This window comes from Mercenaria mercenaria, chromosome 8 (assembly GCF_021730395.1).
Source record: "Mercenaria mercenaria strain notata chromosome 8, MADL_Memer_1, whole genome shotgun sequence".
Lineage (NCBI taxonomy): Eukaryota > Metazoa > Mollusca > Bivalvia > Venerida > Veneridae > Mercenaria > Mercenaria mercenaria.
The window spans coordinates 47,365,668-47,509,846 of NC_069368.1; the positions used below are offsets into that span (position 1 = coordinate 47,365,668).

General features: G+C 35.3%; 5 protein-coding genes across 16 annotated transcripts; all 5 read right to left on the reverse strand.

Moving 5' to 3' along the window:
- Positions 1–271: 271 nt before the first annotated feature.
- Positions 272–63,820, reverse strand: LOC123566424 (chromodomain-helicase-DNA-binding protein 1-like). 11 transcript variants are annotated; one of them, XM_053549907.1, is made up of 39 exons: positions 63,734–63,820; positions 63,391–63,501; positions 54,810–55,015; positions 54,211–54,460; positions 53,405–53,446; positions 48,096–48,176; positions 47,546–47,604; positions 43,387–43,473; positions 42,885–43,058; positions 39,880–39,954; positions 35,506–35,648; positions 34,629–34,851; positions 34,173–34,273; positions 33,302–33,632; positions 32,087–32,303; positions 31,485–31,574; positions 30,481–30,671; positions 25,298–25,433; positions 24,353–24,562; positions 23,750–23,902; positions 23,077–23,148; positions 22,342–22,491; positions 21,638–21,786; positions 20,993–21,092; positions 19,528–19,663; positions 19,107–19,225; positions 18,272–18,474; positions 17,867–18,009; positions 15,710–15,851; positions 14,945–15,095; positions 14,438–14,554; positions 11,201–11,566; positions 10,261–10,439; positions 9,604–9,709; positions 9,188–9,294; positions 8,560–8,742; positions 8,208–8,318; positions 3,408–3,578; positions 272–2,404 (listed from the first exon to the last, which is right to left on the reverse strand). In XM_053549907.1, the coding sequence occupies exons 2-39, from the start codon at positions 63,397–63,399 to the stop codon at positions 2,275–2,277; spliced, it is 5,613 nt and encodes a 1,870-aa protein (XP_053405882.1). In that variant the 5' UTR covers positions 63,400–63,501; positions 63,734–63,820; the 3' UTR covers positions 272–2,274. The 11 variants fall into 11 exon arrangements, with proteins under 11 accessions (XP_053405882.1, XP_053405885.1, XP_045216418.2 ...); XM_053549910.1 differs by having other exon boundaries at positions 20,993–21,089; positions 33,302–33,617; positions 47,546–47,607; XM_045360483.2 differs by having other exon boundaries at positions 33,302–33,617; positions 47,546–47,607.
- A 7,622-nt stretch (positions 63,821–71,442) lies between these two features.
- Positions 71,443–83,948, reverse strand: LOC123566425 (aldehyde dehydrogenase 1A1-like). Its single transcript, XM_045360484.2, has 14 exons — positions 83,797–83,948; positions 80,425–80,529; positions 79,891–80,031; positions 78,612–78,741; positions 77,986–78,047; positions 77,306–77,434; positions 76,972–77,085; positions 76,368–76,470; positions 75,855–76,039; positions 75,343–75,507; positions 74,857–75,014; positions 74,084–74,158; positions 72,536–72,575; positions 71,443–71,886 (listed from the first exon to the last, which is right to left on the reverse strand). Exons 1-14 carry the CDS (start codon positions 83,854–83,856, stop codon positions 71,857–71,859), a joined length of 1,497 nt encoding a protein of 498 aa, XP_045216419.2. The 5' UTR covers positions 83,857–83,948; the 3' UTR covers positions 71,443–71,856.
- Positions 83,949–98,287: 14,339 nt separating this feature from the next.
- LOC123566426 (aldehyde dehydrogenase 1A1-like) lies at positions 98,288–121,591 on the reverse strand. Its single transcript, XM_053549918.1, has 14 exons — positions 121,433–121,591; positions 120,261–120,365; positions 119,527–119,667; positions 106,006–106,135; positions 105,499–105,560; positions 104,986–105,114; positions 104,008–104,121; positions 103,525–103,627; positions 102,451–102,635; positions 101,941–102,105; positions 100,997–101,154; positions 100,612–100,686; positions 100,141–100,180; positions 98,288–99,042 (listed from the first exon to the last, which is right to left on the reverse strand). The coding sequence occupies exons 1-14, from the start codon at positions 121,481–121,483 to the stop codon at positions 99,013–99,015; spliced, it is 1,488 nt and encodes a 495-aa protein (XP_053405893.1). The 5' UTR covers positions 121,484–121,591; the 3' UTR covers positions 98,288–99,012.
- On the reverse strand, positions 106,549–118,560 carry LOC123561533 (uncharacterized). Of its 2 annotated transcripts, none has more exons than XM_053549919.1 (2): positions 117,335–118,560; positions 106,549–108,183 (listed from the first exon to the last, which is right to left on the reverse strand). In XM_053549919.1, the coding sequence occupies exons 1-2, from the start codon at positions 117,386–117,388 to the stop codon at positions 107,188–107,190; spliced, it is 1,050 nt and encodes a 349-aa protein (XP_053405894.1). In that variant the 5' UTR covers positions 117,389–118,560; the 3' UTR covers positions 106,549–107,187. Both variants share the same exon structure in this region, with proteins under 2 accessions (XP_053405894.1, XP_053405895.1).
- LOC123562431 (uncharacterized) lies at positions 113,984–116,328 on the reverse strand. Its single transcript, XM_053549921.1, has 2 exons — positions 115,603–116,328; positions 113,984–115,271 (listed from the first exon to the last, which is right to left on the reverse strand). Exons 1-2 carry the CDS (start codon positions 115,631–115,633, stop codon positions 114,811–114,813), a joined length of 492 nt encoding a protein of 163 aa, XP_053405896.1. The 5' UTR covers positions 115,634–116,328; the 3' UTR covers positions 113,984–114,810.
- Positions 121,592–144,179: the final 22,588 nt, after the last annotated feature.

Here is a 144,179-nt window from a genome sequence, read left to right on the forward strand (position 1 = left end):
AGGAAATACCTTTTCTACACAGAAAAGTATTACAGGGATAATAGACTTTCAGACTTTTCAATAATGTAATATAATTATATTAAACAGAATATTTTGAGCAAAATAGTCACCTAATAGGCAATGACAGCATAAATAATCATTAAAATTCTAATTATATCTAGTAACACAAACAATATTTACAAAATTCAATGCACTAAATTCTGTCTGTTCATTTGATATAATATGAGCCGTGCCATGGGAAAACCAACATAGTCGCTTTGCGAGTCTGGTCAGGATCCATGCTGTTCGCTAACAGTTTCTCCAATTCCAATAGACTTTAAAAGCGAACAGCATGGAGCCTGACCAGACTGCGCGGATGCGCAGGCTGGTCTGGATCCATGCTGGTCGCATACCCACTATGTTGGTTTTCCCATGGCACGGCTCATATGTAAAACAAAACTTTTTCAATTATTTCTGTTATACAACAGCTTTTAAATAACCTGGCTTCTGAAAGAGTGTTAACCTACACTCAACAAATAACCAACAACTACAAATAAGAGGTAAAAGGTGACAAAGGTAATATTGTCTTCTTTCGACTTGCTACAGAGAATATTCACCTACAGAATTATGTTTACCCCCTTTCCAAATATAACTGAATTCTATAAGTAGATGTACGGCTGTTATACAAAAGGTCCTCAGCATTCCAAGAATACCATATTCAAAATGTCAGCTGCCATTTCAAAACAAAAAAACAAGACCCCTGGTCTTGTAAAATTAAAAAGAAATAATTCAATTAACCATACCTAATACTAAATCATGTTAACAATACAACCAGAATTAACACACGCATCACATTTAATTGTATAAATGAGCCACGCCATGAGAAAACCAACATAGTGGCTTTGCGACCAGCATGGATCCAGACCAGCCTGCGCATTCGCTTTCAAAGCCTATTGCAATTAAGGAAACCATTAGCGAACAGCATGGATCCTGACCAGACTGCGCGGATGCGCAGGCTGGTCTGGATCCATGCTGGTCGCAAAGCCACTATGTTGGTTTTCTTATGGCACGGCTCAAATGCTTATAAATAATGATTTAAAGCCATGACAGATCTAGTATAAAAGGTATTTCAGTCAGCGTCAGTTTCAAAAATTGACACTTTCTCCTCCAGTTTATATAAGGGTCTGCAATACTGGTGTGATCCCTTAATAATGTCACAAGCCAATTGGTATAGCTGTATTTCGCAATTCTGCCACGTATTACAAGACAGTGTTATACTTTTAAACAGCACATACCATGACAAAGTAAGTTCTGCCGGTGTCTGTAGAATGATAGGTCTCTACAGGAACACAACACTTATCATGGTTTTCAAGAAAAAAAAACGTGTGGTTTTCTTAAATACAACAATTCTGCTCATTTCAAAGTAAACAATTTACCATTTCACAAATCAGTTATTAGCTGAAATATAACACATCTTCCTGTTAACGGTCCATAAACCTATAATCACAGCCCAAATATATTCAAGATATAAATCACTGATTGCAACATCTCAACCATTACGGTAGGAAAGCTAGAAATACGTCAATATGATTTTCGAGATGTAAGGATCAGAGAAGCCATGCGAGTAATTTTGAGTGTCCTCCAAACTCAATTGTTTAACCTGGGAACCTCATTACTCTGAACACAAAAAAATCATTGCATATCTCAGTCTGAGATCTCCTTGCCAATTTTTTAAAGCTATTATTATCTGTTAAGCAGTATCAAGCCCCTTCATTTCTCTTTATAGTCTTTACAAATTCAAGCACATTATGTGTAAGCCAAGGTCTTTGTTTACAATTCCCATAAAATACTTGTGAGACCTTTTCTCACCAAAGTCTACATGTGACAACAGTTCACTTTGGGTGACCCAGTTCACTTCATTACACATACCCCTGATGCTTTACTACATCAGCACCAACCAGACCATTGCCGAATAAATTTCCCGAGCCACTATCCACTACCTGTGGTCTTTTACAACGTTCATAAATTACACTGCAATATAGTGCACAGTACCAGCCTGTTGTAATTGTTAACACAGGAGATTGTTCACCTCTTTTACATTCTGACTGACAACAAAGAGTCTTCTACTAAATAATTGCACATTTTAAGAGCCAACACTTGCACATAATTTTATATCTTGAGACCATCTATTCAACCCTGCCCGCCAATCTGTCCACTCACTACATCACTGTCTATATAACAATACTCAATTCATCACAGTTATCTATGGCAATCCAGTTACCATGGTGACAAGGGTCAGTGACGTTCTGGTCCACTATACCCACTATCACCGTGATAGTCATCAAGTCTCTGTTCTTTACGAAATCTTGGATCTCTATCGTAATTGAAATCACTGCGTCTTTTACGCTCTGGTGGATGTGAATAGCTGAAATAGACAAAACAGTATCTTACAGTGTATGTAACAACTTACTTTAACAAAAGAGTACACCTTGCTCCCTGACAAGCTCATTTTCATCCAGAATACCAGACGAAGAGACTGTTTCTCTATAAACTTTCATAGTGGTTTCTTGTTCTTGTAATACTTCAAGTGCATTATGGATCAGTCTGCCAGTCTGAATTCCAAAATGCTGTAAATTATCCAGTTTAAAAGCTACTTACATTATCTTTAAGTTTTTACTTTATTAGAAAAGCATAAATGGATACATAAGCCTTTTAGAATTTCTATCTCCATCAAAAATTAAAACCATCATTATAACATGTAGCTTTAGACAAACCATCTTTCTTACTTTAAGAATCGCAAATGATGATTTTTTAAAACCTGGTGATCTTTGCAGATTTGATACTCCAAGACCTTAATAAATTTAGAGGTAAATGACCTACTTCTGCTTTACCTGAAAATTGTGTAAAACACAAACTTCATATTTTCAGTACTCTGTAACAATTTTTCAAAAAAAAAAAAAAACATTCAATAAATTTCACAGACATGCACATCAACACAAAACACTGTATTTAACAATAAGAAATGAAAGCTGCATAAAATGAGCCACTTGAAGCAGCATGTGGTGATCAAAAATAAAATACACAACTCCTACAACATTGAACAGCACAAGAAAACAACTGCTTTTCAACTGGAAACTATATAACAATCATAATTTGACTACTAAACTACATAAAAGCAGCAAAGTAAAATGCATTTTTCTCCTTTTATATATATAATTCTGGTAGTTTCTAATATTTTGTCGGACTATGTGCATTTTTTCTCTTCCTACCATTTCAATACAATCTGAACTGAAAAATCTGCTTAAAGTGGGAGTGAAACGGGAGAAAAAAACTATAGAAGTTCCTTCCCCAACTCTTTCCCTATATGTATAACTTCAACCCATCTGAAGTCAAGTGAATTATAAATAGCAAAACTGTGATTATCCTACCTGTTATTATTGGTAGTGTCAGACCGAGCCTGCCCTCCATATTCTCTATAGGGGTTAAATTTTCTGTAGTCCCCACTTCTCCCGTCCCGATAAGTATGCTGTTGGGCATAAGAATTGGGAGGAAAATCACGGTGATTGTAACTGCCATGACCATCACGTCTATCATTAAACCTACAGAATATAACAGTGTTATCTCTTCACAATCTCTCATTATTCTGTATTTTGAATTAGGGGTGTCATTAAAAGAGATGAGGAATGGGTAGGGGGAAAACCAGTATACCTATACAAAGCCTCCCTCGTAAGATTTCTTTTAAATTTGATTATCCCCAAGAGTGACTGTTACTTTCTTTCCCTTAAAACTCATCTCATGGTAGTTAATGACACCTCTATAAGTGTTTGGTTGTTTATTGAAAATTGAAAATTTTGAAACAAAAGAACACAAAAAACAAGAGCTGTCCATAAGACAGCCAAGCTCGACTATTCAAAATATTGTCACAGAAGCAGGAAATTATTACCCAAAATGTTAAATATCAAAAGAGTTTTAAGTTCGAAAGGGGACATAATTTGACCAAAATGCATATCAGAGTTATGGGACTTGATGCTATCAACTAGTTTTATAACCCCGAAGAAACATGTTAAGTTTCAATTCCATATCTGCATTAGTTTTGGAGATAATAACTTACATGTAAAACTTTAACCAGAATTTTCTAAGTCCAAAAGGGGGCATAACTTGCCCAAAATACATGTCAGAGTTATGGGACTTGATTCTGTCAACTAGTTTTATAACCCCGAAGACACATGTGAAGTTTCAATTCAATATCTGCATTAGTTTTGGAGATAGTAACTTGCATGTAAAACTTTAACCAGAATTTTCTAAGTCCAAAAGGGGGCATAATTTGGCCAAAATGAAGGTCAGAGTTATGGGACTTGCTGCTATCAACTAGTTTTATAACCCCTAAGACACATGTGAAGTTTCAATTCAATATCTACATTAGTTTTGGAGATAGTAACTTGCATGTAAAACTTTAACCAGAATTTTCTAAGTCCAAAAGGGGGCATAATTTGCCCAAAATACATGTCAGAGTTATGGGACTTGACCCAGTGAGGTAGGTAATTGATCTAGAAAAAGAAAAAATAAGTTTTAAATCCATATGCCTTTTTGTAATAGCTGTATGTATTTGCACACAAAACTTTAACCAGAATTTTCTAAGTCCAAAAGGGGGCATAATTTGGCCAAAATACATGTCAGAGTTATTGGACTTGACCTAGTGATGTAGGTAATTGATCTAGAAAAAGAAAAAATAAGTTTCAAATCTATATGCCTTTTGGTAATAGCTGTATGTACTTGCACGCAAAACTTTAACCAGAATTTTCTAAGTCCAAAAGGGGGCATAATTTGGCCAAAATGAAGGTCAGAGTTATGGGACTTGCTGCTATCAACTAGTTTTATAACCCCTAAGACACATGTGAAGTTTCAATTCAATATCTACATTAGTTTTGGAGATAGTAACTTGCATGTAAAACTTTAACCAGAATTTTCTAAGTCCAAAAGGGGGCATAATTTGCTCAAAATACATGTTAGAGTTATGGAACTTGACCCAGTGAGGTTGGTAATTGACCTAGAAAAAGAATAAATAAGTTTCAAAGCTATATGCCTTTAAATGATAGCTGTATGTACTTGCATGCAAAAACTTAACCAAGGTGTGACGCCGACGCCGACGCCAGGGTGAGTAGAATAGCTAGACTATTCTTCGAATAGTCGAGCTAAAAAGAAGCTTCAAATATTGTTAGTGTTACAAAATGTTTTACGCTTGCACACGAGAAGCTACACCTCATGATCAAATTCTTCATACGAGCAATGGCACACTTTCATACCTATGATCAACAAGAAGTGTATAGATCACTCACCAGAGTTTCACAGCTGAAACAGGTAAAAATCTGTATAAAGTTATCCTAGGAAAAGTTCTGCCAAATTACTTTGAAAGCCAGCCAGCAAATTTGAAGGAGGTGATTTTCAAAGTTTCCTATACAGTTGGTCCAGCTCCTTGGTGGTCATGTTTTTTTTCAATGATGCATCAAAGTAAAAATATTTGAAAAAGGGTCCCCCATGCATAATATCTATGAAATAATCTTGAAACTAAGCCAGTAAAAGATTTTTACCGTTTCACCAAAGGAACACTTGGGTCGTTGAGTCATCACTTTCTCACAAGAAGAATTTATAGTTTACATTTCTTACATGAAGAAAAATAGTCGGCAAAAAAATTTTTTTTTTGACAAATAGGAATAATTTAAACAGTCTTGGTAGATGGTCACTCATGGAACATTTACGTATTTTAAAAAAGTGTTTTGAAAGTATTTTTAAATTAGGAAAGATCTTAAAAATTTCTATTATATACAGATTCCCTAAAAATATACGGCAATGTGATTATATCCTCTGAGGTCCTGTTTTTTGACAAATCTATCAGTTTGAACTGTATTTTTTTGGCAAATCCATCAGTTTGAACTATCTTGGTAGAGTCACCAAATTCTGAACCTGCCTAGCAGTTTCAGACAAGCAGATAAAGAACTTTCCACTATAGCCTTATATTTAAGGAAAAATAACTCTGCTTCCAAGTATTTTCACCAATCATGACTGTTTGAACTAACTTAAAAGATGGTCACCCTAAAGATCAGTGCTGGGAACTAATTTTGAACAAAGAATTTCTTTTTTTCTTGCCATGACAGAGTTCTGCATAGAATAGAATTTTTCAAACAACTTTGAAAGGGAAACACAAGAGCACATCCATGAAATTTGGTAGGGTAAGATTTTGTTTGAAGCAAGTTGCAAGACCATGGACACAGGCTGACCACAACACCTCATAAGAGAACAAGAGCTGTCACTAATGGTGACAAATGCCCCCCAGCACCTTGACCTTTGACCTGGTGACCTTGACCTGGTGACCCCAAAGTCAGTATGGGTGGTGTACTCAATAAGTACTATCAGCATGTGAAGTTTGAAGGTCCTGGGTGAAGTGGTTCGCGAGTAAAGTGCCTTCATGCAAAAAGTTAACGTTGGCCCGTGACTGTGACCTTTGACCTGGTGTGCATCCAGTGGTTTGAGAGTAAAGTGCCTTCATGCAAAAAGTTAACGTTGGCCCCTGTGACCTTGACCTTTGACCTGGTTACCCCAGTCAGTAGGGGTGGTGTACTCAATAAGTACTATCAGCATGTGAAGATTGAAGGTCCTGGGTGCAGTCGTTCGCGAGTAAAGTGCCTTCATGCAAAAAGTTAACGTTGGCCCCTGTGACCTTGACCTTTGACGATCCCAAAGTCAATAGGGGTGGTGTTGAATAAGTACTATCAGCATGTGAAGTTTGAAGGTCCTGGATGCAGAGGTTCGCGAGTAAAGTGCCTTCATGCAAAAAAGTAACGTTGGCCCCTGTGACCTTGACCTTTGACCTGGTGACCCCAAAGTCAGTAGGGGTGGTGTACTCAATAAGTACTATCAGCATGTGAAGTCTGAAGGTCCTGGGTGCAGTGGTTCGCGAGTAAAGTGCCTTCATGCAAAAAGTTAACGTTGTGACGAACATACGAACGGACGGACAGTTGAAAACTAATATGCCTCCCTTCGGGGGCATAAAAAGCATGTCCAGGCAAGCTAACATCTTCATACCCTTCCCAAACAATGTGTCTGACTAGAACCATATAACAGCGGAAATTAATGCGGGTGCTCAAATATTTATCATGCCAGTATGCAAAAAATAGACACAAGTTGGAAAGTTTTAATAAATTCATCTTTATTACAAGCTTTAACTGCCACTTCGGACTTATAAAATTGTTATCATCAATCCTTCATCAGAGGAGACAACCTAGATCTGATGCTCGATAACAAGAAATTTCAGTCTTAAGACAGGTTTAAGTCCTCAATATGTTCTAAAGATTATGAGACCTGTCTTTGTTTTAGTATAAATCAAGCTGTGCTATAACAAAATCAGTTATATGTATCAACATGCTAACAAAATAACATCAACATTTTAACAAGCAACAATACACACTACAAATTTCAAAATGTACAAAACTATACATGGCAACCATGCAAAAATTATTAAAGGAATAAATTACTGACACTGTCTCTCAATTAAGGGGGGACAATTAAGCAACATTTTATGACATTTTTCACTTTTCGTATATTCTATCAGACATCTCTGAATAAAAAAAAGATCCATTTTGTGAGCTAAATCTCTTGGAGAAAGGTATATCTTATTGTTTTAATAATTTTTTGTCATTACATCCCACCCCCCTTTACAATGAAAGTATTGACAACCAGAGTATTTCTTTTGATTTCAATTTAATTTTTAGTTCTACATTTGCATTTGATAAATCCCGGCAAGTTTTTAAACTGTGTCTAGCTTCCAATTTCATTTTGTTTCAATCTACATTTTGTTTAAAGACAGGCAACAAGAGGTATTTTTTTCTTTTCAAAACTTCTTGATAATGAATTTTGGCTATATATGCAAATGTTAATGTATATCTCTAACAAGTCTGATACAATACTTCCCTAGACTAATTATGTTTATCGTATTAATACTTTTTGCAACGATATCTATTTCTTGGTTGGCAACCATTGTAGACATATCAAATATATACCTGTAGTGTAAATCTCAGCTATCAAGTGTAAATAATTTTGAACAATATATATGAAAATCACAAAGCCTCAACAACCAATCATGCACTCAGACAACACAGATTTAAAAAGCACAAAAATCAGCCACAACACACAAGACATACAGATACTGCAGATACTAAAGGGAAGTAACTCACCCTCTATTGTCACCTCCATAGTGAGGTTTGTGATCAGAGTAACGTGAATGTTCATGATGGGGGTACTGTCCAGAACTCCCTCGTGAATATGAGCTGTTATTTCCTTCATATCTAAAATTTAGTAAGAACATTGTTACTTTCCGTCTTACAAAGAAGAATTCATTAAACCAAAAACATCAATGCAGAATTCAATGGTGAAACAGCTGCAAATTTATTTCTTACAAACTTCTAAAACTGAATATAACTATTTAAGAAAGCTTTCTTTTTCAGCAGCTAAAGTTTCTTTAAACTTTTAAAAATTAGATCTTTGTATACATACACCTATATTTAAACTACATAAATGTATACATACCTATTTCTACTGTATGTATTTTGAGTTTCCTGTGAATGTCTATCTAGGGGACTAGATCTCTGCCATCTATCTGACGGACTGGACGTACTGGTGTTTGTGTTGTTAAACGCATTACGGAATGAGGTTACATGTGACGAGTGAGACGTGGTGGAGGTTGCCTGGGTCCAATTACTGTTACTGGAACTGAAAAGTAACACAAAGTGAGATGATAGCCCTACAAATCATTCATCTTACACTTCCATGGTCATACCACATTTTCTTAGATAAACTTCTACGCAACACATTAAAGGTGTTATTTGCCACAAACATAACATTTCTGTACGCTCAACACGCCAAATGCATTTTTTACCCTTATAAAAACTACAAGACTGTGCTCCATTCCGTAAGTTAGAACATACATCCTGGGGAAAAAAATGCAGCTCAGACAAGAAACTTTCAAATATCTAAATAGGAATCTACAACATATGATTTATAGTATAGTACATAAATAGGCTTTAGCATTCCAAATTTAACCATTCAAATATACTGCTAACCATATGTTGTAAATGCTACGCAAACATTACAAAGTGACAGGCTAGAATAATTTCTTTTTTTAACTTTCAGCTTAACTACACCTTTCATATCTTACCTGTCTTGTTCTATATGAGGCCTTTTTGTGTTGTACGAGTTGGATTTGGATTCTTCATGAGACCTTTTGTGGTGTTTATCATGGTGTGATTTTGACTGATGGGAATTCTGAAATTTATGTAATACATCATGTATTTTCCATAAAAATGCAACAAGCACTAAAGATGTTGAAATTTAGTATCGTTTTAAAAAATCTAGGAATTAAAGAAATTAAATTTCAAGCAACTGGAGTACTGTAATTCTGTAATACTGTACTGCCTACACAGGAAAATAAGAAAAGTATTATTAATTCAGTCTCTTGAACTTTGTGTTAGACATTTAGCAGGACGTAGACTATTTGGATGTGATTAGAAATGGCATCACTTCTTGACAAATGGACATAATAAATTTATGAAAATAAATAAGGAAATATCTCACCTCATCTTTTCTTTCATCATCTCTTTTCTTTAATGCATGCTTATACAATTTGTGTAATTTCTTTGCATCAAATTCTGTGAACTTGGACACAAATATCCATAAATAACTGAAATACACAAAATAATAAATTATTCGCTAGGCCACTACAACATGAGAAATACTGATTAATTCAACATATCTATTTACTGGTCAGTTCTGGAGACACCTGAAAGGTAGAACACAGTACTAGAGGTATGTATCAGATGAATTCCAACACTGACGACGACATTTCTTTTAGGGCCTGTTCATGATCAACTATAGGAAATGTCGCTCAAATCTATCTAAACTTAAATAATGAAATATTTTAAAGTCACAATATATAGAGGATATTACATGAGTGTCTTTTCATACTGAATTTATTAAACAAGTAGAATAAAATAATAAGATGCATGGCTGCGAGGCTCTGCCAAGCATTTTATCCATTTTATGCAAGAAGTTCAATAAAGTCAATGTGGAAAGTCACCAATGTAATATTCTTCTTCAAAGTTTTATTACACTAGCGTATTATCAAATTTATGCAATGGCTTTATTTCACTCCCGCAACATCAAACGTGACAAATATATGTTCCCTAAGAAGATTGTTCATTCTTACAGAACATCTATTTTTAGAACACTTACAAGCGCCATTGTTTGATCTTCTCAGGATCGTTCATGTCAGCTAGACATTCATTGATCCTGTCACCAATCTTGAGCAGACACTGTCGTGTATGGATGACCTGATCACGGTCTGACAAACCTTCCTCGGGATTATCAAGACGTTTCAGTGAACGCTTCACTGGTCGCATCTTCTCCTTACACTGTAAGAAAATATGTACAGAAGTAAGTACTAAAGAACATCATACATGTATCACCTATGTATTCTGAATTGTGTGCCTAGAAGCAATTTTCTAAGTTAATGACTGACAGGGATCATGTTTTAACATGCCCTCAGATTGTGAAAAAAAAAAAAAAAATTATTACCTGGGATAATGTTTTCACATGCCCACAGATTGTGAAAAAATAATTTTTATGACCAAGAAAAATTGTATGCTAAGCATTTAATTTATATGATAAACATCTGGTGCTTATCAAGCTGTATATGTCTTGAGAAATACTTGTCTAGGGAAATATTAAACAACCAAATTTCCATATTTCTAACTGAACATGCCTTATTCTATTACAATATAATTGAGCCGTGCCATGGGAAAACCAACATAGTGGGTTTGCGACCAGCATGGATCCATGCTGTTCGCTTTTAAAGCCTACTGCAATTAGAGAAACCATTAGCGAACAGCATGGATTCTGACCAGACTGCGCGGATGCGCATGCTGGTCTGGATCCATGCTGGTCGCAAACCCACTATGTTGGTTTTCTCATGGCACGGCTCATATATGGTTTATTGTTCTCTAGAGAGTCTGACCTGTCAGAATACTATCATACATCAATAAGATAATGTCAAATATAAATGCTACTCATAAAAGGAAAAAAGGCTGCCAATACCTCAAGTACATAGTCAGAAATTATACAAGAAAACTTGCTGAGGTAATATATAATGTTATAAATAAACCACAACCATTACCTCCACAAAAACTTCTTCAGGAAGTTCACCATCGAATTCGCCATCCTGTGAGATCGCCACTGGTTCAGCACTCGCCGTAAAATGCATTGGACCGGCTTTATTTTCTTTTGGTTTCTTCTTTCTATCATCTTTCTTCTTCTTTTTATCTGTCCGATGACGATGATGATGATGGTGATGATGATGTTCATGATGATCAGTATCTGACTTTTTAGCGTCTTTATCACTTTTGTCAGTTTTTTTACCAAGCTTTTTACTAGAATCAGGAACACTTGTATTGTTGTCATGTGCACTTTTTGCACTAGAATCTGAGTCATCCATATTATCATCCACTTCTGCTTTTGATTTCACTTTCTTTTTTCTGCCTCGCTGTCAATGGTAAACATGCATTCCATTTAATTAGATTTTATTCTATACTTATATCAAGTTTTAAGTCATTTATGCATAAAAAACTTAATACATGTACATATTTCTTAATTTCATTTCTAACCTATACTTCTAACATCAGTTGACCAGATTTATTATCCCATCAAATAAGACTGAAACTGTGTGTTATCATGCATCAAAATCAGTATTAGTATGTCACAATTATTATGTTATAACATAAAACATCGCAGCAGCACAATGGAAAAGAAACCCAAGCATGACAGACAAATATTTAGTGGATGTCATAGAGGATGTAGAAAATTATTCTTGACATCGTGTTAAAACCAAAACAATGTATCTCTGGTGATTTTCTCTTGAAGCAAAACTTTGTTGTTCATGTGCGTATTGTTATATCACACAGGCTGCACCCTTGTGATATAATTCTTTCACATGTGAATTCAAATGCAGGGTTTCAGAAATCTGCAAATTTATTGGTAGCCCATTGGGCTACCAAAATTTTTATCTGGTAGCCCAAACATTTAAGTTTATTTGGCAATGGCCATTTCGGTTTATTTACTATGTGCTTCTATACTACAGTGGATGGAATGATTAAATTGTTTGAGGTTTCATAATTTTAGCCAAACGCACATTGTTATAAATTTTGTTCTCTTAAATAGCAATTATCATTACTCCTTTTTCTCATTTTAAAAGATAAAACTACATGTTTTTAAACTGAGAAATATTATCAGGAGTACTCCTGATAGTTATTGCAACATGGCAATTAGTCCAAATAATTGTACTCGAGAGTTGAATATCGTTAATATTTTTTGACTTGTCGATATCCGCCTCTAGGTAGACAACGTTAAATATCAAAATGTAAAATCGGTCTACCCGAGGTCTCATTATTTAGACTACATGGCAATAAAACAAGAGCACCGCCTTGCGGGTGCTGACGCTCATCTGATTTTTTTTGTATAATAGAAATATTGTCCTACCCATGATTTTCTAAGTCTAAAAAGGGCCATCACTCTTGCAAAAAGCAGGATAGAGTTATGTTTCTTGATGTACAGTGTCCACTTATGATGGTGAAAAACTGTTGCAAGTTTTAAAGCAATAGCTTTGATAGTTTATGAGAAAAGTTGACAAACATAATATTCAACCAAGAAAATGATTTTTCTAAGTCCAAAAGGGGCAATAATTATTGCAAAAAGCAGGATGGAGTTATGTTGCTTGCTGTACAGGGTCAGCTTATGATGGTGAACAAGAGTTGCAAGTTTTAAAGCAATAGCTTTGATAGTTTAAGAAAAAGTTGACCAAAACATAAAACTTAACCAAGAAATCTGATATTTTCTAAGTCCAAAAGGGGCCATAAATCTTCCAAAAAGCAGGATGGAGTTATGTTTCTTGCTGTACAGGGTCAGCTTATGATGGTGAACAAGTGTTGCAAGTTTTAAAGAAATAGCTTTGATAGTTTAGGATAAAAGCTGACCTAAACATAAAACTTAACCAAGAAAACTGATTTTCTAAGTTCAAAAGGGGCAATAATTCTTGCAAAAAGCAAGATGGAGTTATGTTTCTTGATGTACAGGGTCTGCTTATGATGGTGAACAAGTATTCCAAGTTTCAAAGCAAAAGCTTTGATAGTTTAGGAGAAAAGTTGACCTAAACATAAAACTTAACCAAGAAATCTGATATTTTCTAAGTACAAAAGGGGCCATAAATCTTGCAAAAAGCAAGATGGAGTTATGTTTCTTGCTATACAGGGTCAGCTTATGATGGTGAACAAGTATTCCAAGTTTCAAAGCAATAGCTTTGATAGTTTAGGAGAAAAGCTGACCTAAACATAAAACTTAACCAGGCAACGCCGACGCAGACGCCGACGCCGACAACTGCTCAAGTGATGACAATAACTCATCATTTTTTTTTTCAAAAAATCAGATGAGCTAAAAAGGAATGCAAATCAATTTTTATAAACTTGCAAATTCCTTAGAACTTATTAGCTTAGAGCTGTATGAATTGTAATTTATCTCAAAGTTGATCTGTCTGATTCTAAACATCTGCCTGGTTTAATTAACAGACTAGAACCGTGTATATAACGTCTCTCAGTTTCTTGATACTGTATTCAATTATCCAAATTTATGTTTGTCCAAAATTCTGTATACTTTCTATTTTGCAAAATCATGGTCGTTCAAGTTTTTTGCATGTTAGGCAAGTATTTTAATTGAAAATCATAAACAATCAGTGTAAGCACTAAACTGCCTCAAAATCAAATATCTGTTCTTTCTGATCGCTTGATAAATTTTGAGGTCAGCGAAACCGAAAGTACACTTTGGCAGGTGGCGCTAAAATGACGTAATTTTAAGACTGGTTTGCATATTGTTTTAAACAATACGATCAGCGACTTTGATGTTATTGGATCAGTCTAAAATCAATCTTGCACATGTTTTTTTTTGTAAACATTTGCCTGCGTGTACGATTAAACGGTTAATTGTTTGCCGATTGTGACAGTAGGTGGTAAGATAATTAAAGCCTCGGGCATGTATCTCTTGATAAACAAGGGGATTATAGACAACTATCAAAATTATATCTGAAAACTAAATTATTGATTTCCGGGCTACTCGATACAGAGTTTTAAGGTAGCCCAGCAGGATTTTCTGGTAGCCTCCAGGCTCCGGACATGGGATTTCTGAAACCCTGAAATGATTTTATTCATTAACACAGCCACCTTCCCTACATTGCCAATGCAAAGTTCTATTTAGCTAAATCAGTATTTAAACTCTATGACCCACAATCAATGTAATGTATATAATAAAGAACACTATTTAGTTTGGATAAATTCTTTTGGAAGCAGGGCAGATGAATACAAGAGCTTACTCCGACAGGTTTATTCCCTCCACCACCATCTAAATGTCTCTTCAACATCCTGAGGAGATAATCTGCTCGCGTCTGCAACTGTTTTACTTGCGGCTTCTTGTCACCATCTGGTAAAATCTAAAACAACCAAAAACAATAGTATCACTTCACTATTTTTTATCTATATGGGAAGAAAGCTTGAAAAATGTTATAATCTGACTTGAAAATTATTGGATTATGACATAATTTTGCTGACTGCATTTAAATACTGTTCAATATCATAGCTCAGGGTCATTCAAAATCACATATCACAAGTTCTGACTAATACGTTTTATTCTTTTCTATGTATTCTTTACCTTTTTATCAATTAATTATTTGATCTGTCTTCTCTTACATTTGTTTCCACATTTGTCTTCAAAGTTAGTTCCAGACTACAGCCTTATCTATTAAGCAAGACTGTTATTTTAATATAGAAGCTGACAGAAGCCATGAAACAGTTATCTTACACTAAACTAAGCAGACACGAACCTTATCATATAAGCCAAGCTCTTGGTCCATCTTGATTTGTTCCCAATTTCCCATACCATAATCATATATACCCTTGAGAAGGTTGGAATCTTCCTCCACATCCCAGCTACAATCCCAGTGTACCATTTTCGCATGGAAATCTATTCGAAACCTGCATAACACAATTATGTTACAATCAAAAACCAAACACACACTTTGTTCAACTATGTCTGCCTTATTTAAAGCCTTATGGATAACAAACTCTGAAGACTGAAAGCAGAGTTACTGTGATTCTATACCCAGATGTAAAGAAGTGTTTTACGCTGGATGTTCAAAATGCTAATTTGAAAATAATTGCTATGAATATCGTATCATCAATGGCTATGCTTTACTTAAAATATGATACATATTTGGCTGTTCAGAATATTTACTTTACATAAATTACAATATTTTTTTTTTGTTGCATTTGGTGTTGCACCAACACACTTAAGTCACAAGGTGTCTTTTCCAGCCTTTCAAGGTGGAGGAAGACTCAAGTTGCCCCTTTGAGCAATGTTTCAGGCATTGATGAGCCCCTGGGCAGAACCACAGACCTTCTGTAAGCCATCTGGATTGCTTCTTCACAAGACGAATTCTACAACCCAGAGCTTCAAATCCACACTAGGGAAATGCAAGTGATTTGGTCAGCGACTTTAACCACTCAGCCACGAGTGGACTCCTATATAAATCATAAGAATATTTAAATACTACTGGTTATAAAATACCATTATTCTCAATGCTACTTACTTTTTACGTTCTGTTTTAGTTTTCGGTATATATCTGACTAAGGGCTCAAGCTCTCCATTGGCTTTTAATATGGACTGGACATTGACAACAACACTTGCTATTTTACATGAGATTCCTCGTGGACCTTTCTTGTTTACAGTTCCTACAACAGAATTTATCAATAAGACAAATATTCTTAAAACAAATCATCAACAAGAGCCATGTTAGACATGGCCAATCCCCCCCGCCGGGCATATTATAATTGAAGGCTAAAGTTCCTGGCAAGTTAGTGTCTGAAAGTATTAATTTTGGGGAAAGCTTTGAAGAACCATTTAGTTGTGGTCCGCATCAGGGGTTTTAAAGATGTGGAAGAAAGAATAAGTCAGTGGTGAGGTGCTTTACTGCTAAATTTTATTAATTTTCATGAACAGTATAGCTATGATGTTTTTCTTTATGGCTACTGTAAAAAGAAGGAATGGAAAGCTAACAGGGAACACGAGTGCCAGAATGTCACAATATATGCCCGTCACAGCAAATTTCTTTACTCTAGCAGCTGTATTTGCAAATGGAATTTTAATTTTGTGGTTGTTTAATAATCATTGTAAGTCTTTTGTTTTTCTAAGTCCACAAAAAACTCCTTACAAGGTACAGATATCTTAAAATACACGTTAAATTGGAAAGTAACATCCATGTTGTACCACAGAAAAGTGGTCTTGTTTTTTCCCTACGGTCAATTATAAAAATGTTACAATATAAGTTATTTATAGTAACAACTAAGGGAAGTTAATCTTAAAAAAAAAAAAAAAAAAAATATTGCAAGTCCACAAAAAAATCTTTAGGTAGAGATTGGTCAAAACACACCTCAAAATTGGATGTAGCATGCATGTTGTACTACAGAAAAGTGGTCTCGATTTTTCCGTATGACTAGTAATGAAAAAGTTACAATAAAAGCTGTTTTAAGTAACAACAAAGGGAGGTAATTCTAAAGAAGGGAACTGCGCATGACACTTCGTCTCATGATGGTGTATAATTGTGCCAAGTTACATCAAAATCCCTCCATGCATGAAGAAGAAATGCTTCGGACAATGTCATTCTTGCATCTGACCTTTGGCCTCTAAGTGTGACCTTGACCTTAGACCTAGAGACCTGGATCTTGCGCATGACATTCTGTCTAGTGGTGGTGAACATTTGTGCCAAGTTATATCAAAATCCCTCTATGCATGAAGAAGAAATGCTCCGGACAATTTTTTTTAAGAAAATATGATAAAGGGGAATAACTCAAAAAATTGGCAAGGTAGAGTTATTGTTCTTGCACACTGCACTTCCTCCCAATGTGTTCTATCAGTGTATGAAGTTTGAAGAAAATCCCTCCAGTACTTTTGGAGTTATGCTTCGGACAAAATTTTTTAAGAAAATAAGATAAAGGGGAATAACTCAAAAAATAAGCAAGGTAGAGTTATTGTTCTTGCACACTGCACTTCCTCCCAATGTGTTCTATCAGTGTATGAAGTCTGAAGAAAATCCCTCCAGTACTTTTGGAGTTATGCTCCAGACAAAATTTTTTAAGAAAATAAGATAAAGGGAAATAACTCAAAAAATAGGCAAGGTAGAGTTATTGTTCGTGCACACTGCACTTCCTCCCAATGTGTTCTATCAGTGTATGAAGTTTGAAGAAAATCCCTCCAGTACTTTTGGAGTTATGCTCCGGACAAAGATCGTTGCGGACGGACGCACGCATGGACGGAGAGCATTTCTAATATCCCCTTCGCCTTTGGCGGGGGGATAAATAACTGGTCGTATCTTAATTGATTAAATGGTTAATCAAGAGAAAAAATTCCTTCTGTGTAAATCAAACATTTTGTAATCAACTAAGTGAATTTTAGGGTAAGTTGGAGATAAAAACAGGATAAATTTACTCTAGTGTCCTTATTTCAATTACAGTTTCTTGGGACAGGGAGGCAATGAGTGTAACAAGTACTATCAATATCTGAAGTCATTCAAGCTGTTTCTTTTGAGGTTAGAAATTATCCACTGCAAACAAATGTCAAAATTGATGTTTGCTTTGAAACAAAATCAACACATTACTAGAATATGAAATTTAACAATGGAAAATGGAAAATTCATACTCTTTTACCAAAGATCAAACATTCATTTATTCAATATGCAAGATAAACCAACCTTCTGGGGCTTCCTGTTCCTGTTTTTTGGCATTAAATTCTTTGAGAGCTTGTTCACAAGAAGACTTGAGCAATTCTGCCATTTTTCTGAGATCAGATTCCGACTTCTCTTGAAGCTCTGCATCACAAGCAATATCATCCAACCTGTGCACAATGTCAGTAGTATCATTATTAAGTTCTGGTTGTCATCAGATATAAGTACAAACATAACACTAAATACGTATCTCAATAAATGGGTACTTTCTGAAATGTATATTACAGAGCCATTCCAATTTTTGTATTCATAATCATATGATTTCAAATTTCTCTTAAGCCAAAGCTGTATATGAATTACAAGACATAGTTTAAATTCAAGTTATAAATACAAATAATTAAACAAAGGTAGTTTTTTTTATTAAAGAATTACCTTGAGAGTGGATCTCCATATTTCTTGTAACTTTTAATAAAACGTCTTATTTCAGCATTTGTAAACCCCTTGATATTATCATTCTTGCCGGCCCGTGGACGTCCACGTTTCTTAGGTCGATCATCATCACTCCCAGAATCAGAACTGTCAGAATCTTCTTCATTGTTCTTGTCTTCATCATCAGACCCCAGACTTTTCTCCAGCTGTAAACATATCCATAAACTTTCAATGATAAAATAATTAATTTCATTGAATTTCAAATTGTTCTGATTGTACTTAGTGAGTTTTTCAGTAACTAAAGTTTTCTACTTAGGCAGAAGCGTTTTTTTTTTTTTTTTTTTTTTCAAATAAATTTTGTATCAAATACCACATACTGAAACTACTCTGTCATAACCAGTAGTTCAATATTTCTAAAGAACTACGAATACACAACAGTATATACAAAAGAATAAAACATCTAAAGTTTCATGAAAGATTAAGCCTCAAAATACAGTTTGTCAACTTATGAGCAAATATGGTATCAAGTAAGAAATGAAAATATTTTTTTTACAAAATCTGCAAATAACCTCTTTAAAGATGATAATTTCATATTTAACTGTACCAACCGACTTCACTCTATATCACAGGAATACAAACCACAAGGTCCCAGTTTTTATCCAAAGGAAAGAGGATGTTGCTTATGTTTAAAATGTGAAAAGTTGTAAATTACTAACGTAGAACATAGTAAAGTAATATTTACACAAAATCCTAGAACACTAGCAGATAACTAGCTGCCAAACATTAAAACGTGTAAAAAATGGCATAATCAGCAACACAAGTAGAACGTGATTCAAACCTGTTGTATTGTGGTTCTCTGTCTAGGTGGGAGATTCAGTTCCAATAATGCCCTCTGTCTCTCCTCCTCCTCTACACGATCAATGTCTCCCTTTGGGATGATCTTGTCCCAGTCTTTACCTATCAATGTAGAATTCATATTTAATACAGACAATATGTATTGATGTTACTGGCTAAGAACTTTGTTTAACTGATCTTATTTTTCTGACATTAAATCATCTGTTAAAAACATCATGAAAGTAAACATGTTCCTAGAAATTCTATACCAGTATAAAACTAAAAAGCTATCATTGTACCTCCTATCTCTATAAAATAGTCATCAGAAAAAAATTCTTTAAAAATACTCCGTAGATGTTCAAAAGAAACATAGATAACAATCTATAATCAATGAAGCCTACCATAAAGTTGGACAAAATAAATACCTGGAGTTTCAATTTCTTCATCCTCTAGGTTTTCAAAGGTGACAATTTTGAACTGTGACAGAAGTTCATCCCCAACACCCTTATTCTCGTCCATTTCTCTTGTCTCTGCTTGTTCCAATATCTCATCTATATCAACCTAAACACAGAGAAAAATGCTCTCATTTCACCAAAATAAATACCTTACTAAAATAATGTGAATGGCTTCAAAGAAGTAAATTTTCATTTCAAAGAAACCAAAGTTTAAACAAATGTGCATAAACAATATGAGAAAATTATCCAGTCCACTTTGTTCTGTACAGTCACATTGACACAATTTTATGTCATAAAGCAACTTTCAAGATTTTGAAAGTGGAACGAGGCTCCAGGTGCCTCTCTGGGTAGCATTTCTGGAACAGATAGGCTCCTAGGTAGAACCACCAACCTTTCCTAAGCTGGATGGCTTCATTACACGACCCAGTGAGGTTTTGAACCAACAGCAGTGCAAAGCAAGTGATTTAAGCAAGTAAGCTGATCTGACTTAAGTTTAGGTAAAACAGTAATAATTCATTATTTAAACAAATATCTTAAATGATAAAAAACAACAAAGAGCTGTCACTAATGGTGACAAATGCCCCCGCAGCACCTTGACCTTTGACCTGGTGACCCCAAAGTCAAAAGGGTCATGTACTCAATAGGTACTATTGGCATGTGAAGTTTGAAGGTCCTGGGTGCAGTGGTTCGGGAGTAAAGTGCCTTCATGCAAAAAGTTAACGTCGTGACGAACGAACGAACGAACAGACAGATGAAAACTAATATGTCTCCCTTCTGGGGCATAACAAAATACGATCCTATGAAACAAGAAGCTGCGTTCAATAAACGCTTGATGCCCCCGGTGGCATCCTTGTCGATAAGTCCAAAACGAGGTCAAGTTCAAGGTCAAACTGAGGTCACATGATGTCTGAAGATGAGGAATGGTCAGAGGTTACATCTGCATTAGTATAAAGTCATTCTAGTAAGGGGTATTGATGCTAGACAAAACGGTCCCATTTGGTTAACCAAGAGATGGCCCATATAAAGCAACCCAAGTCCAAAATGAGGTCAAGGTCAAACTGAGGTCAGGTGATGTCTAAAGATGAGGAATGGTCAAAGGTTACATCTGCATTAGTATCAAGTCATTCTAGTAAGTGGTATTGATGCTAGACGAAACGGTCCCATTTGGTTAACCAAGAGATGGCCCATATAAAGTAACCTAAGTCCAAAATGAGGTCAAGGTCAAACTGAGGTCAGGTGATGTCTGAAGATGACGAATGGTCACAGGTTACATCTGCATTAGTATCAAGTCATTCTAGTAAGGGGTACTGATGCTAGACGAAACGGTCCCATTTGGTTAACCTCCAACGGACGGACAAACAGACGGACAGGACGATCACTATATGCCTCCCGCATCAGTAGATGCCGGAAGGCATATAAAGGAAATCAAACATACCTGTGGTTCTTCATCATCATTTTCTTCCTTAAACAATTCTTCAGCACCAAATTTAAGTATGGAGTTCAACTCGTGCTTGCTGAATGGTATCTTCCTACTACTGAAACAGGCAAATATACATGTACAACTTAAGACAATACTGTGGCAGAGAAAAACAAAAGGGTGATAACATGGCACAATCTCACTGTAGTTTCATTTAACTGGCTCAAAACAGTTAAATGTGTAAAAACAGTGGAAATAGTTTGCTCCACAACTTCTTGCAACACACAGGCCAACCAACCAAAACTCATTTACCCCTCCAAACTTGTTTTTTTTTTTTTTGGGGTACAATTGGGAACTCACTCATTTCAAAATCACCACTCTGAAACTTCCCAGGGACATCACTGATGCTAATGTACATTCAGACTAACTTAATTTTCATTCATCAATGCTCAAGTACACTTAATTTACATAATTTTAATTCACCGATGCTTAAGTACACTTAAGTAACATAACATTTCTTCATTCCCCGTTTCAATTACTACTCACTTCCATTTGACAATGACTACTTTAGACAATATTCTAAACTGGAAATTTTATAATTATATTCTTTATCAAGTATTCGATAGATGTGAATAGTATCTTGTACAGGCAGCATGAAAGTACCTTGAAAGATCATTTTCTTTATTGAGTACAGTACGTCCTGTTGTGTCCATGCGTTGAATAACAAGGTGGTCCAGCACCATTTTACGTTTGGCTCTCTCCACTATCTCCTCCTCTACACTATTCTTTGTGACTAAACGATACACAGACACCTGCAACATATATCAAGTTTTTATATTAAGTGACAATAACATACATATTTCTTTTTTTGTTGGTTTTTAAGTGATATTGACCTAAGTTTAGATCATATTGAGACTTTCGAGAACATCTGATGGTCCCCTGCAAGCATAATTTCAAGCATGGAAGGGTACCAGAGTAGAACCACCAAACTTCTATAAGGCAGCTTCCTCACAAGAAAGAATTCACCCCAAGTGAGGGCTTGAACCCACAGCTGTGATGCCATGTCAGTAACATTAACCACTTGATCACACAGGCCCACTAAATATATATATAAGCAACTAGGATAAAGATGTAAATAAAATCTTTTTTTTTTTCACAACTCTCAACATTCCATCAGGTGACAGCAGGAAAACTGATTTTAAGTGAAAATAATTTGGACAAATAATGCTTCAGCTACTGTACTACAAGGTTTGCTATTCCACCATTCTTGAAACATTCTTGGTCTGCCTTTTAGTACTTTGTTTATCAATGATCCTGATTGATAATTTGGCTAAGTAAGTTAACTTTTTAATTTGTCGATTCATTACCTGATTTTTCTGTCCTATCCTGTGTGCTCTGGCCTGTGCCTGCAGATCATTCTGAGGATTCCAGTCACTATCAAATATTATCACAGTATCAGCAGTGGCAAGATTCACACCTAAACCACCAGCCCTCGTAGAGAGCAAAAAACAAAAATCCTGAAAAGAAAAGGTATATCCAGTCAAAGATCTGCCAAAATTAACACATCGCGGGCTTAGCACAAAACGGTTGTAACTTATATGAAATAAAGAAGGAGTTACAACCGTTTTGCGCTAAGCCCGCGACATGCTCCTCTTGTCTTCAATTACAGTTCACTTTATGAACAAGGAAAACTTATTCAGGAAGATAGTATTTTCCTCAAATTAAACTGCGGATGAAAGAAACATTGTTAAAATCTGTATTGTTTTTTTGTAATTTGAACATTTAGTGTATTTTCTGACAACCCTATTAGTATTCCTTGCTGAGAATAAGAAATATCTCACATAGCGATGCCAGATCAGTACATTAGTTTCACAATAAAAGAACAAAGACACATTCTCTACCAATATTAGTTCAGTGTTTTAAATGGATGGTTTGGGATCTAAATCGCACTTTTAGATTTCTGTATTACATTTTTTTTTTCAACACAGAAATACATCAAAACTATCTGATGATTAAACAAGGTATACGACATTTATCAATAAATGACTGACAGATATTATTTCAATGCATTAAAAATATCATTGTAAAAAAAAATCACAAACCTGAGATCCTTCAGCATTGAAATGATCCAATGCAGACTTTCTTAAATCTCCACGAATGGAACCATCAAGCCTCTAAAAAATAAACAAACATCAAATATATTTCTCCTGGAGAGGTTGTTCAAGAAGTCAACTGCACCAAATGCCTTCTCTTTGACCTAAAACTCAGTATTTGGCTGTAAAGGAACTTTTTTTAGGTCTCTAACATATAAGTTCCAGTTGGAGAATCTCATTCTATACTACTGTAGAGACTTAATAGTATGAAATAGAATATAAACAGTAAAATATCTTTACTTAAATGTAACCAATTAATGAAAATATTGGTCATGTTTCAATGAGCACAAAATCATAATTCTTTATTAATTTCATTTTTTTTTTTCAATTTTTAACCCTTATCATGCTGAACACGATTGATTCTGCCTTTGCGACCAGAGTAGATCATGATCAGCCTGTACATATGTGCAGTCTGATCATGATCTGCACTGTTTGCCATTCAGTCGGTATCTTTTTGTTAAGCACCCCTTTTAACAGTGAATGGTGTTGTCCAAATTGAATGATGGACAAGTTCATTGTAGAAATTTAGCAGGCTAAGGGTTAATGTGAAGCAAACTGAAACTTCTGTTCACCATATTTGTTACAAGACAAAGATATTTAGATTTTTGTATCGGTAACTTACCTGGTATTGAAAATGTCTCAGCTGGAGATATTCCGAGACAATATCAAGGAGACGAACCATCTGAGAGAAGATTAGCACTCTATGACCTTTCTCACGTAACCTAAGCAACAACTTGTCCAGCAGAATTAATTTTCCACTTCCTCTTATCAATGTCTGTAAAAAAAGGCATAAAAGATTTAAAGACTATTACATAACAGGATATATTTGTGCATCAAAGTTCGCAAATTATATTCCAGATGTGTCGCAAGCGGAAACATTCGCAAATCAACAGAACTGACGGGCCAAAGCTTAAGTTATCTTTACCCTACTATAATGATGTGTCTTTGGAGAAGTTCTTGACTTTCCGAACAATTTCCATGTCACAAACTTGTCCAATTCTACAGTAAATTGCAATTTGAAAAGAATGTATGTTTATTTCAAAGTATACTTATAATATTGATAAAAAATTATCTTTCCAAAGGCAAACCTTTAATAACTAAATAAATGACAAAAGCTCTTATCTTACACAAAATTAGAATTCATCTAAAATTTTCAGGAAAGGCTAAAAATCTCCTTTAGCATGAAAGCTTCATCTAAAGAATTTAACGAATTTTCAAGCCCTACCTGTAAGTGGTCATTCTGACTGGGCTCGTTCTCGGGAGGGCGGACCAAAAATGCATGATTACAACATTTCTTTAACTCCATTATAATGTTTACAAAGGAGGAGCAACTGCCCTTCAAGCCTTTGTTCAACTCCTTGTAGTTCTTCGTCAATATCCATTTATAATACTGTCTCTGTACCGAGGACATCTCTACACGCAGGATTTGCTCAGTCTGAAATCATCCAGTTAAAACAGTAAATCACTCAAAACTTAACTAAAATACATCTTTATCATTTTCCCATTCGAACAGAGTATCAAGCAAATGAACTGCGTGTGTTCTGGTTTAACGTCTTTTTCAACAATTTTTCAGTCATATAAACGATAGTGTCTACTTGTAGCAGTGAGCACAATGCCCAACTTTATAGTGCTACCTCACAGGAATATCAGGCTGTAGACACGCGACATGATATCCCACCCAGTCACATTATACTGACACCGGGCTGACCAGTCCTAGCACTATCCTCTTAATGCGGAGCACAAAGCGAGGAAGCTACTAGTACCATTTTTACGTCTTTGGTATGACGCAGCCTGGGATCGAACCCACGACCTCAGCAAATGAACTAAAGTTACGTTAATTGCTTAACTGAATATCAAGCAATGAATCTTTTTTTAAGATAATTTTTATTTTTGACACCAACATAATTATAGCTCATATCGCAACTTTCAACTTTGATATTCAGTCCAAGGTACCCATCTGCGGCTACAAGGCACACAGACCCACTGACCTTTAAACCAGTTGGAAAGCTTCCTCACGTAAAGAATTCTAAATCCATACAATCCCTTTCAACAAATCTTTATCGGGACCAAGATCAAATTTGTAACCCTTAGATTTGTGCTCTCCCTACTGGGCGGGCTGCAAGCTGAATTACGTAGCTCTCACAACAGAGTGTCAAAGAAGCTGTTATACCTTAGCAGGAAGTGATTTTTCCACATCTTTTTTCACTCTTCTTATCAAGAAGGCCTCTAATTGCTTGTGAAGTAAAGCAAAACCTGTCTTGTCTGCACGAGAATGCTTTTCTTCAAAGTCTGACCACTTTGGAAACCTATAAACACACAAATGACATTGTAATTAAATTTACTTTACTTTTTGAAATCATTCTTGGTTTACTAAGTCAATTCCACCACCCCCTTAACCCCAAGGTGCACACAGCATTATCTCAGGCATGTGCTGAAAACTCGAAGAAACAAGAGGGCCATGATGGCCCTATATATCGCTCACCTGTTATCATTACACTTAAGGACAAGAAGGTCAAACAATAAAGGGAAGAAATTTAACCAAAAAGAAAAAAAAAATTCTTACAAGGTACAGTTATTTCAAAAAACACCTAAAAATTGGAGATACTATCCATGTTGTACCACAGAAAAGTGGTCTCGTTTTTTCCCTACAGCCAATAATAAAAAGGTTACTAAATAAGCTATTTATAGTACCATAAAAGGGAAATTATTGTAAGTGAACAAAAGAAGGATCTGCAAAATAAAAACGAGAGCACTGCAATGCAACGCAAATGCAGAGCAATATACACACAAAACAAAGTCATATGACCTTTGACCCCTAAGTGTGACCTTGACCTTGAAGTGAGCCATCCAAAACATGCGCTATGCACGTCGTTTCGATGAGGTGAACATTTTTGTCAGATTTCTTTGAAATCCTTCAACGGGTTCAACAGTTACAAAGCGGAAGAAAAATTGCTAACCAATAGACAGACGGACACCGAAGTGGTAACATAATACGTCCCTTCGGGCGTATAAAAAGGAATTGAGATCTTATGGTGATACAAGCTGTGTGCAAGTTTGATTAAAACCAAATCATAAATGAAGCTGCTATTGTGCAGACAAGGTCAAAACAAGAGCACCGCCTTGCGGGTGCTGACGCTCATCTGATTTTTTTTGTGTAATAGAAATATTGTCCTACCCATGATTTTCTAAGTCTAAAAAGGGCCATCATTCTTGCAAAAAGCAGTATAGAGTTATGTTTCTTGATGTACAGTGTCCACTTATGATGGTGAAAAACTGTTGCAAGTTTTAAAGCAATAGCTTTGATAGTTTATGAGAAAAGTTGACTTAAACATAATACTCAACCAAGAAAATGATTTTCTAAGTCCAAAAGGGGCAATAATTATTGCAAAAAGCAGGATGGAGTTATGTTGCTTGCTGTACAGGGTCAGCTTATGATGGTGAACAAGTGTTGCAAGTTTCAAAGCAATGGCTTTGATAGTTTAAGAGAAAAAGTTGACCTAAACATAAAACTTAACCAAGAAATCTGATATTTTCTAAGTCCAAAAGGGGCCATAAATCTTGCAAAAAGCAGGACGGAGTTTTGTTTCTTGCTGTACAGGGTCAACTTATAATGGTGAACAAGTGTTGCAAGTTTTAAAGCAATAGCTTTGATCGTTTAGGATAAAAGCTGACCCAAACATAAAACTTAACCAAGAAAACTGATTTTCTAAGTCCAAAAGGGGCAATAAATCTTGCAAAATGCAAGATGGAGTTATGTTTCTTGATGTACAGGGTCTGCTTATGATGGTGAACAAGTATATCAAGTTTTAAAGCAATAGCTTTGATAGTTTAGGAGAAAAGTTGACCTAAACATAAAACTTAACCAAGAAATCTGATATTTTCTAAGTACAAAAGGGGCCATAAATCTTGCAAAAAGCAAGATGGAGTTATGTTTCTTGCTATACAGGGTCAGCTTATGATGGTGAACAAGTATTCCAAGTTTCAAAGCAATAGCTTTGACAGTTTAGGAGAAAAGCTGACCTAAACATAAAACTTAACCAGGCAACGCCGACGCAGACGCCGACGCCGACAACCGCTCAAGTGATGACAATAACTCATCATTTTTTTTCAAAAAATCAGATGAGCTAATAACTAATTTTGGCCCTTTCAGGGGCCATCACTCTGGAACCCATTATTGGATCTGGCCGGTTCAAGAAAGGAATCAACACCTTATGGTGACACAAGTTTTGTGCAAGTTTGATTAAATTCAAATTATAAATGAAGCTGCTGTTGTGCAGACAAGGTCAAAATAGCTAATTCTGGCCCTATCAGGGGCCATAACTCTGGAACCCATAAAAGAATCTGGCCAGTTCAAGAAAGGAACCAAGTTCTTGTGGTGATACAAGTTTGGTTAAAATCAAATCATAAATGAAGCTGCTATTGTGCAGACAAGGTCAAAATAGCTAATTCTGGCCCTTTCAGGGGCCATAACTCTGGAACCCATAATGGAATCTGGCCAGTTCAAGAAAGGAACCAAGATCTTATGGTGATACAAGTTGTGTCCAAGTTTAGTAAAAATCAAATCATAAATGAAGCTGCTATTGTGCAGACAAGGTCAAAATAGCTAATTTTGGCCCTTTCAGGGGCCATAACTCTGGAACCCATAATGGGATCTGGCCAGTTCAAAAAAGGAACCAAGATCTTATGGTGATACAAGTTGTGTGCCAGTTTGGTTAAAATAAAATCATAAATGAAACCACTATCGTGCAGACATGAAATTGTTGACGGACACACGGACGGACGCACAGACGACGGGTGATCACAAAAGCTCACCTTGTCACTATGTGAAAGGTGAGCTAAAAAACATTTGACCTTCAACATGTCGCTAGAAAATTCGGATTAACAATAAAGAAAACGTATTTGAAATCAGATGAAAAATCAACTTTATCGATTTATCAAATTGTACTTCAACTTTCGCATAACAAGAGGACCATGATGGTCCTGAATCGCTCACCTATCCCCACATGACCCAGTGTTGAACTGAGTATGACGTCGTTATTTCTATTATTTGACAAAGTGACCTAGTTTTTCAGCACATGTGACATAGATATCATCAAGATAAAAAATTCTGACCAATTTTCATGAAGATCCATTGAAAAATATGGCCTCTAGAGAGGTCACAAGGTTTTTCTATTATTTGACCTAATGACCTAGTTTTTGAAGGCACGTGACCAACTTTTAAACTTGACCTAGATATCATCAAGGTGAACATTCTCACCAATTTTCATGAAGATCTCGTGAAAAATATGGCCTCTAGAGAGGTCACAAGGTTTTTCTATTTTTCGACCTACTGACCTAGTTTTTGACGGCACATGACCCAGTTACGAACCTGACCTAGATATCATCAAGCTGAACAGTCTCACCAATTTTCATGAAGATCCATAGAGAAATATGGCCTCTAGAGAGGTCACAAGGTTTTTCTATTTTTAGACCTACTGACCTAGTTTTTGACCCCACGTGACCCAGTTTCAAACCTGACCTAGATATCATCAAGATGAACCTTCTGACCAATATTCATGAAGATCTCATGAAAAATATGGCCTCTAGAGAGGTCACAAGGTTTTTCTATTTTTAGATCTACTGACCTAGTTTTTAACCCCACGTGACCCAGTTTCGAACTTGATCTAGATATCATCAAGGTTAACATTCTGACCAATTTTCATGAAGATCCATTGAAAAATATGGCCTCTAGAGAGGTCACAAGGTTTTTCTATTTTCAGACCTACTGACCTAGTTTTTGACCGCACGTGACCCAGTTTCGAACTTGACCTAGATATCATCAAGGTGAACATTCTGACCAATTTTCATGAAGATCCATTGAGAAATATGGCCTCTAGAGAGGTCACAAGGTTTTTCTATTTTTAGACCTACTGACCTAGTTTTTGATCCCACATGACCCAGTATCGAACTTGACCTAGATATCATCAAGGTGAACATTCTGACCAATATTCATGAAGATCTCATGAAAAATATGGCCTCTAGAGAGGTCACAAGGTTTTTCTATTTTTAGATCTACTGACCTAGTTTTTACCCCTATGTGACCCAGTTTCGAACTTGACCTAGATATCATCAAGGTGAACATTCTGACCAATTTTCATGAAGATCCATTGAGAAATATGGCCTCTAGAGAGGTCACAAGGTTTTTCTATTTTTAGACCTAATGACCTAGTTTTTGACCCCACATGACCCAGTTTCAAACTTGACCTAGATATCATCAAGGTGAACATTCTGACCAATATTCATGAAGATCTCATGAAAAATATGGCCTCTAGAGAGGTCACAAGGTTTTTCTATTTTTAGACCTACTGACCTAGTTTTTGATCCCACGTGACCCAGTTTCGAACTTGACCTAGATATCATCAAGGTGAACATTCTGACCAATATTCATGAAGATCTCATGAAAAATATGGCCTCTAGAGAGGTCACAAGGTTTTTCTATTTTTAGATCTACTGACCTAGTTTTTAACCCCACGTGACCCAGTTTCGAACTTGACCTAGATATCATCAAGGTGAACATTCTGACCAATTTTCATGAAGATCTTGTGAAATATATGGCCTCTAGAGAGGTCACAAGGTTTTTCTATTTTTAGACCTACTGACCTAGTTTTTGATGGCACGTGACCCAGTTTCGAACTTGACCTAGATATCATCAAGGTGAACATTCTGATCAATTTTCATAAAGATCCCATGAAACATGTGACCTCTAGAGTGGTCACAAGCAAAAGTTTACGGACGCACGCACGGACGGACGACGGACGCCGCGCGATCACAAAAGCTCACCTTGTCACTTTGTGACAGGTGAGCTAAAAAAAAATCAGAATTCCTGTTACTGAATCAAACACACAGTACACATAAAATGTGATAAAGGTAATGTCAATGAATGCATAAAATCAGTTTTTTTAATGTGTAGTATGTTTCGAGGGCTTAGAGCGAAACTGGTCTACCTGCTTCTATTTCTATATACAGATAGACCAGTTTCGCTCTAAGCCCTCGGTTTGTTTGTTTTGGGTTTAACACCGTTTTTCAACAGTATTTCAGTCATGTAACGGCGGGCAGTTAACCTAACCAGTGTTTCTGGATTCTGTACCAGTACAAACCTGTTCTCCGCAAGTAACTGCCAACTTCCCCACATGAATCAGAGGTGGAGGACTAATGATTTCAGACACAATGTCGTTTATCAAATAATCACGGAGAACATACGCCCCGCCCGAGGATCGAACTCGAGACCCCACGATCCGTAGACCAATGCTCTTACCTACTGAGCTAAGCGGGCGGGCTAATGTGTAATATGAGAACTAGTCAAATTAGACATACTTTTCAGGCATAATGAAGTGCAGCAAAGCCCAAAGTTCCTTCAAGGAGTTCTGTAGTGGAGTACCAGTGATAAGTAGGCGATGGTTTGACTTAAAATCCATCAATGTTCTGTATAGTAATGAATCGGTGTTTTTAAGTCGATGTGCCTCATCCACTATCAGTTCCGCCCAGCTCACAGCACCAAGGAATGACTAAAGAAAGATATATACAATGAGTAACATCTCATACAAAAGTTATTAAAATGAAAGTACTATTTCACAGCTCAAATATAAAAATTGCTTTCACTTGAATAACAAAGATTTTTCTCAATGTATATCACCATATTCATGATTTTGTTTTTGGTTGAAGAGTTAAAACAAGGTTTTGCTAAATATAGAAATTTTACTTATTTTCAGTATGTATTTAGGACATTTATTCCAACTAATAATTAAATGTAGTTAAGAACAAGAAGCTGCGTTCAATAAACACTTGATGCCCGCCGTTGCATCCTTGTCGATACAAAGCAATCTAAGTCCAAAACGAGGTCAAGGTCAAACTGAGATTAGGTGATGTTTGAAGATGAGGAATGGTTATACCTGCATTGGTATCAAGTCATTCTAGTAAGGGGTATTGATGCTAGAGGAAACGGTCCCATTTGGTTAACCAAGAGATGGCCCATACAAAGCAACCCAAGTCCAAAACAAGGTCAAGGTCAAAGTCAAACTGAGGTCAGGAGATGTTTGAAGATGAGGAATGGTCACAGGTTACATCTGCATTAGTATCAAGTCATTCCAGTGAGGGGTATTGATGCTAGACATAACGGTCCCATTTGGATAACCTCGTACAGGCGGACGAACAGACAGGACAATCACTATATGCCTCCCGCATCAGTAGATGCCGGGGGGGGGGGGGGGGCATAAAAACCTTACTTCAAAACCATTTGAAATGAAAGCACTTCCACCAATTAAGAGAAACTACAGAAAGACATTAGGAATTTTAACTACAGAATCAGAAACAGGCAATACCTTATCTTTCAAAAGGATTTCATATGTGGTGACCAGCACATTAAATTTTAACCTCTTGTTTCCAGGGTGACACCATTCATACTCACGAATCTGTTAAAATAAAATTTTAGATGTTAACACAAATAGCTAAAACATATCTTCTTAAAGTAAATGACTACTGTAAAATCATTTAATTTCATTGGCATGAAATTTCGTGGTTTTGGTCAAAACTGCTATTTCGTGGGGATATGAATTTGTGGATTTCACTTTTTGAGCATAAAATGAATGGGTATTTACTTGTTCTTGGGATTAAATTTTGTGGATTTACTCAACCACGAAATCCACAAAAATTAGACCCCCATGAATATTAATGATTTCACAGTATTAAAAATATTGTGGAAAACAAACTGTGTTAATATACAAACAATCCTGAATACTTCATATATCTATATCTCTTTTAAACAAGTTTTTCCTTCCTTCTAATTTAAGTATTTACAAATTTTTTACTAGATCAATTATTTCAAGACATGTGTATATGATTCTAATGTGAAAGAACACTGACAGATTTCCATAAACCAGCGGATGTGTTCTTTTAAACCAGTAATGTAAACCTAAGGTCATACCAAATTTCTGCTGTTGACATCCCCAAGATAGATTATGACATTCATTTCTGGACACCAGTTCTGAAACTCTCTCTGCCAAGCTACAACTGTAGATAGTGGCACAACAATAAGGAATGGTCCATATAACTGGTAGGTGTTGTGGAGAATTGCTAGGAAACCTATAGTCTGAATTGTCTTGCCTAAACCCATCTCATCTGCTAGAATAATGCTGTTGTCCCTACAAGATACAGATAAATTCTTTATTTCCTGTTATGTCAGCATATTAAAACACTTGACATTTCTATGCAGAAATCAAATATATCCACACCATTTAAGACATATCAGGAGAATGAAAAAGAAATACTGAAAACCATCAGTTCCTAAAACAATCAAATTTGTTTAAAAGGAAATGCAGCAATGCCACAAAATCAGTTTTTTTTCAATGTTTGCAATCTGACACTGACATGTTTACAAATGCATGTAATGGTAGCAACAACATTGTGGTAATGTATATCATAATTCTGAGATACCCTTAAAACAACAGAGGTCTTCTCCTGACCTCAGGCAATCATCCTATGAAGTTTACTGACTGTAGGCCAAAACATTGTTACTGGGCCGAACTGCATTCAGTCTCCAGGTCACTGTCACCTTTACCTTTGACCTACTGACCCCTAAACAATGTCATCTACTGACCTAGGGCAATCATCCTATGAAGTCTGACTACTGGGAAACCAAGTATTCTAGTTATTGACTGGAAACCAAATGGTCTACCGACCGGCGGAACAGCAGACACTAAGAGAAATATAATATACACCCTCTTCCTCGAAGTAATATATGACATTTTTGTGTTGATTCGCCGTAAAACCCAACTCATTCATTCAAAGCATATCCTTTCAATAGAGTTTGAGGAGTTGGACACACAGGATTTTTCTCTATATTCTATATAGCAAAACTATCAAATGGGAACAAATGCTGTAAAAATAGCCACAGCGAATATTTCTTCCTTTGTGGTCATCAGCACATCAAGCTTGTTCATCTGTTAAAGTTTAAAGCAAATCAGGCTAATAGTATGGGAGGAGTTGAACACACAAGATTTTGTGACGTACAGAGGGTGTACGGACAGCAGCAACTCTATCTGTATATGCATAATGTGGGGACATAAAAAAGGGCCTTCTCCTGTCTAGAGTATTCCATTATGAATATGAGAAATGCTACCACAGAACTCTTATAACTTACTTTGACCATGAATGCATTAACCAGTTGACACCGTCCAGCTGATAATCTCTTAATGTAAGTTCTTCCTCACCACCGATGAATCCCGGTTGGTTTTTTAATGGCAGATATTTTGGACGGTACTTCAGAACCTTTGAAAGTTTGGTGGGTATTTTTTGAGACTTATTCCTTTGGTAATATTCATCAATCATGTCTTGGAACTTTCGAGACAGAAGGTCTCCGTCTTCCCACGTACATTCGGAATACGGCAAACCATTCCACTTACAGAGGTAATCCGGGAATCCATTCTGCTCATTAGTTGTTTTTTGATTTGAATGAGCTGAAAGCGAACAGGCTTATAGCAGAAAGGAAAAATAGTAGAATACAGTTAAAACAAATCAATAATTTCTCGTCTTGTAAAACCAATTTTGTTTTGTAGAGGTTGAAAGTTTAAAATGGAACATAGTTCACCCAGTAAAATATCTGCAATACCTGGCCAACTTAAATAAATTTATAGGGCAATCACAACAACACTTTCACAAGTAGTAATTTTAGCAAGTACTGTAAGTGAATATAGCAAAACAAAATCCCTTGTTTACAGTATTTAAATTACTGCATTTCATGCAAACAGTCTTCGACGTATCATGACAAACAGCCTATTCTTTAAATAACAAACCACCCCTTCCCCCAAACATCCATATTTTTACAAATTGTGCATACTATATCTAAATGTTTAGAGGGTACTGTGTAGGTAAACTTGAGGCAGAAATGATTGTTCATTTGTTAAAAAAAAACTCATGTATATTCCTACTAAAATTTCTTCTGCCAAATTTAAAGTAATTGCCATGAACCAATGTAGGCAAAAAACAGATATATTATGTAGAGGTAAACTTACATATAATTTTTTCAACAAGGAGACAGTTCTTATAGAGGTCTTCGTTGAATTCCATTTGTATATCAAAATACTCAATATCCTCCGGGGAAGCAAACTTCTTCCTACATTGTTAAAAATTCCATGGTTTATAACTGAAAAACTTCATAAAACAGCAAGTGTTATGTTGTGATAAAACAGACTTGAGTATAATAACATAAAACGTAAATTTTTCACAAGTACTAAACACTTCTATTTTCTTTCCTTTTAAAAGAAAATACAAATAAGCCTACATTACTAAAAGCATGACTTCTTCCTTTAAAAAGATAGCCACAGACTCAATATAAACCCTGTTAATAAACATTACAACTTCCTGTCAAAAACTTATATATGACAGCATCTGAACAACAGCCCAATTAATCAATGCTTTTCATTACATTCTTGCAAAAATAGCAGAAAAATTCAGCAACAATGACATACCATTCATCTACCTCCTCCATTTTCTTAATATAGTTGTCAAGCCTCTTTATTCCATTGATCTTCATCTGTCGAAGATTCTCCTCCGACTCCCATGTATTATGTATATGTGCCCAGTTTTTCCATTTAATGAAGAACTGGATCTCTTTTGGCGTGTCCTCAGGCAGACTGAGATTTAAGTCACCATTTTCCTCAATATTATATATAGTAGTTCTCTCTCCAGAGGCTGAAATCATAAGAGAATCCTTTTTTATCCCTCTGAAATGGACTGGTCCATCATTCAATTTGGGCAATACTATTTAATATTCAAAGGGGTGTTCACTGAAAATTTACTGACTGAATAGCAAACAGTGCAGACCATGATCAGACTGCACGAATGTGCAGGCTGATCTTGGTCTGCACTGGTCGTAAATGCAGAATCACTTGCCGCCAGCAGGCTAAGGGTTATTTACAGAATCTTGTGCAGAATTTTCACAGCATTCTGTTGTATAATTGTGACCAGTTAACCTGTCATTTTTCCTAGATTAATTGATATCCAAAAGTATGCTATAAACTTCCTCATTAAAAACAGAACAAAGTCTTATTTGAAATGTCTTCTAATAGTTGTTGAGCACATTTCAACTGTCCAAGGATCAAACAGCTGGTCTACTGTGATGACATTGTCAAAATGACCATTAACTGCTTTGCTATCAGAGCAAACATGACATGTTTATTTTGTACTACAAAATTTTCATTATTATCTGATCTGAATACTCCGGTTACTTGAATATTTTGTCCTGAAAAAAATGTTATGCAAATATCCAAAATCCACTGTATTACAAAATTTTCATTATCTGATCTGAACCAAAAACCTAAAGAAAAAACCAGTTCCCACACTTACCTCCCTTTTTCCCTAGTCTATGATCAAGAATTTTTTCTATACTCTCTTTGTTTTCTTCCTCTTTTTCCTTTTCTTCGTCTTCACCTTCTGGTGCTTCAATAATGTCGTCAGAGTCAGTTGCACCACTGTCTTCTTCTTTGTAACTGTAAAAAGAATTTTCTTTTTTTTATAAAGTCTAAACAAGCGCTAACATGAGCTTTACCACTAAATGCAGAAACATTAACAACCATGTGCATTGTATTTTTATAGATGTACCAAAAATATCTTGTATGTTTACATATGTACATGCAAAACAAAATGTTTGTCTTTGATTCTGCAATATCGTACATTTACAATAGTGTTGCAAAAAGCATTTGAATGCATGAAGATAATACAGTTATAGTGAAAGCTATCAACGGGACTCCATGCTAAACATAAATATTATACAATAACTTTCAACTGGTTATGCAATTTTAAAATTTGGCATATATTAATATACTTAGAATGGATTTTCTCAGCTTAGTATGTACAGTGCATGTAAACTGTATGTTTACATCCAGTAATCAATACTGTGAAATCATTAATATTCATGGGGGACTAGTTTTTGTGGATTTCGTGATAGAGTCAATCCACTAAATTTAATCCCAACGAACAAGTCAAATTCCCATTCATTTTATGTTCAAAAGCTGAAATCCACGAATTCAAATCCCCATGAAATTGCCGTTTTGACCAAAACCACGAAATTAAATGATTTTACAGTACTCATTCCAACAATCAGAATATTAGACATGGATAACTGAGCCATTTATTACTATTCAACAAATGTGACTCAATAATTTTTTTTCATTTGGCTACTATTAAAAATGAGGCCATTTTCTAACAATGAATTCTACTTGTGTAACTTTTGCAGTGACCTGTTAGAAACATGCAATTCATTCTACAATTTGATAGCACAATATTTATCTACAACATATCTACTTCTGTACAGAATCAATTAATTTTGTATGCATGAAATTTTACCACAACAGCAATTTCATGGGGATATGAATTGATGGATTTCAAGGTCTGAAGAAAACTAAACTGATAAATTGTGTTTGCTGGAATTTGATTTAATGAACTGACACAACCTCTAAATTTCCTCCATTGGTATTATATATTCAGCTTTGGAGGGCTTAGACAGTTTATTTACATGTATAAATTATAAACAGTTTCTAATCAATTTGTCATCATTAAATTTATTTGTTTTATTTTGTTGGGTTTAACATTGCACCAACACAATCATAGGACATATCGCAACTTTCCAGCTTTGATGGTGGAGGAAGACCCCAGGTATCCCTCCGTGCATTATTTCATAACGAGCAGTCACCTGGGTAGAGCCACCAACCTTCCATAAGCCAGCTGGATGGCTTCCTCACACGAAGAATTCAACATCCCGAGTGAGGCTCCAACCCACATCGATGAGGGGCAAGTGATTTTAAGTCAGTGACCTTGACCACTAGGCCATGGAGGCCCCCTGTCATCATTAAAAGATAGGAGGCATTTTTGTAGGGAGGGGCAATATTTAATGGGCTTACTGCATATAACCTCATTCATACATTGTCTTGAACTTAAGTCACCTTTCATTATTTAGCAGCGTTATATATCAAAGCAACATAAAATACATTGTGGGGGAAAAATAAACAAGAAAAGAGGAAATTACAGGAAAACCCATTTTGCGTCCCACCATCATATTCTGTTTAAAAAAAAATAAGGATCTGTTATACCATATCTGACTGCATCCAGTCACACTAATCGGAAATACAAATAAAACAAGCACGTTTCACTGCCATATGTCACACATGACTCAAGTCATTAGGTATTAACTGAGTTTTCTATTTATAGCACTCGTGACCTAAACCTTGATCTAAGTGACCCCATATGCAATCCCAAACTTCTGTCTCCATGCAAGCAACCTACACATCAAGTTTCACTGACATGTCACTCCTGACTCAAGCTAATTTTCTACTGTTAATAACAGTGACCTTAACCCTTATCGCCCCATCTGGGATCTCAGGCTCCCTCTCCACGCAAGATATCGAGACATCAAGTTTTATTGCCAAGTGTCATTCTTGACTAAAGTTATCCAGCGGAAACCGTTTTTCTATTTAAAGTACAGATGACCCTGACAGTGACCTTGACACTAGTCATCTCATATGCAACCCAAAACTCGGTCTCTTTTCAAGCTACCTAAATACCAAATTTCATTGCAACAGTTTGACGCTGCCAAACTGCATACTCCATGACATTCCCCTATCTAATAATTAACCAGGGTATTTGTAAACCTGGTGAAAAAAATTGTAAGGTGCACAACTTCTACACTGAATAATTTTTCTACAGGAATTCATGACACTATGTCAAATACTTTCAAAGAGACAAAATTTTAGGACCTTTACCCATATTTTTTTTAACGATCTTTTGTGAAACAAGAGCTCATAGAACATGAAATGCCCCCTTTGATGCATTCAGTAATTGCACATGGAACAGAAATTATTTGCTCACTGTAAACAAAAGTTCTACTGTTCTGGTTCAATGTGACCTTGACCTTTGACCTCAAAATCAACAGGGGTCATCTGCTGGTCATGATCAACCTCCCTATAATTTCGTGATCCTAGGCCCAAGCTTTCTCAAGTTATCGTCCGGAAAGGGTTTAACTGTTCCGGGTCACTGTGACCTTGACCTTTGGCCTATTGACCTCAAAATCAATAGGGGTCATCTTCTGGTGATGACCAACCTCCCTATCAACTTTCACAATCCTAGGCCCAAGCATTCTTGAGTTATCATCCGGAAACCATTTAACTGTCCCGGGTCACTGTGACCTTGATCTTTGACCTACTGACCTCAAAATCTATAGGGGTTATCTGCTAGTGATGACCAACCTCCCTATAATCTTTCATGATCCTAGGCCAAAGCGTTCTTGAGTTATCATCTGGAAATGGATTAGTCTACATACTGACCGACAGACATCTGCAAAATAATATACCCCTCCTTCTTTGAAGAGGGGCAAAATCAAAAACATAACTCCTGGTGTACAACATACTGTTGTTTTTTTTTTGAGAAATGTAGAACACAGACAGTCGGACATACAGTCAATGGCAGGACAGCTGCCCTGACCCACCCAAAAAAACTGGATGTAGGTGAAATATATCAAATATAAATGTATCATATCAAATGCAGCTAAAATTGTATATACTAAGCTGTGAAATCATGCAAGCATTTATAAGCAAAACATAACTGCATTTTCAAAAAGTAAAAAAAAAACGAAAGAAATACATATTGAGTTTTTATTTCATATCTCCTCTGCTTTCTATAATGTCATTGTAAACCATGACAAAGCAAAATATGAACCACACCATGAGAAAACCAACATAGAGCATTTGCGACCAGTATGGATCCAGACAAGCCTGCGCATCCGCGCAGTCTGGTCAGGATCCTTGCTGTTCGCTAACGGTTTCTCTAATTGCAATAGGCTTGTCACAAATGCACTATGTTGGGTTTTCTCATGGTGCTGCTCTTATTACACTTTCTACAGGGTAACATACAAGTTTTCAATAGTATATAATATTCAGTGCAGACACTGGCAAGACTTCAGATTTACTTTAAGATAGAAAGTTCAGCCATAAACGTTTCAGCACTGCTGAATATAATATCAGCTTATTGATTTTCAATACAAGTAGTTATAACTAACTAGCACAATTGCCAGATGGTTAAGCCAAATCAATGAACTGAAATCAATTATACAATCAAAACAAACATTGACCCTTAAATACATATACCAACTAGAATATTTGGCATACAGAACACTAATACATCACATAGCTTCGTGGGACATTAATACTATGAAACTCTGGAGTACTGTCAATAAATACTCAATGTCCCACATTAATATACGCTGCCAAACATTGAAACTGAAGAGTGCTCTTCACAAACAGCACTCAATACTGAGACTACACGGAAAATTGTGTGGTATGTATGTAACAGTCAGTATACACATTTCAAAAAAAAACATTTCAAATACAAGTGGCTGCCTTTGTACTTTGTAAAGCGCCTTTGAAAGTGTTTATCATGAAATCATAAATACTTCGATGGACTTATCTCTGCCCAACACAACTTCAAAATCTGCATCATTAAAAGTAATCCACTGCAGCTTTACTGTTATATGTAGGAATATTCACATCAAGATATTCTGTAAACATTTCAGCAATGAAAAACTGGATATAGCTGAAACGGTTTAGTCTTCACAACAATTACATGAGACAAAAAAAAAAGAAATGTTCAAATAACAAAATATATATTGTTACATAACTTTAGGGTGCACAGATTTCAAGCAGAGGAGGTATGACTGTTGACCAGTCTCACCTAACATTTTTGTTAGCGACCCCTCGTCGGGTGGCATTAACCCTTGAGGTACTGGCGCCTGCTCGACCTTTACCCCTGCAGGGTGGAAAATTACACTACATTAACATAAAATCATCTTATCTTTGGTTTATTTAACAATAATATATTTCTTTAATTCTGGAACTTTATATTCATTAAATTTTTCTAAACTTTTTCAATATATTTATTCATCCACAAGACAGTGCTCTTCAACTATTTGACAACTTTTAAGAGGGACAAGGGGACTTAAAGTTGTTTTGTTAGAATGTAAAACATAACAAATTTATTATGGCACTGATAATCTGCTTCTAAATAAGGGTCATGATTTACATTAATTTCCACCAAGAGTTATCATACTGGGTATTTTAGTAGGTTTGATGACTGAAAAGCATGTTCAATATACTGAGTTGTACAGGGATACAGCTTGATAGATAGTTGCATGTAAACTTTTACAATATCTCAAACAAGAGCTGTCCATAAGACATCGCGCTCGACTTTTCTCAGTGCTTGACTCTGAATTAGAGCTTTGCCAGTAAAAAAAATTTGAGTTAAAAAGGGACATAACTGTCAAAATTCAAATCAGAGTTATGGGAACTGTGTCTCCTGGTGTGTAGACTTTGATAGTAAATAACTATTTTGAGTTTCAAGTCAAAAGCTTTAACAGTAACAGAGATATTTGACTTTTAACAAAAAATTCTAAGTTAAAAAGGGGCATAATTCTGTCAAAATTCAATCAGAGCTATGGATATTGTTTCTCCTGGTGTAGGCTTTGATGGTAAATAAGTATTTTAAGTTTAAAGTCAGAAGCTTTGATAGTAACAGAGATATTTGACTTTATCAAAAATTCTAAGTTAAAAAGGGGCATAATTCTGTCAAAATTCAAATCAGAGTTATGGGGATTGATTCTTCTGGTGTAGACTTTGATGGTAAATAAGTATTTTAAGTTTCAAGTCAATAGCTTTGATAGTAACAGAGATATTTGACTTTATCAAAAACTTTAACCAAAAATTCTAAGTTAAAAAGGGGCATAATTCTGTCAAAATTCAAATGAGAGTTATGCGTATTGTTTCTCCTGGTGTAGACTTTGATAGTAAATAACTATTTTAAGTTTCAAGTCAATAGCTTTGATAGTAACAGAGATATTTGACTTTATCAAAAACTTTAACCAACGGCGACGCCGACATCGGGGCGAGTGCAACAGCTCTACTTTTTCTTCGAAAAGTCGAGCTAAAAAGGGGCTATAATTTGTATAAAACTCATCTAAGAGTTATCTAATTTGGTTATTTCAGTACCTTTGATCAACTAGGAAGTCTTGAGTGAAGTTTCTATCTAATATACAGAAAGATTACTGAGATACTGAGCTTTAAAACAAGGTGTGACAGCGATATCTGGATGAGTAGAACAGATTTCATTATTTTCACATCGTAAAGTTGACAAGCCTCATAGAACACGAAATGCCCCCCTTAATTCAGTAATTGCACAAGGAACAGAAATTATTTGGTCACTGTACATAAAGTTCTACTATTCTGGGCTAATGTGACCTTGACCTTTGACCTACTGACCTCAAAATCAATAGGGGCAATCTGCTGGTCATGATCAACTTCCCTATTAAGTTTCGTGATCCTAAGCCCAAGCATTCTCAAGTTATCCTGAAATGGTTTTAACTGTTCTGGGTCACTTTGACCTTGACCTTTGACTTACTGACCTCAAAATCAGTAGGGGTCATCTGCTGGTCCTCCCTATTAAGTTTTGTGATCCTAGGCCCAAGCATTCTCAAGTTATCGTCCGGAAACGGTTTAACTGTTCCGGGTCACTTTGATATTGACCTTTGACCTAAAGACCAACCTCCCTATCAACTTTCATGATCTTAGACCCAAGAGTTCTTGAGTTATCCGGAAATCGTAAAACTGTTCCAGGTCACTGTAACCTTGACCTTTGATCTACTGACCGCAAAATCAATAGGGGTGATCTGCAAGTCATGACCAACCTCCCTATCAAGTTTAATAATCCTACATGCAAGCATTCTTGATTAAGCATCCAGAAACAGTTTAACTGTTCCAGGTCACTTTGATATTGACCTCTGACCTAAAGACCAACCTCCCTATCAACTTCCATGATCTTAGACCCAAGAGTTCTTCAGTTATCCGGAAATCGTAAAACTGTTCAAGGTCACTGTGACCTTGACCTTTGACCAACTGACTTCAAAATCAATAGGGGTCATCTGTTGGTCATGAACAACCTCCATATCAACTTTCAGATTCCTAGACTCAAGCGTTCTTGAGTTATCATCTGGAAACCAATTGGTCTACATACCTACCGACCGACCAACATCTGCAAAACAATATACCCCTCTTTCTTCGAAGGGGGGGGGGGGGGGGGGGGGGGGGGGGCATAAAACGTAATCAAGGATAAGAGTCCAATTTGTATTAAAAGATGGAGCTTATTCAACTGTGAATTGCAATACTTTAATTAAGTTGATGAGCATTTTTTCTTAGTTTCACCACTTTATGATAATGAAAACCGTAGTGAATTAAGCAATTTTCTCCACCTGTTTCTATATTCCAAGCTATTCCTGAGCCAGCACAAAGTTAAGCATGGAACCAGTATCATGCCAAAGCAACCATTCCTTTCAGAAAGTACCTTTTGCTTAGCTCAGTTGCGTATTTCCATGCTTTATGTATTACAGAAAAATATGCAAAAATATAAGTATTTCCTTTCACCCTGAAACTGTCAAGCATGAGATAATAATTTTTAGTCGTTTCTGGAAAGACCAATACAGCAAATATTTACATCTGCCTTGAAAAATGGCTGATCTCAAGTTTAAAACTACATCTCGTAAAATTTCATAAGAAAATCATTCTGTTTTGACCTAGGTAACATAATTATCTCTGCTTGTACAGTTTGTGCATGCTTGAAGAAAACGTATGTTTCCTTGTGCCTGCAATCTACAACAATGACAGACACAGGCACAGATCCGAGTGACATACCTGACTTTCTGTGCTGCCGACCTTTTGTTATACGTCTTGGAACTTTTAGTGTAGTCATCATCACTGTCAGAGAAATCATCTTCATCCGAGGACAACTTTTTTCTTGGACGGCCCACAGATCGAACTTGTTGCTTACTAGGGCGGCCGGGTCTTCCTGGTCGGCCTCTCTTAGATCTAAAAATTTGTAAATGCCATCAAAATTAATTTAACTGTTTCAAACTTGTTGCCTCAAGTAACACAAATTCTGCAAAATAATGTCGAGAGATACCAACAATAATATCTTAACCCCCCCCCCCCCCCCCCCCCCCCCCCCCCCCCCCCGCCCCCTCCCCCAACCAAACCCTATAAAAACTCGAAAGATTTACATTTACCTCAAAACTGAACTTTGGAGCTTTCAAAACTGAAATCCTATCTCCCAAAGTTTAACAGTCTGCACAAAACAAACTCTGTGACCAAACTAAGTTTAAAAATTTCCCCCGATTCTGCAGGTACTATGTCATACCTTGTAGGTGGTTGCCTGCGAGGTTTAAATCTTTCTACAGAGCTTGCTGAGCTATTCTCACTACTGTCACTGTTCCATTCATCAGAACTGGAAAATATTGTATCAAATTTATAATCATTTACATCAATATAACCAGATGTTATTGATGATTTTACTATATAAATATTTTTACAGGCAAGAATAGTTTTAAATATAAAATGGTCCGAAACAAATTATCAATAAACTATTTCAGTCATAATTCTTGGCCTTGATTATTCTTTTACATAAACTATTTACAAACATATTTCGAAACTGGCCAGATCTGCAAGACTGGCAATACCTTGCAATTAAAACTTGAAAATGTAACCTTTTTTGACCTACACCGGTAGTTTCAAATCAAATTAATCGTCAAAAACTCGAGATTGCTTTTAGTAAAAGTACATGTCTCCCTTTACTGCTTCACTTAAACAGAGAGGTGAACTGGAATGCAATATCCATGCATGTCATAAAGACATTTTGTGATTCAAGTCTATTTTTTCCTCATTTGTGAAAAATGGGAAAGAAAATTAATACCAAAACTGTATAAGCAATTTCATTCAACCATAATTAATTAACAAAAACTAGACCTATCAGGCTATCACTGGGGTGTAAGATGGATTATTCCAGCCCCGGTAAAAATACCGGAAATCCCCATCTGGTATGCAAGAATACCGTATTTTGGTGTGTATAGGTCGCACTTTTTCTACCCATTTTGCTGCCTGAAAAAGTTCCTGCGACCTATACGACAGAACATTGCCAGCTGTTTTTTTTTCGGGTCAATTTTCTGACCGTAGCTCTCGCAAAATTATGTGAATCTGTTACGAACGAACAAAATGGATAAAAAATATCAATATCGGTGGCTTTTCAGCCAATAGCGGTTACTTTCAATAAAATATATCGTAAATAACCCATACAGACTATTAAAATTACGAATGACTTTAATGTAAAGATGTTTTTGCAGTCTGAATTACGTTTGTTTCTACTTTCGTTTTACTGGACGCCATTGACATGTACTCCGGGTTGGATAAAATCCGGACAGATCCGTCCTCCATTCCAAACATTGTTTATACTAATTCTTAGCGTATTAAAAAATTTGAAAGATAATTTTTTACTTTTGATTTTTAAATAAAAGAAAAAAATCCAAACATAGATATTCTGTTAATCTTTTTACTCAGAATCAAAAGAACGCGGTTAATTACATGACACGGAAAGGTGTTATAATTGCTGTGCAAACAATTCACACTTAAACTTGCATGATAACAGAATGTAAACGCAAACCGTCTGCTGCCAATTAGTGTCAAAACGCCGCTTTTCTTTGATGTAGTCTGTTACCGATACTACTGTTGGTACGAAACGGTTGGGAACGAAAATAACACTGTCCGATTTCCACCAATCAGGTTCTGATAATAATTCAGTCCGCGGCATCAATATGGCCGCCGCCATAACTTTTTTGCCGGTAAATATTAAATATTGTTGGGGAAAAATCCGAAATTTAACTGCGACTAATACGCTGGAAGTTAAATTTTCCGACCATTTCCAGAGCAAAAACTAGAAAATGCTTTTGTAAAAAAGCGCATGTCTCCCCCAATGCAAAGTCCTATAGGCAAGAAGTCAATAGGGGTCAGGAGCAAAAGTCAAAGAGACACTGATGGTTGGTTGCAATAGGGATCATCTACTTGGCATGTCCAATCATCCCCCTAAATTTCAACACTCTTGGCCTAGTGGTTCTCAAGTCACTGTTCAGGCTTCTGTGACCTTGACCTTTGATCAAGTGATCTCAAAATAAATAGGGGTCATCTACTCTGCAAGTCCAATCATCCTATTAAGTTTCAACATTGTAGGTCAAGTGGTTCTCAAGTTATTTCCAAAAAATGATTTTACATGAACAGGCCACTGTGGCCTTGACCTTTAATAGACTGACCCCAAAATCAATTTGGGTCATCTACTCTGCATGTTCAATCATCCTATGAAGTTTCAACATTCTGGGTCGAGTGGTTCTCAAGTTATTGATCGGAACTGGTTATCAATGTTCAGGCCCCTGTGACCTTGACCTTTAACGGAGTGACCCCAAAAACAATAGGGGTCATTTACTCTGCATGAACAATCATCATATGAAGTTTCAACATTCTGGGTCGAGAGGTTCTCAAGTTATTGATTAGAAATGGTTTTCCATGTTCAGGCCCCTGTGGCCTTGACCTTTAACAGAGTGACCCTAAAATCATTAGGGGTCATCTACTCTGTATGACCAATCATCCTATGAAATTTCATCATTCTGGGTCAAATGGTTCTCTAGTTACTGACCGGAAATGGTTTTCAATGTTCAGGCCCCTGTGACCTTGACCTTTCACAGAGTGACCCCAAAATCAATAGGGGTCATCTACTCTGCATGACCAATCATCCTATTAAGTTTCAACATTCTGGGTCAAGTGGTTCTCAAGTTACTGACCGGAAATGGTTTTCAATGTTCAGGCCCCTGTGACCTTGACCTTTAATGGAGTGACCCCAAAATCGATAGGGGTCATCTACTTTGCATGTACAATCATCCTATGAAGTTTCAACATTCTGGGTCAAGTGGGTCTCTAGTTATTGATCGGAAATGGTTTTCCATGTTCAGGCCCCTGTGACCTTGACCTTTCACAGAGTGACCCCAAAATCAATAGGGGTCATCTACTCTTCATGACCAATCATCCTATGAAGTTTCAACATTCTGGGTCAAGTGGTTCTCAAGTTACTGACCGGAAATGGTTTTCAATGTTCAGGCCCCTGTGACCTTGACCTTTAATGGAGTGACCCCAAAATCGATAGGGGTCATCTACTCTGCATGTACAATCCCCCTATGAAGTTTCAACATTCTGGGTCAAGTGGTTCTCTAATTATTGATCGGAAATGGTTTTCCATGTTCAGGCCCCTGTGACCTTGACCTTTGACGGAGTGACCCCAAAATCAATAGGGGTCATCTACTCTTCATGACCAATCATCCTATGAAGTTTCAACATTCTGGGTCAAGTGGTTCTCTAGTTATTGATCGGAAATGGTTTTCAATGTTCGGGCCCCTGTGACCTTGACCTTTGATGGAGTGACCCCAAAAACAATAGGGGTCCTCTACTCCAGCAGCCCTACAACCCTATGAAGTTTGAAGGTTCTAGGTCAAACGGTTCTCCAGTTATTGATCGGAAATGAAGTGTGACGTACGGACGGAAGGACGGACGGACAGGGCAAAAACAATATGTCTCCTTGGGGAGACATAATTAGATGCGGACTATACATTACCGCGACCTATACACACCAAAATACGGTAGTCTCATATTTATATCAATACATCATTTCACAACTTTCTTATCTCGATGTGGTTAACCAAAAGTAGTTCTAGTAGTCTGTTTAAGAAAGGTAAAATTTTAATATTCTGTATTTGAAATGAAGCAATATATCATACTAATAAGACTGTTTATGGGATAGAATAACCACAACACAAAAACGTAATCTAAAATGACATTCAAAAATTGGAAATAAATGTTGAAAACTATTTCATTATATTTCCCTTAACAACATTTCAGCCAAGGGTGTAATCAAGTCATATGGACAATATTCAAATTACATGGTTTGCAAATACTTCCGGCTAGCAAATATATAAAATCTGTAACTGAAATTGGAATCAAGAGTGACATTAATGCTTGAGAAAAGGACAACTTTACTTTAAAATGGAAAAAGGAAATTCCATCAAAATGACTCAAAAATTTATATGGGTATATACTAGGTTAATTCTACAAAAATGTTTCCTTCATCTTACAGATTTCCTATAGTTTCTTATTTTCTCATTCTTAGATTAATAATTTTATTCAAAACTCAATGGTTTGGGAAATGGTGCAGCAAAAGTAATTTCAATATTTCTATAAAGATAATACCTCAACTTAAAGGATGCAATCTAAAAACAGAATGACTATTATTCTAAATGTTGATTTGCAAAAGTGGAACCACTAAGTGGTAATGACTTTGCAAAAATACATTTCCACCAAAAAATGCCAACAATATGCTGAATTAGCCGTGGTGTTCAGCATCCTACAAAGACAAATTCAACACAACTCCAAAAGGAATCTGTCCTGACTGTTGCCTTACACTGCTTTAGTAACTGTTCGAGACCTACTTTTTCCTCTGACTGTTTCTCCTTCTTCGCCGTCGTCTTGGCTCTTCATCACTATCACTCTGCTGAAACATAAAAACAAGAGTTAGAAAACCAATTTCCTATGTCTAGCAGCTGACTGGTTGTTTCTCAGTATAAATTTTGAATTGACCAATGGCAAGGCCTTATTCTGATACTGGTCTTTAAACTCAAGTTTTTTTACCCCTGAAATCAGATCTCTCAAACATTTATACTTTTTCTTCCAAAAGAAATTCGGAGGAAACAATAACTATTTTCTGAGAAATTTTAAATTACAGTAACAAACCAGTTTTCTTAAATTGAGCCAGCTTGTTTTTTTCTATTGATAATGCTGGACTTCAGTAGAATATGAACTATCTAAGACAGAGATACAGATTCACAATGACTGCATTATTCATTCACATTTTCTTTTCAATATGGTTACAAAAACTTTAATCAAATCCTTCAGTGCAACATAATTTTCTTATATATTTTTTCCTAACAAAAAAGGTATTTTCAAATGAACAAACTTACTACCATATATAGAAATACGAACCCCAATGGTATATCTTGTAGGCTCCTGTCTGGTGCGACTAGATCGTCTTACTCCGTACAAGTCTGGATCTTCTTGCCAAAACTAAAATATAACACAAAATTCCACACTATTTACTTTCATCAACAACAATATTAATTCATCTATTTAAGCCAACTCACTCAGCTGATGTTCTGCAGCTAATAAAAATCAATTCCTTCTCAAAGAACAACTGTCTACTGCAGTTTATTGCATTAATCAATAGATGCCCGAGAAACATCAGTCTCCAATCCAGAACATATTTTTCTCTGTCTCAGATACTTAAGCCTAAGTAAAGATGCTTGCTTATTTTCAGATTTATTTCATTTGGCACAGTACTTTTTATAATAACATTTCTATTCTTCAAGAATCAGACGTAAAAATCAGACTCCGCAGACGGTTATATAAACTCTAGGTGCACACGCAATGCAAACAAAAAGCTCAGCCGCTCAAATCTGATCTATAAAAATCTTCTTAATTCCACAAATGAAGTCTGAAATACGAGGATAGCAAACGTGCTACAACAAAATAAAACAGACTGGGCAAATGTACAACACAATATCTACTAAAGACATAAAACACACAAACAAGAAAGATATGCGTGCTGTGAACATCAAAATTCAACTAGAGATGCTTTTGAGAAAAGCGCATGTCTCCCACAACTGCCTAATCATCTTAATAATAAGTCAGTCTTTATATACTGTTTACTGAATCCACATGTGCATGCGCTTTCTTGACACCAAAAGGACCCCTATACTACTAGTAGTATAGGGGTTGGTTTTGAGGTAAAACTACGCAAGAAATCAGAGTGGTTTTGGTAATTCAAGGGCCATAATTCCGAAGTGCCTAGCCCGATTTGGCTAGTTATCGAACTTGGCCGAGCACTTATTGGCAGACACATTTTGTTGAAGTTTGGTGAAGATCGGATGAGAAATGTTCGACTATGCGGACAAGCTTTGTGAAAGACAGACAGACTGGAGTAAATCAATATGTCTCCCACACCACTGTGTGGTGGGAGACATAAATATACTACAACTGAACTCACGGAAAATCACAGTTCTAATGGAAAGGTCTATTACTGGCCTTTAATCTCTTCACCTGACCTTCACTGTTTTACCTAGACAGTGTTTTTTTTCTTCATTTTTCAATACAACCTGTGGGTTTCTGCAGGGGAAAATTACCCCAATGATGTAGTAGAAGTGGTCAAACATCATAAAAATTTGACAAATTAAAAGAGTTGTAACTTCACTGAAATTCGCATCACTAGAAAATGCCTATGACATGTATAACTAGGCTTTGAAATGATCACTCCTCCTCTGACGATAAATGGAAATGTGCCCCGTAATATAACAGAAGTGGCTAAATGTCATAAAATATGAAAATCACAGAACTCGAACTTGTCCATAAAACGCAAAATTAGCTTTAGCAATGTTCCTTTTTGTGACGTTTGGTGTAATATTGGCATGTGGATGTCGGAGGAGTTGGGTCTAAAAACTCTGAGGAGGGGCAATTTGGGGCAGGCAAGCTAAACCTACCCCATCTTTTCCCTGAAACTTTTTTTGACAAACACTGCTCCCCGCCACCCCCCGCAAAAAAACCAAAACACTTTCCCCTTATTGACAAAAGGCATCACAATAAATCCACAGATATAAATTAGCAGGGGCCTAGTAGCCCATGGCCCCTAGATTTTGGGCCGAGCCCCTAAATTGTTAAAAACAAGAGCTGTCACTAATGGTGACAAATGCCCCCGCAGCACCTTGACCTTTGGCCTGGTGACCCCAAAGTCGGTAGGGGTGGTGTACTCAATAAGTACTATCAGCATTTGAAGTTTGAAGGTCCTGGGTGCAGTGGTTCGCGAGTAAAGTGCCTTCATGCAAAAAGTTAACGTTGTGACGAAAGAACTAACGAACAGACGAATAGTTGAAAACTAATATGCCTCCCTTCGGGGACATAAAAAAATGCCCAATATACCTTATGTAAACAAAATATTTTGAAAGTCTGGGCCCCTAAATAAAAATAGCTAGTTTATATCGCTGTAAATCCTTATAGAAAATGACTTTTTCCCCTTTATCTACTGTAATTTTTGACAAAAAGCATAATTGCTAAAATATATACATTCCATTTTGATTTTTATTTGTGGCTATGACAGTCTAATACCAACCATTGGTGCTATGAGTACAAGCCTTGTCAATCTCTTGGTGGGGGGGGGGGGGTGTGTGTGCAATTTTTTAAACACCAGCACAGAATTAGTGCTTCAGCTTTTTAAAAAATCCATAACACATCTTCTGTAATGTTATCATAACCATTCTCAAAGTTCACAAGGTATGGAATAACATCATGACCAAATAGAAAACACCACATGTTGCTTTTGCAGTGTTCACGAAAGACCCTGAAAATTCACAGGACAATCAGTCTGGTAAACATGATTTTTTTTTACAGGACCGGATAATATTTTACCAGACCGAATTCTTTTTAATAAATTTGATATCTGATCTTTAAAACTGGTATTTATACATAGTCTATTTAGACAGCATTACACAAATTACATCCTTTAAGTTTATTTCCACATATTAATTGAAACAGATTTCAGACATTAAGGTTTCAGGCTGTAAAAAGACTCCCTGTACTTGGATTCAGTGTTGCTATATTTTCTGGTCCTTTGGGACCATGGAGTCCATTCAAAATTATGTGTAATAGATCTAGAGTCCCGCTTAGCCGTTGCTTGGGGGCGTGAGAGATGTTGCACATTTCATTACCTCTCGCGAACAGACTCAGTCAAAACGAGTTTGCTGTTATTCTTCTTGGTTGCATTCTTTGCTTCCAAAGGATCTTTTTACTGATTTTATTCGTATTCATTTGCTATATCATCGCTGTCTTTTCCCCCACAAGTCTATTGTTTGCACCGAGTCACGTTGATGTTGACATATGAAGAGAAAGATGACCTCGGAATTTCTGGAAATTCCCGTCTGGTTCCCGCGTACATAAATCGAGTACCATCCACGATTAGTACCCATCCAATGATAACGCGCATTCTTAGAACTGTCGTGAGGGATTTCCACTGTTTCTATTTTAAGTACCAATGAAACAAGTGCTTACTAAAATATAGTTTGACATCAATTTCTCGGGATTCCATGTTACAATTTAATGACAAAAGTCAAACTTTCGCGAAATCGTGGAGGACTTTCGTCTTATTTTATCATATTGACCTGCAATTTTTATCGGACACTCGGTCTTGTGAACTTGATATATCACGCCGGACCAGATCAAAATTTACCGGAAATGTCTGACGGCTTTCGCGACCTCTGCTTTTGGACTGACAACAACCCTAAAATCATATTCCTTTCCTAATGCAAACACACAAATCAAACACTAAAATAAAACCTTGAAACCTTCACATTAAAACTCTGATTAAATCCACTAGTCAGGGCACTGGAAATTTGTTCATAACCGAGGTATGTTGTATCAACATTTCTGATACTATATGGACACTGGTACATACTTACCAGTTCATAATATGTTTGGTTGATTCATTAATGGGAAAGGCAATGTTGTTTTGGTGTTAATTCCATCAGTTGGGATTTCTTCTATCATTTAAAGAAGTGAAAGAATTTTCAAAATTGACTTAAAAATGAGAAAGTTATTAGCATTTCAATATTTGATCAAATTGGCGGCCATTTTATTTCCATGACAATAAAATCAAAATGACATATTTATCAAATTTCTAGACACATATTTGAATTGTATTTACCTATTTCTGTAAATTAATTTCTCTATTTTTTCCAGCTATGATGAAAGAAATTACCATGTTTTACATCTTTCATTCAAGAAACATATAAAATTGAACTTTTTAAAAGGTTGTTTGCTAAATAAAGAATTCAACAGTGTGTAAATGACATCATAAACACACAAAATGGCTGCCTCCATGATCAACAATTTTCTTAATTTCAAACTGCCATATTTTTTTCAATAGTGGTCCGATTTTAAAAATTCTTTCAGCGTTATAAAAGGCTTGAGTATGGCTTTCATATGAAATTAACTTATTGTCAGACTTTCCTTGTCCTTTTAATACTCATCATCTCTGACAAGCAGTAACAATATGCTGTCACAAAATAGTTTGTTTCCATTAAATTATTTCTGATGTTTTTCAATGAATCCAATGTTTTCTCCATTCAGAAGAGCTTGTATGACAAGAATTACTGGTCAGCTATTTCCCTTAAAGAAAATCCTTTATTATATTTATTTTTCTCCAACCAGATTCTTATAAATATAAAACATCTGTAAAGCCATCCAGGACTGTTACCATGTCAGTTATGTCATTAATTACCAAATAATTTTAGCGTAAAAATTACAGTTGTTTTCAATGGGTGCTTTAACAGGAAGTTAAATTTGTGTTAACAAGAAGACCATGACCATTGTGCTGATATATGTGTTTTCCAAGACACAACATAAAGGTAAAAGGCCTTGTAATGTATAATAAGTATTGAAGGAAAATGAAAGTTACAGTTATTAACACAAGATGAAGGTAAGGTTTCCGATCCACAAAGCAAGTTCTATATAACAGTGCTATTAAAATATATTGAATATTGTAAGCTCATAAAGTTTTGGTGTCATTTGAAAGTGTATTGTGTATTGTCTACCAAAAAAGAAAATATAAATCACATGACAAAAATATGTTACAGAATTTTATTTTTTTACTTTATAGTTTTCAATGATACTTGAACAGAAATCCAGTTGTTATTATAGTGTAAGATTTATCATTTTTCAGTCGAAAACATGACTGTAATGATTGTTGTATATTACTTATTATCATCCTATTTACTAATTCTTGTGCAGCAGACACAACTCTTTCAAATGTTACCAAAAAAAAAAAAAAACAACATGGGGTCACCAGGCATCGAAATGTTACCTATTTTACACATTGTATGCAAGAACAGCTTTAACATGTTAACAGCTTTGTTTCCTGTTATAACACGCCAGTTTCCCATTATTAGTCCAACCAATCCCTAAGGAGTCTGCAGATGTTATAACAGGAATAAAAAAACGTGTTTATCCCTACATAAACACATGTTACCTGGTTATTCATAAACAGCCCTGCTTAGTGAAGTTGGAAGAATGGAATAACGCAAACAGACAGTAGCTTCATTTAAAACTTTTCTAACTGCACTCTCTCTTTCTTGAAAAAGCGTAATTTAGAACATTTTTCTCACTCTAATTAATATGCCAAATCGATTATCAGCAAAGCTGAGTATTCAAGTGCCAGAAAGGAAGGGGCAAAAATAAAGAAAAAACTTAACCTTTGAATCTTTGGACATGCTCCTTCCAAACAAATCTCTACCCTACAATGTCAAAAATTCAGGTTGGTTTTCCATGTAAACATAGGGAAAATTATGTGAATCTATTGTACTGTGTGTTTCACTTAGGACTTATTTGCGAGATCAAGTCATTTTAACTTGAACACTCCAAACACAACCTCAAGTGATACTTACTGTACAATCGTCTAACATAATGTTCCATTTATCATATACCTCTAAATAATTCTCTCGTAACGAAATATAAGGCCCTTTATAGCAATGCTATAATAGCATATATAATGCAACACAAATTGTGAAACGAATAGTGAGAAATTCAGATAAGAGGCAGTACAGAGACACTATTACATTCCTGATAATGTCCATTATACTCTTGAGAGAGAATATATGTAATACATATAGGTATATAATAAATCACATTTCATCAGGTCATATATAAAACACACATAAATTAATTGAAATAGTGCATGTCTTTCATATCCTTTACATAACATAGGATGACGGACACTTGAATCTGACAAAATTAAAATAAACAGAACTAAATACACATTTTAAAGAAAGTGCCATACATTCAACGAAAATGAAACATTTCTGGGATGTTACACCATCAAAGGTAGTGTTCTAACACCTGCCTGGTATTACAACAACAAATATTAGCGCTACTTCCTTAGGCTAAAATCAATACACTAGAGCTAATAAGCATACTTTATCACAAGTTTAAGCATATGCTTTATTACAGAATATACAATGGCAGTTTATTTAAGAAAGAAGTATGAATTGTTTAAACATACCTCTTTTAAATCATCCAGGACACCTTTTCTTGGACGCCCACGCGATTTTTTCTTTGGGCTACTATCCTGTGAGTCCGTGTCCATAGCGCTAGCTTGTTGGTCTGATTTCTGGTCCTCTTTTCGCCTTTCATCATCATTATTTGAGGAGTCATTAGAACCACTTCCAGATTTCTCTTCACTACCGGAATTCTCTGAGCCATCTTCAGAATTTTCCGATGCAGATTCAGACTCCGACCCGGACCCCGAGCCACTAAAAATATAATGTTTCAGTTTTTTTTTTTTAATTTTTGTACAAGTGACATGTCACCTGAAGGAATGCAACTGCAACTTGATTTGAAACAATATTAAAAAAAAAAAAAAAAGTCAGACTAATTTTCAATGCGTATGACATTCCAATGTATGTTTCCCCAAGAGTTTGATACAAGTTTGGAGGTGCATAATATGCACGCTAGCGTAATATGTTAGTGTTTACGGTAGTTTCAGAGAAGAAGATATTTAAGTAAACAGTTCACACCAACAGATGTGCAACCATGGACCTCTGATACAAGTTGATCATAAAAATTCACCTGAACAAGACAAGAGCTGAAATCTCAACATACCTAGAATTGTTTGACCCAGATCCTGACTCGGAATCCTCTGATTTATCATTGTCATCACCATCTTCATCCTTCAGTTTCCTCTTGGGTGGCGTATACTTGTAGTTCTCATCAGTCTGATAATCTGTCGATGGCAGGGATGATGTTGTGCTCAGATCAAACAATGGCTTGTTAAAATCAAGTTTTGTAATGTCTAAGTTGTCTATTGTCTGAAAATTACAAGACAAAAAATGTCATGAAAACAGAGAATAACCATAGAAATCCATATAAACTGCTATTTCCCAGAAGTAAACAAAGAATGACCATACATATGGTCAACAGAAAATCCCTACACTATGCAACAGCCCAAAAATAAACAAATAATGATCTTGCACAAGGTCAACAGAAAATCCCTACAAAATGCAGTTGTCCAGAAGTAAATCAAGAATAACCATACACACAGTAAAAAGAAAATCCCTACAAACTACAACTGCCCAGAAGTAAACAAAGAATGACCTTGCACACAGTCAACAGAAAATCCCTACAAACTGCAATTGCCCACAAGTAAACAAAAAATTACCTTGCACAAGGTCAACAAGAGAATCTCTACAAACAGCAATTACTCAGGAGTTAACAAAGAATGACCTTGCACAAGGTTAACCGAAAATCCCTCCAAACTGCAATTGCCCAGAAGTAAACAAAAAATGACCTTGCATAAGGTCAACAAGAAAATCTCTACAAACTGCAATTACCCAGAAGTAAACAAAAAATGACCTTGCACAAGGTCAACAAGAGAATCTCTACAAACTGCAATTACCCAGGAGTAAACATAGAATGACCTGGCACATAGTCAACAGAAAATCCCTACAAACTGCAATTGTCCAAAAGTAAACAAAGAATGACCTTGCACAAGGTCAACAGAAAATCCCAACAAACTGCAATTGCCCAGGAGTAAACAAAAAATGACCTTGCACAAGGTCAACAGAAAATCCCTACAAACTGCAATTGCCCACAAATAAGCATAGAATGACCTTGCACATAGTCAACAGAAAATCCCTACAAACTGCAATTGCCCAAAAGTAAACAAAGAATGACCTTACACAAGGTCAACAGAAAATCCCTACAAACATTTTCAGATGAAAGTTCCATCAGACATCTCTAGAAACTACAAAGGATGACCTTCAGACGAAAGTTCCATAAGACATCTCTAGAAACTGAAAAGGATGACCTTCAGCCGAAAGTTCCATAAGACATCTCTAAAAACTACAAATGGCAAAGAGCAAACAAAGGATGACCTTCAGATGAAAGTTCCATAAGACATCTCTAGGAATTGCAAACAGCAAAGAGCAAACAAAGGATAACCTTCGGACGAAAGTTCCATAAGACATCTCTAGAAACTGCAAATGACAAAAAGCAAACAAAGGATGACCTTCAGATGAAAGTTCCGTAAGACATCTCCAGGAATTGCAAACAGCAAAAAAATAACAAAGGATAACCTTCAGATGAAAGTTCCAAAAGACACCACTAGATACTGCAAATGGCAAAAAGCAAACAAAAGAGGATCTTCAGATGAATGTTCCATTTGACACCTCTAGAAACTGAAAAATGGCAAAAAGCAAACAAAGGATGACCTTCAGACGAATGTTCCATTTGACATCTCCAGAAACTACCACTGACAAAAAGCAAACAAAGGATGACTGACAAAAAGCAAACAAAGGATGACCTTCAGATGGAAGTTCCATTAGACATCTCCAGAAACTGCAAATGGCAAAAAGCAAACAAAGGATGACTTTCAGATGAAAGTTCCATAAGACATCTCGAGGAATTGCATGCGGCAAAGAACAAACAAAGGATGACCTTTAGATGAAAGTTCTATCAGACACCTCTAGAAACTGCAAATGGCAAAAAGCAAACAAAGGATGACCTTCAGACGAAAGTTCCATAAGACATCTCGAGAAACTGCAAATGGCAAAAAGCAAACAAAAGAGGATCTTCAGACGAAAGTTCCATAAGACATGATTTCCAGAAACTGCAAATGGCAAAATGCAAACAAATGATGACATGCAGATGAAATTTCCACTAGACATCTCCAGAAACTGCAACAAAATGCAAACAAAGGATGACGTTCAGTTGAAAGGTCTATAAGAAACCTCCAGAAACTGCAAAGGATGATCTTCAGACGGAAGTTCCATAAGACATCTCTAGCAACTGCAAATGGCAAAAAGCAAACAAAGGATAACCTTCAGATGGAAGTTCCATAAGACATCTCTAGGAACTGCAAATGGCAAAAAGCTAACAAAGGATAACCTTCGGACGAAAGTTCCGCAAGACATCTCCAAAAACTGTAAAAAAGGATGACCTTCAGACGGAAGTTTCATAGACATCTCTAGAAACTGCAAAAAGCAAACAAAGGATAACCTTCGGACGAAAGTTCCACATATCTCCAGAAACTGCAAACAAAGGATGACCTTCAGACGTAAGTTCCATAAGATATCTCTAGAAACTGCAAATGGCAAAGAGCAAACAAAGGATGACCTTCAGATGGAAGTTCCATAAGATATCTCTAGAAACTGCAAATGGCAAAAAGCAAACAAAGGATAACCTTCGGACGGAAGTTCTGCAAGACATCTCAAGAAACTGCGAACAAAGGATGGCCTTCAGACAAAAGTTCCATAAGATATCTCTAGAAACTGCAAATGGCAAAGAGCAAACAAAGGATGACCTTCAGATGGAAGTTCCATAAGACATCTCTAGAAACTGGAAATGGCAAAAAGCAAACAAAGGATGACCGACAGATGAAAGTTCCATAAGACATCTCCAGAAACTGCAAACAAAGGATGACCTACCGATGAAAGTTCAATAAGACAACTCCAGAAACTATAAAGGATGATCTTTAGACAAACTTTCCATTAGACATCTCAAGCAACTGCAAACGAAAGAGGACCTTTAGACCAAAAATTCCATCTCTCGAAACTGCCAATTGCAAAAAGCAAACAAAAAGAGGACCTCCAGACAAAAATTCCATTCAACAGCTCTAGAAACCTCAAATGACAAAAAGCAAACCAACGATGACCTTCAGGTGAATGTTCCATTAGACATCTGCAAACAAATGTTGACCTTCAGACGAAAGTTTCTTTAGACATCTCCAGAAATTGCAAATGGCAAAAAGCAAACAAAGGATGACCTGCAGATGTTTGTTTTTTTTGTTTTGGGTTTAACGCCGTTTTTCAACAGTATTTCAGTCATGTAACGGCGGGCAGTTAACCTAACCAGTGTTCCTGGATTCTGTACCAGTACAAACCTGTTCTCCGCAAGTAACTGCCAACTTCCCCACATGAATCAGAGGTGGAGGACTAATGATTTCAGACACAATGTCGTTTATCAAATAGTCACGGAGAACATACGCCCCGCCCGAGGATCGAACTCACGACCCCGCGATCCGTAGACCAACGCTCTTACCTACTGAGCTAAGCGGGCGGGCTCGACCTGCAGATGAAAGTTTCATTTGACAACTCTATAAACTGAAAATGGCCACAAGCAAACAAAGGATGACTTTAGACAAAAGTTCCGTAACACATCTCCAGAAACTGCATACAAAGGATGACCTTCAGACAAAAGTTCCATGAACATCTCCAGAAACCGAAATGGTAAAAAGCAAACTAAAGAGGACTTTCAGATGGAAGTTCCAATAAACATAAACTGCAAATGGCAAAAGGCAAACAAAGGTCATCATGACCTTCAGATGAAAGTTCCCTTAGACATCTCTAGGAACTGCAAATCTCAAAATGCAAACAAAGGATGACCTTCAGATGAATGTTCTGTCAGACATTTCTAGAAACTGCAAATTTTATGGCAAAAAGCAAACAAAGAATGACCTTCAGACAAAAGTTCCATAAGACATCTCAAGAAACTGCAAATCACACAAACCAAAACAAAAGATTAACTTCAGATGAAGGTCACAAACAAATCTTCCGACACTGCAAAATGGTGAATAGCAAAGGATGATCTTCAAATGTTAGTCCAAGGATAACCTCCAAACAAAGCTCCATAACACATCTTCTGAAACTCAAAGTAGTGAAAAGCAAACTAAAGATGACCTTCAGATGGAAGTTTCATACCACGTCTCCAGAAACTGCTAAATTAATGATGAAAAGCAAACAAAGGATTAACTTCAAACGTATGTTTCATAAAACATCTCATAAAACTTCAAATGAAAGTGAACAAAGAGTAACATTCTGTAAAAGTTCCATACATCTCCGAAAGATTCAAATGGCAAAAAGCAAACCAGAATTACTTAAGATATAATGTCCATATGACAGACCACATGATACTTTGAGGTAAGAAGCAAACAAGCGATGTTATTCAGATGTAAGGATCACTTGAAATCCCCAATACCTGAAAGAAGCAAGAACCAAGGACCATTCACTTGACTTCCTTTAGATACAGTGCTGCATGAATGTTCCAGAAATTACAAGTGACAAGAAGTAAATGAAGAAAGTCCTCCAGATGCAAGAAGCATGAAAGGCAACTGAAAATATCAGAGGCACTAACCATACATTTACATTTCAGATGCAAAGTCCACATGGCATTCCTAGAAACTGCCAAGTGCCGAAAAGCAAACAAAGGATGACCTTCTAACAAAAGCTTGTCAAGAAACTGCAAAGAACAAACAAAAGAAAGTTTCATACAACATCTCATGAAACTGCAACTAAGAGTAAGCAAAAAAGTACAATCTTCATATGAAGTTCCATATGACATCTGAAGACACTGCAATTAGATAAAAGCAAACAATGAATTAATTTCAACTGAAAGATCCATACAACATCTCCAGCAAATGGTGGCAAGAAAACAAAAGACGACCTTCAGATGGAAGTCCAAGGATGACATACAAATGGACGTTTCATATGACATCTTCAGAAACTACAAATGGTGAAAAGCAAACAATGGAGGACCTTCAGAATGATGAAAGTTCCAAACAACACCTCCAGAAACTGTAAGCAGCAAAATGCAAACAAAGGATGACCTTTTGATGAAAGTTCCATACAACACCTCCATACACTGCTAACGATGAAAAACAGAGGATTAACTCCTAATGAAAGTTCCATACATCTCCTGAAACTTCAAATGATGGCAAAGGATACATCCAGACTAAAGCTCCATACAATATCTCCAAAAAGTGCAAGTGACAAAATCACAGACAGATAGTTTGACAATATATCTCCAGAAACTCAAATGGCAAAAAGCAAACCAGAATGGCCTCAAGATACAATGTATGTATGAAAGGACAGAAGCTTCAAGAGTAAGGTCTCAAAAACCTTCAGATGCAAGGTCCACTTGAAATTCCCAAAACCTGTGTGAGTAGCTGTAAGCAAGAGCCGAAATATAACTGCCTTCAGACAAAGTGTCCACATGAAAGTTCTAGAAATTACAAGTGAACTTACAAGTGACAATACAGAATCAAAAAAGGCTTTCAGATGCAAGAAACATGAAAGGCAACAGAAACTATCAGAGGCAAGAAGCAAACAAAAAAATCACATCCAAGGTCCACATGGCATCCTGAGGGACTGCAAGTGGCAAAAAGCCAACAAATGTTGACCTTCAGATGAAAGGTCCATAAGACCTCTCCAGAAAATGTAACTTCCAAAAAGCAAGAAAAGGATGAGTTCCATACAACATTTCCAGAAACTGCAACTCACAAGAAGTCCAAAAGGAGACCTTCCGAGGGCATCCACAGAAACTTCAAGACCTTGCAAGCAACCAAGTGATGTTCTTCAGATACAAGGTCCACTAGAAATCCTGCAAGCAGCAAGAGCCATCAACTGACTGCTTTCCATTTAGTCCACATTAAAGTTCCAGAAATTACAAGTGAACTTATGAGTACCAAGAACTAAACATAGAAAGGTCTTCAGATGCAAGGAACATGAAAGGCCACAGAAACTGTCAGAGGCAAGAAGCAAACATTGACTTTCAGATTCAATGTCCACATGGCTTCCCCAGAAACTACAACTGGCTAGAAACAAAGGATTTTCTTCATAGAAAAGTGCCACTTCAACCCCTAAAACTGTATGTGACATGAAGCAAACAAAAGTGGGCTCAGTCGACACCCTCAGACACTGCAAATCATGGACACAAACAAAGAATGTTCATCAGAACCCAATCCATATGAAATTTTCCTGGAACTGAAGGTGGTAGTAAGTAAACCAAACAACATACATAAACATGGTCCACATGGAAATGCTAAAAGCTGGAAGCTACAAGCAGCAAATGGCTTACAACATACTAGCAATAAAAGCATTTCCAGATCAGCAAATGCTCAGAAACCACCCTTTCTTCTTTACCTCTGCACAAGTACTGGACTGTATTCCAAAACAGGCACAACCAAAACCATTTTAAACAGGAATTGAACAGTTTACTTTTTTAAATACTTTCTTTTTCTTTCCTAATGTTAAAAATATGTGTTGATAGGCTTGTTTATAAAGTATGACACTGCATTATTGCCAATATGTGCCATCAAGACAACTTGTAGCTCCAAATCATGCACAGGTTTCACTGTGTTTCCCTTTGTACCAAAACAATCCTGTCAAAACCATGCCATTATTTATTTAGAAGTACATGTCTTATTTCCTGCTACCCAATATCAAGGGTGCACATGATAATGGCTGAATTCATTCTTCTGAAACTGTTTCCTCAACTTCAGTATATGTTCAGAAATAGCATACACATTTCCAATGGCTTGCAAAGACTTCTTCAGCAGCAGCAGCAACACAGCTTGCAATGTAACAAGTTTTTTTCAGTTCTGAGGCATTCAAGAAACTCCTAAGATTGAGGTTATGGATAAATCAAGTAACTGTTTTAGAACAGATTATTCCCTGATTCCAGTCTATAGAGAAGTGAATTTAAATTGAAACTATGAAGTTCCTTTGAGCCCCATAAACATCCTAATAGTAGGGTTGTGCAACCTCTGTTAAAGTCTGTTAATGTACATCTTTTCATTGGGCTTATATCGGATGCTTAATAACTAGACTTGCAACCAAAGATATCAAAACTGGACCAAGCAGTGGTCTCTCCCTTTCGGGTGTTGATTGCATTCAGCATCCTCACTATGGCACAGATGATGAAATAATTCCTTACATCTCAACAAACTTCAAGCAAGAAGTTGTATTCTCCTTCTACAGAATTTAAGATTTTAAGCAATAACTATACTGCACACATTTACACAAATGTATTCAAAGCCTTACTGAGCATGCTGAGTGGCTTGTATTCACTTCAACTTAAAACATGTTCATCCAATTGCCTCCCTTTACTGAAGTATTTAACTAAGCTGTTTCTAATTGATAGCAACAAGTTTCAGCAATAACACTTCATTTGTGTTACAAGTAAAATGATGTCACATACATCTAATTCAGTCTCTGTTGAACCTGTAGGAAACATAAGCTTTTATTCACTAAACTGAATGAACAACAGCCTTACACTCGCTACTTCCCTGGACAAAAAAAACCCCACTAAAATCAGAGCTATGTAAATTTATTACCGGTATAAGTACTAGAACAAAACTGTTTCTGCATAGCTCTTAATTTCATATAAATAATTGTATAAAAACTGATACCAAAAGAATAAGAAATCACATTATTCTTAAGTGTAAGACATTCTCTAGTATGAGTCCTTTGAAAAGACACTTGAAGTAAAGCCGAGTAATTATTTAGTTGATAAGCTTTAATTTTTACTCCTTTTAAAGGCAACATTCATGTAAATAGTTGGCAAATGAACACACTTAATGCAAAAACAAAGTCATAATGTATTGTTAATAAACAGATGGATCAGAATGTACATCAGTACATGAAAATAAGCGCTCAAAGAAATGCTATGTTCACATTTACAGCAAAACCTGTCTAATTGGTTTTAAAATACACATACAAGCATTTAAATCATATAAAACATGCACAGTAAGTCCTAAAATACATGCTTCAAAAATGAACTTCGAATGTAACAGATGAATGTTAATGTTTTATATCAAGTTTTTGACAATATATGCAATTTCTCTGCAAAATTTCTAAGTTCAAAAGTAAGCTAAAATTGCTAAAATGGGTCCCACTCAAAATTACTTAAAATTTGGTTCAGATAAAAACTCTATGTTTGAAGATAAAAATATGCAAATTCCAGCCTGGTACAAACAGTTATACTACTCAAAATCCTTAAAAATAAAAAGCAAGGGGTATGTTGAAGTAAATTCCAAAAGACAGAGAAAAATCATGGGTATACTTATAAAAAACAGAATTGCCACTTAATGACACAAGCAAAATAGGTAAAATCATGTTTATAATGTACATCAGACATTAGTGAAGGAAAATAATCAAGTATTTAATTCATATCTGCAACAATTTGAGTGAATTTACCCGTAAACTTTTCATGAAAATTTTCATCTCTGAAAATCAAGATGGCTGCCCAAGGTCGAACAAACAAGATGATAAAGTTGTGTTTCATTCGAAATATGACGCATTTAATAGCTTTTCGATATAACGAAACATAACAGTGTCCTATCCAAGCAACAAATTCATAAAAGAAACGGTTGCAAAACGAATAAACAAGTAAAAATTTATGTACAAACCTTGCTCATTTTCCTTCGTCTGAATTCATCATGGCGGATTTCGAGGGTTTCTTGTCTGAAAATGGAGACTGATCACGTGTGCCAAAAATCTGCAGACGTCACAAAGGCATACTAAAATACAAAAATCATTTTTAGAGTTGTAATTTTATCTGAACTTCACTTTAAATTGTGTTTTAACAACATAACACTATCTGATATACTGTTTCATATGAAAAATCTACAACGGTTACATTTTCCCGCTTAACAATGCAAAATACGATACTGTACCATCTAAATCGATTAAGCAATTATTTCTTAACAATCTGCGGATGAAAATGAAGAGAATAGATGCATTTTTACCCACCAGAATGCATAAAACTTTCCCAAAACTTTAAAATTTCATCGTGCTCGAAGAGAACGATCAACAATAAACATGGCGGCCATTTGCAATAAAATATTCAATGATGAATTCTGGGATTTTAAAATGAGGGTTCTACCAAAAGTTGCAGAAAACGAGTTGGTGAAGAGGGCTGGTGTAACTTCACCTGAACCACAATAGGCATGCGCGGTCCAGATGGATGTGTGGGTGGGTGGGTGTGTGTGTGTGTGTGTGTGCGGGGTGGGTGGGTGGGGGGGGGGGAAAGGTCCAGACCCCTGGAAAATCCTAAAAAAAAAGAAAGAAAATGTTTTTTTTCGAAAAGGCAACATTAGGAGCGCATTGAAAGTGTATGTGGTTATCTCAAAGAAACAAAGAATTTTACCTTTATGAAAACTTAATTTTATTATTTTTCCCAAATTTAACAAGTGAGCTCATAAAAATATGAAGATAAGAGGTATATTGTATATAAAACTGCAGTGGAAAATGTGTTCTTAAATGCTCCTAAAATGCCCCAGAATGCAGAAAATGAAGAGCTGAATTTCAAAGTTTTCCGGGGGGGGGGGGGGGGGGGGGGGGGAACATTTATTGACAACTCTGCACTTGTAAACGGCTAACATCCACAAAAAACGTAAAAATATTTAGTGTGACACATGTTTTGTCATAGGTGGGTCGGACCCCCACCCATTGACTGGATCCGCGCATGATAGCCCCCCCCCCCACGGCCTACATGATATTTCTTCTTAGATATGCCGGAATTTCGAAATACGCTCCGACACACTTTACAGACAAGATTTTCGCACAGAGATATATGCGGCGCCCGGTAAACTGTTGGGCTTGCATATGGACCTGGATATATTAGTGTAGAGCTACGCCCCTGACGTATATAAATCCTTACATAAGTTATATCCCTAGTATCAAACCTATATGCAGGCCCGGTTCCAGAAATATTTGACTGGTGGGGGGGGGGGGGGGTTGTGGGGAAGCACCAGTCTAGGAAGATGTCACCGCCGATGCGCATAGTTCCATTAGGGTGTAGGTACGGGGAGGGGCCTCTCCTCTGCCCATGTTAGTGGGATCAGGGGGTCTCACTCTTGGAAATTTTTGAAATACAGGTTTGAAAGTGGCATCAGGAGGCTCTACCCCCGGGAAATTTTTGAAATACCGGTATGAAATGGTGACCTCTGATGCATTTATTGGTGGGTTCTTCCCTCATTTTAGGGAGGGGGGGGGTAGGGTCAGGGGGCCCTCCCTCTGGAAATTTTTGAAATACAAGCATAAAATGGTGGCTTTTGGTGCATTTTTAGGTCTAAATTTTGAATTTTGGAAGGGTTACTCCCCTTATGAGGAGGTATGAATGGTGGCGTCTGGTGCGATTCTGGGTCTGAATTTTGAGAAAATATTATTCCTTTGCCAAAGTAAAAGGTGCATCTTTGATAAGTATAGGTCATTTCTCAGCCAACTGGGGCAGGGGAAGTGGGGGGGGGGGGGGGGGGACGGGCACGAGCCCTCTCTACCCGGTCCTGGTTCCGGGCCTGTATTGATACTGTAATGTTACTATTACTATTACTATAACCCTTCCCCGCCTCCTCCAAATACATACAAGGGCCATTCAATAGATAATACAAGTCGAAAGATTTCCTGCGGCCAGAAGTTATACAGACCAGAATTTCTTGATAGTTACTTATGGGTGAATAACGTACTAGTGTTTTGTTTTTTATTATACCATTACGCTTAAATGTAAGAAATATTAGATCTACTCCATTCTACATGATTTACAAGTAGATATATGAACTATATATTTCTTAATTCTGAAAGTTTTTGTTTTGAGCAAAAATAACTATATTTCCCTTTCATGTATAACATAACTTTTAGCTCAACTGGTCGCATTCCTTGACTACTGAAATACCTTACTAGAGCTTTCACAAATGTGATCCATGCCTTCACATGGACTTGCTTGACAACATAGGACCATAATGATCTAGGAAATTGAAGAGCAATTAACATAAAAACCCTTATGCACAATAAGGTATCAATATTGATCATTGCTGAAAGTTTGAATAAATTATATGAAATAATGAATGAGGAATTCAGGTCACAAACATTTCTTTATATATCATATAGAGTGCTAGCTATATTGCAAAAACTGCGTTGCATAAATGCGATAAGCCAATCGCATATCGGTAAAAAGTCACGTGAAATCACCAAGTCCCCATGTGCTATACTACTTGTTGCATTCCAATATACTTCAGGCCGCAGGTAACAACTGCCCAATTAAATCAGATGCGTAACACACACTAGTTCCGCTGCCGCGATATATTCTCACAATTTGCGACCAAAACTTTTATTTGCATCAGTTGAAAAGAACTCAGACATTCTTTTTTTTATTTTCTATTTTCTTTTCAAACTGACACAGTTAGCATACAAGTAATATGGTGACTTTCTAAAAAAGATACTATGTGCCTCCCGTGTATTATTACATGAACGGGCGGGCATCTTGATAGAAGTTCACATAGAACCCAACGAACTTCCGTAAGCCAGTTGGATGGCTTCCTCAGATGAAAAATCCCATACCCTATGCGAGGTTTCGAACCGAGCCAGTGATTCAAATCCAGCGACGTTTACCACTAGGCCACTGAGCCACCTATAGGTATAAAATTGTACATGTACAAATGATAGGCTTTATTTAGGTCATAAATGAACCGATCATTGGGATATAAACAGAGATATACCGGGGACTGTCAAGCTTAACATTGAGTGTTTAAACTAATAAAACCTGTTTATAATTAAATAGCCTTAATATTATTAAAGTAGAAAGTTCTATTTAATGTAAAATACTTTTCAGAACTGAAAGGTGTTACACTTAATTCACAAACCCTTAATCAATTATTAGGCGCACAGAATAACTCACTAGACATCTACGCTTGCGGGAGTCTTTATTCCCGTATAACACGGTTACGTGTTGACATAACATCGACCTACTACATTTGACGCCACGCATGCGCCAGGAAAAAGTACGTCCCTATTTTATCTACATCTTTACGTAAAATACATATTAGAATGGAAATAATATATAGTATAACCATGTTTTAACATATCTCAACAATGCGAATCGGTTATACGACGCGTGTATAATTGACTCCGGCTACGCCCTCGTGAAATTAACTCGATAGCGTATAATTTCACAAGTTATAAAAAGGTTCTACTATATAATATGTTTTAATTAATTTCAATACGAATCAACGATGATAATTAAACTTTTTTGTGCAAAAATATATAAAGGGAGTCCTTAATTTAAAGAGCTTTTCAGAACTAGTGTTACATCCATCTTGTCTGGAGCATGATTTTTCCTTGACTTCTCACAACGACACACACCAGCCAATAGAACTCCAAGATAATTCAAGATATATAAACTTAAGAAGTTCCACTATCACATGGATGCCGACGTTCTGAATCAATGCAAACTTTGGCCTGAATGCGTTGGGAGAGGCTTAGTACCTTCTAACTCCTATGCTGAGAAGTGTCATTTTATGGCTTCGATCCAGTTTACCCAGAATTTGAACATCTGGTATCACCCAAACGGTTTCACACTTGAAAAAGCATTCTTTGCTTACAGAAAGCTCTTATATTTACAAAACAGGTATCAGTTTGTTTCCAATGTCTCATTTCTTATTCAAGTTATTTAGCCAAAAAGGCTTGCATATATTTGGAAGAAACAAAAGTTACCGAGTAGAGCACATTTTATACTTTAAGTAACGATGACATTGACCTAAGAAAACTAAAAATGTATCTAAGCCTTGGGCTCTATGCAAGATACCTAAGTACCAAATTTAGTGTAAAGTTTTATGTCTCTTTCCTGACTGAAGTTACTAATATTTTTTCTTCTGTTTTTAGCAAAGCTGTCCTATAGATACTATAGATATTGACCAAAAACAACGTAAAAGGCAACTGAACTTTGTTTGCAATTTTTGAATTCTAACACAGTGTCTATGTATATCTCACCCTTTGTTTTGGCTGCTTTTGTGAAACTAAGATTTATGTGCTATTTGAGATTACAGGAGATCGTCCTCAGCTTTATAAAAACATATATATGGAAGCCATAAGTAATGTGAACAGGATCGGAGAGGGGGATGGGGTGTGGAGGGGCGGTGCAGGATGTGAATGAGGGATACTTAGGTACAATATCTGGAAACTGAGCTGAATGTCAGGAAATACAAGAGTGTATGGTTCGGGGGCGGGGGCGGAATATTGGATGAGAAATACTAAGATACAATATCAAGAAACACAACTGAAAATAAAACAAATATAGGGGAGGACACAAGGTAGTGTATGTTAGAATGGGGCGCAGATAATGTAAGTTGGGGTACGGGATGTTAATAAGGGATACTAAGCTAAAATATCAAGAAACTGACTTGAAAGTAGAAAAAAGTACAGGGGCGGATACGGAGGTATCTGTGTGGCTGTTTATGGGTAGGGGTGGGGTGCGGGATGTGGATGTGGTATACTAATATACACTGTTAAGAAACTGTACTGAAAGGAAAAAAAGGGGGTTGGAGTGATCCCTGTGAGCTTGACCCCAAAATCGCAGGCATCTTCTAGTGGTACTTTGTCATTTTGTAAAGTTTGATAGCCGTAGCTGTTAAAATTTATGACGTACAATCCGGATATCATTTTAGTCTCCCAGTTACTGCGGCCTTGACCTTTGACATATTGAACCCCCAAACAGTCTACATGTAAAGTTTGAAAGTTGTAGCATCTATACTTTCCAACTTAAAGTTCGGAAACGGAAAGAAATAGAAATTCAGTAATGGCATCTGTGACTTTGATCTGTATGCCTCTGACCACAAATGCGACAGGAATATTATTCTAGCTTCTAGTGATACTGTGACTTAGAGTCCAGAAACAATTTTCAGTCTCCCGGTCATTGTGACATTGATCTGGACCAACTTACCCCAACAATATGAATTAGCCTCAAGTGGTGCTTAGTCATCCTGCAATGGTTGAACGCAGTAGCCAGTAAATTTTCTGCCTTAGAGTCCAGAAACGGATTATGTAAACGGATGGACGGATCGACAGGGTAACTGACGGACAGTTCGATTATCGTTTGCTAGTTTAAAGTATTTACAAGGTTAGCTTTTTGTCAAAGCTAGTCAGCGACCTGTTTTTTTTATGTTAAACATATTGGACTGAAAGATCTGTGAAGTACATAATACTGATATGCCATCGAACAGTTACATGTGCACAAAATAGAAACAAATTTCGTTTAGACAGAATCCCTTTGGGTTTATATATTGCTGTAGCTGGTTCTCAGCTTGCCAATGTAGTTGCAATTCAGGCGATTTTATCTTTTTATTAACATCGGTTAATTATTGAGAAATAAACTTTTTTTGCCTTTAAAATCAAATAGATCTTGTTTTGTGTCGCCTCCTCTGAATGGCCAAAGGTTTTATTTAGTTTGAATCTGTTGGTCGTAATGTGTTGGATATTTCTTTAAATCCAGTTAAATTACGTCTTCTAAAGTACTTGTTATACCGAATAGGAAGTGACTTCAGGCTCAGTGTTACATGCGAAGTAGTCCAAAATATAGTTTTATGTAGTTGCATGAGGAATAAGAGTCTACTCATAAGGATGCGGCAGTTTTATTTTTGGCTTAGTTGCTTATTGTATTGAGATAAGATCTAGGTCACTTCCATTGTGAATTTGCAGGTTTTAATTTATTCAGTGAGTAAATGTCTGCATACGCGTAATTGCCAAGCAGCAAATTTCACGGGAGCATTTTCAGAGGGTATTAATAGCGAGCTCGAAGAGCAGGCCCGAAGGGCCTGCTCGAGAATCGAGCTTTACGGTAACGCAAGTATACTTTCACACTTAGTGATGGATTTGAAAAGTTTCGTCGGAAGTTTTAAGAAAGCGCACCCTAGCGGACTGGTGCTCACAGGAAGTACTTCTTTCCGGAGTGAATACAGAACTTCATTCAATTGCTAAAAATTATTCATCATTTAACAATAATGAAAAAATGATTTCCAGTTGTTTGACAAAAGTATTGTTTTCATTTAAAAGATCAAGCATTGGCCAGAAAATGGAAAAAATGTCATAATAAGCAAAAAGAAACGGGAACGCGGTAATGACGTCACCGTGACACCGGCTTCCTATAAATTTTGCAACGTATGATATTCACTGTTATAGGTATGGTGACACTAAATGTAGACTTCTTCAGTGAATAGGTTCTCCTGAGTTCTTGTGACTAGTGAATAGTTTCTTTGTGACAAATAAATGATGCATACTATTTTTAGATAAATCCGATTTCTTTCAGCTCGCTTTGAGGCTTTGCCTTATTTCATATTATTTCATAACAGATTATGTTACTTGTATGTAAATAACATTTCAATATTTTTTAATTTTGGTAAAAAGACATGTTATACTAACTGGCTATATATGTTTTTCATATCGTTCAAATGCTCAACGTACTGAAAATGTGGTCTGCAGATAAAATTGTTTATATCAAATAAAGAAGGAACTGAATTAGTAATATATTATGTAACCTATATGTACAGAAAATTTTTCGTTCAAATTACATTTTGTATTTAAAGTTCACTGAAATCATATAGAAATTGGAGAGGATTTTCGGACCTTTTCAGTTACTTTAAAATTTCAGAAAATAAAATAATCAAGTCGACAGACTGCAAAACATAATTATAAACAAGTCAACGATGAAGGGATCAAAAGACGCAAAGAGGAAAATCCCTTCGGCAGCTCAAAACGACACTGGTTTTCAGCTTGCCAAAGCAATCGCAATTAAATGTAATTGCTTGCACAGAAAGCAAGCTAAAAACATCAATGGGGTTCGATGGCTTCGGTTTTTTTCGTTGTTTTTAAACAAAAATCCTATCGTAGTATCGTCTCGTCGAGACGGACCTGTCCGGAATCATATGGAAAACACTGCTTGTGTAGTCATGATTGTAACGGACACATCGTACAGTCAACCTGTTTATCAGTTCAAATATTCTACTATAATAATAAAGAACCATTGCCAAGGGTGCCAAACACTCGAGCAGTATTCTAGTTTGGGATGGGCATAGTTGTTACAAGCTTTTTTTAGTGTCCTTATTGTTTGTCTTGACATTTCTGCTAATGAAGCGGATAGTAAAGTTTTGCATGAGCTGTAGTTTTGTTAGAATGGGTCAAAAAAGGTATTTCGCGGCATCGATGTCTTTTAATTCAGCACCGTGCAGAATATTTGGGAAAATAGAAGCTCTAAAACACCTCATACTTGTAAGGGTTGAATTCCATGAACCAGTCCCAGTCGGCGCTGATCGTTTTGTTTGGTTAGGATATCTGATGAAGATGTGATTGTCATATATGCAATAGCACCGTCTACAAAAAAATTGCTTTGCTTAATTAGGAGGTCACGGTCGTTTATATACACGACGGAAATAAACATAGGTCAAAACAGAGCCTTTCTGGATCACCACATTACCACTTTCAATGTTGTCAAAAACGTCTTTATACATATTTCAAGTTGAAGTTGGGGTGGCGTAGACAAAACTTGTGAATTTAAATCCAATCTCTGACAGGTGCCGCTATTTTCAGGTAAGACTATGTAATGGTATAGTGTCCGTTTCATTTGCAGTCAGTTAAGTGCTGATACCATGTTCCTTCATGCAACCATGTGTGTGTAAAATAATACAATATACGGGTAGGTAATAGTTCCTTTATTTCTGATAAATTAATTGCAACATGAAAACATAATGCACATGTCCACCCATGACAATCTTAAAGTTTGAATTGAAGCATTTACCATATTAACATGCAATTCTCTTTGTTCAAGAGAAAATGTTCATATGTTTTAAGGCTCTAGAAGGAAATCATTAATTTTCTAGTCCACCCTGAGGTCGTATATATTTTGAGGCTTTATGTACTATAGTAAATATTATCAAGTTGCAAAATTTCGTTTTTCTAGACTTATTTCTGTTTTCTTCTTTCGGTCTATATTTACATATTACAGAATGTAAATAAAAGTTCAAGATAGCCTCATGTGTAATATCATTTTCCAAGTATTGGTCTATTTCCTTCTTGTCGTCGCAGTTAGGTAGATGTATTCTGTAACTGATTTACAACTTGGTCTGGGTCTTCACAACAACCTGCAACAAATGTAACGACAAACTTTAAATTCATCTTATCATTTTTGTAAGTTTGTCAGTTGTTTTGTATTTCCGGAGTAATGCAACGAAAATTGTAAATTAATCGTATCATTTTTGTAACTGTCAGTTGTTTTGTATTTCCGCTGTAATGCAATGGCTAACTTTAAATTCATCGTATAATTTTTGTAACTGTCAATTGTTTTGTATTTCCATTGTAATGCAATGACAAATTTTAAATTCATCGTATCATTATTGTAACTTTGTCAATTGTTTTCGTATCATTATTGTAACTTTGTCAATTGTTTTGTATTTCCGCTGTTAATGTGAAACGGGTACACATTACTCTGCGGGGTCTTGAGTTCAATCCCCGGGCGGGCCGTATGTTCTCCGATTTGACAAAAGACATTATGTCAGAAATCATTCGTCCTACACCTCTGATTCATGTAGGGAAATTGACAGTTACTTGCGGAAAACAGTTTTGTACTTGCACTGAATCCAGGAACACTGGTTAGGTTAACTGTCTACCGTTACATAACTGAAATACTGTTGAAAAACGGCAAGAAACCAAAAAAAAAAAAAAAAAAAAAAAAAAAAAACAACAAAAAAAAACGGACAAGCGTAAGCTTTATATGTGATAATTGTTACTTACGTTCTTCACCTCTGTGTACTGCTGTAGACCGTATTCTCCGCTGAAAATGAAAAAATAATGATTTAGTTTATTTTAGCTGATTCCTCCAAGTTCAAGGCGGTATTATACCAATAGTTTAGGCATACACCAAATATCTAAATCTCACTTAAAACGAATGTATATATAGTCATAAACTCAGTATCCGATTCAAAAAGGGTTTGTCTCCACTTTTTTTGGTCTAAGTATTATTATCACCTTATTTTAGTGCCGCATCATGCTACTGAATTCAAAGACAGGTCCATGGCTGCAATTTTGGTATAATTTTCAGCACATCTGAAATTCTTAAGTGAACTTAGAACGCAGGCCACCACACGGAATTGGATTTCATTTTTAACAGAGTTCTAAACGTGCCTCTGTGACTGCCAGTATTTTCTTGTATTGAAAGTGACACTCATGTGTCTAGTTAGTTCGTGATCTTTGAAAGGGATCCAAGTGTAAATTGCAGCCCTTGGAAATCGAGCTATTCAATGTAAGTGTTGCTACTTTGATTGTACAAGAGCGGACGCAGTGGTCAAGCGGAAACACTGTCTGACTACGAAACCAGGGTTGTGAGTTCGAGCTCCCGCACCTCCAACTAAAAATTCGTCGCCTTATTTCCACAATGCCGAAAGCTCATTTTTTTCAAAATTGAGATTTTAGTGTCATTAGGTAATACTATGTCTACATGACCTCTGTATAACAGTGAATTTGTGGCCTTGTAGAACTTGTATATACAGGCTAAGTTTTAGTTCAACAAGACTGTATTTAAAGTAGCTCAAAGTCAATGACACTCAAATCTTTAAACGTTGCTTCCCAAAACTATCAAAAACCTAGTTACGGCATTATGGAAATAAGGCGACAAATTCCTAACATTGGGATTAGAGTCCCGTGAATGGGTGCTTTACATCTGGCACGCTAAAGAACCAGCGAAGATCTTGGAATTGGAGCGTCTTCTGTATCTTGCACTGTCCTCCCATTAACATTACTAACAGTCTCGCCCACGCGACTATAAATAAGCTTACATATAAACAATTTGATTGTACTGAAGATCGGAGATTACTGAGTCATTCACGTCTCGCATTTAGTTCTGTGTCAGGGGTTATCAGATCTAACGCCCGATCGGGTCATTAGTAGGACAGATTTAACCTTACCTAACGAATAAAAATAAGTAACATTGAACTCATTTACATGTAAAGCAACAACGGAATGAAACAAGAGTTGTACGCGGACATGAACGCTAGACTATTCAACAGCCCTGTCGACTGATTTAACATAAAAGTTGAAAAATGGGCATACTTTTAAAAAAAATAAAAGCAAAATAGAGTTATGAAACCTGTGCAATGTAAGTCAGTTTATTACAGTGAATAAGTATATGACGTTTCAATCCATTCCCAAATAGTGGTTACTGAGGTACCAGCTTACATACAAAAACGTAACCAAATCTGGACGCCGACGCCGACGCCGACGCACGGGTGACTCTGATAGCTCTACCTATTCTTTGAACACTCGAGATAAAAAGGGCAAACTTACAGTTCTCTTCCGACACCTGACATTTTGAATCCACCAAATGGAGCAGCTGGAGAATTAGCGTTGTAACAGTTAACCCTGAAAATACAAATATTTTCATTAATGATGTTGAAATGCACATTTCCTATTAAAAGATGTACCTTAGTTTCTGAATATATAGTTTAATAACTGTGCTTTTAAAGCCTTCCAAACACCGACCCTTACCAAAGACCACAAAGACATTTTTACTAGCTTCAAGTGACTAAGAAATTTATCGTCCAATAAGAGGCGAATACCGAATGACGGTGGGAAAACGCCAGATATGAACTCTAAAGTATCTTTTTGAAGTTGGAGAAGAGCAAGGCATACCAAAAACATGACATTTATACATGTATAACAATACATGCATGGTCAATGATTATCTTGCAACTCTAGATTTGCAATACAAAGTCTCTTTTTTGAAGTTTGAGGAGAGCAAAGTATACCGGAAATACTTTATAGATACACGTATTTACTTCTGATATTTGTCACTTTAATCACAGATTTAATCGAGATGTCTTGTTAGATAAAAGGTATTTTTAAACGTACCATGCTGGACACGATTGTTTCTGCCTTTGCGACCAGTGTAGACCGATGATCAGCCTGCACTTCCGTGCAGTCTGATCATGTTCTACACTGTTCGCCATACAGTCAGTTCCATTTTGGTACGCACCCCTTTTAACATTTAATGGTACTGTCCAAATTGAAAGATGGATAAGTTCATTATAGAAATTAAGCAAGATAAGGTTTAAACGTACCATACGCTTCCTGCCTTAACCCTGCTTGTAAACGTCATAGCAGTATCTAAATCCTGTGTGAATATAGCAGCTGCCAGACCGTATTTTGTATCGTTAGCCCGTTGGATAACATCTTCCATATCCTTGAATTTAATTATCTGCTGGACTGGTCCGAAAATCTAAAAAAAAAAAAAAAAGAAAAAAGAAATTCACTCTGTTTGTTGGGATAATATAGCAATGCCAACAACGTACTTTCAACCATATTTTATCAATTTTTGTTGTGAAAATGTTTTTCACAAGCATTGTGCACTAGTTCAGTAAATAACACGCGGTTTCAATTGCTTTACAAAAAGTTCGTATGCCTGTCAAGTCTGACCCTGTGACAATAAAACATTAGAAACAAACGGCAAGCTACTAGTATGGGACAACCAAAAGGAAAACAGGCCGTTTTAACTGTAGCAGTTTTATTCGAAGTATTTCACCGATGTCATTAACTTTTCTACAAACCTCTTCTTTTCCTATTCTCATCTTCTCTGTTACGTCTGAGAAAACAGTTGGTTGCACGAAATACCCCTCTGTCCCTTGTCTGGCCCCACCACACTCCAGCTTTGCCCCGTCCTTCTTTCCACTTTCAATCATTTCAAGAACCTTGTTAAACTGTTCCTCGCTAACCTGAAATGTGCGATAATTCTCTGACAGACTTCAGTCTGGTGGATAAGTTATGTGATATTATTGAACTCGATATCTCGAACTCTCTTATCTATCTCGAAATTCCGGGTATCTCGAATACATGTTGAAGTCCCGTCCCGAAAACACATGCACAAAATTTCATTTTAAGTCGAACTTTGGTTATCTCAAAATAAACACCCGATCCCTTGGAATTCGAGTTTCAACTTAGTTTTACTTAATAACGATTTCTTTTAGCTTCGTGATCGATTTTCACGTCATTACACAAGAACAGAATGATTGTCGGAGTAGTACATGCATATACTTATTTTGCTTACACACTAATTTATTACCTGAGGTCCATATTCACTTTTCACATCATAGGGGTCTCCAATAGTCTTTGCCTTGGCACGTGCTACTGCTTTCTTGACAAATTCGTCATAAATATCCTCATGGACGTATGTTCGAGAGCCTGCCGTACAAACCTGCCCCATGTTGAAGAAAATAGCCTGGTGGGCCCACTCAACAACGACATCCACTGCAAAACATCAAGATTCATTTTCAAATCATATGTATTACAGACCACTCTTTTTAATTGTATTTCAGTAATAACCAATAAAAGCATATTAAAGGCAAGTTGAATAGACAGATGAAACAATAGAATGATTGGCTTTCATCAAGGTGTAGTAGAGAACACATGCCCGCCTAGGCATCAGTTCAGCAAACAGCGGCAGGAGGACGAGCTTAGAAGCTTTATCATGGCTTGGTCTTTCATCAGTTTATTATTTTTAGATCTGTATACTAGTAGAATGGTTCATTCTCTCCGAAATTAAATTACTGTTAATTCTGCTGTAAGCATTCCTTACAGTTAGCATCCTTCCAGACGACAAATGGACTTTTCCCGCCAAGTTCCAGAGTCACTCTCTTCAGATTGGACTTAGCAGCTGCCTGCATGATGAGCTGGCCAACCTGAAATAAAACAGCTAAATAATGATAACCAGTTACTAGCTATTCTGATAATGCCAATGAATATTAAAGTCAGTTAGTGTTCTCTTTATGTTTAGAGAAAGAATTAACGGATATTGAATTAAAACGTGAAGTCGTTGAAATATAATGGTTTACGTACTTCTCTCCTAGAAATATTACGTATACGGCGGTTGCATGTATACCGTTTTTTTTGTGTGAAAGGCAATAGCCTCTTCACTTGGACTAACTATAGGTTCATTTCGACTTAAATAGTGGCTTTTAAAGTCTAATGATATCGCTAACTAACTAAGTGCATAGAAACAACACTGTAGACCAGAACTTAAATTACAATGTATTATATAACCAGTAAGGGCCTTAATCACTAAAATACCAGTCGTCTTTATTATATGTATTAATAAGTTAATGGCAACAAAGAAAGAAGCGCGACGAACATTATTGATAATAAGCTACCCACAATTTTTAGGTAATAGACAATAGATTTACCTCTGTAGATCCTGTGAATGCTACTTTATTAATATCCGGATGTGAGGATATGGCTCCTCCGGCTGTAGGTCCATACCCGGGAACCACATTGACTACTCCTGCCGGGAATCCAGCCTAAAACGCATAACAATATATTTGTGAGAAAAAATGCTTGTTGCTCAAGAATATGCTAATTTTGTAAGTAAAATGTATCAGCCTTTTAACTTGCCAAAGACTAAAATTGATACACATTGGTACTGCAGAATGAAGTTTATTCAAAGCTGTATTTTCACATGTTACATTAGACCTATACAAAATTTATTATTGGCGTTCTACTTCTGTAAAACTTTATTACCTCCTTGATTAGCTGTGCCATATACAAGGCAGTGAGTGGAGTTTGTTCTGCAGGTTTGATCACCACCGTGTTGCCACAGGCAAGTGCTGGAGCAATCTTCCAAGCCATCATGGTTATAGGGAAATTCCACTGGAGTGAAGAAAACATATTGTTTTTAATATTGGTATAATGATAATACGTGTATGTCGTTAGATCGCGTAGTTTGATGTTTTTTATTGTTTATAGTAGTAATAAAAGTAGTATTAAAACCAGAAGTAGTAGTAGTGGTTGTTGTTGTTGTTGTTGTTGTTGTAATCAGTGTTGTTGAAGACCCCGCGTGGTCCTCCGGGAAATGATGGCGACTGGACAGAACAACAGACTTTCAGCAAGTCAGCCATATGGCTTCTTCACATACCGAGGTGGAGCCAGAGAATGTAGTTCGAGGTGAAATACCTTGATTTCTTTGCAAGGTACAATTTTCTCTTATGTTATGCGATTTATGCTCCATTATCAAACAGTTCTCGGCGTAATTTGCATAGGCTTCACCACAATACAGAGTTAGTTATTATCATCACCCTTAATCAGGTCACGATGTTGAATTGCTGTACGAATAATTACGCTCTTTTGCACAAGCAAAATGAGCTTTATTGAAAACAAAGCACGGTTCAGATGAAGTCTACATAAATGTTTGTCATACATACCGGAATAATTTGTCCACATACTCCTACTGGTTCGTGCCTCGTGTAACAGAAAAACGTTCCATCTAAAGAAATTATATTTTAAAATAAGTTCTAAGTTGCAAGGCGTGTGTTAGTCTATACATATTAAATAAAAACAGCGAAACGAGAGACGCGTACAAACGGGTAACATAAAAATTTTAATACAAAATTAAAAAACAATGCATTCTGTGTTTTTAAATTTAAAGTTTTAAAGGAATCTGCTTAAAACTATCATGAAGGACAAAATCTTAACATAGCAGGCGTCGCACAAAGAATTTAAAGCATCTCTAGAAAAAAAAACTCCACAAAAAGCACATTTTTTACGAATGTTGGATGCGTTCAAAGTCAAGGTTAGAGATGTTATACATTGTAGTTGCAACTAACAGATGGAAACTTCGAAGGCTAAACATATGATCACAAGGAGTTGAATTATCGTTAATAGAAACAAGAACATTTGTTTTTAAAGAAGAGGTTGTCGAAGTCTGTTACTTGATAGGCCAGTCTTAGAAACTGCTTTTGGAATTAATTGCCAAAAAAATTACTAAATCGGACATGTAAAAGTTTTAAGTTGTAAGGCAGTCAGTTATAGGTTGAACACCTGTACTCACCTATAGGTATGGTTTTCCCCTGTATTTTATCAGTCCAGCCGGCATAGTACCTGAGTGTATTGATCGTTGCTGTCATATCTATATAGAAGGAGTCTTTGAATGGTTTACCATTGTCTAAAGTTTCCAAACTCTGTTAAGCAAGGAAAAAAATGTTAAATAGATAAAGCAAAACAATAAATGAATAAATGAGCCGAGCCATGAGAAAACCAACATAGTGGCTTTGCGACCAGCATGGATCCAGACCAGCCTGCGCATCCGCACAGTCTGGTCAGGATCCATGCTGTTCGCTTTCAAAGTCTATTGCAATTAGAGAAACTGTTATCGAACAGCATGGATCCTGACCAGACTGCGCGGATGCGCAGGCTGGTCTGGATCAATGCTGGTTGCAAACCCACTATGTTGGTATTCTCATGGCGTGGCTCAAATGATTGTTGATTCAGTGTCTATGTTTTAGGATGTTTTCTGTAATTACTGAATTATATTTAAGTCAATTGTGCTAGTAAGTTTCTTCTCCGGGGACCCGGAATGTCAGAAAAGAAGACTGATGACCCGCATCGAATATAGAATCTGACGGCCATGATGTCAGTGTCACATGAAAATTTGACTTCGGGATAAGAGGTAGTTTGTCTTATAGGATATGTACATTGAAATCCTTTTTTAAAGCGTTTAACGCCATTCTAGGTGTACATGCGATACAGTTAATGCACTAAGAGGAAAATATTTTTACTTATATAGCCTATTCAAAATATGAAAAGCAAAACATAGTAATATTGACTTCCTGTCGACATACAGTCGTCGAGAATGAGTGGTACCATATTTGATCTACTATTTTTTCAGAATCGAATCTACATGTGTTGTTACATTTAATTCCAAACGCTTTAACGACTATGTTATGCACAGAATGATTCTGTAGACGTCTACGCACTTGAAAATTATTCCATGGGATGTGTAACCTCTATACACGTTGACGTCATACACGTTGACGTCATACACGCTATACATGGATCAAGAAATAATATCTTCCCGCTGAATCCACGTTTTTTACTTAAAAATATATTAGAATAGAAATCATATAAAGCATACTGAACCACGTTTATTATATTAAACACGGCAATTTGTTATACAGTCAATGCCGTCTATAATAATTCACTCGTGAAATAATTGAAGCATGCCTCATATTATTCCCAAATTAAATGCTTAAGAAAAGTCGAAAATATGAAAAAATGCTCAACAGGAAATGCATAATACAGGATATTCCCTGATATAATATTCTACTCACAGCAATGTAAATTCTATCTCGCTCAATAAGATCGGCAAGTTTGTTTAAAAGCACTCCTCTTTTGCTGGCGTCCGTTTTTTGCCATGCCGAGCCGAACTCAAAGGCCTTCTTAGCCGCATCAACTGCCTTGTCAATGTCTGCCTGAAGTAGGAAATAGATGAAATCAGTTTTGTTGTGTGTTTCGATTTTGTTTTCCATCTTACTTAGAACACAATAAATAAAAAGTTTAGAAAGTTTTACGTCAAAGTTGCAGTAACATTAGGTAAAGGACTTGGTTATTTGAAAATCAGTCAGTATTTCTAAAAATGTCTCTCATTATCTCTGACATTATTATTTTATCATTTCTTATGTCCATCCAGGGATAAAGACCAACCTTGCTATGTTAACGTTTATGTAAGTTGCACCGAAATATCCCTTGTTTGTTAGATATAGTAAAGTATTTCGTAAGCTGGAATAAAATATCAAATATAACATTTTCATTTAAACCTGCGGCCATGCAAGCTCGGATACTGAAAATAATGTAATGGTAGTTACCTTATCACCCTCTTGAACATCACAGATTTTCTTGCCATTCGTCGGATTTATCGTCGGGAAGGTCTTCCCGCTGGCAGAGTTTACCCATTCATTATTGATGAAAATCTGAATCAGATAAAGGGTCACAATTACATTAGAAAGGACCTCTGTGACTAAGCAGTTTTCCACTGTGAGTCTCTTAAGGATTAAATATCAAATTCTTTCATGTGGAGTATTCACCCAGCTGGCTTGTGGAAGCTCGATGGGACGGTCTGAACTGATCAACGCATCTACGCTATTACAAGCTAGGAAGTTGTAAGGCCAGGTGCCGTGACTGACAGTGATACCACATATCGAGGGTTCAACGCAATAAGGGCGTATCTACATATAGTTATTATATGTAGATACGCCCTTATTGCGTTGAACCCTCGATATATCATGGTAGTTTGGGTATTTCCCGACCTGCGTACCACATTTTTTTTACCCTGACGAGAAAACTATATAGAAATTGCTTTACTAGGAATACAGTATTTATTTTGAAGTTTACAACTTTTACTGTTTTTTGCTGAAGTATCATTTTAACTTCCTTATTTCTTAACTGTGTTATATAACGAATAAATGTAAAACATGGTAATAAGAAAGTGAAGTATTAAACAAGAAAAACATTCAACAAGCAATGTTAGATATAAACAAGAGCTCTGTCAAGCGGGGCAATATACGCCCGAAGGGTTACATCAGAGGATGGAAGCAAAATTTAACGAACCTGACTGTTAAAGCCCAAAGGACAGGAACAACAAAGGGAAGAAATTCCCCCCAAAAATCTAAGTCCACAATAAAATCTTTACCAGGTACAGGTATGTCAAAATACCCCTACAAATTGGAGGTAACATCCATGTTGTACCACAGAAAAGTGGTCTCGGTGTTTCCCTACGGCCAATAATAAAAAGGTTCCAAAATAAGCTATTTATAGTAATATAAAAGGGAAGTAATTCAAAATAATTATTGCAATGCAGAGCAATATACACAAAGCAAAGTCATATATGACCTTTGAACCCTAAGTGTGACCTTGACTTTGAAGTGAGTCATCCAAAACATGCGCTCAGCATGTTGTCTTGGTGTGGTGAACATTTGTGCCAAGTTTCTTAGAAATCCTTCAAGTAGTTCAAGAGTTACAGAGCGGACACAATACAAACTGATATGACCTTTGACCCCTAAGTGGGACCTTGACCTTGAAGCGAGTCAACCGAAACATACGTTCTGCACGTCGTCTTGGTGTGGTGAACATTTGTACCAAGTTTCTTTGAAATCCTTCAAGCAGTTCAAGAGTTACAGAGCGGACACAAAACAAACTGATATGACCTTTGACCCCTAAGTGTGACATTGACCTTGAAGCGAGACATCCTAAACATGCGCTCTGCACGTCGTCTTGGTGTGGTGAACATTTGTACCAAGTTTCTTTGAAATCCTTCAAGCAGTTCAAGAGTTACAGAGCGGACACAAAACAAACCGATATGACCTTTGACCCCTAAATGTGACCTTGACCTTGAAGCGCCACATCCTAAACATGCGCTCTGCACGTCGTCTCGGTGTGGTGAACATTTGTGTTAAGTTTCTCTGAAATCCTTCAAGCAGTTCAAGAGTTACAGAGCGGATACGAAATTGCTAACGGACGGACGGACGGACACCCGGGGTATAACATAATACGTCCCTTCGGGCGTATAAAAAAGTACAATACAGTGTAGTAACATTTAGTCTGCCATAATTTGATTTACCACTTGAAAACTCCAGACATAAATATATCGAGCCAATATCTTTGTGAGACGAAAATTCTAATGACACATAAAGCTGAGTGGAGGAGATGGCGAACTACATAATCTACAGAAGAACTATCTTTGAGCATTCTAAAGTTGTTGGTCGAGATTATTTTAGCATTTGTTGAAATATAGGTTTAGCAATACTTCTGCATCGAAGAAAAAGGTCACAAAAGCGGGTTTACCATTATTAAGAGGTAGTCTTATTAGCGGCTGTTTATATACCTTTCTGGTCGCCTGTTCCCATCAGTATATCTTTCTGTGCATGTGGGCACATATATTAAATTGAATTTAAATGTAAAATATTTACATATAAAAGCTGTTAAAAATGCTGACGCTTAATAAAAAAATGAGCCGCACCATGAGAAAACCAACATAGTGCGTTTGCAACCGGCATGGATTCAGACCAGCCTGCGCATCCGCGCAGTCTGGCCAGGATCCATGCTGTTCGCTAACGGTTTCTCTAATTGCAATATGCTTTGAAGGCGAACAGCATGGATCCTGACCAGACTGCGCGGATGCGCAGGCTGGTCTGGACCCATGCTGGTCGCAAACGCACTATGTTGGTTTTCTCATGGCGCGGCTCAAAATTATCTGTAAAGGTCATTTACTTACTAGTGGATGATATCAATTTATCGCAAATCATCAAGAATGTGTCTTTACGTTACCGTTTTAATCGTAATTCACCATAACAAGGACTTCTAAGTACGTTCTAATCAGATTAAAATGTTCATATCTCTTGCGGACATTGTGATGTTTAATGTATATATCCCTATAGTACCAGGACAAAACCTCGAGTCTTGGGTTCGAGTTACAGGTATCACCGCACAATTACACTACCTGTAATATTTTGCGGTAAACGCGACTGTACTTTCTTTAATATTCCGAAATTTGTGATCGAACTTCATTCTGTAGGTCACATGAAATAATAATTTGGAAATGTCTAAAAGTACAGTATGTTCCAAAATAATCTTTCATTCAACGATTTTAAACATATTACAACCATAAAAAGTGTGGAATACTCGTAAGCTTTCAAGTACTTGGACAGTGTATTAACATCGTTAATAATGTCGCGCTTTATGAAAGAAAGCAAACAATGATAATGTATGTATACACTCACTCTATAGGTTAAATAAATATACAAATGTATAGGACAGAGCTCGAATATAGTCGGACTAAATTCTGACCTCAGAATATAATACGATCACTATTTTTCATTTAGATGTACTTAGGTCTTATAGTTCCTACGATATCACCAAACGAAAATTACACGAAATCTCCCTGTATTGCGGAAACGTACATGAAAAGCCTATGTACGATGTAAAAGTATTGCCTGACAAAATCGCAGGATAACAAAGAATTTACTTTAATTCCCATTTTATGATGAAGTGATTACTCGTATAAACTATATTGAAATATTTTCTCTGTGAGTCGCGCGAAGACTTGCTGGTAAAGAAGTCTGTAAAAACTGCATACAATCTGCAAAAAAGGTTCCCGAAAGTTAGTTTTAAAAAAGGCATAAAAATTAGTTTACGATTCAGACGAAATATGTATGTATTTTTTTTCCTATAAAAACGCGTACCTGTGTATATTTTATTTCCGGATCCTTAATGGCTGGCGGTGGAGGTGGAAGTTGAGCCATGGCTTATCTGTCTTGCCGTCAACACTGAAACTTGCCAACTGTGGCTAAATAATTTATATCAGTCTAAAGTAGGATATATTGTATTGATAACAGCGTTTATCTTTATCTCGTGGCGATATTTAGAACACAAAGTAAAACACTCTTCAAGGTGGCCATAAATCTATGGATTTGGGGATTGGAGATTAGGAACATAGTTGAACTTAATTAATTTTTTTGAAAATACATGTATTATCATATACAGTACAGTCATGCGGATTAAATTGAAAAAGAGTCGTGTATAAAGCAGATATGGTTGCCAAATTTTGCAATTTTGCCATTGCGTTTCGTCGTCCTTTACCATAAGACTGGCTTAAACTCTTTGCGATATTCGTTATTATTCCAATTAAAAAATTGATTGTTATCTAAAGTTTTCCATGTAAGCTTTTTAAAAAATTTCTTTCCCTGTACACGTGTACGTGATGTGTATACGATTTTAATGCATCAGCAAGGTATATTTCAATTGTTTCAACCACAGTAGCCTGGAGGTATGGCATTTAAATATTGTTTACTTACTATATAGATACCATACAATTCTGTGTTCAGACCCCTTTTTTTCGTTCATATGAGATGACTCCTAATCTATTCAAATTTTGTATAATTATGTCCCTTTTCTTCTCAAAACATTGGATAATCAGAGCGTAATGACTGAAAACAAATTAAAAAAGATTATGTAGTCGGTAACCAACACATTTTTTGCTGGGATAAATAAAAATTGAAAAACATTTGTAAAAAGTATATCAAAGCACTAATCAGTTGGGACCTCGAGGCATAATGTTTTTGCCTATTGATAAAGAATATCTATTACACGGCTGCTTATATAAAGAGAAACTTTGAAGAAGAAAAAACACTTTAATTTTAAGTCTGATGTCATGTTATAAAACACTTATTGAATGGAATGGCTTGCTAGTTATCGGACCTCGGGTAAATATTTTTTTACGATTGAAAGGAAATTCGCTTATTGATATTACAGTGCATTCGCGATGCTACGAATCGCAATTTAACGAACTACCGGTATACTACGAAAAGGTGTTCTGGTCCCGGCTGCTTTCCTTCTTATTTCTATGTAACAAAGTCGCGGTTTTACGAAAATACAATTTTACGAAAAATGCGCTCCTACGAATGTATTGTTTTGCTCTTTAAGCCTGTTTTCAGTTTGTTTTAGTTGCGATTTTACGAATACCTGTATCGTCTAAGTTTTCACACCTTTCATAACAGCGTGAAAATGCTATAGAGTGGAAAGTGTCACTATAATTTAGCTGGGTGTAAACAGTTATTAAAGTGTGAAAGCTTAGTAACTAAATTCGAAACACATACATTGTATACTATGACACAATTTAGTGGTTAATTTTTTCTCCTATGACTATCCGACCGGATGGCATACCAGTCACACTTGCTTCGATATCTTTACGTCTCAAACATCTCTGCATAAAGAAAATGAAAAAAAAAAATATTTAAGTCCTGATCGTCTGTATATTCTCGTTTTATTATACCAACCAATGCAGTAAAGGGTAGCTGAGGGTATCGGTATATGTACCCTGTATATGTTTCATGTACAGTGAATAAAAAGTGAAGGAAAAAAAACGTTTTATATTCTAGATACCATCTGAGTTCAGATTCGAATAAGATTTGATGTAAACCCAGATGTACATATAAAATCGGTATACATGTACTCCGATAAGAAAATCACACGTTTAAATATCACAAGTTACGACGTGTAGATTTTAAGGTGCTGTATAGCGAAATTTCCTATGCTGCGCTCGAACGAAAATGCGATATTACGAAAAAAAAAAAAACGGCCGGTCCCTTGGCTTTTCGTAGGATCGCGATTGTACTGTATATCTTGACTCCAAATAGACATTTCATCGCTCCATAATTTACTTGACTAAATACAAAATTTCGGACCTCTTCGAACCTCGGGGCTAAATAGCTTTAACTATTGGTCGGCAATACATTAAATAAGTCTATAATATGGCGATTTTGACTAAAGTTATTTCTCCCTTTCGTGTTGTTAGAAATCTTTCAATTTATTGTAATTGTTTGAGATCATATGAACATGTACATTCAGTGTAAGATTCATGAAATTTGCTTAAGAAATCTAGTCTTCAGAATATTTACAAAATGTAAAACGAAAATTTGAAGTAATTCAAGCTAATGATTCTGGCTCGGAATAACAATCTCACCTTTTAGGAAATAGTCTATAATGCGTTGAAAATATGGAATATACCAGTTTTGACCAATTTAACTTATAGGTGAATAATGGAAACTAGCGAAAAACAACAAATCAATATTGCGATATTTACAAGAATTTATATGGCATATAGTCTTGTTTTCTACTCACATTTACTTACTAGTGGATGTTTGATATGGGGCCGTGCTCCAAAATCGGAGTTCACAGGACACATGTATGCTTAGCATTACTTCATCCATCTCTCCTTCTTTTATGGGAAAGGCGTCAGTTATTGAAAGCCCTCGGACAGTAACGGTACAAAATGTGCAATAATAGCAAGAAATCACAACCAAACTGTATATAAATCAGTAACAAAAAACTTCTGTAATGTCATATGTCATGATTATGATTATTCTTTCATTCATTTGTTTAAAATATTTCAGTATTAACAATAACAATTCAGATAAATCAACAACTAGATTTGTGGTCTGTAACTTTTAAAAGTCTAATGCTAAATAGGAAATAGAAATTTAATTATAGGTAATAAAAAGCAAAACAACAATCTAGCTATTTACATTTATATGGCAAGAATTAACTAGTTGTGTATGGGGGAAACATTAAGACAATATGCTTAGATTACTTACATTTTCTTTTATGAAAGTGGTCAGTTATGAAAGCCTGGGTCGGTACAAAATTGCAATATCAGAAATCACAACCAAACTATTAAATCAGTACAAAACTTCTGTAATGTTATGATCATGAAATTTTCTTTCATTCATTGTTTAAAATTTCAGTATAAAAACAAATCGAAATCAACCAGTAGATTTGTAGTCTGTAGATAACATAGAATAAAAGAAAAAAAACCCCGCCTAATATATCAGTACTAGTTATAGAACATACTAAATTGTGACCTTTCAAGAGTTCAGAATAGGGAACCGTCCTAAAAGTTAGAACGGATCGGATTTATACTCAAAGGAGATGGTGATACAAATTTCTCTTAAATATATATTATCTAGAACAGAATGATATGACGAGAGGAGGATACACTGAATGGTCTTCGTGATTCCAAAGTCAAGGAGACTATTCGACCGCCACATACTTTTGGTATGATTGTAAATAACAAGAGCACCGCCGAGCGGGGCAATATACGCCCGAAGGGTTATATCAGAGGAAGATGGGTGTACTTGACTGTTGAAGCCCAAAGGACAGGAACAATAAAGGGAAGAAATTAAAAAATAATGTTTAAGTCTACAGAAAAAAATTCTAAGTCCACACAAAAAATCCTTACCAGGTACAGATATTTCAAATAAACCTCCTAAAATTGGATATACCATCCATGTTGTACCACAGAAAAGTAGTCTTGTTTTTTTTTTCTACGGACAGTAATAAAAAGGTTTCAAAATAAGCTATTTATAGTAACATAAAAGGGAAGTAATTTCAATAAAACTTATTGTAAGTGAACAAAAAAGGGATTTGCCAAATAAAAACAAGAGCACCGCAATGCAGAACAATATACACACAAAACAAAGTCAAATGGCATTTGACCCCTAAGTGTGACCTTGACCTTGTTGCGAGCTATCCGAAACATACGCTCTGCACTTCGTCTGGATGTGGTGAACATTTGTGCCAAAATCTTTAAAATCAAGCAGTTCAAGAGTTACATAGCGGACACGAAACAAACTCATAGGACCTTTGACCCCTAAGTGTGACCATGACCTTGAAGCGAGCCATCCAGAACATGCACTCTGCACGTTGTCTCGATGTGGTGAACATTTGTGTCAAGTTTTATCGAAATCCTTCAAGGGGTTGAAGAGTTCCAGAGCGGACATGAAATTGCTAACGGACAGACGGACGGACAGACACCGGGGGTATAACATAATACGTCCCTTCGGGCGTATAAAAATCCGTAAGATCAGTTGGAAGCATAGAACGCTAACAAGCACATATATATATCGTTAACATAACGTTAATTACTCACAATTAACTTTTACTGTTTGATTTTATCATTAATTAAGTGTTGTTTTTTTCAAAGTGATTGGGAGCTCTTAAGATATAAATTTTGGGTCTCTGTGGTCTAGAAGCTAAGGTCGCTGACTTCAAATTACTTGCCCGTCACCAATGTGGGCTCGAGCCTCATTTTGGGCGTAGAATTCTTCATGTGAAGAAGCCATCAATGTAGCTAACGGAAGGTCGGTGGTTCTACCGAGGTGCCCGCCTGTTATGAACTAATGTCCGGAGGGGCGTCCGTGGTCTTCCTCCGCCACCAAAAGCTGGACATACAATCTATCTATAACTGTGTCGGTGTGACGTGAAACCTAATAAAACAACAACAACAACAACAACAACAACAACCCCCACCCCCCCAAAAAAACCCCCAACAAATAAGATATACATTTAGCGATATATGAATATAACTACAATTCAAATAATGCAACATTGCACATTTTTGACATATTTAACACTTTAAAACCCAGGAAAAGCAGGTATGAAAATCTCTCTCTCACTCTTTTTACAGCTATAGTGTATGGGAAATAACTTCAGTTAAACGGTTTGTTAACAAAGAAAATCTGGTAATGTCCCTATAATCGTATATTTCTGCATCTTATAAATGTGCATAGTACCAATCTTCACCACATGAAAAAAAAGCAATAGAGCCAAAAATGACATATACATGACTTTCTTTATTATCGCACCCTTTTTGGAGTATGAAAAATACATGTGGAATCATTTTTAAAGATTTACAGATCAACCTTTAGAATTATAAAATGTTTATTTTGAGCTGGTATACTGTAAAATACCAACTTTGTACTATAATAAGATAGGAGCCCTTAATTCGGAAAGCAAGAATCTGGGACCTTTAATGAGGGTATACAGTAATTTACAGATTATTTAAGTCAATGAACCATCTAATCGTTATTATATTATTATATTATTTCAAGCTTTTTACCAGAGCTTGACGGCAGTGGAAGTTTGGAGGTCAATGACCTCTTCAATGCGTACAAGTTTGAAATTGAAGAATGTTGTGTAAAAACATTGCCTCAAAACGAGTGTTTGTCGACCACATTATTAAAGTCTGCCTTGACGGTTGAGAAGAAAAGAATCCAGAAATCAACTGTGACCCTGTACACTACCCAGTAGGGGAAACTTCCCGATCGGGAAATTATTTATGGGTTTTTCCCTACTTCCCGAACAGGAAACTTGTTACTTATTATAGTAACATGCTTCCCGTTCGGGAAGTAAAACCACTATATTTTAGGTAGGTTCATTAAAAATGCCCGGTGCATAAGACTATACATGAGATCTCGAAATTGAATATGCCATATTGAACTTAAAAGACATATCTAGATTTCTACCGTTCAGAATTTTTTAAATGTCCTAGTATTTTTTTAATTTCACATTGAATCTGCCCTTTTTCCGAATGAACTGCAAAAAAGCAGAGTTTCCCGATTTGGAAACCAAACTTCCCGATCAGGAAATTCTTTTTATCATACTAAATGGAATATCAAGACAGACTAAGTCATAAGAACCAGAAGAAACATTTCAAAGGGAGATCTGAAAAAAACTTGATAAACTACATAAAATAGAAAATCACAAAACTAGTGTCATATTGCAAAGGCTGTGTCTCCTACATTGAAAACTTTAAAACTATTATACAGAATGCAAAGAAAGTAGATCAAGCAACACAGACCGATACTATTGAACACATGTACGTGTACAGGTACATTTTTACCTTAATTGATGCCAAATTTTCTTTCAGTAATAAATTCACAGTATCTAGTTTGATACAAAGTGATACATGTTTATTTAGAAATACCAAAAGCAGGACGATATTCGATGCGAGATGTTTTTCAATGCAAAATTCTGATTTTGTTCACGAGGGATACATAATGCTTTTCCAGATTGTTTGTATTCTTCACATGAATATTTTACAAAAAAAAAATCGATTGTCAAGGTGATACAAAATGTATTTTTCAAATTGAAAAATTTTGAACAAACTTAAGATATTCGAAAAAGTAGCTTTAAGGCAACTGACAAGGAAACACTATGACATACTAGTATACTGTCATATGCTAGAACCAAAAATATTATTAAATTAAAGTCTGTTCTTTAGCTTACTTATTATACATGATAATATAACAGTACATGTACTTGTATTACAAAACATAACGATAAAATATGAAAGGGGTTTACTTATAATGACATAGAAATATAGCAGTGACAAGTCCCTATAAGCTCATGCTTTGGTTTCAGAGTATATATTGTTTTGGAATACTAGTTTATGTCTTGATAGGAACAGAGATATCTGACTTTAAAAAAAAACTTTAATCAATGGTGATACCATCGCCAGCTCTACATTTTTCTTTTAAAAATCGAGCTAAAGATTAGAACCAATACTGACAGACAATTAACCTTGTGCTGCTTGATATTGTAAAATATTAAACATAAAGAAAACTAGGGCCATAAGATGCATCTACCTGAAACTGAAAATCTGTTTAAATGCAGCACATGCTCTTACAGTATTTTGTGTTTTCACTGTGTCAGATGTGATACCTTCAAGAAAAGATATAACTACTTTGTTTCTTTCACTTTTATTTTTATCAAAATCCAAGTTAATCAAGGATTCTGTGTCTCTATTAATAGGTGATATAGAATTACAATTTCTTAATATGTCCTCCTTTTCTGCACACCCAAATGCAAAGGCGACAAATGCTCTTTCAGACTGTTTTAAACCTAAAAAGAGAAGTAAAAAAATATGACATCAGTTTTCAAAAAGTTATTTACTATCAAAGTCTACACCAATCCACATAACTCTGATTTGACTTATGATATTGTTATTCTCCTTGTTAACTTTAAAGTTTTTGATAAAGTCAAATATCTCTGTAACTATCAAAGTTTTTGACTTGAAACTTACAACAGGTATTTACTGTCAAAGTCTACACCAGAAAACAATCCTCATAACTAGAAATTTGCCAGAGTTAGGCCTCTTTTTATCTTTGATTTTGTTGTGTAAAAGCTTTTGATAAAGTCAGATATCTCTGTTACTATCAAAGATTAAACTAGTGTTTTGCTATTAAAGTCTACACCAGGAGAAACAATCCCCATAACACTGATTTGAATTTTGATAGAGTTATGCCCTTTTTTAACTTAGACTTTTTTTTGGTAGAAGTTGTTGATGAAGTCAAATATCTCTGTTACTATCAAAGATTTTGATTTGAAAATTAAAATAGTTTTTTTACTATCAAAGTCATCACTAGGAAAAACAATCCTTATAACTCTGATTGGAATTTTGACTGTTAAAATTTGTACTTGCAAAACTCTAATTCAGAGTCAAGCACTGACAAAAGTTGAGCATGCTGTCTTATGGACAGCTCATGTTATTCATCTGGTTGCAACCTTACCTTAATGAAGTGGCTGACGTCACAGGGAACTTAGCAACTGAAATTTCTTCTGTCTAACTGTATAGGAGCCTTTAACAATGATCAAGTAGTTGGAAAAACATGACCAATTAAAACTGATACCAAAGTTAATACATAAGTTGTAACATCATTTTGTGCAGTAGATTTGAATTCAGAACATCAGTATGTAGTGAAAACTTATAAAAACAAGCTGTAAAGAACAAAACAGGCCAGTATTATGATTCAATTTATGACCCACATTATGAATATTTGTACATTGTTTTCAGCAAAGAAGATTATTTTTGAAGAGCAGAGATCTGCATTTGTTGAATGCAATTTCTCTGATAGTACTGAAAATGATAAAAACTGAACAACACAAAAGTAAAGAAATAACATGAGTATTATGTAGTAACACATACAAGAGATCTTAAAAAGATATAGTTGAGATTTTCTAAAACTACAAAAATGACCGTAATTCTGACAAAATGCAGATTAGAGTTATGGTTCTTTATTAGACTTTATAGTCCCTAATGATCGATGATAAACAAGTGTGCAAAGTTTCAAAACTGTAGCTCTTATAGTTTTTGACCTAAACAAAAAATTTAACCAAGAAACTAAAAATTTTCCAAGTACAATAAAGGGCAATTATTTTATCAAAATGCCTATCAGACTTGTGGTTCTATGCATACATAGTCCCCTAATGTGCAAAGTTTTAAAGCTGTAACCCTTACAACGTTTGAGAAAAAGTGGACCTAAACATTTTTTTTAACAAATGCAGACACCAATGCCAACGATCAAGTGACGACAATACCTCATAGATTAAAAAAAAAAAAAAAACAACAAAAAAACAGACGAACTAAAAGGAGAAAAAATACATTTACATCAGCAATTATGTTGGAGTCACACAGCACAAGATCTTGGAATGTGTCTAAAGTAAATATTCAAATAATTGATCCACTGCCTTTGAACCCAAACTCATATGAGTCTGTTAAAATCCTGGGTCACTAGACACATCAAATTACAGGATCACAACTCCCTGAAAACTTGAAATTTGAAATAATTGCTTTTTATAACAAAATAAAAGAATAAATTTTCTGAATGTCTGCTTTCAGTTTCCTGATTGTGAAGTAACTTAAAGGCTAGGGTTCCCGATCAGGAAGTTAGGTTTCCAATTCGGGAAACTCTGATTTTAAGCAATTTCTGAAGAAAATGGTCAATTTCACTGTCAAATAAAAAATTCAATAAGACATTTAAAAAATTGTGAACGGTAGAAATTTAGATATATCATTCAAGTTTAATGTGGCATATCTAATTTGCAGATCTTGTGTATATTCTTATGCACCGGCAATTTCAAATGAAATGGGTCGAAAACTTGCGATATTGCTTCCCGAACGGGAAGCATGTTACTATAAAAAGTAACAAGTTTCCCGTTCAGGAAGTAGGGAAAAAACCCATAAATGATTTCCCGAACGGGAAGTTACCCCTACTGCTACCTGTAGATAATTATATACCTGTGCAAATAAATCGGAGTACAATAAAGGACATTTACCAAATGTGCAGGTGATATAAAAATTGTGGAAGAAAACACACAGACGTTAAAGTGCAGCCTAGAAACTTCATACAGAAGTAATGGTAATTGCGTAGTGAAACATTACTTTTACAGATACTGGTGAGTGTCAGTTAGAAATCAGTGATCAACATATTAATAAGGAATATATATATATTTTATACATGTATAAAATTCCAAAAGATGACACTGATAAAAAAAATAGAGATACTGATGACAAGGAAAACAACAAAACTTCAGACACACAGACATCAGAACAAATTGACAAAGAAGACATACCACAAAAGTCAACAAAAATGTGCAAAAGAAGATGTTAAGCAATTAAATACTGGTGCAGAAGATGAAATGGTAGAATTTATATTAAGTCAAGCAAGTAATGCTAGTAATGATCAGAGAGGTAGGCGATGGAAAGAATGTATGATAAATGTCTGTTTACAGTGGTACTGTAAAAGCCCCCAGTCTTTCGAGCAAAGAACGGAATCAAACATCAAATTTGATGACAGCATATTTAAGTGGATGCTTCATGAGGTCAAAAGAAGAGACACACCAGACGGTTACACTGTTGGAATGAAAACTGATAAAATATCAATGCAGTCAGATATACAATTTGTGAAATTATGACGTCATTCAGGTTTCTGGGTTCATAGATGTTGGTGAGGAAGGGAACTTCTGTAATACTCTGAGAAAACGGAAGAACGAGAAGATCCTTGGTATACATGAATTACAATTTGTTTTCCTCGGCATTGATGGTTTCCGCTTTCCTTTTGTGCATTTTTATATCCGATAATGTTTAAGCCACTGTGCTGTACCGGCTGTTCTGGGAATCTGTAGATCGCCTCAGTTCGTCTGGCTTTATAGTCGTATTTACATGTATTGATGGTGCACAAAGTAATAGTACATTCATGCACATAAATACAAATGCAGTTAAATAGTTTACATGTCTTTACAACGTTGACAAATCGTATTCATTATAGACTGCAAACATGTTATATAGAAAACAGGAACTTTGCATGAAAAAGTGGATTTTTAACATATCAACCAGATTATTAACCCTTCCAAATGCAGTCAGTACAGTGGCAGATTGACTGTTTTAAATGGGACAAACCAAATGTTTTCTTCTTACACGGAAAGCTCATAAATGACCACAGGTATCCATCCAATCAGCTAAAAATGCGAACCCATTCGACAGAAGATGTCCTAGATCCAGACATATTGCGTGTGATGCTGCAGTACCAATAAAGTCTAGATGATACTGGTTCTGTTTCGAACGGCACAATTGAATTTTTGAGACAAACTTCTAAAATAATTCAAATATTTAAAGATATGCGTCCTATACAAACATAAGATGATCCAAGACTGGAAGAAATACTGACAGTTGCAAGATGGTTCAGTGATTGGTTAGTGCTCTAGCTAATACTTCAGTGTTACCAAAGGATAGACAGAAGCAGATGAGGTCTATACAATGCCTTGACGACAAGTAAGCGAGCATCATCGCCTTTTGTCAACTAACAAAACTGCTACTCAGTAAGGCAACCAGAATTCGTCAGGCTTGGTCTCGTAAATTTTGATGTAATTGAATATGCATGTAACCAGCCAAGGTCGACATACCACGGTGCAATTTCGATTCCTACTGCTCTGCAGTGTTAAACAGCATTGTCTTGGGACAAACTACAGTGTCACAAAAATCCAATGCCGGAAAAAATCGGTCTGCAGCTGATCCGTATAACTGTGATTTGGGAAATCATATGCCTGTTAAAAAAAGAAAAAGAAAATCTGAACAGAATTGAATATAAGAAAATTTTCCGAATGTAAATATGTATAATGGTTTGACAATGTATCGATTATAGCTTATGAACAAAGTATGTAAATGTTGTGACTGTCAAATGTTAAGCGTACTTCTTCATTTGTCCAACTGTGGGACAATTAATGATAATTATAATAGTTTTGGAACGGTGACTTGTGACTTGTGTATGCTGATCGCAGTACTCAACTTTATTGGATACTGGAGTCTAATGGCCACTTTAGTGTTTCTAGATGGACTGAAAACTGAAAAATTGATATCGGTTTTGAAATTGTTACAGAAAAGTTTTGTTTATATACAGTTTATGTTATAGGCTAGCTCTTAAGAAGTTATTTGTAAGTAATAAATTCAATAAATGAGCCGTGCCATGAGAAAACCAACATAGTGGGTTTGCGACCAGCATGGATCAAGACCCGCTTTCAAAGCCTGTAGCAATTAGAGAAACTTTTAGCGGACAGCATGGATCCTGACCAGACTGCGCGGATGCGCAGGCTGGTCTGGATCCATGCTGGCCGCAAACCCACTATGTTGGTTTTCTCATGGTGCGGCTCATTTATTATTATTAGAAGCACAGAACGCAATAATAAAGTGAAAAGTATTAGCATGCCCCGATCATTTGAGTATGTTCATGAGAGTTTAATGTTTAAATTTTTTAAGAAAATGAAGTGCTGATCCTTTCGGCCTTTGTGATCAGCATGTACATTACACACTGGTCACCACGGCCAAAACATCAAGGGTCAATCTAAGGGAAGTTTAAGGTTCAATTTAAGGACAGTTTAAGACAGATCTAAGGTCAGTTTGTATTCAAGATAAATATCTGAAAATTTTAAATTTTTCAGTTGGCACTTTAACACTCAAAGATGGAAATTCTACAACTGGACCCGGTGCGCGAATATCATATAAATGACTACGAAGTCCATTAACCAGTTTATCAGATAGGTTACGAAGTAAAAAAATTGGCGCAGTGCTAATACTGTTTATGTGCTTCTGATCACCTTAGTTTGCAGATCGGAATTCATGTGACTGTCCAGGAAATTCAATTATTCTATTTCTATTACATTCATCCACTCGTTCATTTCTAGTAAATAATTTGATAGATACCATGTCATAAAGCAAAGGTCGGCTTAATCCATGAATGAAAGTTTCTGTATCTTTAGTCACATTTCCACTTGCAACATCACCTTTTTCTAACCGGAGTCTTATTTCAGACAGTGTGACCCGATGTGGCAAACTGGTTGTAGTTGCGTAAAGTCACATGACAGTATCAACTGAATACCACTAAAGGAAAAAACTTAGATCCTTCGATCTGCACACTTTATTTAGAGATTCAAACAGTTTATTGCTCAGTATTAAGCATTCATCAGTCCGATTTATTCTCTTTCTCACTTCAGCAAACTGGACATTACTTTACACCACTTTTCTTATTTCTGATACATCACGCCAACAGTCACCAATGCCCGGCCACCTATGAATTATTGCTGCATTGTCATATAAACATGCAATTCCAGTTGTTGTAGCATGTGCCGCAGACTTGTCTTCATTTTTAGAGCATGGACAATTTGTTTCAATAAATAGGTTTTACCGGTACCTGCTGCACCAAGTATCAGTAGATTATGTCCGCTGAATTGAACGCTTGAGATTGTGCCGTGTTTAGCTCCATCTTAATGCACAAATAGCTGTTTAACATATGGAAGCGAGATATGCATTCACTATGGTTCTGTTTTCAGCAATACTCTATAAGCCGGGCCCAGTCACACCTCCGCTGCTGACCAATGAGACGTCGTCTGAGCATGCGCGTTGGCCTGACATAGCCGCTGTGGGACGAATATAACTATAACTTGAAGAAAGCAGGTTCGTTTTGCTATGTGTCAACATAACAGATATATATCACTACTATAGTCACTACTGATTTGTGAGACATGAAAACAGAGATTTGAGTATATATATGCAAATGTTGAACCAGTACGAATGTGTAGTACAATTCGGGCTCGTATATAAAGCAGTATCGAAACTAATCTTATTTGGGTTAGTGGACTTGCTGTGGCATGTGCGTGTTCGTTTGTACTGCTAGGCGCTTTTCCGTAATTGGTCTGGTATATTATGGTGGTGATTTAGTTCGTATTAATTAATTCTCTCTACTATACAATAATTTATAATGCGAACTTGTATCCTAGCGGATCTCACGTATGGGAAAGTCAACTGTTCTGCATATAATTATATCCCTTAACGCAAATTATCTATATATATATTCAATGTATCCTCGAGATCCAGTTAACTTTCAGAGAGAGAAAATATAGCTTCTCTGGTCCCAATCAGTTAATAAAGACTAAAAAGTCACTACTGATTTGTGAGACATGAAAACAGATATTTGAGTATATATAGGCAAATGTTGAACCAGTACGAATGTGTAGTACAATTCGGGCTCGTATATAAAGCAGTATCGAAACTAATTTTATTTGGGTTAGTGGACTTGCTGTGGCATGTGCGTGTTCGTTTGTACTGCTAGGCGCTTTTCCGTAATTGGTCTGGTATATTGTGCTGGTGATTTAGTTCGTATTAATTAATTCTCTCTACTATATAATAAGTTATAATGCGAACTTGTATCCTTTTTTATGTAAACAATATTGACTTATGGTAAGTACAATTATTTTGCCACATATAAGACATATCAGTTTTACATCGAATTATGCATATTCTCACAAAACCTTGACTTCGCAATAGGTATGGAGCCCACAGGCATGTGGAGCATAGTCTACTTCAAGGGCTGTAAAAAGCGGAAACATTAATTTTACTCATTTGACTATAAAATGATAAATGATGCATGGAAAAAGGCAGTTTAGTATATTTTACTCTATGCCCCTTTGATGAAATTGTTGCTTTTACTGTAACTTATTTGTTTTGTTAAAGACTTTGATGAAGTCCAATTCAAATGTACTGAAATTTGTAATATGTTTTCTCTTTGGGGTTTCAAGGCGGTGCCCCACTGTGTTCCTTTATTTGCTCGTTTTGTCCTCGTGCGTTTGCTTTGTATTCGTGCGTGCGTGCGTGCGTGTGTGTGTGTGTGTGTGTGTGTGTGTGTGTGTGTATTGGTAGTGTGCACAACTGCATGCTGTGAGTTTCGTTTGGGGAGGCTGCGTTTTTGGATCATGGCATTCCCTGTTTGATATCTATCCTTGTTTCTTTACGTCAAACTGAAACATTTGTAAGTTATACAGGGAGTTTCTAGATTTAAGCGGTGAAAGAAAGCCCAATGTGCCCATCCGGGGATTATTTCTGGCATGGACAGGCACCTGAGTAGAATAACCCACCTTCCGTAAGCCAGAGGGATGGCTGCTCTACACCCCAAGGTTATGTTCGAACAATCGGCTTTGAAGGACAAGTCAGGCGAAGTCAGCTACCTTAACCACTTGTCCACAGAACATATAGTTTGTCAACCACACAGTGTCAAACAATATAAAAGATGCAGTTAAATTGTTTAATTAATGCAGAGGTAAAAAGAGACATATTGACATAAAAAGCGTAACACGTAATGTTATTGACGTTTTGTTGAGGATGCTCGATGCCTGTTTCTCAATCAGTGTTGTATCGTTCTCTAACAAGTTCGGATCACTGTGATTCATTCTTCTTGTTCTACCTTTGTACTAAAGTGCTTTCAAGTAATACAATGTGGTCTTTGTACATATCTACACCTGGAAAATATCTTATGAGCTCTAAAACAAAACATCAATCCTGAATAAAAACAATGTTCTTACACTTGGATTTTTTCCAAGTACTTCTCATCTTTAAAATAATTTCATGTGTAAACAGTATCAGATACTTTTATCAGGATTTACATTTCTAACAGGTTTAAATAATGCACCACGTATGACCTGCTTAAAGAGTGATAGCTTGCCATAATGATTTATTCTGTGTCCTCTCTTTTTCTTTTACCATACAAAAGAAATGTGAAAATCATCACTTGCGTTTTGAACATCTTCTCTCAGGTGTAGCTTATGTCCATTTCCTTCACTCTTGTATAGTATGAAATTCAATTATATTGCCTTGATTTTGTATATACAATGATATAGGTATTATTAATATTTCTCTTCTTGTATAATGTTATATAACAAGGACTGTGTCCCGATATACGTTCAGCTTCATTTTATATAAGCTGTCCACTTCCATCTGAACTTGAGTAACACATACTTTACAGTTTCTCCGATGTCTTCATGACAACCTAAAATAAAAAACATAAGGTTACAGGCATGGATTTTTTCCAAGTACTTCTCATCTTTAAAATAATTTCATGTGTAAACAGTAAAAATATGATATTAGGATTTCAGAGGTCAATTGCGAAAAATCGAAAATAGTGGCCAGCTTGGCACGTTAATTTACAAAGTAATTTATTCCAACTCCTGGTGCTATAGTCCTTGTACAAAACTGACATGAATCATACATATACGTCTCTTTGTCCCAATTCCCGATACCGAAAGGTATGTAGGATTATGGAACCTTCAATGATACACATAGTGCAATTCCATGAAAGGAGGCGTATGCTCCTCAATTAAAGTATTGGGAGGGCTAAACTAGACAAACTGGAATTTAGATAGGGGATCCGAGGATATGGAGCCTGTATTTCACAGAAACTGCAAAAAGACAAAATTAAAAAGCAGGCACCATTTCCAAGGGGTAATAAAACAATACCAAGAGTTTGGAACCACTCAAGCCGGACTGTTCAAGTTTAAAATCTAACTGTACAATTAGCACAACACAAATGTCGTGCTGAACGATCTGGGAAGATCGATATATAACAGTCCATATTGAATGTACGAAGAAACTTTTTTACGTCCACCACAAGGCATATATAATGCTTCTGTGATAGCAAAATAGAAAATGGAAACTTTAAAGGTCGTTTAACACGGCAAAAATGAAAATTGTGCAGGTTCGGAGCCTACATATCGCAGAAACCGCCAAAGACTAAATTTAAAAGCAGATACCATATCCAAGGGGTGACTAAACAATACCCAAAGCCACGAAAACAAAAGTACTGGAACCACCCAAGCCGAAATGTTTAGGTAAAAAATTTAACTGTAGGCCTACCATTAACACAAATGTCGCGCAGAACGATCTGAGAAGGTCGAAATATAACATCTCTGATTGATATATTCTTATATGAGGAAGCTCTTTTCAAGCAGAATTCCGGTCTGTGTTGTTGGTCATAGGTACAAGTATCAATAAAATAACACAAATGTACTTCAGTACCCTCATAGAACTTAGTTATACTGATTGAAAAAAGAGTATAAACATGAAAATTTCGTTCAGAGTGGATACTCACAGTTTTCACTTCCGTATACGCTTGGAGGTTATATTCCCCGCTGAAAAAGCAAATATATGATTATTCTAAATTTCAGTGTGTTGCACGTAGCTTTAATATTTTAATAAAAATACTGTAGCTCTTCATTTATTTATCTGGGTTTTACGGCGCACCAACACAGTATAGGTTATATGGCGCCAAACAGCACTTCAACCTTAATAACAAATCACATATATAGATATAGATCTATATTCACACGTTCAATACGATCGTGAGGTATAATACAATTAACTCATAATATGTGATTTGTTTTCATACTCAGTTACTTTGAACATACAACTTTAAACGAATGAATAACTAAAATATGAAAACAACGATTTCAAACTGTTGCAAACGTAAACGTATAGATATAGTTACAATATGCGGATATATGCGATATCAATTTAGGATAAACTCAACACACGAAAAAAAAGTTAAAACTAAATTCCTCACAATTCACGTCCGATACCGGACATCTTAAATCCCCCAAATGGAGCTGCGGGTGACGACTTGTAGTAGCAATTAACCCTGATAAAAACACAAAAAACAACAAATTATTGTGAATCAAATTAAAATAAACCAGTTATGCTTTCAGTGCTACTTAGTTTGGTATATAACCGCTTTATGTTGCATCTCCAGTCTGTTTAACTAGAGAATGACTTTTCAAACAACAAAATATGTTATCATCATAGTTTATCTTTTTTTATACACGTATTTATTTTTCATTTTTGTATTCCTATTCTACTTTGAAACAAACACCCTTACAATTAAGACTATCACGTTTAATGTTTCCTTTGGATTAGTGCTGTAAATCCAAAGATGAAAACTGTTAACATACCACACTCTCCCAGCTTTTACCCTGCTAGTGAATGTCAGGGCAGTGTCAATGTCCTCGGTAAATATCGCTGCTGCAAGACCGTATTTCGTGTCGTTTGCGCGTGTTACAATCTCTTCCATATCTTTGAATTTGATTATAGACTGTACCGGACCAAATATCTGTAAAACAAATCCATGATTGTATTTCATATCACTGCTTTCCCGTGTTCCTATGAAAACGTATATACATATTATTGTCTGGGCTATTGCTCAAGTCAAGCATTACCTATCGTCTAAGAGATAATATTATTCTACAAAACTGCTGCACAACGCCCTATAGATACATTATTTTCGACTTTGTTCTTAAAAAAGTTCTCTAGTCAAGCATATGCAGCGATAAGAGATTATAGAACATTTTAAATATGTAAGATAGTTCATTTTCTGGATGAACACAAACTACGACAAAGCGTCTAGCAGAACAAAAGACAGCGTACATATTACACAACAAATTCACCAACTCAATGAAGTTGGTTTCAGTGCTTCTTTATCTACAGGCCCAAACTGCACTATGCATGGAACTGGTTCTTAACAATATCCATGGAAGTTGCGAGAAAATATTAGAAATATTTCAGTTTCATATATCGGAATTCTTTTCCGATCGTTGGAGCTAAAATTTCAGATTACAGTTTAATTCCAGTTACAGTTTCTATGAAAGTATTATTATCAGAATATTGGATTTAATTACGATTTATTTATTTAAGAAATTGATGGAAATATTTCGACAGTGTTTTGGGTATTTGTGTTCATTCAAGTTATTTAGAGTGGATTAATCTTCATGATTTATCAATCCACTTTAATATTGTTCTCTGTATTTTTATATATATATAAAATGCGTTTTGTTTAAAATGTGTTGTTGGTCGTTTTTTCTACACCAGCCTTGGGCGTAATAAGTAACATTTGACATACCTCCTCTCTTCCTATCCTCATTTTCTCTGTGACATTAGAAAATACAGTTGGTTGTATGAAATAACCTTCAGTGCCATGGCTCTGGCCTCTACATTCCAAATTAGCTCCTTCTTGTTTACCACTCTCTATGAGTTCAAGAACCTTATCGAACTGTTCTTGACTGACCTGAAACCGTTCCTCGATTAGTTAAAAAAAAACTCCTCAATGTAAATGACATGCATAATGTGTCTTTAATAATAAAATGGAATGATAATGACAAGCCAGAAAAATAAAAACAAATATGAATACGGTCACAGGTAGACTTATAAAAATATGACATCTCTATTTCAATGGAAATATAAATACAAAATTTTACACAATTCCGTTTGAAATAAAGAAAACAAGAGATGCACGTAAGTTATTGTTGCTACGGACCTGCTTGTAAATTTTATATGCGAAAAACGTTTAGATATGTCCGGGTCAATAAAATACCTCATTTGATGTTGTTTTATTTACTAAATAAGTGTTTACCTGTGGTCCGTATTCACTTTTAGTGTCAAAGGGATCGCCAAAAGCTTTAGCTTTCGCACGAGCTGTAGCCTTTTTAACAAATTCATCATAAATATCTTCATGTACGTACGTCCTGGATCCAGCCGCGCAAGCTTGGCCACAGTTAAAGAAAATAGCCTGGTGTGCCCATTCAACTACAGTATCCACTAGAACAAATTGGTTTGCATATATCAAATACATACATGACACAAGCAATAAATTACAGATAAAAAGATAAGCAACCTATTTATGTTAAAATAGATAAAATATTCATAATGATTGAAATGACCACAAGGGATCATTATCTGCTTTCTCACATTTCTCTTCTTAAAAGATTCAATACAAATTGTCTTGATCCTAACCTAAAACTTTTTAGCATATATTTATAGGTTATTAGCTTTGTATCGGGAAATATGCACGAGTTCTCAGCGGAAATATTGCGCGACTTTAGGAGCGCAATATTCTTCCGCTGAAGAACGAGTACATATTTCCCGATGCAAAGATAATAACCTTTTTATTACATACGCATCTACACGTATAAATATTATGTAAATATCATAAATATGTTCAACAGCCTGAATTGGATTGACAATACTGAACTAAATAGAAAAAATAGGGCAACTACACACGCTGAATTACGTCACGCACCCGATATGAAATTCAGGCGTCAGTGTATGGAAAAATATTGACGTTTCCGGTACCAGTGTAACTTAACGGGGAAAAGTAACGTGTATGTAATAACAGGGGTTATTGCTGCTGTTCCTCGATCGACAATGTCGTATTCGGCTTGAGAGAGTTTTGTTAGGCTTGGATCCCACGAGTCTCTGGCGCCGAGTGTGATTCTGTCTGACAAGAGCCGAATACATCATTACAGAACAAAATACCCGGGCTGAATACAGGGCTTTGTATTTATTAGTGAAATACAGGCTGTATTTTGCATAATAAATTCGTATGTATATAACGAACATGGTGGGTTCAGAAGATTGCAACAACATGTCATTTTTCACTGTAGATGCAATAAAAGTTGCAAAACAAACTAAGAACAAAGTTTCTTACAGTTTGCGTCTTTCCAAACGACCAATGGACTTTTCCCTCCAAGTTCTAGGGTAACCCTCTTTAGGTTTGATTTAGCTGCAGCTGCCATTATTGTCTGACCAACCTTTCAAACAATTTTAAGAAAGTTATGGGAATAATTATAGGTATGCATAACACTTCACAGAATATGACATGAAACTTAATCAACTGTTACGATATTGTTTGCTTTAGTTGCCAGTATGTATACGATATATAAAATATTCCATATATGTAATAATATAGAGAAACAAAAGTGACACTTTATTAGACCAAGAGATATTTCAACCTACAAATATTAGCGTATATTTGTGATAAGATCACTGTCCATCGAAGGCAACAAACATTTCGATACATTCATTTGGTTACATTAATTTGTACCCGTGTCTGTAACATTACAGGAAAAGTCTATTTTTCACCAAGTGCGCGTTGTCCTGTTGTGCTAACTATTTGTGCACGAGGTTATACCTCTGTTGATCCAGTAAAGGAAATTTTATTGATATCCGGATGTTCAGAGATGGCAGCGCCGGCCGTTGGTCCATATCCCGGAACTACATTGACAACGCCTGGAGGGAATCCAGCCTGAACAAACGGATAATTGTTTTAATAACTGTACACCATAATAACATATTTCAGTTGTATGGAAACCGCTGTGAAATTAGTTTCATTTACATTGGGAAATACAGAAAACATGTAGTCCAGAACGTTCATTTTGAGTACAGTATTTAAATTTTATAAGTTTAATCGAAGCTACATACACGTAAGATATACTTAAAATATTATAGGAAAAACCAGAAATTCGATCCAACAGGATGAGCCACATTACATGTAAGCAGCCACCTGAAGACGAAAGCATGTATATAAGTATGTATACATGACTGATGTGTACACAGACACACCTGGGACACCTGGTAAAGATGCCGGCAACAGGCACTCAAAAGCAAACACATTTTGGAACGAAGTGATACACAAAATCCCCACTTGGTTTAAACAGTACGACGCACAAAACCTCACTGTCAACCCTTTACTAATATGTTAAATTGTCCCTACTAGGGAATCCCTACTAATATCATAGTAGCAGTAGAAAGCATATACAAACTACAGAATGCTTTGTAGAGAGCATATCAGAAAAGAAACACCTTTAACGGCCCTACGAAACAAAACAGAAGAAAAATACCAAACCAGCTTAGCCACAGTGGATTTTTATTGGTCTGCCATGTGTCCCGTCAACTACAAGCAAAGAGGCAAGCGTAGCGTCCAACTGTATAAGACTTGTGGTGCGTATCTAAATTGTTTGTTAAAACAATTTAGAGTTTTACCAAATACAAACGAACATTTTACAGAACCTGTCATAGGTCAACAAAGATCTTCAAATATATCGCATTAATTTTGTGATGAAAATATGCAAAGTAGAGACACTATGACATCACTAGAATGGTTACCTACCTCCTTTATCAGCTGAGCTGCGTAAAGAGCGGTTAGTGGGGTCTGTTCCGCAGGTTTAAGCACTATTGTGTTTCCACAAGCAAGGGCTGGTGCGACCTTCAACGCAAACAGGAGAAGCGGAAAGTTCCACTGAAAGAAGTGAAACTCATTGACATCGTGGTTCTGATACTGTTGCAAACTCAGAGAAAATATGATTGACGTTCTGACTTCTTGAAATACTTACAGAAATCTCTGCTATGAATGGAATATAATTTCGGACAAAAATAAACATCTGTTAATTATAAGAAAGAGAAAATCATGCCGTCATATATATAATTATTTGTCCTTTTTTACCATCCACTGGCATACAATTACACGAGCGTCATTGACAGACACATATTTGCTTTTATAAAACGATCGCGTTGGTTTAAAAGAATTCTTTTCGTTTCCTACCAGAAATAAACTATATAGTATAGAATAGGTATATTTGAACTATAATTCATATATTTACCATAAAGGATTGCCAATGCTTACTGGTATAATCTGTCCACAAACGCCTACAGGCTCATGTCTCGTGTAACAAAAATATGTTCCATCTGAAATAATAAAAAAGTTAATGCTTCTAGAATGTATTCATGAAAATTTCATTTATTTATTTTCCACATCAACACAGCAGACCAAATAAAGATTTAAAAGAATTACATGTACTTATTACCTACATATACATTTCCGTTCAAAACATAGAGTCCAGACTATGGAAATCCCGCATAACTAAGTGTATTCATTCAGGGTGAAACAGGTTCAGAAAACACAACAAGATGTATAAGTATGTTATAGAAAGAAAATTACACTAGAATGTTGATCTGGGCATTTTGTACGACATCTCATTGCGTATAATATTCCCTGTTTCTGATCGTAATGGAAAGACATTGGATACACTATGGAACTGCGATTTTCAAATGCTACTGCGCTAGACTTTTGATACATTTAATACCGCTGTGAAAATATGTGAGGACAATTTCGTATATGGTTTAAACATACCTATAGGTATGGTTTTTCCTTGTATTTTATCAGTCCAACCAGCAAAGTGTCTAAATAAAGTCGCAACAGTCGCCATGTCCCACACGTAGGAGTCTCTAAATGCTTTGCCACTGTCCAGCGTTTCAAGACTCTAAAGAATTAGAACATGTGAAAGTTTTATTACATTTAAAACAAATGATATTTATTATTTTTACCCACACATTCATGTTGTTTATCGTTTTATTTATCACTGTTCAGAGATTTTAAATGCGTAACCAAAGTGGTGAAATATACCATCTCTGAACGACGAAGCATCTCTTCGGTTCTTGGACGACAATTGGAACCACTGCCACCCATTTACACGATCGTAAGAGGCGACTAACAAGGTTTAACCGCTTGGCTTTTTTGTTTTCCCAGCTGGCTTAAAAGTTCTTAATGAACATGACACTATCCGACAATCTAAGACGATAATTGACGTCATAAGTTTCTCTTACCAGTTAGTGGTAATCACAGCATTTCCTTAAACCTACACAGATCTTTGTACCAAAAGAACAAAAAACACAATATGCTTCATATATTGTATAATATGTAATGAGCACTTGGGCACGATGAGCTTACATTGTTTCTTCTTCCAATATTATCATATCCATTACATTTACATATAAGAAAATACTGACATGAATCATATAACAACTTCAAATACCATTCAATTCATAAATATCAATTCAATGATTGAACATGCATAACATTCACTTCTCATGTATATATATATATATATAAACATTTTTAAATAAAGTAACAAATAATTTCCCGTGATTTAGATTTAAAAAAATAATCTGTTTGTAAGCATAGGTGCCCAAAGCTGAATGACCATACAAATCACAACAATCGGCACGATAACTTGCCTTACCAGCGTTACTAAGGCTACCAACAAAACAACCATCAAAACAAGATTTTGATTGGCCTGATACAACAATAGATCTATACCTATTCAAGGAAAATATTTCCCGCCTAATTCGCTTCGCTTAACCGACGGAAAATATATTTCCTTAAACCTACACAGATCTTTGTACCAAAAGAACAAAAACACAATATGCTTCATATATTGTATAATATGTAATGAGCACTTGGGCACGATGAATCAAAGAACGGGAAACTATAAGTTACAAAATAATACCATGTGCTTGAAAACTAATTCAAAGTTTATAAACCCAAATTCTGAGAAACAGAAAGTCTTTCAGATAAACAGTCTTTAATATAACCATCTTTGGCGTTTTCACTACGCCACCTTCCATGTCTCTTAAAAAGTCTGTCCTTAATGCCGTTATTCGCGGCTGCAGTTGCATCCCCGGAGCGCAGGCTGTGAAGTCCGAATTTAGAAATATCCGGAACATGATATTTAAACGCTTCAATAAACAGTTCTCTCAAAGTTGTATATGAAATGGGTTTATTCATATCCCTTAACTTATATCCATTTTTGCATTTTGACATTCCACAAAATATGTAAATGTCAGAATCACAGTCAATATTCGCCCATGTTAAATATCGCTGTAAATTTACAACAGGACACAACATAGTACCTGTGCAAGAAATTGTTACCCAATTTCCATCTCTATAAACGTCAGTTTTGCTTGATTCAATAAATATATTGATATATGTGGAATGGAATACTATATCGGAACGTCTAATCTTAAGTAATTCTTCACTTCTCAAAAACCCTGCGTATGCTAACAAACATGCGCAAATAATTCTCTGATTCTTGATATTGTTTTCCTGATAAAGACTATTGAACATTCTAAGCAACATAACAGGAGTCACTGGTTCTTTCTTCACAATTTTCTTAGAAAGCTTTCGTTTAGCAGCTTCTAATATGTTTTTTACTAACGATGAATCAGTTGGCGATGTCAAGCCATATAAATCATGCATCCATTTAACACTATAATATGATTTTGATACAGCACTGAATGAATTTGAAGACTGAACGATAGAACACAAATATATACCAAAAATAAACGGCTTGGCCGGAAAGATGTCCTTTTCTCCCAAAGAATTACTCAAGGCCCATTTCCTCCACCGAATAAAACCTCGATTGTAACATTTGGTGGTACTGTCGGCACGAGCATCCTTCAGTAGTTCTGGGATCCAGGTCACCTTATCGACCAAAACATCTGGTAAATCTTCTATTTCGTCCGAGAAACACTGAAAAAACATATTTAAATAAAGAATACGTTCGTTAATATACAATTATAATAAAATAATTTGCAATATTCTTTTTCTTCACATATTATCATGGCTTGTCAGCCTCCATAAACGGAATATGCAGCCGACAAAAGGCTGTGAAGGTATAAATGCCAATGAATAACAGACTCTATGTTTTTGTGTCTTAATAATATTAAACTATATTAAAACTTTATCATAACATGCAAATAGAAGATCTATACTTGCGCAATAATCCAAATTAATATACATTTCTGTGAACAAATATTTTAACATCAATACACATATTATCAAGGCTTGTCAGCCTAAACAGAAAAATAGCAATTATAAAGGCTGCCACGCCATATATTGATGCATAATTAGCATCTTAACAGTACAGATATATACAAGTACTAAAATATTAGTCGTAGTGCTAACATTTTAAACTTCAAGTTTTCATTTCCGAAAATGCCTGCGCCATTAATGCATGCAGTGTAATTTTCTTTATTTGTAGGCAACTCGATCCAGTCTACAACATTGGATATAAATCTGCCACCCACGCATAATAACGGCCAAAAATTTGCCGAAGACCATGACGGTACAATCAATACACCGCTAATTTTGTCTGACTGCATTTTTCTTAATACCCTAGCAACTGTAATGATGGGTGGCACGAACAACCCAAATTTACCACCCCAAAATTCCGAAAATGCATCCACTCCTGAACACCCTTCATTCCAAAACTGGGAATAAAATACAGGTAATTTACTATTATGAGCTGAAGCGAACCAGTCTACCTCTAAGTTACCCCACTTGCTTTCGATCAAGCGTACAATATGAAAAGATATGCCCCAGTCATCTTTGTCAACAATCTTTGACAGATAATCGGCTCTTTCATTTTCCTCCCTCGGAATCCATTCAACATCTAAAACAATAACTATTCTTTAAACAGTATGTAAATTACTGAATGCAATTGTTTGCAACTCAACATTCATCGAACCCTTTTTAACAATGCTGCTAACAGCCTGATTATCAGAAAACCACTTAACCTTGTGTCCTCGTAAAACATGTACAATGGACTGCATAACTCTGAAAACTGCTGTAAGTTCTCTCCAAGTAGAGGATCGAACCTGTTCATCATTTGTCCACTGACCTTGAGCGGCACCATTTACAGTTCTTACCTCATAACCGGCAAATCCCGTTCCGGAGGCATCACTAAATACTATTTTAGTGAAAAAATCTTCAACATTAATCTTACTAATGTTCAATACTTGTAAATTTTCTTTCCAAAATTTGAGCTGAGTCATACTACCACAACTTAATTGTATATAAGATGCCCACGATTGTACCGCGGCTATATCTATACTCAAGTACCTAGTCATTATTTGAGAAATGTGACCTATAACAACCGACATGGAGATAATTTGTCCAACAAAACTAGCCAATTTTCTCACGTGAACCCGTCTGTGTTTCTTTAACGAATATTCTATCTCTGAAAGTGTATTTAATGCTTTCTGTATTCTTCTATCTGGTATATAAATACTATTTTTGGTGCTATCAAGAGTATTACCAAGAAACTCTATGATTTGCACAGGAACCCATAAAGATTTTTCTGCTTTTGGAACAAACCCGGATTCAAGAAGATCATTTTTTATCGAGACAGCAACATCTGAACAACTCAAAAAATCTCCCTCACAACCAAAACCGTCATCTAAAAACATAACTATCATCTTTCCTTCACCCCTCCATTTAGCAATTAATGGTCTTGTTAATTTGGTGAATATGTACGAAGCTGTGCTAATTCCAAAAGGGAGCACCAAGAATTTGTAAAAAATAGTGTTTCCCATGTCATCAGTCCATGAAAACCCCAGATAATCAGTATGAGGGGGAAAAATAGATATGAAATGATACGCAGAATGAATGTCAAACTTGAACATATAGCAATTGGGTCGAACATAATTGAGTACGATTCTAATGTCCTCATATTTTACAGACTGTTTCCATAAATGCTTATTGACATGTCTTAAATCAAGTATTAAACGCTTCTTCCCAGAAGACTGTACTGAAACGGTTAACGGATTAACAACAGCAGGAATTTTCTCACACTTTTCAATTGAACCCCTCAATAATAAATCATTTATTGCTTCTTGTACAAAACTAGAGTCAGTGTACCCGGTTTCGCACACATTTCCTAAGAATACCTTCCTATCTAGCTAAAAATGATTAAATTTGAATTTACCTCTATATGTTTTAATAAACACACTTATTTCGGTTTGAAACACGTTAGTTTCACTTCCCACTACAATGACGTCATACCTCTTAGTGTACTTGATTCGGATAACATATTTTGACCAGTTGTTGCATTTAAGTGTACCCGGTTTCGCACACCCTGCTATTTATAGAACCCAGTGATAACAATGCAGTTACTCAACAGAAAAATATTAATTAACTTTTTAACCATTTATATAATTCATTTTAAACATATATTTTCCAATAAAACATCTGAAAGTGAAATTTAAAAGCAGTTACGATTTTATGAAAGTGAAAGCTAGGTACCAAACCCCGTTTTTACTTCTAAAAACAGAAAAGGTTAAAACAACTGAATACATGAAACAAAAATAAAACAATATAAGCTGTTGAATCACAAAAGACCCCCACAAGTCTAATTATTCGATTAAGTTCTCTGTTTTAATAAAAACGTAACGCAAACAATCAAGCTGAAGGCATTTTGCAGGTTGGGAGAACTTCAATAACTTGAAATATTTTTTCGTTTAGGTAAATTATAGGCAAGTCATTCTATCAAAAATATAGGCCCTACCTTAAACAAATTCCAACAGAAACTTTCTTCATTTCCTTACAATCTTTAGACATTGTAGTATTGTAGAAAAAAAGTCCTCAAAAAAAATCCTGTCGGAAACTCAGAAAATGCATCATGTTTAATGGCATCCTTTATTCCTTGAACGATTCTCATAAATTCTTAGTTGTACTGTCAAAATAATAAGCATACAAGAAAAACAAACATTTTTGTGTGATTTATTATTTTTATATAATACTTATGCTATTCTGATATTTCTATAACATATTTTTCAACAAGAAATACATTTATCTCCAGTAAATTTTATACCAGTGGGGTCAAAATACCCACCCACTTGCATTTACATTGCAACTCAAAGAGCACTAAATAATTTGCCCAGTAAAACTAGCACATCAGTAACAGTTTCAGGTTGCTGTATTAAAGACTAAACAAAAAGTATGCATGTGTACTTAAATAGATAACAAATCACTATAAGATGAACCACATCATAGCAAAAGGGGCCATATGATATGATGTTTCCTTAACAATGGAAAGTATTAAAAATAGTTATTTTCGCATCATCTTTATCATGTTACAATAGCAACCGGTGTTCAAATAACATTATTATAATCATAAAGGAAACCCCTTAGTATATTCACTGTTCTTTACTATGCGCTTTTAAATGTATTATGCACAGTGTATCATTGTGACGAAAACACAAGAGCAGCCCAACAATCTAACCTGCTTAGCCTGTATTATAGAATAATTAGATAAAATATGTATAAAATTTCTTATCTGAACATTCCATTGTCAAAAAATATATTAATACGTACATATGTATTAACTTTTATGAATTATATATAAATTACAATGCATTTAAATAATGATGCTGCCTGTCATATCAGGCTCACGTAGGAGTATGTCGGAATATTATCCACTTTCAATTCAATCTCAAAGTTAAAATATTCCTATATCTACATTTAGTTCTCGTTTTCTTTTGATTACAACAGTTGGCAAATAACGTTCACTTAAGTAAATACAACTGTATCAGCTAATAATTTTCAAACAGTTAAGCGTACTTAAACAACACCAACATGCTCGAATTCTTCACTGTCAACCTTCATACTGTTTGAACAACAGATGCCTCTACATCCTCCAATCAAACAGAGATGATGGGCTGCCACAAAGTTCATACTGGAAAATATCTTCCTTCTCATCTAATGCTATGTCAGCAACAGCAATAAGACGTTGGAATAGAAGTTGTGAATCAACATGTATTTCCGCTCCGTCAACTTTCACACTGTTCTTTTTTCCTAACGTTACAGCTTCATTCTTCCTTTTAAATGTATACTCGATAACTTTTTGATCTGTCATCCCCTTTATAATACCCTCACCAACTTCTTTTGCTGTATCCGCATTTACATTTTTATCTGCAATAACTCCTGTTTCAATGTTTCTTAACTCTACTTCTTCTGCGAATGGATTTTTTTCTTTTAAAAAGTCTATAAATGTATTTCTGTCCAGTTCGTCTCCTTTAATTCTTGATTCTGTACTTTCCTTATGCTGCTCACTTGTTATTAATCTATGCTCTGTAAATTCCTGCATTGCATTATTAATCTCAGCCATTGCAGGGACAGAAAGTAACCAATGTGCTCTTTGTGCTTCTGTCATCCCTCTTCCTCTAGTTAGACCACCGACCGACTTTACACTTCGCATTAAGACCTGCTCTATCGCCAAATCCGTTGAAAGACCTCCCCAGTAGCGATCGCTCCTGCGTACAACATGAAACCCATTGCAAAATGCGTTACGAAGTTGTGGGTTGCTATCAGGAAGACTTATCATCTGTTGCAGATACAGATAAGCTGATTTCAGGTACAAGTTGTGACCGGCTGCTGCAAAGAATGGCAGCATTTTCTGCATGGATTTCAGATGTAGACACCAGTTTCCAGTTCGCTCTGCTTTGATAAATGATTTTAGCATATCTATCATTTCCATATATTGCAGCCAAAGCCTAGCAGTTTTATATTTCAAAAGGTCCAACTTCATTTGTTCATAGCTTTCCATCAATTCAAGTATTGTTTTGTTATTTTGCAGAGATTCCGGGGCTCGTCTCTTATTCAATATATCATGAAGGATGTCTTCTACTTTAGGAATGTCACTGTGTTCTGTGCTTTTTTCTTTGTTAATGTCACTTTGTCCCCTTTCTTCTACCTTGCAAATGTCATTTTGTTCTATGTGTTCCACTTCGTGGATGTCACATTGTTCTGTGTCTTCTTCTTTGAGACTGTCACTTCCAGTTTCTGGTTCAATGTTATCATTTGTGTCGTCTTTAGTTTGGATAGAATTGTTGTTACTATCCGAAGATTGATCTTTCTGTGCCAGCATTTTTTCAAGCAGCAGAACATTTAATGCGTCATCTACAAGAAAATGTCCTCTGATTGCCCTGTTTATAGCTTTACCATCAAGCATATGTCCAACTGTATTTTCAGCATAAGCAGTCGCAAGAAGTTCTTTCAGGCCAGTATTTTCCATTATTCTGCCAATGCACCCTAAAAAGCTCATCTCGGTATGAAATCGACCCAACCGTACCACGACTGATTTAATCTTGCTTTCACTTGGTTCATTTTCTATAATATTGAGTGCCTTCTAGTACAGAGGCTGATCGAAGGTAAGAACCGGGGTTGTATTCGATTGGTTAGATTGTGATACTACAAAGTGCAGCGTTGAAAAGATACAAGACAGGTCACTTGCACTCAATCAATCATAGGCATGAACACCAAGGATGACTCTCCGGGATACTTTCCATGATGTACCATCTGCATAAATCCGGACCAACCTGGTGACTGTACTCCCAACGGTCGTGCAATTTTAATCAGGAAGTCAAGTTCTCTCAGTGGTTCTTCAATGTCTGCTAGATCAATTAAATGTTTAAATATCATCTCTTCCATTTTGTTACTCTTTTGTTTGTAGAAATGAATGTCAATTTTTGCAATATCAGTTACTCTTCATTTGCTACATGTACACGTGGGATAATTTGATTCGTTTTAAGTCTAGGAGTAACAGCTGCAATTATGCCCATCCCATGAAATGTGTTCAGTCCATCCAATGTACAAATGTTATGATCGACATTGTCGGCTATGTATTGCACAAATTCATTATTAGTTGTGTGAATAGTTGTTCCCTGTGTAACTGCAGCACAAGATTCATATTTCAGAACTTCTTGATAAGACGAACAGAAACCAAGACTATGTAAAGATTCAAGTAGCATTTTAGAGCCAACTAGATGATGGACTTGCACACCTAAACCTATCTGTAGTGGTGCGATAACACTCCTTGGGCAAGCAGCTTGCACAATTGCTTGACCTATAGATGCAATCTTCTTTTCTCTTTTTTTTTATCAATTATCTTATTTAGGAATATTTGGAGACTTTCAGGGACATACTTAAGGTTAGATTCAAGTGACATAATTTCGGATGCTGTTGGATAAATTTCTTTTGAATACTCGCCAGACTTTATATCACTGAAAATAAGTTTTGCTGCTGTTAGTATGATAGCTTTCTGTTCTGTTTCACTATCTTGTTTGCCATTTCTGTTATAAAAAGAATGTAAAATGGAATGAGCTGTACTTTTAAATGTTACAACGTCATGTTTCCCATTCAGTTCTGATATAATGATAGCAACCCCAAAATGTTCAATCATTCTTTTTTTCATATAAGCTGTACCATATGCTTCATCATCCCCACACAGCTCTGACATAATTTTCACAAGATCTGACAGTGTTACCTGATCATGTTCATGATTTTCAAAATACTTCATGGTATCAAAGAATGCGTCTTCTATTTCTTTTTTAGTTGGTCTACCTTTTTTCTTTTTTGAGAATTAACAGGAGATTTATATGGCGTAGGAATTTGATAACTTGTCCTAAAATTAACGCTACAAACTTGATGATATCGAGCTTCAGCAGCTGGAAGGTCGTGTACAAATTCAAGCCTACAAAGTACATCATTTCCCCATTCATCATTTCTCTGTTTACACACATTTTTTATTGTTTGCTGAAATTCTAGAGTTCTAACTGGGAAAACGTCATAACCTCTTTTATTTTCATTTTGTTTTGCGTCAGTACCACAAAAGATACATTTACTTTCAAAATCAAATGCTGTTTCACCAGATTTCCGTGTCTTTACACTAGAGCTTAAATCAGACTTTTCTTTTGATGTTCTAAGCTGGTTTGGGTGACAGTAGACCCTCCTACACTCAAGATGTACTATCTGGCCCGGAGAAACACATAGCAGATCACCTGAAATTGCAAAGAAAACTTATCATTTAGTACATACCTGATTTGACAAGTACTTCAATAATGTACAGTCTAATATTACCAGTGTTCACTAGGATCAAAGTATGGATTATATTTTAGTTATGTATGAATTATAAATTGACATAATCAAATTATGCATTATTCGATGCATGCTTTTAATTACATATATAAGGTAAAAAAAAATTTTAGTTGATAATAACAAATAATTGTTCATGTATAAAACAGGACATAACTGGCTTCATTGTTCTTCCATGTCCTCTGAGAACTGAAATCTTTCAACGCAGAATAATTAGAAAAATATAAAACTGTGTACCTTTCTTCTTGCTAACTGTCACTAAACTCATGCACCCCTTTGTACCAAGCTTGGCAGTAGGACCTTCATCTTTTACTTTACAAATAACACAAGCTTGCTGCTCAGTGCTGGAAAACAATATGGAGAGTTCTTTAATATATCACAGCGTACTTCGTTAATACTTTATAATGACAAAAACAAATCGAGACATCTAGTGTACATATCGCATTGATGTGAACAGACTTCCGTTGCAATAGTTACCTGGTTTGAAATAAAAACGAAATCATTATTCTTTTTTTCGAAACTAAACTAAGTTTCATGAATGCCGTTCAGATATAACTTATAAAATTTCAAAATCATTATGGTCTTACTTCATGCTCATCGCCAGAAAAAGCAGTAAGCAGCAGTAATCAAAGATAATGTACATCTGTTTCATCAGCTTCTCTTTAACAGTGTTTCAAATATAATTAATCATGCTACGCATTCCATATTTCATGAAATGAACAAAAAATAAATAAAATAAATTTACTTTTTTTCGTTTTAAATAGAAATAAATGGGTTTACTATGTTACAATTCACTACAATTAAAACTTTACAATGAATCATAATATCTTTTCTTAATCAATTTAACGAAAAACAAATATTATTTCGAATAATAATAATATATATTCATTACTTTCAGTCAAAAATAAACGCAATAGCCTATTTGCAGAGTTTTTCCATTTTTAAATTTATGACCCAAAAACGCTTCCTTAGATTTATTTTTTGGTTATATTCCTTATTAGGCAACGTATTTTTCTATTATTTTTTTTTCATAAATACCTGTTTTTTTCATTACGATTATAGATATAAATACGTATGTTTACTGTACTAAAGCATATGTGGCCAATACTGGACATAATAAAGTGTATTAGCCTCTAGTAAACAAATCGCGAAAACATAAAACATTAAAAGACCTTGCTTATTTTCGCCTCTTTAAAAAGTCATAGTGGCGTAAATGTTGTATTTATTGTTGCAAATAAACGTATATTTACCAATCCTTTGAAATATATTCGTCTTGGTGGTTAAATAAACGGATAATGTAACTCTTTCACAGTAAACTTTGCAGACGCTTTGTTTACGTCAGAACCGGAAGTAGGAAAACGAGCGATATGGTGTATGGTAATGAACATCGTCAGAAAACGAACAAAACATAAACTTTCCGACGTTGTATCTGAAAACCCTGTCGCCCGATTTTTGAGGACTTTTTTTTAGTGTTTCACTTCATATCAAAGAACATATTTATCATAAGAAAGTTTCTGTTGGAATTAGTTTAACGTTGACATTCAGAATAACCGGCCTATTAGTAGGTAAATACTTACCTGTATGATGGAATAGTGATTTTTCAATTTATTTTGCACCTTGTTGTTGTTTTGCATAGTCATTATATTCATGAAACTTAATATTTTTCAACTGACCTACAGGTCTCCATTGATATTGTTATTGTTTTCGTCTGCACTTACCAGAACGAGGCTCCAGTGGGGAAGGACCCCTTGTGTAAAATTATGTAGGGAATAACTCAGTTTTGTGAAATAATAACAAAGAATTGTTGAATTTTCTGCTTTATTCTCTCAAAGTACATAAATTTACTGGGTGTGCGAAACCGCGTACAGTGCGAAACCGGGTACACTGACTCTACGTTCTTGTAAAGCCGACCTGTTATTTTTTAAAATGCAAGCAGATGGCATAGAATAAAATGGAATTTTATACCCACTTTTGATTGTATCCAGTATAAAATCATTAGCACCAATCCTATGCCAAAAATCATAACACTGTTTTAACCTATCTTTAACAATTATTGCTTTTTGACCCTGTTCATACTCAAAATATTCATGCGTAAAACTGTCACCGTGTAAATCATAACAATTACATCTAAAAATAGAATACTCATCTGTCAAAACTGATGACTCATTTTCTGTTCTGGGTGACATCGATGGCTGATTGACTCTGCTTGTTGAAGGAACCTGACATGTAGGGACAATCTTTTCTGTAGTGCGTGAAGTCTCCGCAGGCGAAGCAACTTCCAAACGTCTTCCTTGTGTAGGGACGAAAATTAGACGTCCCGAGAGAACCGTTGACTCCCGGAAAGGTACCTGACGTTGATGGCTGCATACCCCATTGAGGAAATGGAACGCTCCCAATACTCCCAACAGTAGAAGTAGGCCTGGGAAATAATGTGCGTTTCCCAGTTGCGTCGTTCGGCGATTTTTTCGATTGAAATCGCTTGCGTTTGCGGAGAGCACGGTTTTCCGCCTTGGAAATCTTAGATTCATCGTCACTGTCGCTGGCTACAGGATTCGCCTGGTATTGTCGAACCGTTTCCCAGCCCCCTTCTGACGTATCGGCAATTCGGATAAGTTTTTTTTTTTTTTTTTTACGTTTGTGCAATTTACCAGCAGTTTCCTCTAACACCTCCAGAGCGTAGTCAGATTTGTTGTTTGTGATAGCCCACTTGGCTTGCACGACTGAATCTTCAATGTCCGTGTTAAAGTTATATTGAATCTTGTTGCCCTCCTTTCTCCACGACAACTCTTTGTCTTTAATCTTTTTCACTTCTGATGACACAGATAATGAAGTCCCTTTAACGTCGTCTCTCAAAGACGAAAGCTCTTCTTTCTGACTTTTCAATTGTTCCAAAACTAAATTTAATGTCTGATTAATGTCCGTTCTATTTGCACTAGGACGACTTGGCGAATTACGTGGTGAAATTTCATCCATGACTAGCGAAAAATAATCTGTTTGTAAGCATAGGTGCCCAAAGCTGAATGACCATACAAATCACAACAATCGGCACGATAACTTGCCTTACCAGCGTTACTAAGGCTACCAACAAAACAACCATCAAAACAAGATTTTGATTGGCCTGATACAACAATAGATCTATACCTATTCAAGGAAAATATTTCCCGCCTAATTCGCTTCGCTTAACCGACGGAAAATATATTTACAATGCTTGAATTTCTTCTCTGTTTAATTGACAGGTTCATCGAACCATCTCGTGCTTTTTGCTCTTGTGTTGACATGTGTTAGCGGATGACCATTTTAAATTGAAGAATTTCGTGAATCTGCGACAGTGACATTAATTTACGGTATAACTGTAGATAAGCATTAGCAGTTAGGTTATTAGTCAGTAAGTCAGCTTCATACGTTATTTAAGAAATGAAATGATTTTTTTCGGCGTTAATGCGAAATGAACGACAGAATAGGACCGGTAAATGAACGACAGAATAGGATCGGCAAATTAAACATGAATCGACAGAATAGGATCGGCAAATTAAACATGAATCGCTAGCGCGATTCATGTTTAATCCGCCGATCCTATTCTGTCGTTCATTTCGCATGAATACCGAAAAAAATAGTTTCATTTCTTATATTGTCATTATATTTCCTTTCAATTTGTAAACAAGATAATATTATAAATTGCACATATTTTGTGGTATTTAACATTAAAATCAGCTTCCCGGCCATTCTGTTCAACACACGGAATAACTGCGACGTCATCTAAGGAACGTTCTCCTTGACTATACGCGGACGTCGTCAAAACAGCGGTCGGTTATCACTAAGCAGCGATGACGTAAATTTCGCGCCTTTCCTTTTGCTGTTCACACGAAATGAACGTCATAATTTTCAACGAAAAAGAATAGGGCGAATGTAAATATATAAAAATGTACATCCAGATGTCCAGTACAAAGAAAAAAGTTTTGGTTGTACTATTATACCCTCATTTTTCAGGCTCTTTAACGTAATTTCTATAGTAACAATATTGGAGAAAACATCATTCTGCAATAATACGTCTTTGCCTGTTATATCTGGTACAATTTAAGCCATGAATATTGTATTGCTTACATAATACATAACAAAATCATGACAAACTTGCCGCAAGATCAGAAGACAAAACTAACTTACTGCAATATACAGCCTGTCCCTTACAATGAGATCGGCGAACTTGTGCAGCAAGGCACTTCGTTTGCTGGCGTCCATCTTTTGCCATGGTGAACCGAATTCGAATGCTTTCTTTGCGGCTTCAACAGCTTTATCTATGTCTGCCTGCATTTATATACATTTTTTTTTCTAAAAACTAATCATTTACGTTTTATCAACCTAATGGAAAGAGAATATTGCACGCTCGGATAAAATTTGCTTAGTTGAAACTTCGTTCTCATATCTTAATAGAACTTATGTGATCTTTTATTATATACTTTTTAATGATGTATATTCATGCATTTATTTTTCACTGCTTAGAAACATTTTCTATATTTTCACTGATTTTCCGGGCAGTGACTTTTGTTCTTTTGAAGAGAAAATGTTTATAGATAGTGAAGTAAACTATTTCAAACAAAGGGACATTATTACTCGACCGTTCACTTTGATTTGAAACGCCAGAAAATAAAACTACAACAATATGTCGACATTATCGGGGTGTGCGATATCGCACAAATACATTTTCATATTTAATAATCAAATTAAATTAATTAACGCTGGACGTTGTAAAGACCATGCTACGTATTTTGTCATACCATTCGATGAAAATTAAAACCATTTCACAAAAAAAAAAAACAACAAAAAAAAAAAAAAAAAAAAAAAAAAAAAAAAACAAGCAAAAAGCATTGAACTTTCTCTTTATTTAAAAGACATTGTACCTTGTCTCCCTCTTGAACTTCACATATTTTCTTTCCATTTGTCGAGTTAGTTGTCGGGAAGGTCTTCCCACTGACAGAGTTTACCCATTGATTGTTGATGAATATCTTGTATGTAACAGACACGGAAAATACATAATTATCTATTATTGTTAAAGTAACTTAATCGATATAAAATTCATTGAAATAACACTTAACACCAAATACGTTGCAAAATATTTTTGGGCAGCGTCAATTCAAATAAATGCTTAAAATGTTGTCATGTTTAACCATGCAATGGCACGTTGTACAACATTTAAATATATGTTGCCTTATACTTGATAAAAGTTCAGTTCACCTCACTAATATTAATATATGAACTGTGTTATCAAATCTGTATCTTATACTTGATAAATCACTAGTAAGTATTTCAGTGACATGTAGAAAGAAATATAGTGTCAAGGTTTTTTTCAAAACATGTTTAATATGTTAACAAAAATTGAAACAGACCCAATTATAAAGACTCTGCTAAAGAGTCAGTTAAAACAGTTTTCGGCTGTAATTATTTCTTTTTCATATAATACAGCTAAAAGTTTTGACGACCTTACTTCTGAAAAGACTTGCTGCATTGCGACTTACATTCAGGTCACGTTCTTTGTACTATTCATTAAAATGACAACACACGTACACACACATATAACGTTATATCCGGCTACAGCGTTTATATGCATGTATATCGAATCGCATTTATCGACACCTACTTTATAAGCATCTTGGCGTTTGATGTTTTCATTACACCAAAATACGTGATTTCACGAGAATACGGTCAGTAACGATTACGTCATTCATTATTTTTTCGATACAACTAATCTTTGTCGTCAACATGATCTAGATAAGACTATCAACATTTGAAAACGGAGCGACAATTCGACTGTCTGAAATAAATGAACGCGTGCTATATAGTGACTTTATAACCCAACCTCTCATTGGTTCTTCAATAACATAATTATTTTGGTTCGTTTGCTTGCAATCTGACGCTATATAGGAAGCTAGGAAAATGAATTTAGAAAATACAAGAACAAAAACATTTTTTTTCTATCTTATCATAGCTGTTACATTATCCGGGTTTATGCATTGAGTAAGTGCACTTCTATCAAAATGCTAACATGTCTTAAACTTAAAAAAGTATAACTAACCTGTGTGTATTTTACCTCCGGTTCCCGTATTGGATTAGGTATTTCTGACATGGCTGTGATAAGTGTATCAATGCGTCACGTTGTGCTAAATAGATAAATGACGGTAGGTTATAAAACTGCCCGCTGCAACCAATTTTACCGATAAAATTTGATCTTCCCCAGTGCTTTTCGTTTGTAGTTATCAAATTATATGAGTACGTTTTAACACAAACAACAGAGTTAGGACTTTCCTCTTTCAAACTACATATATCTAATTCCGTTTGACATTCACAACAAAACTGAGCACATGTATGAACGATCTTAAAACATATTTTGTTACATTCAGAATGTAGACAATCCAAGGAACCTCACCATTAAAACTATTATTTTTACTATCTTAATTATTAAGAATAACGTGCCTTTCGGGATATTTTAACCTTTAGCCTGCTTGCGGCAAGTGATTCTGCCTACCCAATTTTTATCTATTTATTTATTTGGGTTTTACGGTGCAACAACACAGTATAGGTTATATGGCGCCAAACAGGACTACAAATTTTGGTTTCACATCTCATTTACATCGAAATAAAAACATGGGGTATGGAATCACAGAGTTACAGCAAAACCAAGTGTTAAGACCCTATTAGTCGCCTTTTACGATCATGCAAGGGTAAGGCAGTGGTTCCAATTCTTTTCATACAAAGATCGTCCCAGAACCACATGGGGCACCTACCCAATTTTTACACAAAAAAGAACGGACAACACACACACACACACACACACACACACAAAAAAAAACAACAACAAAAAAAACAAAGACAGTACACTACAACAGTAAAAGGATACCACTACTTCCGTCAATTTATGATATAAGAAGACATATAACGACAAAAAAAAAACACATAAAAACATGTAAAAAAAGGAGACAAGATCAGTGAGAGTCTGTTACAAGACTCATTTACAAAGTAAAATGGAGCCTGAAGTACTGAAGGCGACAAAAGGGAAAAAAGTAGATTAACAGAAAAGTTCAGTGCAGCGCTGGAAATATATAATAGACCTCTAAATATGTAATTAATCTCCATTCAAAAGCAAAGAAGCATATTCACTCCATACTTCTCTGAATTTATTTAATTTGTTATCTTTTTTTGGCATTAAACATCTCTGTCTTCAATAGAAATTCCACTTCGTTCTGAACATCACTATATTTGGAAATATATTATTCATTCTACATTTAAATATTGTATATTTAGCCACTAAAATTAGATTTGTTGTAGCTTGACTAAATTTTTCATTCTCCAAAATCACATCCGCAATAGACCAGTTTGTACTTAAATTAGTACATTTGTCCCTTAGCCATCTTTTTACATCATTCCAAAAAGCAGTAGTAAATTCACAATCCCATAGCAGATGTTTTATAGTTTCACTTTATCTGTTACAAAAACTACACAAATTATTGTTTTTGATGTCCATTTTTTTCTAACAAAGAGTTTTTGTTCCTAGTATTCTATGGTATATTCTGTACTGGAACCACTGTAACTTTGAGATCTTAGTGACAATAAATGGGAGTCTATATATAGATGACCAATTAAAGTTAACATTCAGATTTAGTTCTTCACACCATTTCCTATTAGAACATGGAAACTTACTAGATTTTAGCAGTGAGTCATAAATAAATCTACAACCTTTCTTCTTACTATTGACAATTTTGACTGACAAAGGCTGTACAGGACTGTCTTCTTTTTTGTATGATGAGGAATTCTCAAACTATTAAAAAAACTTCTAATAGATTCTACAATTTTTTTGATATTGTAGAAAATTTGTGGTTATGTTATGCATATTAATAAAGTCATGAAAGGACAAGAAATTTCCATTTCCATCTAAGAAATCATCAACTAAAATAATGCCATTTCTTACAAATCTTGAAAAATAAATGCTTGTTCTTCCAACTTTAAACATACTATTATATCAGACAGGTAAATAGCAAAATTCACTCCATGAGTTTGGACATTGTAAGCTCAATTGTGTGAAACCTATGAACACATCTTTTCAGAACATGTTTTTGACAGTAATTACTTCATTTTTCAAAAAAACATTTCCATATTTTGTCAAATCTTCCAGGAAAGGGTATATATCCTTCACTAGATTACAATATTTAGTATTGTAATTAAGGTATCTTCTTAGCCATGTTATCTTCAAAGCTGACATGAAAACCTCCAGATTTACCATTCGGAGTCCTCCATATTCATATGACTGAGTTATGATATTACGTTTTATTTTGTCTGTGCCCCAAGACCACAAAAACTTGAAAAACATATTTTGAATTGTCTTGACAACTTCATCACAAGGGTTTGGTAGACTCATAATGAGGTGGTTTATTTTTGGTAATGCTAAAGTCTTAATCACCACAGTTTTGCCAGTTGGAGTGATATTTCTTTTTGTCCACAGAATAAATAATCTCTTAATTTCTTCAATTTTCAACAAATTATTAGTTTCAATGATGTTGTTCATGTCAACAGTGAAAATAACTCCAAGTAACTTAAAAGATTCTGATTCCCACTGTAGATTGAGTTCAGGACAAATGCTTAAGTTGCTATTTTTCATTGAACCAATCCATATAGCTTTAGTTTTATCTACATTGATTTTAAGACCTGAAAGTTTAGCATAGACATTTAAAGTTTTCATGGTATTTTTCAAAGACTTATCAGTTCCATTTAACATTATAGTAGTGTCATCAGCATATTGGGATAGTAAAAATTCGATGTTGCTTAATCTGATTCCTTTAATATTTTCATTCTGTTTAATTAAAATTGCCAATATCTCAGCACAAAGCATAAAAATATAAATGCCCATTAAAGGTGGATAATCAGGTTTTGGCCATGTAACGGATTTGTTCGAAACTTTAGCATCTGATCATTTACACTCATTTATGTTCACTTAACATTTAATACAAATTAGATTTTCACTGGAGGTATTTTTAAAATTTCATTTTCCTATCCTGGTTGCCCAACCAAGATAGAGTTATTTTATCAGAAGTATAAATTTGATAAACATACTTTGCCTAAGGAAGTGTATAAATATTAGACATATTGTAATATATTTGTAAAATATTTGCATTAAAAATTATGTATTTAGATGGAATTCATTAGAAACGCAAGTTTGAAAAATTATTATTACCTCCCTTTGCCTATCTTGGTTGCGCAACCAAGATAGATTGGAAATAAATGAATTCAGAAGCTACACACAGCTTAAACTTGCATTTTGGTTAAGATTGTTCAATAGTTGATATGTCTATCAAATGCAAATGTAAAACTAGACATTGTATCGAAATTGTAAAGAAATACCCAGCTTTTTATATACTTTCATATTAAAGGGGAGTAATTACAAAATTTTATAAGAATAATAAAATATACATTTCACATAGGAATCTAACTCTATGTAATCGGTCTTTTTGTTCCTTAAATAATTCTCTACCAGAATATACAAAAAGTAAAAAATATCATTAAATGTTGTTTAAATGTGATTGACCATCTTTAATGGTTAGACTTGATACAATGTCAGTATAAAATGATTTAATCCATTTTATAAAATTGAAAAATCTTAGGATTTGTACATAAATGTCAATTGAGTTAAAGGCTGTTGGGAAGTCAATTAGCAAAAGCATTCCTGGTAACTGATGTTCTTCTGTATATTGCATAACATCATACACTAACCTTATATTATCACCTATATACCTTCCTGATAAAAAGCCAGTTTGATATTCGCTTATGAGTTTACCTAATACCGTTTTCAAACGTTGGGCAATGCTGCCTGAAGCAATTTTATAAGATACATTTAGCAAGGAAATGGGTCGATTATTTTTTATATATCGTTTATCCTTATCACCTATTGGTATGCAAGTTATGACCCCTTGTTTGAGAGAAACAGATAATTCTCCAGTGTCCAGTGACTGATTAATAGACCGAACCAGAAAATGACCCATATCTTTCCAGAAGAATTTTAAAAAAGCTGCAGTAAAACCACTGGTTCCTGGTGAGGAATCAATGGACATTTTCTTTAGACTGGCCAAGATTTCAGTGTAACTTAAATATCCTTCTAAGCTTTCTTTCTCATGTTCACTCAACTTAGGTATGTTATCATTTAATAAAATGTTGTTTGAATCAACGTTTTCTGTGTGTCTATATGAATATAAATTTTTATAATGTTTAACAGCTTCATTCATAATTTCGTTTTGGCTAGATTGTAAAGTACTGGATGATGAAAACAAGTGTTCATTATTTTTGAAATATAGTTCCTATTTTCTAAATTATAGAAATATTTAGTAGGCTTTTCTCCATCTGAAACCCATTTTGCTCTTGATCTTACAAAGACTCCTTGCATTATTTTTTATCTTAATTCAGTCAATTCAGCTTTTTTTGCCTCCAATAAATTATAATCAATGTTGTTTTGCTTGTCTGTTTGGCTTATTTCACTTATTAAAATTTCTTGTCTTTTATTCTCCTGTTTCTTTTTATATGCAGAATAAGAAATAGTTTTGCCTCTTATCTCCATTAATAATGTCTCAAAAAATGATTTATCATCCATTTTAGAAATTTAGCAGGGTAAAGGTTAGGGATAACGATAAAGAGCCTCTGCAAGCAAAACGTTAAGGCCGATGACAATCACTTGCCACACAAAATCACCGAGGAGTTCAAACACTGTGTATGCTGTGTACTTAAAACGTTGGGAAAACTGGTGGCATTTGTATCAGAAACACTTTTTAAACACGTCCAATATGTCCGTCCACTCCATTCAACACCAACGGCAAACATAAAAAGGGACATAATAGAGTCAATGACATCAGGAGCTGTTAAATATCAGTAATTCGCCTTGTATTGCCACAAAGGCACTCTCTTGATATTTAAGTAATATTGTTCATTTTACAAAAAACAATATTTGAGAAATTTCTCACATGTTTAGAACAATATATTCTAAATTAAATTTTACAGTGTGTTTTTACCTGTTAATAAAGATTGCCAATGAGTCTTAGACCACATTTTTTCTCTCTCAAGGAAGTGTTTTACAAACAAGTTTGACTGTATCCAAATGAAATTGATCAAAGCAATCATATTTGCAATGAAGGAAAATAGTGACAAAAGCAGTGACTTATTCATGCCTATCTTGGAACAAAATTTATATGATCAAATATCAGAACTAATTCAATAGCTACCACTCAATATACTTACAAATGATAATTTCACATTTAGTAAAAGCAAAACATTCACGTGTATTTCTGCGACCTTTTAAAGGGATAGCGTTTATATAAATAAATAAATAAAATACATGTAATTGAATAAATAATTAGACGACAAAATTACACAATGTTGTTAGATATCTTGGGGTGCATTTAAAGGTTATGTATACAGTAAAGCGGGTGTTATGGGCGTGCGAGATATTGCACATTTTCTTACCTCTCGTGAACAGACTCATTCAAGCTGAATTTACATTTTTTTTAAAACTGCCACCCTTTACGCAATAAAATGCTCCAGTCACCAGGAAAAAATTATTAGAATGTTAAAAATAGCTTTTTCATTATTTTGTACTTGACGTCAGTTATTAAAAATATCTCGAGAGTTTTTCAGGTATTAAAAGAAGCTAATGTGAGAAATTAATAAAATAAGTATTTTTTTTTTTTATGACAAGTATTGCCATAAAAGTAAATTATTTTTTTCTAGAACACAATATTCTTCCATAAATAGAGATTCACTAATATTTCATCAGATATTCAAAAGAAATGAACAGAGATAAGGCTATAAAAGGCAAAAAAGTTATTACTTTCATTCCAAGACATATGAAAGACATATGACACGGGCGGCTCTTATTTAGATCTTCGGGACTCAAGAATATGAAAAGTTTAGAAATATTCGTCAAAAAAAAAAAAGGTTGACATACTATAAAGTGAGGAAAAGTTATTTCAAAAATATTTTCTCGCTTTGGCGACCATGAAAACATAAGAACTTTATCAACAATAAATTGTTAATAACTCCATTGCTTATAGTTTTATTTTATACCCCGACATGTATAATTGATAACGTCCATAAGTATTAAAGGCTAAGGTTTATATCTTTATCTGTTCGTGTAATTTGTGAGTCTCATTAGCCTGCTCAATTTAATCTCCTGTTTTTTTTTGCATGTACTAAAAGCTATCAGTTGATATTTTAATGGTAAAAGACACTTTATACTTGCACACAAATTTCGATTTCTGATTTTTATTCTTTTACTTTGTGATTATTGATATTCCTGTACAATACACTTGTTTCTACTAGAATGCTTTCAATAGACAAAAACACCATAGGTAAATACGTAGATATATCTATCTATGGTGTTTGTCTCAATAGAAACAGATGGATTGTACAGAAGCATCAATATTCACAATAGTCATATAAATGGTCTTATGAAATGCCAGAGACACTCAAAATTTACTGCACTACTACATTACTACCGCTTAGATCCAGTTTCATTGAATCCATTTAGGCTAAAGTGTGATAGGCCAGTCTTCGACATTCAAGGAATTGTTTAGAAATATAAGATTACGTATGTTCATATGAAATTTGTTTGCCCTCCCATCCACAAATAATCCAAATTTAAAACACATGACTAAAACAAAACTTTTCCTCAGGAATATGACACTAATTTGATAAAAATTAGCTAGGATTTATAACAGCACGAAACTTTTGATAAAAATTAGCTAGGATTTATATCCGCACGAGACTTATTATCTAATATTCTTATTCAAATAATCTCACTTATATAATTCATGCAATTTCCTTTCTTCCTAGAGTCAATTAGTAAGTCAATTATCTAGTGTCCTAGATTACAGTGATACCAGTGAACCTAAATAGAAGAATCAAGAATAATGACCTAAGAAAATGTCAATTATATGAGGAAAACAATAAATGTAGAGTGAAATATCTTATTCCTCGCCAATCAGAAATTGAAATATAAAGACAGAGATTGGAGTAGACATTGTACTCGAGGGGATCCTTTTTTCCGCATATATGTTGGAATAGACTAGATGAAAAAAAAAACCCGGATAAAATGAATAGAATTTAGTGCGGAGAACTTAAAAAGGACCTAGTTTTGTTCATTTTCTCTGCACCACCATATATTGCTGGAATATCAACCTACATTTTTATATTTTTAACTTAGGTTTCCCAATTCGCACACAATTGCAATTTTCAAAAAAAAAGAAGAAGTTTTGCAATTCAACTGAATAAAAATTTGACATCTAAAATGTTTCGCTCTATACAGGTATTTTTTTTTCAAAATTAATGCATTTTGACATATATTTGGAGATATAATCTCCCACTCCTTTCCTTGAATCATTCTGATGAAAATCATATGCAGACCTAATGCTTTGGGTCTAATTTAGGTAGTATGTCTGCGACTACCTCTTATCTGTGGAAAATTCAAGCAAATGTTAAATATAAGTTTACTTGTATTTTTCAAAAGCAGTAAAACAGTCATCATAAACTATACAAGGCTATCTGGACCCATTGCGAGCTACGAGCAGTCTTTTTGCATGGAGCTACGTCTCCGAGCCATAATATATATTGTTTTCGGTTATTTTGCGTCCCCGAATGTAGTTTAGCGTAACAGGAGAAGCTGGGAAACAAAATGCAAACAAGGAGGAAAACATTAAGACCATCGATTGGCCAACGCAACCTGTTTCGGTCCAATGAATGGTTCGCTTTCAACGAGGCATTCGTATTCTGTGGTCATGCTGCAAAAATGCAGCTTGTTTACGTAATAACAGTTAATTAGTATATATAATAAGATTTATACCACCAATTGGTTTATTTTGACAAGACAACGCTAGAGTGTCTTATACCCTTTAGATAAAAGTACTACTTGTTTAATTGTAATAGGTTACCGAAAGATCTTTGACTTTTACTGTCAAATATTCAGTCCTGATTTATTCCTGAAATAAAACACAATAAAAAGGGTTAGGCTTAGTGATAAAGTGATTAAATAAGTATATTTGTAATTATGTATCTCTTCTATAAATTGCGTTGTTCTTTAATGATACATATATTTTGGTGGGGATGAGTAATTAATGAGATATAATTCAAACCTTTGACCCGGAGTTGTGACCTTGACCTTGAGCCAACACGGCTGACTCGTAAGTTCTGCACATTGTCTTGATGAGAAGATCATTTTGTGTCCACTCTGTATCTCCTAAACCCCCTAAAGGAATTTCATCAAATTTGGAAATTTGGGTCAAACGATCACCTCATCAACAACTCATGAGTCAGCCATGTCAACTCAAGCTTCGATACTGAGCCCAGTGGATTGTTTGGTCAGTTGTATCATATCTCGTAAAAAGATTTTATGAGGTGTTCAAGGGTGTTTTATGAACAACAACATGACAAAATAGGTAAGTAATTTACAAGTATTAACATTTCTTTAACAGTAACGATTTTTTATTGTGCATACATTTATGTCAATAATAGAAAGACATTACTGCACACGACCATGAAGTGATGTAATCTGCTAATTGGGTATCGCGGGGGAAAGTTTACCTCAAATTACTATGCATATGATGCCAACGATTCCATTAGATATTTTTTCAATATTGTGAGGTCTGAATATACATTTCAAGCAAGGTCAGATTTTTATGGAAAAAATCCCAGCCATCCAAACCATTATATGAAATGGTCGGTCCCTCAGACAAGACACTAAGTTTTGGTTACGAACAAAACTGCTAGTGTTCACCACTGTCATTGTAATGGAATAACGGCTTTTATTACATACTCGTTTCAATTCCCCGTTAAACTACACTGGTACCGGAAACGTCAATATTTTTCCATACACTGACGCCTGAATTTCATATCGGGGTGCGTGACGTAATTCAGTGTGTGTTGTTGCACTATTTTTTCTGTTTAGTTCAGTACTGTCAATACTATTCAGGCTATTGAACTTATTTATGATATTTACATAATACATGTATTTATACGTGTAGATGCGTATGTAATAAAAAGGTTATTATCTTTGCATCGGGAAATATGCACTCGTTCTTCAGCGGAAGAATATTGCGCTCCTAAAGTCGCGCAATATTTCCGCAGAAGAACGAGTGCATATTTCCCGATACAAAGCTAATAACCTATAAATATCAGGTCCAATATCAGTGCATAAATTTTCCATTCTCCTCAAGAGATTTCATCTCACAAAATTGACCCGCTGTGTCGGCATCAATATCACGTTTTCTGAAGCATGAGACAATCGCAGTAAAACTTTGAGTATCTGCATTTTACGTTTTGAAATTAATTTTTAATTATGCTTGTCCTTGGTTAATTCAGCCAACTAAATATTGATCAGTAAAATTAAACATCCCTTATCAGAATAAAAAAATCGCCTTTGGCATAGATTCCGTGCAAATACATTTCTTTTATTACTGATATTACTCCTCAAAAAATGTTCTCAAGAGTCGTTGTCCAATATTATATTTGGCGTTATACTACTTCTTATTTTCCATGGACATCTTCATCAAAAAACAATTTTTTACATGGCTTCGTTTAACTTTGAGTTAATAGATTTATGACATCTACCTAATGGAAGTAACAAAGGCTGTTGAAACAATAATTCAAGTAATTATATTAGCGCCATATAGCACTGAAGAAACGACGTCAAGGAATGAACAAGTCGAAAGATTTCCTGCGGCCAGAATTTATACAGACCAGAAATTGTTATTAACGTATGTGTGACCACTCCGCCTAAAAAAGAAACTTATGGGTGAATAACGTGCTTGTTTTCTATTTCACAATTACGCTTCAATGTAGGAAATATACTCCCATTATACATGATTTACAGGTAGATCTATGAAATATGTATTTCTTAATTCTGAAAGTTATTGTTTTTAGCAAAAATAACTATATTCCCTTTCATGTATAACATAACTTTAAGCTCAACTCACATTCCTTGACTATTGAAATACTTTACTAGAGCTACCACAAATGTGATTCATGCCTTCACCTGGAATTCGTTGACATATAGAGCAAGACAACACAGGACCATAATCCAGGAAACTAAAGAGCAATTTAAAAAATCCTTTTGCACAACTAGGTATCAATATTGATCATTGATGAAAGTTTGAATAAGTTACATGAAATAATGAATGAGGAATTCAGGTCACAAATACTTCTCTTTATATCATATACAGTGCCAGCTTTATTGCAAAAACGGCGTTCCATATGCGATAAGCCAATCGCATATCGGAGAAAAGTCACGTGAAGTCACCCAGATCATGTATCATAACATACGTTTGTTGCTATTCTTTATAAATACCTACAGCGGAAACGACCATTAAAAACGGTTTAAAATGTAATGCCACCTGTCTTGTTTCCCTGACAGACGGATATATATGGCAGTATAATCAGGAACAGAGAGAACACAGAAAATATTTCTCTCTTTCTATGGGAAAAATTGACGCTCTTTCAAGAATTTCAGAAGAGAGAAGAAAAAAACAAATTTACCCCTCGCATCCATTTTTTTGACAAATTAATAGCAAGAAATATAATAAACATTTGCTTCAATACTTATTTATCTTTAAAGAGTTGAGATCAATTACTCTTAATTAGGCACATAAAACCCTACTTGGGTTGCGCGCATTCCCAACATCTCTATCCCGCAAACCATGCTGTTCAAGCGTTTGAAGTAAGGCTTTGAAGCGCAATGAAAAAATCCCGACAACCCAAATTCTATCCTCTTTAACACATGTGGATTTAGTGCGTCAATAGGTTTTTCGTATCAATAGATTGTTCAAATATTTATACAAAATTGACCTAAAGAATTGATTTTATAATAGAATAGCATATTTTCATACCGTCGTGGAACATTTTGGACTTATACGTTCAAAATTCCTTAATGAGTTTAATAAATGTACCATTTAATCTTGATCGTTAAAAGCAACAAATGCTTTAGGGGGACCGTGAGAATTCTGTCGTAATAAATAGACATAGTTAATCAAAGGGTTCGTTTTAAGTAGTGTTTAACAACGCTAAATTCGAACTGAATTGTCACCATAAATGGCATACAAACATATTGCTAATTTAAATTGACACAAAAAATTGATTTTTAGGCATTATCATAGGGCTATTAGTAGAATTTTCTTTTTCAGATAAGTAGCCTTTAGTCGCAGTCAAAAGAACCATAAAAGACCTTTAATGGATAGACATTTTAATCCGTATTTTACAGTAGATGGTTGTTCTTTGCTGGACAAGATATATATTAAAATGAATACTAACATCCTCACAAACAAACAATATAGGAGGGGTACTGTTACTTAGTACCCCTCTTTGTTCCCAAAAAAATGTAAGATGCTCTCGAGCAGTCAATACGTAAGACGTCAAACGTTCAAGCTGTTTACTTTTATTTGCCTAACATATGATTGAACAATTTGTTAAAAAATTAATAATATGGAAAGGCTAACAATAAATTATATTGTTTCAAAGACTCTGGATCAATTGAAAGCCATTTATGTTTGAGTCGCACCTGATAAAACCAACCTTAGTGCATTGCGACCAGTATGGATCCAGACCAGCCTGCGCAGTCTGATCAGGATCGATGCTGTTCGCTAACGGTTTCTTTAATTGTTATAGGCTTTGAAAGCGAACAGCATGAACAGCATGGATCCTGACCAGATTGCGCGGATGCGCAGGCTGGTCTGGATCCATGCTGATCGCAAATGCACAATGTTGGTATTCTCATGGTGCGGCTCATTTATGGGTTTTTTTTCTGTCATTTCGCAACAACTAGTATCATTCGTTTCAAATAGCCTCTTAATAAATAATTTGAGCCTAAAGAAATTGATTAAAACGTATTTTTATATAGATATTTTAATAACTTGCGTCGTGTAAAGCAGATGTAGGCTTTTATACATTTCAAAAGAGTATTTTTCTTTGATAGCTTCTTAAATACCAAATGCTACATTAATCTTTGATCGTTAAGCTTAAGCCAAATGCTAAGGGGGTCTTGAGATATTTTCTGTCGTAATTAAATAGACATAGGCAAAGGGTTTTCTTGTAAAGTAAAGTTACATTAAAAGCTAAATCGAACTGAATTGTCAACCATCACAATGGCTAATACAAAACATATTTCATAATTTAAATGAAAACATCAAAATAACATTTGTTCTAATAAAAGGATTGATCATATGTGCCTATCTATGCTAAAATTCCCTTCTTTTTCAGATAATGTAGCCTTTTGTCCGTCAGTCAAAATACGGAACCATAAATTTGACCTTTAATAGGTAACATTTTAAAATCATGACATAGATGCCATGTTCTTAGCGGTAAAATGTATATTAAAATATAACTACAAATACATCTTGTATTTCACAAATTAATACAAAACAATAGCCGATGGTGGTACTGCTTACTTTAGTCGACTACTAGCATCAACTTCGAATTCAAAATTGATGTAATGATGACGTCTCGAGTGACGTTTCATACGTTATAACGTTCAACGTTTCAAGCGGGTGTTTATTTTTATTTGCCTAACATAATGAATGAACAATTTAGATTTAATTAACATTGAAAATAGGAAGAGGTAAGTAATAATAAAATGGCAACTTGTTTTGCAAATGACCTCTCGTCAATTTTGAAAGGCCGGCTCATACTTTGCGCAGGCACGCCTGATAAAACCCACTACAGCTGAAGGCAATATTGTGTATCAAGTTACTGTTATAACCCTTTTATATTACCGCTTGTACTAAACCCATTTCTTAGCCTTGAAGGAGTTCATTTAGTTGGTAAATCAATGGTATGAAAGTTCTTTATTCACAACTAATTTTGTTTTGTTTTTTACCTGCTGACTGTTTCCTTCATCACTAGCACTGACCGGAAGACAGTGCTCGTGATGAAGGGCAGAGAACTGTCCGAAACAGTCAGCAGGTAAAAAAAAAATAGTTGTGAATAAAGAACTTTCATACCATTTGACAACCATTTATGAAATTGCATTCAAACAATTCTGACGTGTAGATTTTTTTTTTCAAAAGTGTGTCCAGCTGTTAGACCATTAATACGTAATGACAGGCTCTTTGTTCGGTTGTTCACTTATAATGCCTGGAACCCATTTCAAGAGATAAATGTCAAAACAATTCTGTACAGTAGTTTAACCTCAAATAGAAATCTCCAGATAGCGATCAATTTACTCAACGTTCAGCGACCTTTTGTTTTAAATGAACTCGACCTGATGTACGATGGGTGTTCAATAAAAACTCGGAAAAGTGCTCTCATTCCTTTATTTCTAGCCCCAGTTTGCGAAAATTTGAAAATAGGATGGATATAAACTACCTCAAAGGCGGCACAACGTTATTATGACTGTCATATCACACACAGTTAATTAATATAACTCGTGATTATCGTTGGTAAAGTGTTTATCGCAATTTGACACCTTCCTACGAATAAATGAATACTTTTCATAATATGTTATTCATGTCGAATTGACGAAATTGGACACTGAACTGCGATGAGGTATCAGAGGAGGTTTTTATATATAAAACTTGACTGAACGTTAGTTTTCATGTATGTACCACAAGTCGTCAGCAATATACTCCCGACCACTTTTAAACGTTCTGTTCCATTAATAAAAATTTGTTTTCTTCAGGGCATTGTCCCTTAAACCTTTTGCAGTGGAGCATCTGTCTCTTTCCTTGATTTTCGATTCAAAACACAAAATGTTAGCTCATGTCTCCGTTCGGCACTGCTGATTTTCAAGCGATGACCAATACAACATTCCTGCCAAACATTTTGATGATGCCATATTTATAATTTGACATTACTGGCTTAACGCTTACACTCAACATCAATATTCACCCAATTTAAGAAAAGCCAGACTGAATGATAAGAATGTCGCAAGAAATGTTTTAGCGCATGTAAAATAGAAAAAGGAGACACAATTAGGCCGGATGACGTCACATGACGTTGCCATGGGGACTTTCATTTACTTATTATCTATATCCAAAAACAATATAATTTTGACTTATCAACTTACAAATCCCTAATCTACATTAGGTAGCAGTTTCATTTATTTCTTATGATACATGAAGAATTGAGAGCACTTTTCTGGATATTTATTTGACACCCCTCGTACGCCTTCTTTTGCTAGACGTCAGATCAAATTATGTTTCATATACAAATGTAACTGAAACCCTGTTACTACCGAATCAAGATAGCTACGCGACAAAATCTATTTCTAAGCAGGTAATTCTATCATTCTGACATTTTGCAGAAGTGTTTAAATAACAAACAGGATCACATTTCTTGATATTTGAGATTATTTATGATTAAACCTCAATACATCTAATGGTATGGCGACTGACGTTTTACTTTCATAAAACATTTGTACCTTCATATAAGACCTAAAAGTTCTTAAAACTATACAAATCTCTGAAAACTGCACCAGCACACAGTAATTATTATAAAAAAAATATTATTACATTTAATAAAATCTGTAAGAAGATCCTTTGGAAGCATAGAATGCAACCAAGCAACATAATAAGCAGACTCTGCTTGATCGAGTCTGTTCATGGAAAGAGGTAATGAAATGTGCAACACCTCTCACGCCCTTAGCACGTGCTTAACCGGAACTCTATTACAAATGTATTGAATGGACTCCATGATCCCAAAGGACCAGAAAATATAACAACACTGAACCCAAGTACAGGGATACTTTTTACAGCCGTTAAGACTTTTAACGTAGATGAGTACGAATTTTCATTTTTCAAGTCAACTGAATTATTTATTCACTTACCAAGCAATTAAAAAACAAGTAACAACGATAATGCTATAGGATCTGGTAATTGCATTGTTATTTAAAAAATATGCACTTATTATTTCAGTTGGTCTCCTTTTAAAGCTGATCTTTCCTCATCAGATGGCACAGTAACTTGAGTTGCAGTCACATAGTCTTCCATGTGGAAGCTCACCTATGATTTACTTACACAAGCACTTTCCCTATGAAAAATATATTTGAAAATCAATAAAATCTGTAAAAAGATCCCTTGGAAACATAAAATGCAACCAAGTAGAATAATATCAGACTCAGTTTAATTGATTTTGTTAATGAGAATTAACGAAATATGCAACACCTTTCACGCCCCTTAGCTACGGCTTAAGCGGATCTATTGAATGGACACCATGATCCTAAAGGACCAGAAATATAACAACACAGAATACAAGTACGTGGAGTCATCGGTACGTAACGCATGTTAATTGTTATTTTTGTGCGAATGTAACTTATTAAATACATTGACGGTTATCGGCAAAAGTTGAACCAAAGCTGTTAACAGAAGGAGAAGCTAGTAAGGATGTTGTCGACTCTGTTGCGGACAGAGCAGTGCGTTTGGGGTTGGTATAAAATGATACAGCAAAACATACCATCGATTAGATGGCACCTTTTTTATGCACCTGTTATGCTACATACCATGCGCGTCCAGTCCGACGAACTCTTTATATGACAAATATGTGTCTTTAAACACTAAATAGTTTGATTGTGATTTTTTTGTGGATGTTAACAGTTTACAAGTCTATAAGTACAGGGCTGTCAGTAAGTTTTTGTTGAACAGGCTGAAATAGAAATGAAGCCGACCAGCTAGGGGGTCCAGGGACATGCGTGCCTATCCCCCATAAAATTTTGAAATTCAGCGCTTCATTTCCTGTATTCTGGGGGCATTTAAGAACACCTGATTCACTGCAATTTCATATACAATATACACCATATTTTCACTTTATTTTTGTTTTTAGATCCAGTAGTTTTTATGTAAAAAGTAAACTGTTTGGAAGGATATAGCAGACTCGATCAAACATACCATTTATAACAAATCAGAAATATCGCTTATTTTGTCAGAACCGGTCTATGAAAGCCACATTGCATACTGCATATGAATATTTCATATAATAATTTGTTTAACGAACATCTACATTTCTGTCACATTCTTTAACACGAAACAACAAAAAAGCAGTATTACTTTGTATTTTCTAACTATCTGTTGAACCGACACTTACGGTCATGTGCCTACATGACTTACGTTACAGTACGTCCCGGAATCTGCCGATAGAAACAGTACAGCGGTAAATACCCCAATGGCCGTCAGAGCTAAAACCTAGTAAAAGACATATCAAACAAACAAACGCCATTTGTAATAGGAAACTTTAGGCTTAACAACACTAAATCCGTCTGTTCTTAATTTCATATAAAATCCACTGACTTGATAACCCCTTTTCGACATTTTCCAGCATACCAGATTTTCAGAGACTTATATTCCCATAAAGAACTATGTCGTAACTATAGAAAAAGTACAAGAAAAGGAGGTGTTTACGTTTATATAAGAAAACTACAGTTCTTTAAATACAAACAACTGGTTTTTTCTCCTTTTTGCTTCGTTCAATGTCTCTTTTCGAGACATAAAATTCTTACGTGGCCATTTTACCTAGCATCATGCCGATTTCAATAGACTGCTACACATATATACCGAAACGCGGTAGAATAAAAGAAGACACGGGGAAAGAAAGAAAACTTATGACTATTTATATTTTAAATACAATTGTGACAAGCGTAGGCTTACATTTGATATGGTAGTGATCGGTATGGCACCGTTAAAATGACACCTCTCCCCACCCCTAAAAAAAACCCACAACAAAACGCAAAATAAAAGACTAAAAACAAACAAACAAAAAACAAAACAAAACAAGACAACAAAATAAAATGAAAAGCAAACAAAACCAAGAGGTTTCTAAGCTATGATACATTAACCCCTTTTCTCTGATGAAAGGAGATCTCCGTAACGTTTGCAACCGAAAATCAACAAAGTGATAGAGTTACAACTAGAGCGATGTGATCAATATAAAAACAACAAAAAGGTAAATGTTCGCTGATGAACTGATGGTGAAAAGCAATATAAATCAATTTAATAAGTCGAACAGACATTACAGGAATCAGAGTCTGTGACAGAAAATAAATCACATATATCCAGTGAATAAGGAAATAAGATAATGACCTCGGTAAATAAAAGCTACTATTGCTTCAGCTGCTACTGCGTCCATTGTCAAAATCAACCAGCACTGCAAACAATTCATGTTCCACATCCACTGCAATAATAATAATAATAAAAATAAAATATAAAAACATATTCTTTACATATTCATCGGCACAATAATACACATAACATTGTATAAAAAATGGCAATTTATTGAAGAAACCTCTTCAGAAGATTCTAAGTAACATTACATTTCAAACTCCACGCCTTTTTTACAGACTTAATTCTCGGAACAAAACTTTAAAAAATCCGGAAAATTTAGGATGATGTTTGGTAACAGTAAATAATTGCTAACACCTTTGAGACATTGAATTTTATAAGAAACAAACTTTTCATTAAACAATGCAAATTCAACCTTCTGTTCATCATTAGTTTTATTGCTGCTGTTCTATGGAAAACCAATTCGAACAAATTTAGTCTAAGGCGAATTACCATTAATCTCGCACTCTGTATCTCCTCCATGTTACAAAATACAGGGCAGAGTAAGTAAGAATTATTCCCGTTAGTTGAATCTCTTACATACATTTTGGCAACATAAGTCACAACATATAAACCATAAAAAAATATCAGTTGAAAAGAATACAAGAAGACTTAATGAACCAAATATGTAAGTACCATTGCCTTTGCAGAAAGCACAGAAACAAGAGAAACTTCATTAATCACTGTATGGTAACTACACCGGTAGCCGTGTGTTTGGATCTGTCCAATATGGCCGCTCAAATAAAAGAACAATGGAACTTCATGTAAGTTCTTGAAGATATTTACTACGCCTTGCTATGTTGCGGTACCAAACTTTGTTCAGTAATCGCAGTGATGTCTAAAGAAGAAATCGCCGGACTGATATGGCGGTCGGAATCATATTTAGCATAGATATATCTTATTAACTCATGGAAATTGTCCAGTTTTCGGTCAGATGTTCCAAAATTTCATTTTTATTACCTGTTAAATTGAAATATTTGGACTAAATGGATGTAAATATACTTTAGGATAATCTCTAGTATAAGTATGCATAAACTGTGATAGGTACAAAACACCTAAGATTCAAAAGGACACAAAACGTATTGTGTAGTAAAAACATGAATGTAACGGTTCGGATAACAAGTGTACACCGATTTGGATGATTTAATCTCCTAGGATGTTTGCGGTTAGGACTAACACTTATAACTGCTAATTTTGAAATAATGTTTGTTTCTAAGTACTGTTTTCATATTTTACAATGGTAAATGTTCAAATATATCTTCCCGCATACCAAGCATGGTCATCAAGCATTTATTTTAGATTATTTTAAATATATCTTCTTATGAAATAGGGATGTTTACTTTAAAGAAATACACTCATATGTTGATCAATATAAATGCTGTTACTGTTAACAATTTCGAAACCAATAACTTTTGAAATGAGTATACAAATATCCCTGCAGATGACCATGGAAAAATGTGTTAAAACTGAGTAAATGATCAATGCATGCTGAAGACTGCTTCAGTTCGGTACACATTGACGCACATCTCACAAGTGATATATGCGTTAGCACTTGCCCAAACGAACATCCTCGTGGAAGCCATGCTCCATGATCTGCCGGAAATACATTAAGCGACAGGTTTAATATATAGCGTTTAATTAACACACGACTTGTACACCTTATCACCTTCCTGTATGTACTAACAAGTTTATACCCTAGTGGTGATTTTGTTAATGACAGTTCCAAGGCGACGCCCAGATGATTGTTTGTTTCTTTCTTCTACTTTACAAAATTAATACGTTATAGTATGTCTTTATATTTTGAGAATAGTTTAAATAATGTACACATCCATATATACACTGCCATAGGATTCAGTTTCAAGAGGTTTTGATCTTACGAGTACATCGTGGTATTTCCTATTGAAAATGTTTCTCATTTTAAAATTTCTTTTTTTAAGCGTAGCAGTGAAATTTTCCAGTCTAAAACACCAGTGGGAGAGGAATGACCATGAAAGGCAGTGATCAACTTCAATCTTCGTTGGAAATTCAAACGCACATGCCTAGAGTTACATAAGATAGGCTGCAAGTGCATGAATACATAATATTGTTAATTAAGCAAGATAGTTAGTAAAATAGTTCCGCCCCATTAAAAGCTTTGTTTCCTGTCTTCTGATCTTACATTTCAAAACAGAGCTTTAAAAAGGAATGATCCACTTATTTGGTTACTAATATACTGACTTCTGTTCAAATTTCACGACTGTTTATATGCATCTCGATGAAAAATGCAAATATCAAGTTTGATAATGCCAACACAGATCAGCTATTCAAATGCTATGTCACTAATAAAAGCTAACTGAATGAATAAATGACATAAACAAGTACAAAAAGACCTACAATTTTGGTAAGACGTATGATTCAGTTATAGAATTTTCCCATCTTCTGATGCTAAATAAGATACCTGTTTACATACATGAATTTAACCATAAGTTCTAAGTCAATATAGCGGCACAATGAATTAGCAGGAGATTCTTGGAGCATGTGCACTGCATATCGGATCATTAGAGTAAATAAGTGTTTGAAGTTTCATTTCTTTCTTAAAAAGTGATAAATGAAGTTCTTGCTTACATACCAAATTGTACTCGAGTACCAAAGCGTAACCAGTATTTCTTAGCTAAAGGAAGAATGAATTTAAAGTCAGACTTGCAGACTCTTACTTTGCATGTTAGATCATCACGGAGATGTGTGAAGTTTTGATTCACTGGAACTATTGGTTATTTAGATACCTGCGTAGGTACAAAAGTTAAAAAACTCAATTTTGTAAATCGGAAAAGGGTCATACCTTTGTACAAAGCAAACTAGAATAATGGAACATGTATATTGCATATCAGATCATCACATTGAACAATTTAGTTTCAATAAATTCCCATGTCATTACTGATATAACATCTTAAAAATAATTAACAAAGAGCATGCCGAAGCTGACGAACGGGTGTGAACAATAGCCTTTCGTATTCTTCAAGTAGTCGGGATAAATAATCTTTTGGAATGGTGAAACAAAACTAATGTTGTAAGGGGTTGCTTGTAAGTTGGTAGAGGAAGAGGCAAACAAACGTTATTATTATTATTATTTTGGGCCTTTTTTCTAAGCATTTACTAATTCCTCTTCTAAACAAGCAGTTGACAAGTAGGATAAACAAATGAATATTTATTAAGAAAAGAAATCAAATTACCATCGAGACTGCAGATGGCAGGGCTTCAAAAATGAACGAATTTGATATCTAACCAACCTGACACTCAAACGTACTTACGCTGCTTTTTGTTAAAGTCGTTTTATTGTACATATCAGGTTATATAGTGATTCATTTTGAAAATGTTCTCGGAAATAAATTCGTTATAAAACCTAACACATTATTATGCACCGGTAACAAAAATAATAACAATAGGTGCAGTGTTCGTTTATACACTGTTCTTCCTATTACCGTAGATATTTAGTTTTATGAACTTCAGTTTATTTCTTTCTTTAGATGTTACGTAATCCTTACAAAAAGTTACCTCTGATATCCCAGAAATAATTGAAGGAGATAGATGTGGTTTTATCAACTTTGATACCGGTCTATCGTGCAGGAATGTGAATTAAGTTGCGATCCAAACCGGGGCATATACTAATGCCAAACCGTTAACAGTTTTTCATTTACTTGTATCCAAACCGTTACACACTTGATGCATGTGATTGACTTTGGATGGTACTTTTTCGCAAACATACTATACTTTTAGTTTAGAGACCGATGCCAAGATATGTGAAAACGTTTCTTCTTTCTTCTTAACTCATTTTTCTGACGATATAATTACAAGAGTTTAGATAAGATCATTTAAAAGTTTTGTTTTCGCTTCTTGATTGTCATAATCTGCACGTTTTTATAACTTACTAACTTGAACTGACATGATTTGATCTTTTTATATCGAATAACTTGCACCTTAGAATGAAAACTGAAAACATAATAATTTTTTATGTACAAAGATGTGTTGAATCGTACAAAATATCGAAACTTACGTGATGTTTTTGACATTTTTTTTGCTCGGGAGAGGCCATACTGGACAGTTCCAAACACACGGCTACCGGTGTAGTTACCATACAGTGTTAATGGCCCGACGAAACTTGCGAAAAACAAGTATGAAAGCATAATAGTCCATGTGGGCTTTCAGGAGACTGCCTTTCATCGAGTCTTCTACCCGTCTTGCCAGACACAATAATATGGGAAAGAAGAGCTCTTAACGGTAAATGGGCTGAACTTTAAACCTGAAAAATTGGCATTTTTCTTTGCAAAACGTATTTGAAATAAAGCGGTTAGTTCGTCGTTTATTAGATCATGTGGTAAATGGTATACAAAATAGACAAATCGTATGTACTGACTGCCCTGCAATTATGAATTTCGACCAGAGTTCCTAACTGACAAAAAATGTACTTACCAAAACCTTTATTACACTATCTTTTCAAGTGGGCTTTTATAATAGTTAGACATGTTTGAAACGTTTTAGATACTTCAGTAGTGGCAAAAGAGCTTTAATCATAGAAGCAGGGAATTTTATACGGCTGCTTTTGTACTTGAGGAATATTTTTGAAGTTCATATTGCTGATTGTCTTTAGAATGGAATTTTCAGATTTCTCTATGAGGTGTCTTTGTTTAAACTTATACCAGCCCGATAAAGAAAAGGAACGAGAAAACTTCGAATGTCTACTAGATTTTGAAGTCTGAAGCAAGCATGTTTATTTCAAATTTGCGTTTAATATTTCAATTTTACATAATTATATGAGGCCTAGTTTTCGCCTACGGACATTTAAAATAGAAGATATATCAATTTCATGCTTTAAGAGATATTACCTTCCTGATATACACAATTATTTAAGCCTAAAGACAAAGGGTAGTGTAGATTTTAATCCACATTAATTCCCCTATAAACTTGACCTAGATGCGTCCGCGAGCTAAATAACTTATGTAATTCAATACAAAAAAAATGTAGTACTTAAAAAGTCTGACCTAAAAATCTTGTTCCTACAGGGTGATACGATGTCGCGAACAAAGACAAAAATTATCATTATTTTTCAATAAGTGTATATAAAACGATAATTAAGAACAGAAGCATGTTTAGTATAACTGTTTAGCCTATCTTTGTTACTCCTAAAATATAATGAGATACATAGAGCTGAAGACGGCGTTGCATCTCATTGAAATAGTTGGCAATAAAGTATCGACATAATGTATTAACATAAGCGGTATTTATGAAACTTTTATAGGCTAGCGACGAATGCACATTCGCGAAGGCATGGACCCTGTGGGTAATTTATTTGGTTGCTTTTGACTTGTTGTTGAAATAATACTGTTTTCTTTTAATAAACTTTACCAGCAATTTGTTAGTGTAAAATACTTCTCGATAATTCGCACTAGAGAAGTCGCTTACCGTTCGGTTCCCACTGACTACAGCTTCTGGAGTAAAACTCAATAGTTTTTTGACAGATGTGTCTGGGATGTGCACTGAATAGTTCCCTATATCTTTCTTTTAAAAGCTGTTTGGGCATGAAGGGTGACACGGACTGTCCACGTCAATGATAAAACCTCACGAAATGTAACTACTAAAATGTTTTTCATTAAAAAAATGTTGTAAACGCAATAATCATGAAATGGTATGTAAACCGAATTATGTAAAACGTAAATGACTTCAAAAAAGTTGCAAAAGTAAACGTTC

Excerpts from the sequence above, each read along its gene's own strand:
- LOC123566424 (XM_053549906.1), bottom strand. Across the intron at positions 43,474-47,545 it reads AGAAACAGTCAGAGGAAAAA|TTCTGATGAATGGAACAGTG; the intron begins GTAGGTCTCGAA and ends AATATTTTCCAG. Across the intron at positions 2,405-3,407 it reads GACACTACCAATAATAACAG|CTATTCACATCCACCAGAGC; the intron begins GTAGGATAATCA and ends TGTCTATTTCAG.
- LOC123566425 (XM_045360484.2), bottom strand. The coding sequence starts at position 83,856 with ATGGCTCAACTTCCACCTCCACCGCCAGCCATTAAGGATCCGGAAATA. Across the intron at positions 78,742-79,890 it reads GAGATAGAATTTACATTGCT|AGTTTGGAAACTTTAGACAA; the intron begins GTGAGTAGAATA and ends CTTGCTTAACAG. Across the intron at positions 72,576-74,083 it reads TCAGGTGTCGGAAGAGAACT|CGGAGAATACGGTCTACAGC; the intron begins GTAAGTTTGCCC and ends TTTCATTTTCAG.
- LOC123562431 (XM_053549921.1), bottom strand. The coding sequence starts at position 115,633 with ATGAGTTTAGTGACAGTTAGCAAGAAGAAAG. Across the intron at positions 115,272-115,602 it reads GACAGTTAGCAAGAAGAAAG|GTGATCTGCTATGTGTTTCT; the intron begins GTACACAGTTTT and ends TTGCAATTTCAG.
- LOC123561533 (XM_053549919.1), bottom strand. The coding sequence starts at position 117,388 with ATGATTTTTGGCATAGGATTGGTGCTAATGATTTTATACTGGATACAA. Across the intron at positions 108,184-117,334 it reads TATACTGGATACAATCAAAA|TGTTTCTCGGACGAAATAGA; the intron begins GTGGGTATAAAA and ends ATGTTTTTTCAG.
- LOC123566426 (XM_053549918.1), bottom strand. The coding sequence starts at position 121,483 with ATGTCAGAAATACCTAATCCAATACGGGAACCGGAGGTAAAATACACA. Across the intron at positions 105,115-105,498 it reads TTTGTGGACAGATTATACCA|TGGAACTTTCCGCTTCTCCT; the intron begins GTAAGCATTGGC and ends CACTTCTTTCAG. Across the intron at positions 104,122-104,985 it reads CAGCTCAGCTGATAAAGGAG|GCTGGATTCCCTCCAGGCGT; the intron begins GTAGGTAACCAT and ends CCGTTTGTTCAG.